Source organism: Cebidichthys violaceus, unplaced genomic scaffold, assembly GCF_023349555.1.
Source record: "Cebidichthys violaceus isolate CVI_PGR_0920_01 unplaced genomic scaffold, fCebVio1.0.p SCAF_74, whole genome shotgun sequence".
NCBI lineage: Eukaryota > Metazoa > Chordata > Actinopteri > Perciformes > Stichaeidae > Cebidichthys > Cebidichthys violaceus.
The window spans coordinates 773,819-912,142 of NW_027176958.1; the positions used below are offsets into that span (position 1 = coordinate 773,819).

The following is a 138,324-nucleotide window of genomic DNA, read 5'->3' on the forward strand; positions in this document are numbered from 1 at the left end:
TTTTGTACTCAAGAATAAACAGGAGTCTAAAAGAACCTCTGACCCAGAACGGTCTCACTAATGTTCATCCCATATCAGGACAGATCCCTTCATTCTGCAGAAGATAGAACCAGACGAACCCTTAGAACACATCCTCATTAGTGCTTCTACCCCACAGTGTGCACAGCTTTAAGACACAGCTTGTAAACAACGGGTTCAAATGAAGTGTCACGATGTCAAATACGCACATCTGATGTCTACAAAAGCTTGTAGATGACATAACTTCAAAATAACAACAACAAAAAAGTTGAACTAAACAATGAATTCCGGAACTAAATGAGACTATTTTGAGATAAATGTGTTTATTTTTCGAGTATAAAGAATCACACGGTGCACAGGGGGGGGGGCTACGGTGAGAATGCCTCTAAATGTTTTCTCCATGATTCGGATCACTGAGCAGCACATAAAGTGTTTAACCTCTCCTCGCGTTGTAAAGCTGAATTAATTTTTCGAGCAGTGTGCCTGAATTCAATTTGTGCTAAGTTGCAGGGAGAGATTTATGCATGAAATCCCTCTTAGAGCTTATTTCACTCTTTCTTCGCTCCGTAATCCCTCCGCCGCCGCCGCCGCCTTGTATGACTTAGTTATATCATTATTGATTTACAACAAGTGGACACTGTCCTGATTAGCGCCGTGCGATTTGCAAAGGATTTTGGGGGCTGCGGCAGCACGAGATAGAGCGGCACGTACAAACGATGTCAGACAGAATGGAATATGTAATACAGTTGTTCATTCAGACATGCATTTCTTGGTCCAAACACTATTTTCAATTTTGTTTTAATGGAGAAAAAAAAAATAAAGTGAGTTTTACTTTGCGGTCCCGCATGGATAGCAGGGATATGACATTAAATGAGAATATGATGAAGTTTCCATCAGTCTATCGCGCATTTTCCTCCACATTTCAACAATGTAAAAATAAAAAATAAGCTCCTCTATAACATCCTACTGGGTTTTTTTTTGGTGCACTCTGGTGCCTCTGGGTCCACAAGGAGAGATCCCTCTTTTTTTTGCTTTGTAATTCAATTTCTCTGCCTGTTGTTTATTTTCATAGCTCCCCTGTGAAGCATCAAAAGCGGATGTTCTGTCAGGCCCTAACTGTCGTATATGTATGTCATTCACAGCCCTTGTTATAGGAGGAGGGGCGGGAGAAAAAAAAAAAAAAAAAAGAAGGAGCTCGACTCTTTCCTCTCCCCCAGCTGAGAATTCCCAGAAGCAGAATTATTTTTATTTAGATGGAAACTTTTTGTTTTTTTTGTCACTTTCCTGTCTAAATTGGCATATCTGGCTCTCTCCTCTGAAACCAATAAAGTGTGAACCTGGATGCATCTGTCAATCAAGCTCAAATTGAATGCAGCATACCAGACGACAACAGCATCCTCTGGAATATGAATATATATGATTTACTATATGAATATAGGAGTGTTGAATCAGCACCTCTCACTGTCTCAGAGTGACTGAATTGAAGTGTGAGTATTACGTAAAAGACATTTTGATTGTTCTGCAATCAAGTTAATGCACAAGTGCTGAAATCTTGATTTACTGCACATTTGATACATGGAATACGGCGCTCTGCAGCTTTTGATTATGCTAACTTTCTGCTCCATATCGAACTGTGACATTAACGTTATTGCTCCTCATTGGATGAGCAGCAATTACCTAATGTCTGGACCTCATTCTGTAGATTGCTCATGGGGGGGGGGGGGGGTTGAATAATTATGAAAAAAAAAAAATTTACAAATGGAACTATTTCTGATGTTTATCATAAAAGAAAAACATGTCGGGAGCTCCACATGTGGTAGGATGTGTGTCGAATCACGATAAGGAACCCACTCCTCATTCAGGTCTAACAGTGAACCTCATCATGCATAACTTCAAACCACAGAGTCAGATCCAACTGTTGACCTTTTCGAGCCGCTCCGCACTAATACACGCTGACTGAACTCTCTTTCTCTCTCTCTCTCTCTCTCTCTCTCTCTCTCTCTTTCTCTCTCTCTCTCTCTCGATTTGTACAGTGGTTCTATGAATATGCCGCAGCAACCGAATTATAATTTGGTTACTGGTGTGTCAAATGTACAATAAATCCTCAGGATGTTACATTTGCAGTGACACAACCAAGACGAGGGGAGAGGGGGGGGGGGGGGCGGAAATACGAAAATGCAATTTCACGTCTTTATATCCGAGTGGCGGCGGTTTGGACGTTATGAAAAGAGGGAATGGATCGGCTGCTTTATGTGCTGTATCTAATTGGATATGGCAATATATAATACGATCTCCAGTATCCATCAATTCCTGCGTTAGACCTGTTTGTATGGCCGTGTCACTGGGGCAGCCTAGCTTGTTATGATGCCTGAGCAGCAATTATGAGTAATTTTTGACTCTTGCTGTGTGAGGCATCCAGAGGATACTTGAGGGGAGGTTCCTAATGAGTGAGCATTGATTGATTGGACCTAATAAGTGCGCCGCTTGACTGAAAGTGAGTGTGAGAAAAAGAGAGGGGTGAGGGGGGTGGGGGGGGCAGTGGGGTTTGGGTGACATGATATTCCAAATGAAGCAAATGACCGGCGATTAGATTTGTTAGCGTATAGGTGAGCGCAGCGCCTCTGCCAAAAAAAAAAAAAAAAAACAGAGCCATATAGCTGCCTTACTGGCTCATCCCGGCGCCAAAACCTCATTTACCCTTCACCAGTAAATAATTACCCTAATGGCTATTGTGTGATACATGATGCAATTAAATGCCTAATGCAATGCACCTCTCTTAGTGAACGTGTCAGGTCCCAAATAACAGGCGCCGGTGGTCCTGGGCTAAACGGGGCTTGCTACCTGACTGGCCAGTAATGAGGATATCCTCCAAAGCAGACAGAGGAGCTCCCTAATCAGCTGGATCTGTCAGCCGGGGCGTGTTTGTTTGCAACCGGGGGGAGCTGGGAAATATTCAGAGGGAAGTGAGGAGGGGAAAGCAGAATTTGATGCAGGCTATTCCTGTTAGCAGAAGAGGGAATAATAGAAGCGGGTAGAAGAGAGGGCAGCATCATCAACCCCCCCTCCTATAACCCCAGCTTCTCCTGCAGCTCCCCTCACCCCCCCCCCCCCATCACCACCACCACCACCACCACCACACTCCCAACACCCCAGTCACTGTCAGGCAAACACATGATGAATTGCCCTGTCAACAGAATTCATTCAGGGACCAATTAATTCAGCAGAAATGAACTAGAGCCATCAGTCGCTGAAAAACTCGGAGCAAAGAGAGCAAAGTAGCTCTCTTCGGAAGGAAAGAGAGACGGTGTGTGTGCGTGAGGGAGAGAGGGAGAGAGGGAGGGAGAAAGAGAGAGGGAGAATGAGAGAGAGAGGGTGCCAAGGGAGTGCAGTGGAAGTTAGCCTGACAGGAATTGGTCATTTAATGCTTTAGCGCACTGGAGACAGCCCCTGTCATAGAGGAAGCCATGACAGGACTCCCCTGGTACTTTATTTATTAATTATCCAGAGCAGCAAGGGGCATTTAACTGTCTCACTCCAGGCCTGTCAACTCGACTTCTTGTCATTTCCTCTCCATAAACAGGTCTTTTGGAAACAAAACCCAGAATCAAAAAAGCAAGGAGAAAAATGTAATTATTCGCAGAGAAAGACAAATATTTGTGTTGTGACGGCTTGTTGCATTTTGAAAAATAAATTAAAAAAAAAAATCAATTGTCAGGCTCAGGGTTGTTCAGAGGTGTGATCCCACTGTGAAAATTCAAACACTTGATTGGCGTCGAAGGAAACAATATCTGGCCTCGTGTTACGTCAGCTGATCTGCTGTCAGCAGTGAAAGGGGATTCAGGTAACTTCCACCATCTCCTGACGCAAAAACAACACAAACACAAACGCCCCACGCGTTCTCCTGTTTAGAAATAATACATCTAACAACAGTACTTTTTATTATATATATATATATATATATATATATATATATATATATATATATATATATATATATATATATATATTCTTGTGGATCTTGCATTAGTATAGCTTGTGAGCAGTTCAGTCAAAAGGGTGAGGCCTGGAGAGGGAAGTAGTGTAACAGTATTTCACAATATTAAAATAAAAAAAAGATTGGTTTTATGAAGCGGAATTTAGCTTCTGCCAGGGTGATCCTTCAGATTCATCTTGTGACCTCTCGTTAGGTTCTCGACCCATATGTTGGAAGTTACCAAACATTCACTACTGTGTGAGATTGTACATGTACTTTATAAAGCAGGGTTGGTAAGAGTACTGGAATATTATGCTTTTTTATGTATTTCAGAAGGAGGGAGTGTTAAGAAAACGATATGGTGATGATTTCACATGATAAACCTATTAAAGCAAAGAACCCATTAAGGCTACAACATACAGTGCATTGAGGTAGACACATCAGATCAAAAAAAGCCCAAATGTCCAAACAAACAATTCATTTATTGTCTATAGACGGTCCTTTGCAGCCTGTGCGTACCGCTGATTATCAATTAAAAGACGCGCGCCACGCGACGTTTCCGAGTAACGTTCCAAACGTCACAACGAGTGTGTCGTTGTAGTTCACTAACCTGTGTGAAGGGGGTTCGTGGGTCTTGGAGCACCGCGCAGTCCTCCACGGTCTGCACCAGGTCCAACGAGCATACCGGTCCACTCTGCGTCCCTGTCCCAGTGAAACCAGTCCACCGGGCCTCTGAGGCGCACTCTTCAAAGTGTTCAAACACGTTGAGTCGAATGAAGCTCTGCAGAGACACAGAAAGTCCTCCATTACGGTAAAAGTTCCAAAATCACCTGGATCGATCAACCATTAGCAAGTTAGCACGTGTGCTACACACCCAGCACGCAACGTAATGGGTGCGTTTGATTTAGGTCACCTAGCGTGCTAGCAGGGTGGTGCAGTAGACCGAGAAAACAAGGCCAATATGAAACTACTGATCTATTTGGACAAAATTTAAAAAAATGTTAAATAGTTAACTAATTATAGGCATTATGCATCTAGTATTTTATTTATTACAATATTCTGTATTTTCACCTCAACAAAGGGAGTCATTGAAATTAATGTTCAGCTTTACTTCTCTGATCTCCTTTCTATTTCACATTATCTGCTTCAGAGTCACAAACCATTGACTTCTTAAGCTACAAGCCGATTCTAATGATCTGCGAACTGTGGCTTATTCTTGCGTCAAATGTAAACTTTGTATGAAAGATAATCTGTGAAAAGGCCGACTGTTACAGGACAGAGTTTCCTTTCTGAATGTGGAGCCCGGGGTCAAGTCTGAAAGAAAGCTGCTTTAAAGGGATGATGTCAGATCAAGGTGCACACAGGCGCTCAAACGACAAAGCTACAGCGAGATCTTCCTATGTACAGAATTAAAAACACAATAAGGATTTCCACAGAAGGTAACAGTGTAGCTGTTGTCTTTCTCCAGCTGCTACGGCTCCGTCAGCTCTGCTGGAAACTTAATGAGTCCGTGGTTGACCTATTCAGTCAAAGGTTTGATCTTTCCCTATTGTGTCGCGTCGAACAGGTGGTGAATATTTGATGGAACCTTTTCTTTAGCGCATCATGCATCCCGGTGTAACAGGAGGAAGAAGGAGGCAGCTGGGAAGCTGCTTATGCTATCAGGTAAAAAAAAAAACACACAACAACCTACATCAGAACAACAGCTTCACCTGACCTAACACCGTCACCAAGACACACAGGAACTCAGGATGTGCAAAGGAACTTCCACTTAATGTTACATGATTTCTCATCCAGTCCCCCCCCCCCCCCCCCCCCTCCCCTCTTCATCGTGGGAGTCACAACACTTTTCAAAGTCGATCATCACAAAAGTAGTCACAACCCCAAACTGAGCAGCAGCACCCCCTCTGAGAGCTGATCTTCTCCGCGGGTTTGAAACAAAGGCGACGAAATCCAGAGGAAGCCAGAAAATAAGGAGAAGTGCTGCAGTATATAATTAATTAAATGAGACTAATTAGGAACATGAGAGCAGGTGCCAGGCTATGGGCTGACAGCACAGACAGCCAGACAACAGGAAGGGGAAAAAAAAAAAACCTACGGGTAAGGGGTGTAACGTGACAAGAGGAGGGACAAAGCAACTTTCTGTGTTTTGTCACATGAAACCTCTAAGGAATATATATGTGACAGAAACTGTAGACCCAGACGCCATGGGGGTCTTTCCCTTTGTTTAAGACAGATTTTCATTTCGCCAATTTGAGGTTGATGTAAGCAAGAGATTTTCCTCCTCATTATTTCCCCGCTCGCCGGAATGAAAAAAAAAACAACAAAAAAAATTGTACGACTGAGCGAGCGCTGTGTGTGAACACGTGCAGTGGCTCATCAGAGACGGTAAGAGATGTCGTGCATTTAGAAGTGCCATGCATGTGAATGGTGAGGCTTCTATCACACACTGCACAGCCTCTGTCATGTAAAGTATCCCAGCGTTGTGGATCCCGCAGAACTCAATGTTATGATACGGTGATACGAGTCATTTCAGCTCACCTAGTTCGTGTTCAAGAGGGATATCAAGCCCCCCCCCCCCCCCCCCTCCCGAACATCACATCTATTGATTGACATGAAGCGTTATGTAACTATTAACAGTGCACAAGATAGAAGAAAATGTCTGCCACAAAAAGCAACCTCTCGTCCTCTTTTTCCGCCACACCAATGTGTTTTTGTTTTTTTTTCCCCCCAACGTTATGGAAAGTCTAGCTTGTGCAGCCAGAGACGCTCAGAAGGGGCATCAGCCTATTTTATCACAATTTGCTCGCTAACCAGTTACAAATGTGGCATGTGATGACAATAATGAGGCTTGATGTCACTTAGCCTTTGGGCCGTGTGTGTGTGGAATAGCAAAGCAGGATGTCAGGGTGCTTGCAGGTCCTCCACTCTGGCACTGAGAGGCCTCCTGCATGCGAGGTGACAGACACCACGGTTAGAGAGAGAGAGAGAGAGAGAGAGAGAGAGAGAGAGAGAGAGAGAGAGAGAGAGAGAGAGCCGCCTCTCTAACAGCATTATAAATTACTGTAGATCCTATTTGTGTCAGTGGAGGCAAGTGAGGGGAAAATTCAACATCAGCCTATTTATTCATTTACTTATTCCCTGGCTCGGTCAGGCTCAGTGCTGCCGGAGAGGAGCTCTGCAGAGCCACTCTGCCTCAGAACAAATGCTGTGTATTTACTGGGACACATGGGCATTTTATTTTATAGGCGCTGCTGGTATCAGAGTCAATCAGGCCAGAAAAAGGGGGGAAAGTATTACAGTGCAGCGGATTTGTCTCCTCCCTATCTGGAATGGAGCCTGAATAATCGTAACAACCATGGAGTGTAAATAAACCTGCAAGTGTAGACAGCATGTCCACCATGGGCCAAATTAAAAAAAAAAAAAAAAAAAAAAAAAAGAAGTCCTTCTTGAGACAGAGATGTTGAGAACAAATGAAACAAAAATATGAGGCGGACCTTAAGAGCAGTCTGAAACCAACAGATAAGATCAATAACAACTAGCATATCAGTTGCTAATATTTCCTAAAAACACTGACGGCCAAAACTCGGTAAATGAAAGTCTTCGTAAGTGATGGATTTATTTTATTTTTTTTGGGGGGGGGGGGGGGCTGATGCTGCGTGCTCAATAAACAGACTCACCTGACTAAGTGTTCAAAACAAGAATGTTAACAGTTCTTACTTTGCGTGATCAATAACAAGTGACAGAGAATGGATTCACAAAAAGAAAAAAGTCATTTCCCAGCTAACAGTGCCACAAGTGATTTAAAGGGACAACGGGACCGCAGCTCGATATGTTTTTGCGTGCACCTGTTAATTCACCCCCCCCCCCACCCCCCCCAAAAAAAAGAAGCTAATACAGAAAAAGAGATTTTTTTTTTTTTAATTATCAAGGGATGGCTTGGACTGTGCATCATCATTAGTTTGACTAAATAGCGTCGGTCAGTGACTCAAGTAGTGGTAAATGGCACAATTAGCAGGCTGAGCAGGGAGAGGTATATTCAATTTGAAAACCTTCTTTCTTAATCCATCTCCTGTGATCATGAGAAATGCTGAGCTATGGGCTTTTGCGCTCAATGACATTAATCAGGCTAATTCCCAAGTAAAATGTCAACATTGTAATCAAGAACTAGCACACTCCATGCAAAAAAAAAACACGTTAAATGTCTATGGATGCCGATATGCAACGGCCTTTATCTCTCTCTCTCTCTCTCTCCCCCATCTCCATCTCAGTGTCTTTCTGCACAGATTCCTCCGTTAGCAAGCTGGCGCGTTCCCTCCTCAGCCGGGCATATTTGATTAACAGCTAAGACATAACGAAGCAGAGATTAGTTTGAAACCTACGTAGCAACCAAGGCAACAATGAATAGCTTAAGTACAGACGCCGGGGAGGTGTTGACATGCTTCCCTAACATGAATCTGTTGTTCCCTGTTCTATACTCCCAGTGCCCCAGCGCTTAATCCCTCAGTGCACTTGCTCTGTAACCCCAGCAGGTGCAGCGGGAATCTATAAACACAGCTGGTGCGTCTCAGCGTCGAAAACTCTCAGATCTACCCTCACCTCGCACCTCACCCCACCGAGAGAAAAAAAAAAAAAACCCACACAGTTTACCCTGAATACCGTGCATAACCCAGATTCATGATGCTGGCTGGTTCTTTGTATCAGGGCTGCAGGCAAGACAAGAGTTCATGTCAACTAATTACAAGTACTCAGTGTTTCAGTCAGGAGTTTTAGAAGTCTGTCAGGGTGGGAAAGCCACTCAAACAGCTTATAGACCATTATGGGACACTATAATTAGTGGAATTCCTCTCTGGTTTGCACCTTTTAAAGCAACGTGACGTACAGATGCATTGTGTGAGGGAACTGATGTGTTTAAGCAACAGATACATTTGCAAAAAAAATGTTATACCGCTATTAGTGTTTAGAGACAAACTGGTTTACACTGATATGGTTTAATGAAAGGGACATTTCATATTTAGTCATACCATGAAGGAACGTCGGTCTAAAGTCTACAAAAGGTCAAGTCCAAGACCACATCAGGTCGATTAAAACTGGAGCTCCGTGTGAAAGAGATGTAGAGAATTCATTGTGGATACAAAATAAATATGGATCTAGTTGCATGAGTTCTGCTCTAATCTTCAACAACCAAACAGGTCAGCTGGTCCTAACACCTAAATGTCCATATGAGAGTTAGAGAGTCTTCTGGATCCACCTGCAGAAGGTTGGTTAAGTTAAGGCAATTCAAGTTCTGATTTAGCAACACTTGTGGTTTCAGAATATCTTCATAATACAATGGATTTTGTTTGAAATTACACATTTCTTAAAAGGACCATGATGAGAAGTTGATGTTTTCTGTACTTTATTGCTTTTTTTAATATACTTTTTTACATGTTTCCTCTTTGAAATGTTCCGCTCTTTCGAATTAAAGGCATTTATGCAACAAACTATATATACCTATATATGCACATATGCACAAAATGCATGCGTTACATGCACGCTATACGGCAAAGTGTGTCCAGTTCATGCACGCATCATTTCCTGTGAATCCCTATAGTGCACGGGAATGGCAGACCCCGCCACTGAGAATAACTGGAGCGTGTGAATACAGCAGCATAGATAGCATCAAGAAATTGGGTTTGATGTGAGCCATTATAATAATTTGTATCATAACTTTAAACTTGTAAGATTAGGAAACTTTTTCTGTTAATTCCTCTTCCTCGGCCTTCTTCCTGAACTACTTTCTGCTCAAGAAAACCATCAAAAGAAAGTTCAATATATCGGAAAAGTCTGGAAAATAAAATGTGTACAATGTGTTCATGTATAATGTAACACTGTCCACTGCATCTGCTTTGTATTTATGTACAGACATGTCACCCACTGACTCTAGAAGCCTGATGACTCTGGGTATTGCTTGTCTCATTCGCTCTGATTTAATGTTCTACTTGGCTTTGCATTTTAACTCGTTAAAGTGTCGTAGTCCATACCTGCCCGGGAACGTTAGTCCTGATTGCTTAGGAAATTCACCGCTGCCCGGCTGTAATGAGAGCGGACAGAGGTTAGAACAGCTCAATAGAAGAGATAACTAGTCTTTGATCCAAACAGCCATGCAGAACATACAGGCAATAGCATCAGAAAATGTACTGTCAGGAATTTTGGATTTTAAATTACACCTGATTAACCTGAAGGGAAGTGGAGGAAGAGTTTGGTTGACTCGGACACGCTGTAAAGAAACATGAGGACACATCACCGGTCAATTTTTCCTCAGGACTAAAAGCGCTAAAGGTTTGCACAAATAAAGAATTCACGCTGAAACACACACACACACACACACACACACACACAGTTGCCACGTTTAAAAAATGAAATGCAAGCTCTCGGTGGGGGATTTCGTTTCATGCACCTGTCATTCACTTCCATCTCAAGCGCTGCAGAAGTGTGAGAACAGCCCTTGCTGATCAAGATCAGTGAACAGTCTCATGTCTGCAGATGTCTGCTGTGTTATAATCAGAAAGCCTCTACACGTCAGACTGCTGCCATGACACATGCATGCACAGAGGTTTGAAATGTACTCGCATTACTTTTACTTTTTTTACTGTTGGGGAATATAAGCTATAGCAACGCTGCCGCCGTTGTGCATGTTTCCTCACGGTCGACTGGGTGTGCCAGTGTTGGAAAGCAATTTTCAACCATCGCACATAACATTATCCATCAGCCAACAGTGATTTTTAGGACATCCCTTTAAAACGGTCAACATTTAGGAGGGACCCCATCATGTCGACAAGTATCCCACTCAGGAAGGGGAAGCTAGCACGCTAGGCTAACTAGTTCCAGTGTAAAAGTGGAAGCTATTTATGTTATTCCTACTGTAACAACGATTCCACTTCCCATTACTTGTTTTTGTTACTGTAGATTTGATTTATTGTTTGTATTTTTAACATGTTTTAACATTTGCTATTATATTTTAGCCAGCTGTAATTAGTGCATTAAAATACCTTTTTTGTTGTTGTAGTGAAACTGTATTTTCCAGAATTTTTAAATAATTTTGTCGAGCCGACCACACCATCAATATCACTACAACTTGATTGTAACGTTAGCTTTATATCCCAAGATGATGAACTTTGCCAAATAACAATATGTTGTAATTTTAAAGCCATTTTGTTTTGTTTACACGTAAAATGAATTATCTGTTCAAACTGTATCGTATCGTCGTGTATTTTCTGGAGCTTCTTATCACGATGTGCTACACTACTAGACATTACCTTTGTTCATATAAACTTCACTCATTTAGCAATAAACCTGTAAAAACTCTCAGTATAAACTGGGGTGATGAGGATAATTAAAAAGAGGAACGTGTTTTTTCTTCTCTTGAAAGATGAAATTGTATTTCCCAGTAGACTGGCGTGAAAAAACACAACTGTTGATGAGATACCTCCTTTAATTAATATTTTTTTCTTTAATCAGGATTATGTTTTGACAAATCCTTTTTTTTTTTTTTTTTTTAATAAAACTGTAAATGAATACTAAAAACATTGTCTCAAATCCCTCGGCTCTTGAATATTCAACAGGGTCAACTGAAAAGATTCGGATCACCCAGAGTTGCCGCTCGTAGCCGCGGTGTGACTACGCCATCCAAAAACACCTGAGGGGCGGGAAAAAAATGATTTCCTCATCGCCGGGCTAATGGTGTTCATTTCTGTTAATCTATGGTCCAGTGTTTTCCAATTTGGAGGGTGTACCCGCACTCGCCACTGTCTATTATGCTCCAGGGCCAGGGAGAGACCACTCTCTCCCCATCTTGGTGGCACTTGAATTAAATGGAAGCCACTTGATTGCTGGGAAGCACACGGCTAAGCGATGAAGCAATTAAGGCGGTTCAATTCTTAGCCAAAGGACGGGGGCAGCTACAGCTCAGGAAAAAGAATTCATTTGTGTATAATGATATCCTCTAGTCTTTTTATTCACATTTTTGTTTCGTGGCTCTTTTTTTTTTTGGTGCTCTTTTGTGTGGTGAAGCACACCCCTCTCTTGACTTGTCAGAGAGATGAAAACAAATGTGTGGTTAATAGGTTCGCCGAGGATAGAAGAGGTCTATTAGAGAGTTGTTTGGGGGAACGAACGGGAGGGCTGGCTGAAGAGACCAGGGGAAAGGATGTAGGCAGTGACACAAAGAGGGGGGAACACACTGCTGCTCCTCTGCAGGTTGATTCAGATGACATCATTAAAAGTGTGATATGAGAGTATTTTGAAGGAGATGTTTGAATGCCACAAATTGAAATCCCATTCATCTCCATCGTGTCGGGATGGAAGTAATCTAAGAGGTATACCTCAAAAACCACAGAAAATAAAACTTGATTTAACTTAATTCAGTTTGGTTGTAACCAATTATATACACACACACACACACACACACACACACACACACACACACACACACGAATGTAACTGTATTCCAGAAAAAGAAAGAGAAAAATAGGAGATCAAAGAGTGATAATAATGTTCTAATCAAGAGTGTGATGGCTTATAGACACTAAATGTTTGAAAGCAAACAATTTTCTCTCCAGCTGGCCTCTTTATAGATCATGAAAATATACTACTTAAATCAATGGGAGACATCCCACACACAATGGCAGCCCTGCTGTTCAATGATGGCTTTTGTATTGGGGATAATCTGCTCAGGTCATCAATCATGTCATGCATCCTCCAACACTGAGGAAAAAGAAGAGGAAGAAAACACACACACACACACACACACACACACACACACACACACACTGGCTGATGTAATGGATTGAAACATATATGTAAGAATCTACGTTCTTCTATTGTTCACAGAAAAAAAGAAGATGTGAAATATCTGTAAAGAATATATATGTTTAGCACCATACAAAGGGGGATACTTCACACTTAACACGAAGGGAGTCAATAAGGCAAATTGTTCCAAATTCACTGTCAGGCATGTGGCGAGACAGACATTTTCACAGTAAAAGACTCCCCGGTTGAGCTGCAAATGTACAATTGACCCTGTCTGCCTTTTTCAAAATGGTGCAACATTATAACCTGGGGGGAATGTGTTGTCATCCAAATGAGATAAGTTTATTCTCTGCGATGTACCATTTGTTCCATCAGGCAGGGAGGCTATAAAGCTAGAGGGATCAGCGGGGAGTCGAGCTCGGCACATGTGGTGCGAACGAGGAGCCCTGACGGAAAAAAAAAAGAAAAGAAAAAAGAAAAAAAAAAGGGGGCTTGGCCACCGCCCAAAATCTCTGCCTCTGCCGTCTGTGCGGGCCCAGCCTTTGGAAAGCAGGAGGCCACAATATTGTGGAACAAATTTCCTCTAATCTGAGCGTGCTGGTCCGGGGGCTCCGGTGGGAAGGCTGCTCTCTCGTGCCCCCCCACGCCTGTCCCACAGATCAGCCCAAAGTTTACCCTTCACAGTGCCAACACACCGCAAGACGGATGAGATGTCGGCGGGGGGGGGGGTTAGAGCTGTCGGGATCCCGGCCCTTCCGTGGACCGCTCATGTGTGCTCTCAGCAGGCCAGCGCTTTGCCCTGGAGAAAGGAGCTGAGTGGAGAAGAGCTGGCACGGGATCGGTCCGCTCCCACCTGCATCCTCACAGCCAGCACGACTTCAACTCCGAGGCACGTCATTATTAGTATGAGAAGTGATGTTTTTGTTTTCCTCCTCCCTGGATGCTCAAATTAAGCCGTTTTAACCAAGGTGACAGAAAAACAGATGGTGTAAAGTGTCAATTTTCATACTAAAAAACCACAAAGTAAGAACTCCCTGTGAAACGTTTCCAACTCAAAAGATGCCCACACAGCCAAGTGAGGATCCTCCCGTTGTCAAGGACCACATTTAGATTAAATGTGGGTCCATAAGCGCCGATGGAGACGGGTCACGTGTTCTGCTGGGGACTGTATCCATCAGCTTCCAGTCATTTTACAGCGAGCGTGCAAGGCTCCGCGAGGCTCAGGATTGATCGAGACAGGAAAGGAGTGGGAGTGATGAAATGTATAGCACATAATTATTTATGGCGGCGATGCTACGGAGCTCCTCCGGCACTTTTTTTTTTTTTTTTTTTCAGGCAGCTTCAAGGGGAATAAACAGTGTTTATACCACAAGTTTCTGAGTGTTAGAACTTTAAAATGGACCGCTTTCATATGAAAGACACTGTTTTGTATTTGTTCCCCTGTCATCCTGTTGATGCATTAACAAACATCCTCCTCCTCGTAAACTTATTATAACTGACTTTTTTATTAGACTTCATGCTATGTCTGAAGAACAAAGTTCCTGACACCATGCAGGTGGAAGATGTCATAATTCTATACATCCCTCCTGCAGCTGTACCAACGGGAGTCGCATGAAGATTTCTTTCCCCAGTCAGCAGTTCATATTTACAGAGCAGCAGACGTGGCGCGAAGGCAGCGACTGAGTACCAATAACCTCACGATAGTTCAAATAATACATCCAATGCTCTCGAGGTGACATCAGTGAGACTATGCACTGGCACGTGATTAAAGGACGTTTCGTCTTATAGCCCCATAGAGTGCAGCTCCCTTCAAAAACAAAAGGTAGTGACACTTGAGAAAATCAGATGTCAGCGTGGGGGCAATGCATTCCAGTTGGCAACCAGTTATGATCTATTTAGAGAAGATGGATACAGGTTTGTTTGGTTGGTTGCTATGATTGTGTATGTATGAATACACCATATATATATATCTGTGTGTGTGTGTGTGTGTGTGTGTGTGTGTGTGTGTGTGTGTGTGTGTGTGTGTGTGTGTGTGTGTGTGTGTGTGTGTGTTCTTTAAAATCAAATGTATGTCAGCTAGCTCGAGCTTTTGTCTTCTGCATCCTGTCTAAAATGTGGAAACGCTTCGTTACCTGCGATTCAGAAACAGAAACAATGCAACCTACCAGTAAGGCCACCATTATATTAACACACAGACACACTGAATGGCTATTGCTGAACATAAATAGCATTAAAAGAAAGTCATGAGGATTATTACTTTCGATATAACTACAACTATACGTCACGTTAATGATCTAGAATCCGTCTCACCAATAAACGGTGCTTGCGTTACATTCCTATCAGGGTTATTTATAATTGAGGAAGACTTGTTGTGAAGCGAGCAATTTCTCAGTCTCCATCTCTACTCAGCTAGCCGGAGCCCATTCTAGGAAATGTTCCAGCTGCAAAGCCGAGCTGAGCGCCGTTAAGCACCCGAGTGCACCCCGAGCCATTTTCCATTTGCAATAAACCCCGTTTGAAACGGGGCAGAACAACAGAAAAAAAAAGTTGACTTGTTAACACGGGGAGAAGGAGGAGGACTTGTATGGTCTCAAATGAGCAGTCTGGGGCATTTTCATGCACCCGTGGGGGTGGACAGGCAGGGGAGGAGGGGAGGAGGAGGAGGGGTTGGATTTCCATAGCAACAGTCAAGTCCCCAGCTGTCATGTTTGGGCTGAGATAGGTGCTGTGAGCATAGGGACCACTTAACCCCAGCCACACTTCAACTTAGGAAGTTAAGATGCTGCTCCGTGTCTGTGCTGTGCCTCACTTAAAATGCAAACTCTATACCCCTGGGAAGTCGAGGGAATGCTTCTGAATCAACCCGGGGATACAGGAGCTATGCAGAAAGCCTCCTCAGAAATAATTAACCATCAATGTTTTTTGGATTGTCATTGAATGAAGTGTAGAGGAAAAAAACAAAACAGACGTGTGAGAGCGTCGAGCCAAACACAATGAATCAGTTTATCGTCATTTGTCACTTGAAGCATATTCGCCTGTATGACAATTATAGCAGCTGTAGTAAAACCATGAGAGTATATATAGAGATTTTTATCTCCCAAAATCTATTATTTGTCAAAAAAATTCACTTTATATACACCTATGTCGTTCAAAATGCACCATTCTCTGTAAAAAAAATAAAAATACATATATAGATATATATATGCTCACCTTACTTCTTATTCTCTGCCCTGCCATTGTCCAGATCACAGAGTTCATCTCTCCAATTACAAGCGTCTGAGAACCCTTGATGTTCAAATGAGCAAAAATGAATTCATATTACGTGTGAAGCTCAGACAGAGAACATGGTATTAATACAGTGTGAAATACGCCGCTGCAGACCACTGTTTAGAGCACCGGCATGCAAAGCAGTGAAGAGGAGGGTGAAGTGTGGAGGAAGTGTGTGTGGAAATGAGTGAACTTCAACTGATGCTTTTTCGATAAGCAGCAGTTGCTGACGGGACATTTATTTTGACTATCTCAAACCAATACGTTAACTAATTTCAAATGTCTTGCATACACTAAATTATGAAATGGGCTTTAAGGTTGAATGCATTCGATCTGGCTGCTTTTCAGATATTAGGACTTATGGATTTCAAATAAATGTGGCGATTGTGTTCCTAAATAGTCCAAAAACAAATAATTTCTGCTGTAATTTAAAGCAAAACATCATTCAAAAGACCTTTTTTGGGAGATGGGAGGATTAGTTCAACATTTTGTGAAATATGCTTCATCACTTTCTTGTCTAGAGATGGATAATAAGAGTTACCGATGGCAGCTCTCCAGTCTTTTATGCTTAGCTAAGTTAGCCGCCTGCTATAGGTAGCTTCATACTTAAATTAGGATTATTGTTGCACTATAGAGAGTTAAGTGGATCCATTTTATAATCTGTACAACCAGTAAGCACTGTTTATTCCCGATATCCATCAGTATATAAATTGACATTATAACTAAACTTTCTTCCAAACCCACCGGGCTACATGGTCACATGATCACCCGGTCTCCACAGCGTAACAGATATTGCTCGAGACAGGCCAGACAAAATGTCGCTGTTGTTTTGCAAAGGGAAAACGTGGCATTGTCCCTCCGCCGCGGTCCCCTTCTGGGTGTGAATGGCCATCTAATCAAGCTCTCCCTTTCACTGCAGCTGGTTTACAGCGAGCAGCGGGGCTGACCTCTGAGGGGCCCGCCTCCCCCCCCTCCCCTCCCCGTCCTCTGGGACCCTTCAACAAGCTTTAGAGGCCAAATGAGGTGTAAGTCTATTAAAAGGGAGTTTGTGTGTAGATCACAGTCCCTCTGGGGGTGGGAGCCTTTGCCTTGTCATTCAGGTGCGGCTAATTTCCTTCTGCTCCACACGCAGACATGAGGCCTGCCCGTGGTCCTCGTCGCAACTCAGACGAGACCTGCTGCTAGAATTTCAAATGACAGCTTCTTGCAGAGGCAGCAGGTGATATATTATAACAGAACGGTGAAACAAAGAAAGGGACATCGCCTTCACGTCGTGGATTATATTCAGAATGAATACAGTGTGCACAAACCACCATCCGATTCATTTATGAGGTTTGTAGCTACGGCGCAAATACCCCTGAATACAAATTCTACGGGGGGAAAAAAAACACACGTTTTGCTTAAAAAAAAACAACTAATTTGTGTGGATTTGTGTGAGGATGTGGCAAATAATTGCTGCTTATTGAACTGACAGGGGGGAAAGAGAGAGAGACCGGAGAAGCCGACAAGGGAAAAGGAAACGGAGGAACAAGGACACAGTCACTGCTTGACTGAACGTGAGTCAGAATTTGTGGCATAAATTGATTGGAAGTGAGGGTTGTCAGAATAACACGATGTTCTACCAATCAGGGTCCTATCCTAGAGATCTGTGTATCACAGCAGCACCAAGCGAGGCACCTTAAAAAAACCTTCACCTCCCCCAAACACAGACACAATCACAGCAGAGCGTCAGAGTACCTGACAGGTACAGTGCGCTCTGGACAGGGATGTGGTTTTCCTTGTGTTGGCTCTGTACTCTGTACTGCAGCACGTTGGATTGAAGTGACGCAATGACTGCGAGGTTAAACTGCAGATATATAGCTTCAAACTGGGGCTGTTTACATCCAAATCAGGTGAAATGTGGATTATTCTCTGTGGCCTAAAAGTGGTGGACTACTGTATGTATAAAAAGGGGCTACACTTCCTACATGGTTCATCCGACGTGGATTAAAACACCCTTAAATTAAAACAAGATCTATATTATTCTATAGTGTCTATTTGATCACGTTGCACTCACCAACATGCACGCTGAGATCTAAGCTCAAATCACCGGACAGCTGAACAGTTCAGTAGTCAGATCATCTCTAGCTAATACAGTTGAAGGTAAAAACAACTAAATACCCGTTAGAGTCCACCTTTGTTTGCTTCACGCCCTAATCTGACTCCAAAAAATACGTTTGGTAGCAGTAATGAACTAAAGGGCTTTTAACTCATTTATTTATTCACGGTTGATACATCATTTAGTTACGCTTTATAGAACAGTTCAAGTCATTGATAACAACATTTTGCATTGCCAGGTTGTAAAAGAAATGTCTTTCGTTGAGCCAATTATAGAGTCATTGATAAAGGGTCCAGCTTTCCCACCTTCTAATTAGTCAGCAGCAAATGTGACAAAGCATCTATAAAGTTCTTAAAGTAATCCATAAAGTCTGATAAAAAAAAGGTCAGAGGTCAGATGGCCCATTGGAGGACTCATCATGAAAGTAAAGAGCTAAAAAATCAAGTGTCACGCTGGAGGAAACACCAGCCCCAACCTGGCAACCCAACAGTAGTTTTCCTAATAGCTTTAATCTGTTCTTTAAGTAAATGATTTGTTGACTTTTAATTAAGCTGTTTGTTGTGAAAGTGGTGCCTAAAAGCCACTGAACATTCGTCCAGATTTTTTTTTTTTTGGGGGGGGGGGGGCGGGGTTCTTATGAGAGCTTGATTAGTTTGCGTATTGTGTAGTTAATGTTAGCTCCATTAGACATTATCTGTCTGGATAGGAGGGTTTTTTTTGTTGTTGTGTGGAGCTCACATGGGCCTCAAAGACAAAAATGGAACATGGCAACGCGGATAATAATAAGCCAGCGGAACCGCTGGGCGTAGCTTCGAATCGGTGAGAAACGGCTTCACCTTCACCTTCTCTTGTGCAGAATTAAAGACTCTGTACCGTGAATTCAACTGGACTTGACAATTAGCTACGCTGGCATACAACTGGACTTTCCCTGAACACCCCTCTTCAAGCAACCTACAGAGTGGCTCGTCCTCACGTTTGGCTGAGGAAGAGCTTTTCCGAATCAAGCATTGACAGTGTTTGTCAGAGGGGACCGGGAGGGGGGGGGGGGGGGGTCAGCCGAGCCGCATTAACCTCTGGGAGACCATCTCTGTGCGGTGCATTAGTCACATGGAGGAGGAGGAGGGATGTCCTGTAATAGATTATTGACCAGCGGGGGCGGCGGCCTGCACCACACCATGTGGTCCTAGCCAGCTACTGACCTCTTCATCATAGATGGAGAAGCCCACCTGCAGTCCACACGGTCGACTTATTGTCCCACAGCAGCGTAACGCCGACGACTGACGAGAGACAGAACGAGTAATATTCTCCGTTTGGTTTGCGAGATGGTTAGCAGGACAAGGAACCTGAGGGGTTTGAAACCATATTCATTCACAGCTATAAAAACGGGAGTCCTTGGCTCATCAAATTGAAAGTGCTGGGGAAACAACAATTGCTTCCATGAACTTAGACTACCTAATTAAAGGCAGGCAATTTCTCTCCGAGAGTCACACTCAGGATCTTTAATTGAAATCAAAATGAATATTGCTGGAATGCCAGAGAGCAGCAGTGGGGGTGGGGATGGACACATCCTTTGCCGTTTCACCGGTCTCAGCACTGACGGCTCACGTGTGACTTCGTGTTTGATTTGTTTGATTGCCGGGAAATAGATTTGGAAATAAACCATTCGTTTTACTGCTGTTTGGGCCTTGAACAACTCGTGACACGCCGCATTACAGTTTGTGAAACGCATGAAAACAAGAGAATAAAAGAAATTAGAAGACAGACTGGCTTAACCCAGAAAAGACAAGAGCATTGCCAATATCGTCTGTGCTCTGTTTCCTTTTGGCTCAGCCACGCTTTTTTTTTTTTATTTATTTTTTTTATTTAATTGTTTGATAATTCATCTCCGAGCTCTAATTTACCCCCCGTCGTCAGCCCTGTATGTTCGACCGTTGTGTGAGACATTCAGCTGAATTTCAAATGAGCTTTGTAGCATATAAAGTCTTTCTTCCAGGGAGAGCACCTATTTATGGACATGTTTGTTTGTTTTTCATCAGCATTAACCCTTTGGGCGAGGAACGTCCGTATGCCGTCTTTTCAAGAACGGTCCCGGGAACGTCCTTGGGCAGGAAGTCACACTGTTTTAGTTAGTCTGGCGTCTCTGCGACTCCTGGGGTGAAAATACTAGATAATTAATTTCGTTTTTTCAGCATCAGAACATGCTACCTATTAGATCTTTAAGTAGTTATCTTACAGCTCCTTAAAACGTATCCCTAAAACCCATCATACATAGTTTTTCTTTTGGATAATATTCAAAAGACACAACCCTTATTTGGGAGCTTTGAAGGTGCTGGAAGGAGGGTTTTGCTACTGCTGGACAGAGGAAGGCTAGCTGTTTCCCACTGTCACCATTCATTGTGCTAAGCTAAGCTAACCTCCTGCAGGCTGTAGCCTTCTATTCCACAGACAAAGTAAGAGAGTGGTGTTGATCTTCTCGTCTAACTTGCGGCGACAAAGCGAGCAAACGTATTCAAACGAATGTCAAACTGCTCCTTTAAGGATTTTGCTATAATAATACAATTTGTTTAGGACATGGGAATTTAACAAAATCAATATGAAAAACCTAAAACACATCAAGCTTTACAAAAACATGTGTTCCTCAAAACACAAAGCTTTCGGTGTGCTGCACTTTGCTACAAACACCCACACACTCAAACAGGATTGAGAATATGAGGCTATCAGAGCCTTGCACATTACATTGACTGGTGGAGGTCTTCACTGTTTAAGTGGAGCTGCCTGCTGAGGTTTTCCTCCCCGGCAGCAGGCCTATAAGAGTGGTAAGTGGCGGTGATGAGACACTGTCCCCTGTGCCTCCTTCAGCTGCCATTCCCTTTAAATTGAAACAGAGTCCTGCAAATAAATGCCACATTCTGAACAGGGAGAACGCCTGAAAGTTGAATTTCTTATAAGCACCCGTTGGGGAATTGGCCCCCGGCACAGGCTGCTTTATTCGCTCTGCTTTTTGTTATTTATATGATGAAGGAACAGGGCTACGTCAGGGTCATTCAGTGTTCATTTATCTTTTTATGTTGCGTTCTGAGGCAAGCTACTATTGCCGGGCTGCCTTATAGCGACGGATTCTGCAACACATCTCCCCTCTGCCGTGCCTCTGAATATTACAGACAATCTCATTCTGATGCTTTCACCTCTTGGTATCAATATGCATTAGTTTTACCCCCCTGTTCATTAGCTTTAAATGGTATCTCTCTTTAAGATTAATTGAAGCTGAGATAAAAGAAGATGGCTCCCAAGAGTGGCCCACTGTTTGTTATTCATGTTGGACTGAAAACGGCAACAGTAAATCCTCTAAGTTGTTGTTAAGCTGGCTGTATTACCATATATGTGCCATTTCCAAGGAGTGACAGACCCCCCCTGGATCAAATGGGGACTATTGATCCTGCAGCACTCCATTTCAAGTTAATTGTGCTTGAAATGAGGTGCAAACACTCAAGCATACCTGCATTGGGAAGGCTTTATTTATTTATATTTGTCAGGGAACCCGTTGTCAGATAAACAGAAAATATTCAATTCACGTCTTATTCAATTTTGCTCAAAAAAAAAAAAGCCAGTTCTGCTGACGTATGCTTCTGGAAGTGGTTGAACCAGATTGAATCAGACTTTGATCCTCAGTAAGGCCGGCGCTACACGAGACTACAGGCTACAAGGGAACAACACTATGCAGGCTACTGAGTGCAATTATACTTGTGGAGCAATGATTTAACCTCATCAGTGGGGAAAAAAAAAAAAAAAAAAAAAACCTCATCAGATTGTGACAATATTCTCAGTAACCGCCGCCTGATTCTCCTCTACAGGGCTAGCCGGCTCCTTCCCCAGCTGGAGACGAAAGTAAACCCGGCTGTAATATTTCAGCGGGGGTCAGGTGAAATCTGGCCTCTCCCTGACCCCTATTCCCTCCGACACTAACAAAGCAGCCTCTAAGGTAACCAGGCATGAAGAGCCTGGCAGAAGCGAAGAGGCTGGAAGCGCCGGAGTTCCTCGGCAGACGTCCTGCTCAGCCTTCAGCGTGATCATGGGCCCAGATTATGACTCTCGAATATACTCTCCGCACACAAATCATTTATCTCCCCCCACCCTCCACCCCCCGCAGCACACGGTGGGGGGAATCTGGAGTGAAAAAGACATTTATTAATGTTTCAAATACAATCGGATCAAATCGCAACATATTCTCACGATGCGTTATTTAACCTCACTAAAGAAAGGGCTCCATTCCCTGCAATGTAAAACACAGAAAACGACAGCGTAAAGAACACGTTTGTAGGGGAAAAACTGTACGGTGAAATGAAATAAATTGAGTGACTGTCAGTGAATATCGCTCCACCTCCGCCGGGCCCCCGGGGGCCACAGGGAAACAAGCCAGCGCAGCACCATTCGTGGAAACAAAACCCCTCCCTCTGTTTGTTTATAAGCCTATTCTTTTATAATAGTATATATAAATAAGTGAAACTGTGTAATGGATCGCATTAAACGGGCAGGCATATTGAGGCAGGATTTAATTTGCATGCCAGATTAGCTCGCTATTGGCTGGGGCAGTGCCGTAGGGCAGCCTATTCATTAATAGGATCTAGTCTCTTCAAAATCCATTAAGTCAATTGAACCCATACATAATCTGATTTCAGAGGCACCATGTAAATGCACTGATACGCCTGCTCTGGGACAGGCCTTTGCACTCCCTTAAGTGCAAGTGGTGTGGTGGTATGTGTAGAAGTGAGGGAGCCCCTGTAAGCCAGTGAAGGAGGCTAAATTAAAGAAATAGTAACAGGATTGTATAGAGGAAGTGGGCGTAGTCACCGTGACGTCAACCATTGGTTAGTGGAAAGTCGTTTTCAAAGGGTGGAACTAAATACAACATTTTTTAGACAACCAAAATGGTAAAAAAATAAACATTTCAGACCTGAAAACACACTGTGAAAGGGTTAAAGTTACTGGACAACTTGATAAGACAGGAGAAATGTCGTGTTAGCGACCTGCCAGTCGTAAGGTAGCCCCGCCCTAAAGCATGCCCTGCTTTATGATCTATTTTATTCTAAATGGGATCATAATTTACTCAATGACCATCGCGCTGTACCGAAGAAGACGTGAAACTAACGATTGAGATATAAATGTTCACAAAGTTTACTGAGGTAATAAATCAAAGTGAGAAGTAGAGTCATTTTCTCATAGACTTCCATATTCTCTTGCATCCGGAGGTGGCGCCCCCTGATGGCCATTAGAGAGACTGCAAGGTTAAGACAGGTACTTTTCAGACCCGGTGGTTTCCCATCTGCATACAAACACCTGGCAAAGTACTCGAAACCCGCTTTTGTGGTAGCTCCATGGTGTCACACACACACACACACACACACAGACCCAGAAGGTGAAACAATACCATATCCATAACCCCTCATACGATTCCTATTCTTCAAACACAATACCGCGAGAAAAAAAAGCAGCTGAACTTGAGACACTTCATGAGCAAGCCTCTGCCAAGCGGCGCAGCGGTAATGAAAAGCAAGAACTTTTTTTGATTCTGTTACCTGTCACTGAGGACGGAGGACGGATTGTGTGACTGCACTGCTAACGGCACTACAGCTGGACCAGGAACAGCATATAAAACACGTTGCTTCCTTCTGTCCTCGTTCTTTGTGAAAGCTGGACTGACTTTGTTCATCGTGAGGACCAATAAGAAGTAATGTCAGCGGCTCGTTAAAGAGAACGATATGTCCAATCGTATCACAAACAAAAAAAAAGAGACATTCAATTGAAAAATCTGTTTGGTTTTCTCGATGCGATTGGTCGTGTGCGTGCGTCCGGTAGTGAGCGTGCACCTCTGTGTCCGTCCACGGCTGATCTCGCATTCTGCCCAAGCAAACTGGTTAATATTTCGGGTGGCCAGTTATCGGCGCGTGCTCAAGAACCCCTCATGAGCGCGGTGACCGACACTTTCTCAAAACACCTTTTATTACCTGTCGACTCCTGACTCGCTACTTTTAGCTTTTAGCTCCCGGCCCGGTAGGAGCTGCTAATGACAACAACAGCTGAGTGCATCGCCGACATCCAATCCGCCACAACGGGGAAAAAAGATTAGCGTTTCGGACATTTGCTGAGTATTTCGCCGCCACTCGGCCACTGTTACGAGGGGAGACAGTTTGTTGAGATTTGTTTTCTGCAAGATTATATAGAATATCTTCCATGACTTTGAGCTGATTGCCTGCATATATAACCGCTTGTATTTCTTTGTTTGAATGAAATGTGTTTTGCAACAACTTAGCCCACTGGAGTCTAGACGGGGAGTTAGATAATTGTGGGTTGTATTCATTTAATCACACAATAGTGGTCGTTTGTGACACACCTTGGGGAGATCTGCACTCTGAGTGCACCTTTCGTTTTTTTTTCTGGTGTAATTGGAGTATTTGCAGTGTGTAGATTTATTGATGTTTGTTGTTCTCTTTGCAAACAAATGTGGTTTATAGAGGAATAAGATGATCCCATGTTGGATCTGTGTCATTCTTGATATAACGAGCAAATATTGCATCAAATCAAAGTGTAGTCTAAAAAAACATTTTGATGCCGCTTTACCACATTTTTTTAATTTGGGGAGGGGGGAGGGTTACAAGAAAACCAAATTGCTGAATACGAATTCTTACTTACTCACATGATACTAACATGTGCAATCGGTATGTTTCCAGGCTGTGGTGTAGAAATAAAACTGGTAAATATCTTAAACTCCACATTCACAGATCATCAGTGACTCCCAGCCTTGGTTTATGCAGGGGGGGGGGTAAAGATGACCTAAATCCTTGTTTGTGAGGCTGGCTGGTCGGAGCTGAGGAGGGGAACACTGCTGGAGGCACTCAGAAGACAAGGCCCGACATAGTCCAGGTCATGCCTGAGCGACCCGACTAGCCCCAGATTTACACACTGTACACACCCCAGCATCTGGGCCAACTGGGAGCCACACATGCATGCATGCACACGCACACGCGCACACAACACAGCTCACAGACGCACACGCATGCACACACACTGTAGATGTGAAGAGAGGACAGGGACTCACCGTGGGGAAATCTATACAGTTTATAATTGGGGGAGGCTACAGAAGGAAGAAGAGAACCATAACAAATCTACACAAGGGTGCACGAGGCTAAATAGACCTGAATGTCTAAAAGGAGACTCGAAAAGTGGGACGATTTCAGGAAAAGAGGTGCGATAGACACATCTGAAGCTGTGTTATCCATGCAAACAGCCAAAGATCTAAACAACCAGCATATTGTATTTAAATACAATCATTTTCCAGTTTCTCCAGTAAGTTTTTATTTGTTTTTTTTGTATTAAATCTGGTCCATTTTGGGTTAAAATTGTAATAGCAGTATCTGCTTTAAAACCTCCACATTTATTGTATATTGGCATTCACTCTGGCAGCGTGTGTAATTGGCTGGTTGTAGGTAAATACTGCAAAATGTTAAATAAAGAACCACAGTAGGAGGCAGTTAACGACACCTCACCTGACGACTCAAAGGCTTCATTTACAGCCCGTAAAACTGCGCCGCGGTGATTTCAGTGTCAGAGGATTTGTCACCTCTGCTGTGAGGTCTTCCTGCATTTCAAAACACACAATGGGGGAAAAAATGAAATCCCTTGAGGAGGATTTAGACACTTATATAACTCCCCAATTATAAAGTTTTTTTTTTTTCCTTCAAGAAGCCTCAGTGCCCTCCCTTCTGTTTATATGACTCACAAATATCTAATACTGAACTGTGTATAATGCCAGTATGCCCACATGACTGCAGAAAAGGCTCTTTTGCTTTCTGCCCGACTGAGTCGGGCATAATGGGAGGCTTGAAAAGCTGCGAGCTTAAACCAGCGCGGTCTTGACAAAGCCTTGGTGGCTTGCTGGGAGACTGTGCATCCAAGGAAGTTGCCAAAAAACTAATTTTCAAGAGCACTCAGCATGGTCTTAAAGCTATCTAATGGAACCACACCCCAGACTGGACGTTAAATACCTCGCTCCTGCATGGGCAATTTGCTGACAGTGCTGGAAATGACTGCGTAGGCCACTAACATTTATGAAACAAATTCAACATTCAATACTTTATTATCATATTAACGTGTCATCTGCAATAATAATAAAAAAAAAAGGCACAAATCTAGCATGCACTAGCCGGCCAAAAGTATATGCCTCAACTTTACTTGTATGCTATTGTTTGGTTGAACATCTAATCCCCAAACTGCAGGCATTCCAATGTTTTACAACAGCCTCCGTTCTTCTGGGAACTGATGTTCCACAAGAGCATTATTGAGGAAACTGATGTTGGCGGTAAAGCGTGGCACGCAGTCGCATCCCAGTTCATCCCAGAGGTGCCGGGATGGAGTTGAGGTCAGGGGTCCGCAGAGGCCAGTCAGGGTCCTTTCGTAATCGATTTGTCTGCCGATCATTTCCTCAATCCGTCGATCAATTGTTTAGTCCGTGAAATGTTTGGTTTTTTTCAAAAAGTTGGGGGGAAAAAAACCGCCCATTACAGAAGTCATAAGAAGATTTATTAAATACATTTAAACATCCCAGAGATGTGAAACAGGTGCAAATAATCACGTAAATGCACGGACCTAATATACTTACACACATGCCATACATTTGTTCTTTACGCTCTAAGTTAAATGCATCTGATAGAGGTAAGAGTAGCGTGTAAAAAGAATGCCTGGTATTTTGCCTTTTTCACTCCGTCTTCTCTTACGAGACATATTTTCTGCTAAACCACGACGCCGAGTCACGGAGAGGTCCCAGTCCCCTCTGATCCCCCTACCTGCCAGCTTGCCCCTCTACTTGAATTTCAACCCACCTTGATGTACCTGTTTACTTGTCTGTGGGTGGTCCGGCTGGTACTAAAACAAATTCCCAACCCCCCCCCACCCCCCACACACACACCGGGCAGATCCAGGAATAGAGCATACCTGTTCATGCGATTTCAGGAAACGGCTAAAGCTGCCTGCTTGTTTACGGGTATGAAAGAGGTAGAAAGGGAATCGAGGGTGGGCATGCGGGAGGAGGGGCTCAGTCCCCTGGCCAGGCCTCGGGACCACCTAACCTGTGGCTTCTATTCCTGACCCCATAATGTGTGCGAGGGAGGGAGAGGGGGGGGGGATATTACCTTTTCTCCGACAGTGCTTCCCCCATATTCCCTGACCCCACAGAGACATTACAGTGGGCAAATATAAAGCAGGGCTTCATGAAGCCTGAGCTTATCTGGGCTCTGAAAGTATGTGAGACATGCCTGGGAACAAAAGGCCGTCTCTCAGCCTGGGAGCAGGCCAAGGGGATCTCTTTCAGCAGCCACAGATTGCCCTGTGTTTTCTTAATTGACAGACCCCGGCCACATTTGATAGAAATGACATGCAGCTGGCAGGGAGCCCCGGCCTTCCAGGTAGACCACCTTTCAGCAGGAAAATTGTCCTCAATTCTAGTTCATAAAGAAAGTTCGACGGAGGTCCCCCTCAGTCTGCGTCACCAGCACACTGCGCAGCGGTGGGTTCAGCTCAGTGTGGATTACACCTGTGTGGGAAAAAGTCGGTCATTTCAGAGTGTCGGGTCAGCTTTCCAAAAGCACCTCATCCACGCTGATGAGCCAATTATTTCACAAAAAAACCCTCAAAAGGCAACATCTGTTAGTCGGCAGAGCTCAATGTATGTGTCGCAAGTAAAACACTCACATTTAACAATAGGTGCTTATTTATTCTATATTCAACTGATTGTAACTCAACCTAACTCTGAACTCTGACCTTTTTCAGCAGTCACTGTTTGCTGTTTATAAGACAACCACCTAACTCTACTGTGGTTTTTATTGGTTTCTGTCCACACATATTATAGTGACATCACTGACACATCATCGCTGCTTTCAGTCAGACCGTACATTTGTTTATTTTGCAACGTCCCATCTCTGGTTAGCTGCTGAACTATATTTCATTGTACTGGTACTTGCGATGTGCAATGACAATAAAGTTATTGCTGGGTTACACAGCTTGTAGGTGAGGCTTCATGAAGCTATATGTTCCCTTTTCCCCAGTCTGAGGAAAGCATGTCCTCAGCTGGCCAGATTCAGTAGTGCAGCCTCTTCTTTTCTTTTAATAACCCTGTCAATCAAACCCTTTTATCTGCGTTTAGACATTTAATGTTAAATCACACCAACATGCAAAGCTTGCTGCTGCTGTTGTTTGACAAATATATTGTTTTTGATTATATTTGTATTTATTTCTATGAATTTATTCCTTTTAAGGTAAAAACTTTGATCTAATTCCATTTATTTAAGATTGTTTTGATCACATTTCTGTCTAACTCTGATTTGTGGAATATTTTTGTCTCATCTGTCTCATGTCGTTTTATCTGTACCTCACTTTTATTGATGCCTAACTCGGAAATCACACATGCATGTTCTTTAACAATCACAGCAGGACCGGATTCAGGTTCAAACTGTGGATTAGATCACTTTCAAACTACCTTCCTTCAGGAGAGTATTTTATGACTCTTGTCATTGTTTCAATCAATTGCTGGTTGTCTGACTTAATATTTGCTCAGCTGAGGTCATCATTCATTGCATCAGGTTGTGTGTTTGTATGTAAGGTCTAACTATAAATGTCTTTCTTTGTTCTTTAGATCAGTTAGAAGAATCACTGAAAACATACACTGATAATACTATTCCACTTTGATCTTAATAGGCCCGGTTGTTCTGCATCTGGGTCTACAAATACGGTCCCCTGGTGCTGAATAAAGAATCTTGAGATGTGCCAGTAACCACAAATAACAACATAAACTGCCAAAATGCCTTTTTGTCGAAGCACGTATTGTCACAGATCTCTTGTGTACGTTCAGAAAGCTGGGCATCCCGAAGGCACGAACTCCACAGAGAATAAGAAAGGGGCCATATGGCATCCATGTCTCAAGCCCCCTCTGATCCACCCAGGCTGATTTCCCATCCGGTGTAGGGAAAAAAAAGGGATTTCCAGGGTGCCAAGCGGTGTCGGTCCCCTGTGGATATTAGTGGGCCGTGGAAGATAAGAAACTAGCCATCCTAGACAGCCAGTTCCATCAGCAGATAAGAGCAGAAAAGGCCCCTCAGCTACACCTGAAACTCCACTGATCCACTTCAGGCCTGATGTGCTGCAGCTTTGCGGCATTCGTCCAATTCCAAACTTTTAGCTTTTTCATTTATTTGTGCTTCATACATATCAGTATTTTGGGCATACATTGTCTTGTAGGTTTCACACGGCGTTGCTAAGGACATTCTGAGCAATTTCATACATGCATGCTGTTTATACATTTACATATGCAACAAATAAGACTGAAAAATGTAAGAAATTATCAATTAATTATCAAATAAATCACTTACATACATACATATATCTTTCCATTGAGCCGCTGTTCAGACACATTTGGGACAAAAACACATGGAAAAGAGACTTTTGCTCACCTGAGCAGAATTAAACTCTCCTTGCTCCATATTGGGGTTTTTTTTTATGGTGGGGATTCACAACCAGATGAAACTCTTCTTGTGCACAATGCATGCCTGGTGGAGCGCCTATCCCTTTGTGCCATGCTGATCCCCCCCCCCCCCCCAGCTGCCCGTCTGTACGGGGGTCCTCTTTTTCTCAGAGGCCCCAGTGAAGGCAGAAGATGGGTCACAACTTCCCTCCCCTGCTCTACAGATGCCGGTCCGTTAATGAAGTAACAACAAATTGGGCCGCGGGCTAATTTGGAGTGGCGTTTTCCTGGCCCCTCTTGGCCCATAGAGATGTGTTTCATTTTCTCTTATCAGTGATTCAGTCATGTGGATTTACGCATGGACGCCTCTGTCTCCCCCGATCGCTGTGCTAATGGAAACTTCGTTAATGTCATTAATCTACGTGCCGAGACATGTACTAAACACATATTTTGCTATTTGTTCCCCATTTGTCAAATAATACTAAGAGTTTCTAGACAGTGAAGCAGCACAGAAGAAATGAGGCAGAGGACACAGCTATTGTCAAATACTTCAGAGGTTTGGACTTTTTTTTTTTTTTTTTTTGAATAGTTCAGCTGACAATAATCTAATTATGGCTTCAAACACGGAGACTATATCCCACCGCAAAATGATCATGTTCACTACATTCTATAGATATCCCCATCCACAGAGGTCGATCGCTCCGGTTTAAACTGCAGCACGATGCGAGCCTCTAGCCACTGAGCAGTGATTTAGAGTTGTCCTTCTTTCTCAGATCTTAGTCTCCATACAAAGTAAACGATGAGATGAGGCTCCAGCGTCTTTCAGCGTCCACCGCGCGTAACAAGATGTGATCTGTGATTACGGCAGAACGTTGAACTCTGATCTCCGCTGGCTGGAGGACACAAGTTCAACACAGTTACTTACAACGCAGCGGCCCAGATTAGTCGGAGGGCGAAACGCTCCTGCCAGGACGAATCCTCGTCACGCTTATTGTATGCATACTCTCCTTTTAGGTAAATTAGTCTGTTTATATCGCGGGCAAATTGAGCGTATAGCTACAGAAACGTGGCCTCTGGGTTCTCGGAATTGGTTCGGGACTCGAGTCTGGGTGGCAGGAAGGAAGGTCACCTCTTCCATAGCGGAGAACGCGGAGAACGTGGAGGAATGCTCTTCAAAAGAGCAACAGGAGAACCGTGACTCGACAATGAAGCGAGACGATGAAGTGAATCGTTAACTGATCAGCAGCTGCCTTGTGATTATTTACCGAATTTCACAAGAACCGTAACATTTCAAAATGGATTATCACTTCACAGGCTTTAACTGTGATATTTCACAGTGGAATACTGTACTTAAAATTTTATTGTAAAAATCAATGCAGGCGGTGACAATTACACAGTTCATTTGAGTTTAAACTTGATCGCAAAGCATTGGGGCATACAGTACTGTGATTCTACAGCAGCGTAATGCTGTAATAACCTGATAGGTGGTTTACTGTAAAACCACGATTCAACATTGAACTTCTACTCCGGCGACATTCTGCGACAGTAAAGGCGTCTTAACTCACGTTACAGCGACGCTACTTCAAGAGGACCATGGCAACATTATTGTAATTCATTCGTTATAATGTCGAACCGTGTATTTTACAGTTTGAACCGTCATTTTACAACAGCAAACCGCTAAAGAGAATCACTTTCACGCTCATGTTTGCACCACTATCAGGGCTTCAACTGATAGTGGTGCAATTGATTCATATGTTTAAAATGTCCCATCACAAGTTCCCAGTGCTCAAAGTGACATGTTTTTTTCAAATAGTTAGTTTTGTTCAATTAACAGTCCAACACCAAAAATATATTCAATTCAAAATGACTTGAAACAAAGAAAAGACGCGACTCCTCACATTTGAGAGGCTGGAATATTTTTTGCACGGCAAATTAATTGAACAATGATTGTATTATTTAATGTTCTGTTGACCAAATATCAATTGTTTCAGCTCTAGAGGAGATTGCCACCCAACAATACTGTTAGTGAGTACTGTCATACTAGTAAATTGTCTTTATCAAACTTACAAAATGACCCTTAAAAGTAAAACTATCCACCAAAACAAGAACTGGGCCAACGCATTCTTCACCCAAGCCATGAATAGTTGTGAGTCACATGATGCCAAGATGCTCTATTCATTCAGAAACTATGTGAGCAACTGGCTGACCGTGTGTTGTTCCTGTCCAGTCTGGGGTTAGGGAGCGCAGTAATTAAGACAATAATTAGACAAATCTGACAGTTATGAGTCCTAGGAAAGCTTCAAATGTCGCTTCAATTAGACGGCACCCCTGAAAACGTCTCGTGTGGCGTCGCCGTTCATTCCACTCAGAAGAAAGAACTGAATCTTTTTTTCTTTCTTTCATGTAAGCCTCACATCCATGACACACGTATGAACCCTGAAGATAGTTCGTTCATCAGTTCATCCACACCTAGAAACAATCCGCCCGTACTGAGACCCCAGGAGTTCAGCTCACCAGATTGTTAACACACATGTTTATTCATGCCGATGTTAAAATTCGACATTATTTCTTGCTCGGTTGATCAAAATGTTGATGGCCACGCTCACAAAAGCCACTTTAACGTTGTCATTAGTTATGCTTCTCTGGTGGCTAAAGGACGGATCCCTAAGTCGCGGGATCCAATAAGGTTGTCTGTGAATGGTTGGAGGAGATAAACTACGTCAAATAAACGAAAGAAAGACTCACTCACTGATGGAAGACGGGGAGGAAAAGTCTGTTAATTAAAAATATGAAAATGAACAGAAATCTGTGACACAGTTTTGGGCCCATCTGAACAGCTACAGCGATTCTCTCTCCACCTTCTATGAACATCATTTAATTAAAAGTGGACTAAACCAATTTCTGTTTGATCTGTATTTTACAAAAAAAAAAAGAATATTTTTTGCATTCATATGAATAACAAACAAAAAAAAGCAAGTTAATACACAGTTGGTTAATGTTACATGAACATTGCCCCCAGGTATATGTATTTCTGTTGGCTTCCATTAAATACGGTCTTATTTACAGGTTGCTGAAGTCACATTCAAGTCTCTTGTTTGACTGCGATGCTTTGTGACAGGAGACAAATGGCAGTCGACCTGTGGATGTAAGGTCAACCGCTGTTTTAAAGTGGAACCTAACGCTTTATGAACTAACTATTAATTAAAAAAAAAGATATATATTTGTCTCAAGTCCATCTGGCAGGCACAAAGCTGCTACTACATTGGCTGTGATAACCTTTAGCAGCTAGCATAATCAAAACAGGAAACGGCTGTCATTTACAGATTTGTTCGCCAAAACAAAGCGTAACAGGGTCCATATAAAACGTTAATAATGTTTTATGAAATAAAACATAAGCTCCAGCATCGTTTCCCCCCCACCTCAACAACTTCCAATCAGTGCCACTTGCATAGAACAGTTACTGTCATTAGTCCCACCTGTGTCCTTTTTTCTACTACGTCAAGTCAAAATGTCTGCCGTGAAGAAGACCACAACGCTCTTGTTCTGTGAACAACACACATGAATGAACCTCGCGAGCCCCTGAGCAGCATCACTACGTTACTCTGTCAGAGAGGACTTTAAAAAGCAGCCAGAGATTAAACTTAGATTTATTCCTACTTTTTAATAAGTACAGTATATTACACACACACACCCCCCCGCCTGGCTGCCGGGGGCTAAAAACTGCAAACTGAATGAAATGGACCTGCTTCATTGTTGTGCCGTGGTATAAAATGATCAGTTGCTATTGATCAATAGTTTAGACAAGTGCCAGATTATTGACAGGAAGACAAAATATGTTAGGCCGGTTATGTTTGAGAAATCCCCCCCCCCCCCCCCCCCCCCCCATGCACTCAATCACTGGAACAGAAATTGCTCCATGGTATATAATAACGCAGCTATGTTTCTTTCCCCCCCCCCCCCTCCACCCCCCACCCCCACCCTCTGCAGATCAATGCTAATTGAGGTCCTACATGATGAATGTAGTCTGAAACGTTTTTTAACCCGCTGACTGCTGAGCAGCAAGGAAGGGCCACCGTTGGCCCACTGACGACGTCATTTATACTATTACACAGATAAGAGAAGTTAGTTTTCTATTACACTACATTTTGATTCCCCCTCATGTTAACCAGCCTCTTCACTCTTGTCATTCTTGCTTAAAATGTGCTACATCTGTGTAACTATGGGTTGCTTGATTGCACGATGTGCAGCATTGAGTGGCTTTACAAATAGGAACGTTTCAAGATTTTTACCTTATAACTGATGAGACCACGGCGTCTCTCCTCGGAGGCCCGGCTAACAGAAGGATGCTGCTCGATCCCTGAAGCCCTCCGAACATTCAGCTCCGTGGACGGCACGCAGCAGATGGGGGGGTAAACCGTGCCATCAAGTGGAAAATAGACCTGTTGTGTTGTCACAGAGGCAATAGTCTGCCAATCGGACCACCGGAGGAAACCGTAAGAGGGGCTTTTTAAAACACGTGTATTTTCACAATCTGTCCGACGTTAGATTGAATCTTAGAGGAAAATATACGCCTGACACTGTGGTCTGACATGTTTCACATTGTAGACTATCTGTTCCTTGAATGGACTGTAGTGTGGACGTCACGCAGCCGAATTGCAACAGACGCATATATCCTGACTCACTGCTGCCACCTTGTGTCACTTTGAGTCACCGAACATCTGTGAAGGAGGTGAACGCGCGTCTTTTAACTTCACCGCTGTGACGCTCTGACAGGAGACTCTTTAGGGATGTTTAGGAATGAAATAAATCCTGTTATTCACGGCAGGTTACAGATACAAATTATTCTCATTTTCATTGATTTAAGAAGCTGAAATAAGAGTTGCTCGTCCTAATGTTACATCAGATTTATAACAATCATTTCTGATGCTATTTTGCAATTAAGATTTCTTATATACTGTATTACTGAGCAACAGCATTTCAGTAAAGGATTTTTTTTATTTTATTTTTTAAATCATGTCAAAGGTATGATTCAAACAAATACTACGCTACACAAGTATGCATTTATTAACAATATAAATTAAAAAAAAGGTAGCTTCACCAACTTCCCACTAATCTCTGGTGGCTTCCAGCCATGCAGACAGTTTCGACGTGAACGTTTTTCCTTTGAAAGCAGTTTAAAAACCGTGGACCACCAGGACTTTGTTTCTGGAAGACAAGCGGTCAGCGCCACATTCACCTCCACTGTAACGTTAGCGGCAGCAGAACATCAGAAGTGAAGTCAATGAAATCCTGGACACATAAAACCCGAAAAGTGAGAACATGTTTTTTTTTTTCCACGATTTGGGTAAATTTATCATTTAAACTGGGCACATACATGCAAAAATGAAATGTTTAATGAAACTCAAACATTATTTGTAATGTTTCTCAATGAAACATAAGACAGATGTTTCTTAAAATGTACACAAAGAAAAGTACTTTGTTTTAAAAAACAACAAAACAATACACTCTACTTTAGTTACAACTTCTTTTCTACGAAGCCACATTATTACAACACTGAATGATTAAAGTAATAGTGCAGTGACATCTTTTAGACACCAGGCAGACAGACATTCTTAAAAACTACATGGCTTTCTTCAGTCGTAAACGTTATTTTCATCTTTGATCACATTCCAGTGAGCTTTATTCTTAAACTCGAGTGTAAAACATCCAGGTCTTCTTGGATCCTCCGGTCGTTTCTTCGAGCCACTCACACACACACACACACACACACACACACACACACACACACACACACACACACACACACACGTGGAAGCCGCTGACAGCGACTGCTGTGATGATGACATCTGTAACAAAAGGAAAGGAAACGTTGATTACCACTTTTATATTGCTGCAAATAGATTTAATTCATTTGGGCTTTGGATATAAAACATGTCAGAAGCTCATACATATATACTGCTCTTGTTGCCTACCTGTGTGCACTTGACAGACAGATAGCCTTTTGGCTAGATCTGGAGATTGATAAAGGGAGCGAAACCCAGCACGTCCTGAAGAAGCACCAGAGCCCTCTGTAAAGGCGGCTCAACGTCTATCACTACGTTGCGCTTGCGTAGAGGATCCAGGCTGGACTCTGTCACATTGTGGCAGTGGTTCACCTTCAGGGACTGCAGCTTGGGGCAGTACTCTGCGAGAGTCCTGTGAGCACAGCATGCAGAGGATCTTATGGCACAAGTGAGACACGGTGCACGTGAAAGTGCGGACACAGGGATGGCACAAACTTAGCTGGATTACACTTGGAAAAAAATAAGATATGACCTACTTGATGGACTGGTTCCTGACCCGCAGGCAACCCGTCAGGTCCAGCTGCTCCAGGCCCCTGCAGTTCTTGGCCACCTCCTCCACCGACTCGTCGGTGACGTTGGCGTTGACTGCCAAAGACAGAGACCTCAACTTCAAACACTTCCTGGCCAGGTAGCAGATGGCGTCGTCCTTGAGCTGGCGGCAGGCGGTGAGGTCTATCGACTGCAGCCCCCCGCAGTGGTCCGCCAGGCTGCGCAGGGACAGGCTGTCCACCCACTCGCAGTGCGCCAGGCCGAGGCGCTGGAGGTGCATGCAGCTCAAGGACACCGCCACCAGGGAGTGGCGGGTGAGCCAAACGCAGCCGCTCATGTCCACTCTCTGCAGGTGCTGGTTCTGGCCGATAACCGGCAGCAGCTCCTTGTCCGTCACCCAGTCCGAACAGCTCTGAAGAGACAGGCTGTGGAGAACTTTGTTGTCCTTCAACATGGAGCAAAACGCTTCCTTGGAAATGGATGGTCCGATCTGCAAACATCACAACAGAGCAGATGGCAGACTTCCATCGCCAAACATCTCAACATTATACGCGCAGTGCTATTCAAAACTGTCACTTGTGAGGACTTACCGAGGACAGGTCAAAAGTCCTGCAGTTGGCAAGATACACCTGGATGAGGCTGTGGAACTGCTTGCTGACACTCTGCAGGCTGACAAGGTGTTGCAGTGGCAAATGGCATAAAATGTGTGGAACAAGGACATCCTCCCAGGGCAAGTCCAAAAGATGGCATCTGCTGAAGAAGCGCAACCTTGTGTTACTGCTGAACTTTGACACTGCATTCAAAAGCTCAAAACAACCAGAAACACTACAAGATACGTCTGCGGAAGCAAGTGTAAAGACAGTAACAGCCCTGTCACGGTGATGTATAATTCAAAGTTAGCGGCCATGAATGCATAGGTGTACCGACAACCAGCTACATCCCACAGTGACTTGGTTGTTGTTGCTACCGCTGTTAGCCGAGAAGCTAGCCCGCCGGGGGGCCACCAATCCAGCTGCTTTTAAAACACAAAACTGCCGTTTTCAAAGGCACTTACGTTCGCATCTTGGCCTCTTCGTCCATTCTGACTCAACTTTGTTATACGGGGTTTTTAAGGACGCGTCGCTCTTCACATAGGTGCCAAAATAACGTGTTTTCCTTTAGCATCTTGCAAGCGTTTAAGGTGTAACCCGAACCCAATGCTGCATTCAGGGACTATCGGAACTCGGAGTGGCACATTAACGTTAACTGTCGAAAAACGAAATAAATTCTGCCAAATTTGGCATTAAGAGAAGACAAAAGCCAAGAATTCATGGTGAAAGTGATGAAGCCACAAATACATACTCGTATTGCTACCTTGTATGCTAATATGCAAATTAAATATATTTGTAAACCATACAAATTACACTATGATGCCCCTTTGGAGTTTTTAACCATAAATCAACAGCTAACCTACCACCACCATTTTAGGTAGTACATTTGTTGTCATTTACGATCAAAACTATGCTTCTTTAATGTCAGAGAAGTGGTGTTTATATCTCATAGGATCATGGACACACGCGTTTACGAGTGATAGGAACGCAGCAGTTGTTTTTCCGGGTTTACGTCATGATCATGCTAAAGTAATTTACATATTTGCTTTGCGATTATAAAATAACTGGAATGTTGTGTCGATATCACATGGTTATTGTCATTTTGTTCTAGAAGTTTTGGGTGAGAAAACCTGTGTGCAGCGATCATGAAAAAAAAAAAAAAATGTCATGAGGTTCTGGTCTGAACCAGCTGACTGGCACCCCTTAGGCCAAGATGCTAGTATGATAAAACACTACTTATTGTCATTTTTCTTTGTCATTTCAGAGATTAATAAAACATGTTCAAAACCCCAAATAAAACAGGTTGTTTTTTTACATTCTTAAATACCGTAACCCTAATGCCGTGTTCACACCGAACGTGGTGCGAGTAAATTAAAATTAATAAAAAAAAAATCATGTGTGATGATAATTTGTGCTCCCAGTGGGATTAGAAGAAAGCTTCCGTGGTGAAGGCAACCAGAACCTTATTTATGGGTCAAATTGGAAAGGAGAAGATGGAGACTGAAAAGCTCCAGACTGCTCTGATGGCGACCCAGCAGGAGCTAAAGACTGAACGTCTCCAGTGAGAGCAGGACAAAGCCTCCCTGTTGAAGGAGAGCAGAGCCTCCTGTGCTGCTGAACTTGAACAGCAGAGGATGGAAAGTCAAAAGCCTAAAAAACAACTGAGCATTTATTTCAGCGACATTTTTGTGGGTTTAAAACACATCAGCAATATAAGGTTTTATGGCAAATAAAAGCTCTGACTATATAAAAAAACACAATTAAGAAAAAAAATATTATTTAAGATAAAAGAAAATAGCCAATATGATGACTTTGAGCCTTTGCGTCCGGCCACTGCAATGTGGTATATGCACTGAGGAGTCAAAATGGCGGAAGCTATCACATTAGCTGAGTCACTTCGTACAGTTACTCTGCTTTGTTGAAAGACATGAGTTGTCTGTTTAAACCGATTGCCTGCCTAGAGGCCAAGCTAGGTAGCTAGCTGATACTTAGCTAACTGTTAGCAACCCAACTAACTTTGTGAGCCATTTTGGCTTGCTAGCGCCAGATTGTTAGCGGCTAGCTAGATTATACTCAGTTAGCTAACCAGCCACCGTAGCCTACCAACTAGCTCCCGAAGAGTAAACTACGTCACCAAAGCCCGGTATCACTTTCTGGTGTCACCAGACATCAAAACTGTACCTCCACATTAGCAAACCAGGATTTGATGTTCATTACAATGCTTTTGATGGGTGAAAATGTTTGAAACACTGTAATATTACGATTTTTACTACAAGTGAAGATAAAAACTGGACTTGAATTTTACCACTCTAATCTGTACTTGAGCTTTAACTGGAGCCGAATGCTAACATGCTAACTCCATCATGTTAACAAGCATTTTACCAACTAATGGGTGTTGAGGCATGCTGGTATTTATTATGTAGTTTTTCGACATGTTGCATGCCTCCACTGTGTATGGTGACATAGTATTTTAGCAAGTTAAGAGTTCTTACGTTAGCATGCCATGCTAGCATTAATAATTAAGAGCGAGAGAGAGAGAGAGAGAGAGAGAGAGAGAGAGAGAGAGAGAGAGAGAGAGAGAGAGAGAGAGAGGGAGGGAGAGAAAGAGAGAGACAGAGAGGAGAGAGAGACTTTCTGATAACTAACATCTTTAAAAAACAAGATACATTTCTGTGAATGCATTAATAAATACTAAAACCAGCAGTGAATATATCCACTAATAAGTATTGTGTGAGATGTATTTTATCTAATCATGCAGTTGACAGCATTTGTTGGTTTCATGTTGATTTTTTAATAATTCCTTTATTTACAATACAAAAACAATTATTTAACTAGTTACAAAAATCTTATCTTATTGTTTTAAATATAAATTTGTACAAAATACTGTCTAAAGAGGAAAGGATGCAACCAAAATGAGCGTGACCTGTTTATTTATCTTTAATTTCCCAAAGCCAATTAGCTGTCACCACATTAGCAGCCCTATTTTCCTGGAACACGTGTGCTGAACAAATGACCATCCTGCCAGCTCACCTCTGCCCAGGAGAACAATGAAGTCAGTCATGCTGAACAACTGCTGACCCATGAGTTATATTTCAGTGAATGAGATGAGCCAACAGGATAGCCGAGTGAACACTCACTCTCGACTGACTACAATCCCATATACAAGCTAAAGTACAAGCATGGCGTATAAATCAATCTATGATTTCTCTGTCGAGACCCTGGATGGACAGACGGTTCCGCTCAGTAACTACAGGGGCAAAGTGCTTCTCATCATCAACGTTGCCACCTTCTGAGGGTCAACAATAGAGGAGGTAATATTCTACAAAGAGCACTGATTGATTGCAGCCAGATCACATTACCTCATAACACATCTCCCGTGCTGTCATTTTTTAAATTTTTTTATTAAAGCCATCTGATTTTGTGTCCTGTTCCCTCAGTACCACCGACTGAATGCACTGATGGAAATGTTTGGTGACCTCGATTTCACTGTCCTAGCGTTCCCCAGCAACCAATTCGGTCTACAGTCACCCGGTGGGTACACTGACGCTTTTGAAATGTGACAGAGATTACATATTATTTACCTACTGTGCCCTACATAAGTAACTGTGTGGATTTACTCAAGTACTGTACTTAAGAAGAATTTCGAGGTACGCGCACATTAAGGGATTTATAATTAATGCTATTTTTATACTTCTATTCTGCTTTACTTTAGAGAGAGAAATGCACGTTTTACTCCGCTGCATTTTATTGTCAGCTATGTTTTACTAGGTGGTAAATTAAATAACATATGACAATCTTATAAAATCCAATACATTGTTAAAGATGACGCCTAAGAACCACTGAGCTAAACTACCCAACTGTATATAAAGTCAAAACTAGCTCCAGCTAGACCAGCGAATGCTCCGTATAAAAATCAGTCACAGAGGAATGTGTGTATTTGCAGAATGAGTATTACTTTTGGTTGTTTGGGTACATTTTGCTGCTGATACTGAATGTTGGTCTTTTACTTGTAATGGAGGATTTTTACATGAATGTATCGGTAGTTTTTACTTGATTAAAGGATCTGAATACTTTTTCCACAACTGACCTCTAATACATAATTGGTTTGTCTGATCTACATGCTATGTGGTAAACACTTGTTATTTTGAAGTTATGAATACATACAGGTTTTCCTGAAGCACAAGTTGAAAACTCATTAGTAATGAAATATTGTACTTATATCTTTTTCAGAGGGGAATCATGAAACCCTCAACGTTCTTAAGTATGTGAGACCTGGTGGCGGGTTTGTGCCAGAGTTCCCTGTCTTTGGGAAGGTTGAGGTGAATGGATTGAATGAGGAGCCTCTTTTCACCTATCTAAAGGTAGTGTTGTTGTTTTTTTACACAGTATATGAATGTATAATATATACATTTTATATATGAGTTAATGATTCTTTTTAGTTATAGAGTATATTTGTACTGTCACAGGAATTGTTGCCATTTGTGAATCCTGTTATTGGAGATATGAAGAAATTCTACTGGTCTCCAATCACCGTCAATGACATTCGGTGGAATTTTGAGAAGTTCTTAATTACGGCAGATGGCACGCCCTTCAAAAGGTGAAGTTGTACATTATAGACCGCAAGTTAGAAACCACATCAGCCCGTCATTAGGTCATGCGTAATAGTGGCTCTAATGTTTTCCCTTTACTGCAGGTATGAACTTCATTGCCCCATTGAGAATGTGGAGAAGGACATAGCAGATCTTCTCTGACGGATTTTCTCCAATTTGTCACCGGTGGCCGAGTGACGATCCCCCAGTAAATGCACTCGTGCACCTGAGCTGGATCTGATGGGAAGAGGAACAGGCCTCGGGGCTTCAGTGCATTCACTCCGAGGACGAGTTCCCTTCAGCTACTGGAGGAGTTTGCGTGTCACTGTCACATTTTTCTCTAATATGATGGTGTCTCCTACTCAAACATGAACATAAATGAATAAAAACACTATAAAAGACATTTTCTAGTAGTTACTTTTGTTGTCACTCCCATTATTGCTTTTGTTAATAGTGTTAAATGGCTCGCGCAGCAGTTACAATTGTTAATTTATTATGTTTAGTATGAATTGGTCCTTACGGAGACCCTTACTTCCAATCTTGCGCATGCGTGTTTCCTAGTCTGTCGGACAGCAGCAGCCAGTAAACATGGCTGGAGTTGGATTCCGACGGTGGGCCCAGGCTCTCTCTAAAGGAAAAGGTCCTGGCATTTCGGCCCTTCTGTCGGGATGTAGAGCAGGTCAGTTCCGGTGTAGCTTTCGTTCTGATACATTCCTCTTTAGACACGTGTCAGCGTTTAAAGTGTAAAGCCTCGAATGAGCGTAACCTTGACATGCTAACGTTAGCTTGTGCTAGCCATCGCTACGGCTATTTTGAATGAGTGTGAAGCTATTTACACATCCACGGGGGAGATGGCGGAAAGAATTAACAATCGTGCAATCGTTTGTGTTTCAGCCTCCGGTGCGTCAAAGGGCGGTCTACCTGGTCCGTGCCCGACGTCCCCCGAGGAGAAAGCTGCTGCTGCAAAGAAGTACAACATGAGGGTTGAGGACTATGAGCCATATCCCGACAACGGCGAGGGGTGAGCTTTATTTTGAAAATGAAAAAGCCCGTCCTCTGGTCTCTCTGCTGTTATGCAAAGTAATGTTCAGCTCACGTTTAACTAACTGCCATCGTTGTTGTTTTTTTTAGCTTTGGTGATTATCCAAAGTTACCAGAAAGGTCTCAGCATGAGAGAGACCCCTGGTACCAGTGGGACCACCCCGACTTGAGGAGGAACTGGGGAGAGCCGGTAAGATAATAACGACTTCCTGTGATATCAGGTTCACGTGTGCAACCCATATATTGGCTAAAGATAAGAGTTTATCATCCATATATCAGCACTGGCATACATATCGGTCCACAAGTAAACAAGAAATTGCATTGCATGGGGCTGGTTCCGCCATATTTAAAACGTGATTTTCAACATGAAATCATGTTGTTGCTCATTCTGGTATGAAATGCCAAATATATGTTTGTTGTAATTTGGAAACAATGTCCCACTCTGTACATATCGTGGTACCAATTGTTTAAGAAAAGGGTGTTTAACGTTATGTGTGTTTATGTTGGTTGTATAGCGACATCACGCATACATAATATAATTCCTAGAATGTGCGGATACAACATCGTAGCTTAAGATTTTGACAGTTGTATAGATAACAACATAAAAAACGTATTTCTTAAGTGCACAGTACATCGTTGTTCTCTTTGTTTTTGGGATATTTAGACAGTATTCAGATCAGCTTGATTGTACAGACTCCACTCAGTGCCTCTGTACAATCATTTATATGACAACATAAATAGTTATTACAGTATGTACATTACAGTATAAGAATCTCCATTAATCAGCGATTGTTCTCCGTCTTTAGATGCAGTGGAATTTTGACATGTTCATCAGGAACCGTGTGGATACGTCTCCCAGTCCTGTGGATTGGTCCACGATGAGCAAACAACTGTTTGGTTTCATCGGGTTCATGCTGTTCATGTTCTACGTTGGGGAGAAATTACCATCTTATCAACCTGTTGTAAGTACAGACCAATGCTTGGCTTTATCTCACCCCTCTTGTGTAATGAATTATTTGTTTTTCACTTCATTATATTAACTAATCGCCCCCTATGTTGGATAACTCAACTTACTTTAAAATAAACATCTAGGACAACTTTAAGAAGACCGCAGAATAACAAGTTGTCCACATAAGTTACAAATCGCATACTTTTTCTTTCTACTTGTTCCTTACAAAGTATGAACTGTTGCATGTCTTATGCATTTAATTGGTCCATACTTGTTGTATGTACTTTGCACCTTTTGATCTTTGACGCTCTTGCTCATATATCCACTGCGCGGAGGATTGTAGGTCACAATAAACAGAAAAGCACGCTGGCTTGCATTCTGCAAAAAGTCACCGAGCGCAGTAGGACGTCCTGGTATTTTTGGCGTACTGCATTTGACATACTATGTATTTTTGGACATGTTGAATCTGTTTTTCTGGCATACTAAATAGTGTGGTAGTAAAGGTTTTACTCTCTCTCAGGTGCCACCTGTGGATGAGATGATTTTTGATTGTGTTTTCTATTTAATAACATTTTCAATAAAAGCATTTGTCCTTCTTCCAGGCGGAGAAACAGTATCCCTATAACAACCTGTACTTGGAGAAAGGAGGAGATCCAGAAAAACAACCAGAGGAAGTCAAAAATTATACAATCTAATGACTGCAGTCTGACTCTTACTTGTGTATATATATTTCTGTCAAGAATAAAGACTTGTATTAAGTTACATTCCTCAATGTGTTGCTGTTGTTTTGTGTTTAAAAAGACTGTCAACCTGTCAAATAGTTAACAACTTAACATGCTCACAACTCTTTGATCCTTCGTTATAATGCACGCGACATACAATTTTTACAAAACTCTTTTTTTTTTTTTTTTTGTTGGGTCATCGGTGTCTTCGGGGTTACCTTAGGCCACGACCGCCATATGAGAAATGTCCCCTGTTGGCTACCGTAGCTCAGTGACAACACGGCAAAGTACTTTGAGCGAAAATCCGCCAGCGGCTAAGCTGCTAGCTTTTACTGAGAAGTAGCTAGCTCTCCAGTTTGTAGTGGATGCGGACAGTCCGACTGTGATAACGACAGTTGATGTGAGTTACTATCAAAGCCTTGTGTATATATAATGTCTTTGCTGGGTTCAAACGTGTCTGATACACAGCGCTTCCGTTGAGATATTGAAGCAAGGGGTGGTGGCTGTAACATTGATTGCTAGCTAGAAGCAGCATCGGTTCCGGTTATGCACTGGAGCGGACGTTACCTGTTAGCTCCTATGACTTCCTATGTATTGGCATGCATAAGTAATTAACGGGTCCCTTTTTTAAACCGCTGGAGTGTTTGTTGGGTAGTGGCGGCCATCAGATAATCTGTGTTCAATGCTATAGTAAGTGTACGAGACGTTGTTAGGAGCCGCGACATGCTAACATTAGCTACCTAGCTGATACATATCAGGTTAGTTTCAGGGAATAGTCGGAGACAACCTGTCAGGGTGGCACCTTTTTGTTGGAGCTAAGTTAGAAGGTGGTATTTAAGGTATCTAACCGCGTGTTGTGAATCAAAAGACGTGTGTTATCTCTTGGCGTAGTGGAGTCCGTTCGTCTGTCCGGGACGTTGAAACTTGCTGACGAATATGAGGCTGAAGGAGATCCAGAGGACTGCCCACCAAGCGTGGAGTCCAGCCGAACACCATCCCATCCACCTGGCCTTAGGGACGTCAGCGCAGCAGCTCGATGCCTCTTTCAACACCACAGCTGCCCTGGAGATATTCGAGGTGGATTTCTCAGATCCGTCCCTGGACATGCAGCTGAAAGGGTCATTACCCACCTCAAACAGGTACATTATAGAGATGATGCAAGATGCTACCTGTGTCCATATCAGCCACTGTACAGAAGGGCTTCACTTCAAACCGTTTGGGGCCAGATTTGAAATATTTCATGGCTCATTCCATGTTATATTCTTTCCCTTTCTTTTAATACGTTATGGGCTATTTTTGGCTCTAAAGACGAACTGTTTGACAGTTAACAATTTACTTTTCCTATTCCAAAGGTTGCACAGCATCGTATGGGTGAATTTTGGAATGGGAGCGGACGGTACTGGAGGGAGACTGGTCGGCGGCAGTGAAAATGGCACGTTGACCGTTTACGACCCAGAGGTCATAATGAGCGGCGGTGCCGAGGCAGTGGTGGGGCAGTCTGACAAACACACAGGACCCGTCCGAGCACTCGATTTCAACCCCTTTCAGGTAAATGTCTTCAACCTTTTTGTGTCCTTTTTAGAGGCAGTTTACACGGAAGACTTCGCTTTCCCGGTGCTGCTGTACGCATTATTAATCGTTCTCAATTTTACTTTTCCCTCTCCCAGAGTAATCTCCTCGCTTCAGGAGCAAACGATTCAGAGATATATATCTGGGATCTGAACAACTTCAACAGTCCGATGACACCAGGAGCGAAGACGCAGGTGTGTGTGTGTGTGTGTGTGTGTGTGTGTGTGTGTGTGTGTGTGTGTGTGTGTGTGTGTGTGTGTGTGTGTGTGTGTGTGAGTGTGTGTGTGAGATTTGAGATATCATGAGTTTGTTGAAGTTCACACGCGTCTGTTGTGAGTCAATACCTGAAATGGAAAACCCCGCAACCGTCACATGTTCCCAGCAAGCCATTCATCAAATTTCATCAAAACAATATACTTTGCTAAATATCTTTTTGATCCCGCATCACTATCAGCAGGCATTGTCAGTGCGGTTTTGTTTTTTTGACAGTAACAGCCCGGGTGTCTTCTTTCAGCCTACTGAGGACATCAGCGTCGTGTCCTGGAACAGGCAGGTTCAGCACATCCTGGCCTCTGCCAACCCCAGTGGGAAAGCCGTCGTGTGGGACCTGAGAAAGAACGAGCCCATCATCAAGATCAGTGACCACAGCAACAGGGTTTGTGGCTTTAATGCAACCATCTGCCTACATTTGTAATGTCATCCTAAGTCATCCCAAACCTCATCTGTTGTGTGATTTCAGATGCACTGTTCAGGAATGCTCTGGCACCCTGATGTGGCCACTCAGTTGGTGTTGGCCTCCGAAGATGACCGAATGCCAGTCATCCAGATGTGGGACCTCCGTTTCGCCACTTCGCCCCTTAAAGTCTTTGAGAACCACACAAGGTGAGGCTTGAACGGTTTCTGTTCATTTCAGGGTTTTTTTTACAGAAGAATATACTGTGTTTTACTTTCTGTTGGTGTTTTCCCTCACAGGGGGATTCTGTCCATATCCTGGAGCCAGGCGGACTCTGAGCTCCTGCTGAGTAGCGCTAAAGACAACAGGATCCTCTGCTGGAATCCAAACACTGGAGAGGTACACAGCGCTAACCGCTGCTTCTCCGTCACGCCTGAATAACCATGCCTCGTTATTGTGACTTGGCGACGCCGATGTGGATTTCTCACGCGTCATCTCGTTCATTTCAGGTCATCTATGAGCTTCCGACAACAAACCAGTGGTGTTTCGATGTCCAGTGGTGCCCCAGGTATCCGGCTCTGCTTTCAGCCGCCTCCTTTGATGGCAGAATCACTGTCTACTCTGTCATGGGAGGAAGCTTGAGGACCGAGCAGCAAAGCACAGCCGATAAGGTAGTTGCTGTAATGTAGTAAATGTATTTAATCCCCGACAACTATGTGCTGTGCCGCCTTGTTTGTCCACAAGATGGCGCAGGTGTGAAGGGATTGACGTCGACTAATGAACACCAGTATAACTTGCCGATGAATTTTCTGTCGATCGACTTAATTGCTTCATCTGTACCCCAAAGAGTTGAGCTTGTTTTTTGTTTTGTTTTTTAACTTCAAACATTTTATTTAACAGATATCCTCTTCATTTGATTCAATGGACCCCTTTGGTACAGGACAGGCGCTCCCCCCCCTGCAAGTCCCTCAGCCTGCAGTGCAGGAAACCATAGTTTCCCCTCTGAAGAAGCCACCCAAGTGGGTGCGCAGGCCCGTGGGCGCTTCCTTTGCTGTGAGTGTGACATTAGAATGTGTTATAAGCATGTCGATGGAGAAGGTGTTCGTGACTGATCTGGTGGGTTTTCTCTCCCCCTCCCCCTTCTCCCCACAGTTCGGTGGAAAGCTGATAACCTTTGAGAATCCCAAGCCGCCTCCAGTGCAGAGCCCCCAGCCCGTCCCCAGACAAGTGTTCATGAGCCAGGTCACCACAGAGACGGAGTTCCTCCAGCGCTCCAGGGAGCTGCAGGCAGCGCTGCAGTCGGGCTCCTTCAACAACTACTGCCAAGCCAAGATCCAGAGCGCCAACTCAGACGCCGAGCAGGACATCTGGAAGTTCCTTCTGGTGGGCCCCAGCACGCCCTCTTGACATTGGGACGGTCGGTGTCATTTCATTTTGTGTTAATTCACTTCCTCTGTTTACAGGTGAACTTTGAGGACGAAGCCCGCGTGAAGTTCCTCCGACTTTTGGGTTTTAGCAAAGACGACCTGGAGAAGAAGGTATTCTGCCATCTGATGTTATAAATGTAGCCGTTAGCTGACGTCTGTCACGGTACTGTCGCTCATATCCTGAGTGTGTTGTGTTTATTCAGATTTCGAAATGCCTGGGGAAGAGTTTTCAGCACAATGGACACGGAGTGGATGCCAAAGATCTGGCAGAAAAGATGCAGCGGCTCTCCACCGAGGTCCGGCAAGTCTGCACACAAAATGTTTATATTCAAAACATTTTGTTGTTGTTTTTTTTTGCATGCAATGTTTGCAGCGCTTGTTTACTGTAAAATGTCCTTTTTGTTGTATTTCCAGAGGTCTGATGTGGCTACTGCTGGAGGTGATGCCAGAACTTCTGGTTCTGTGTCACCGGCAGACTTCTTTAGTCAGACACCAAAGGAAAACTCCAATTTCCAGATCCCTGTATCATGCGGTAAATCCCTCATCTGCACACTAAATGAATGATATCTCAATTTAACATATTCAGTCATTTGGTTTTCACGATTGGAAATGTAACGCGTGCATTCGGTGTCGATGGTTCTTTTGAAGACACCGACGGTTTGATAAGCCAGGCGCTGCTGGTCGGTAACTTTGAGGGAGCGGTGGATTTGTGTCTCAACGACGGCCGCTACGCTGAAGCCATCCTCTTGTCCATCAGCGGAGGAGAGGAGCTGCTCAAGAAAACCCAGCAAAAGTACCTGAGCAATCAAAAGAACAGCATTTCAATGGTAAGCGTCTCATCCCATTCAAACTCCGTTTTCGCTTTGCGCAATCGCGGGAAGTAGCGTTTTTAGTTCGATGCGTCTTGTCTCAAAACTGCAGCTCATATCGTCAGTGGTGACCCAGAACTGGAGAGACATAGTGCAAAGCTGCGAGTTAGACAACTGGAAGGAGGCTCTCGCCGCTCTGCTGACTTACGCTCACCCTGAAGACTTCGCCCGTCTGTGCGGTAAGTCGCTCGTGAAGCGTGGTATTCGGCGAGTATTCACAGTTTGCCTGGAAGCCAGGCAAGCCGCGGCATGACCGACGCGGCATAAAGTCTCCCTTTGTACTCGAACCTCCCTGCTCTAATGTCAGCCTCCCCTCCGTCTCTAAATAATATCGTTTCAAATCTGCAATTCTTCTTCGGTAGACACCCTGGGAGGTCGGTTGGAGCACGAGAGGACGGAGAAGCGCTGCCTGCAGGCCTGTCTGTGTTACATCTGCTCTGGGAACATTGAGAAGCTGGTGGAGTGCTGGGCCTTGCACAGAGACTGCTCCTCCCCTCTCGGTCTAGAGGTGCACTCTTCTTGTCTCTGCTTTTGCAGCAACAAAAAAAAATACTGTTTTAACTACACCGTTGCACTGAAACCCGCGCAGGCTGCAGCAGTGACACGTGACCTTCTTTGTGTTCTCTCGTGTATTTTTCAGGATCTCGTAGAAAAGGTAATGATGCTGCGTAAGTCAATCGAACGCCTCCGCAACAGCGAGGTTGACGTCCAGAGCCCCATCCTGGCCGAGAAGCTCACCTGCTACGCCGGCATACTGGCTGCCGAGGGCAGCCTGGCCATCGCCATGACCTACCTGCCCGAGAACTCGGACCAAGTAAGAGCCGTGGCAGCAAGCGCTATTTCTCTTCTTCCCCAAAAAAACGGGTGAATACCGTCGCGGTTTTTCACACAATTCTGTCTTCCTATAGGCTGGGATCACAATGCTGAAAGACAGGCTGTTCCACGCTCAGGAAGAGGCTGCCGTCGGACAGCAGAGGCCGAACTCCCTGAACAGAGCCGATGTGTCCGCAGCCAAGCCCGCTCCTGCTGCTCGCACTCCTATACCAAAAGCACAACATCTGGTATACGCTCATGAGCAATCGAAAGCATTCAAATCATATATTTTGCGAGTTTGAACTTTTCTTTAAATCATAGTGTTATTTCCCCCCCCCTTTACTTTAGAGTCACTACCAGCCCTCTGCTCCTTCCCAGGCTGCCCAACAGCAGCCTCCCATGCCGTCGTTTTTCACCCCGCAAGCTCCAACCAACACCGGGCCTGGTCTGCCGCCTTATTCTCACGCGCTGCCGCCCAGCGCGACCCGCCCTGCCTTGAGGCCTCCCTACCCTCAGCATTCTGCTCCGGCTCCAGGTTTGACGTTGTGTTCTACTTTCAGGTATTTCAGGCAGATTGTAAACCCTGCGTGCGGTGGATCGGACGAGCGGTTCTGGAGATATGTGAAGGACAGACTTGCTTCCTTGCTTTATAGTTAGACTTAACGGCGCTTGTCCTTCCCCCAGGATTCCTTCCTCACCAGCCATTCCAGCCTCAGCCTATGGCCGTCGGGGGACCCTCAGGCTTCGCTCCTCCAGGTCCTTCCATGCCGGCCGCTAACTTATCGGGACCCCGACTCCCTCCTCCGTCATCGACCCCCGGAGGCCTGTTCACCACGCCCAGCCCCGGGGTGCCGCCGACGAGCTTCATGCCGTCTACCTCTTCGCCCACGGGCCCCATGCCACCCGGCTCCCAACCCGGAGCCCCAGTTCCCATGTACCCGGGGGCCGCCCACAACCAGGGGCCCGCGCCCCTCATGGCGTCCGGTCCCTATGCCCCTCTCGGATCGGGGTACCCACAGGGAGGCCCCGGGGCTCCCGCCGTGAAGCCCTTCTCGGCCCCAGCTGTGGCTCCGCCCCCTACAGGTAGATCTCGTGTTGCTAGACTTGTTCCAGATGTTAGCAGGCACTCTGTCGCTGATGGTTATTGAATCATGTTCAGCTGTCCACCTCATTTGACTTGCAGGATTCTTTCCCTGGCTGAATTCCCAGTGTGACCATGAAGGTGACAATGTTAGGGTTGGATATGGAATAAGAGTGCATCCGAATATACACTTGAGTGACCAGAGGAAAAACCTGTACAACACAAAAACACACCTTTGTATTAGATTACACAGCATTATACAGGGTTGGGTTTTTTTCTGGCCACTCAGCGTATTTTGTGTTTGCTTTTGCGGCTGTATGCTTTACACAGTAAACAAAACCCACATCTTCCAGTCTCAAATCAAGACCCTGTAGGTCTTATTCTTCCAGGTTATGAGAAGCAGGTTAACATAGTACACTAATGCATATATGGAAAACCTGAGTACATCTGTTCAAGTACTGTGATCATAACCTGATCATCAGTATTCAGGATGTCTATAAAAGAATGCGTCTGATCTTGTGAGGATGTGCGACGATTCTTTGGGCGGTTCTGAATTCTAAAGAGCAAAATAGATTTTAGTGATTTTAGTGCGGACTGTCTGATCTCACGGGAGTTTTCCAGCTTTCTATTCATTTTTCGTAAAAATGTTTGTTTTGATTTGAAGAATAATTGTTCCGTTTGTCATATTTCAGTTTTTTTTGCAAAGCTCAGGTGTCGAGCAGTTAGCATATGAACGGTCTAGAGGAGACGATTTTCAGTTGACGCATGCATGTTTGAGCTCAACAGGATATTCATGAGCCGCTGTTTGTTCTTCAGCGTTGGGCTGTTGTTACTGTCGAGCGATCATTAGGACGCTGCCTGAACATTTGCCCTTTTTTTTTTTTCTTTTTTTTTTTTGCTGTTTTGTTTTCCGCATAAGCTGCCAGAGTCTTTGGCTTAGTGACACGTAGACTAACCTTAGCTCAAAGAAGTTGTCTTGTGAAAAAAAAAATCCTAATTCTCACTGGTCTTCTGATTTAGGACCCCAGGAGGGCTGGAACGACCCACCAGCAGTACGAGGTGGACCCAGAAAGAAGAAGGTACTTGTGTATGACTCAACTCAACAACAGCTCACTTCAGTCATGTAACGTTCATTCGTTAAGCTGCGCTGATGAATATTTGATTAATAGCGATGAATTTAATGACTGGATGTAATTTGAAAGGGGTCGTGAGCAGTGACAGACACTCAGAGAAATGGGGTTGTGCTCTCATTAACCTAGTTTAACAGCAGCAGAGGCAAACAGGCTCTGATGAACCTGCTGCCTGTTCAGAAACCAGACGGACAAAGAGTCCGATGAACTAAAGCTGAAGTTTAGTCGGCTTGTTGTGGAGTTCCTCCATAAAGCAGCCAAAGAGAAAAACAATGAATAAATAGATTTCTTCAGTGTTTCTTGTATCTTTCAGCTCCCTGAGAACTACACTCCTCCAGCCCCCATCACTGCCCCGGTGATGGGATTCCCCATGGAGGCTCCTCAGCCCCACGACCGTGCCCAAGTCCCCCCCGGAGCCCCCCAGGAGCCCAGCGTTCAGGTTGGTGTGTGTGTGTGTGTGTGTGTGTGTGTGTGTGTGTGTGTGTTTGAGACACGGGGCTGTTATCTGATCTCTCTCTCTCTCTCTCTCTTTCTTTCTCTCTCTCTCTCTCTCTCTCTCTCTCTCTCTCTCTCTCTCTCTCTCTCTCTCTCTCTCTTTCTGCAAAAACACGCTGTCAACACCTCCTTTTTATTTATGTCCTTTGCGTTTCCCTAATCAGCTTCTCCAGCAGCTGCCGGCAGAGAGGGTGGAGCAGAAGGAAATCCCCGCTGAGCACGCGGTCCTCAAATCCACCTTCGACAGCCTGGTGCAGCGCTGTCAGCTCGCAGCGGGAGACCCAGTGAGTCTCACTGTTGAGCGTGTGCGGCTGCATTGAAAATCTAATTCTAGGAGGAGGTTTGGGTTTTGTTGGATATAAAAATGACTTTGAATATTTCCCCTTTTTCAGCAAACGAAAAGGAAACTTGATGATGCCGCCAAACGTTTGGGATACCTGTATGACAAGCTGAGAGAGCAGTCGGTAAGAGATGATCACATGTACACGAGGTTGCTATCAAGGAAAAGGATTTAGCCATAAGTTAAAAGTTAAGTGACTACCCAGACCAATGTACTCGCTATGCCCCGCCCCCTGAGCTACCATGGAGCCCACACTGTCACTAACTGCCCTCCCTGAACAAATGTTAACCAATTTCAGAGAGAAGCAGACAAAAAAAGGTCTACTAAATGCATTCAGCAGCAAAGAAAAGATAAAGTTAGAAGCTAAAGATTAGAGTGTAAAAGTGAACAACCAAGACGATAGAATTAAGGAACAACGTAGTTCCTGTAAAGCCGATTAGGTCTTTATGTACAGCTTCAATCATTACAATTAACAAACATTCAACATGCCTTCAGTAGCTAGCGTAGCATAGAAGTGCTAACACAAAAACAGTTTTGATAATCAGTCATTTATCCAGCAAAAATGCAAAGAAGACACACTTAGGTTTTGGACCGTTGGTCAGACGAAACAAGCAATTTGAAGTGTGTCTTTCATGGGCGCTGTGGGTTTTCTATCGGCTTCACGTCATAGTAACATGCGACAATGTTTCCCCTGCCGATGCCTCAGCTCTCTCACAACATTCTGAACGGGCTCCACGAGATCAGCCGCTGCGTGGCGAGCCAGAACTACCAGCGGGGCCTGGAGGTCCACACCCAGGTGGTCAGCAGCAGCAACTTCAGCGAGATCTCCGCCTTCATGCCCATCCTCAAAGTGGTCATGACCATCGCCAACAAGCTGGGTGTCTAACCCCTGGAGAGGAATGGGGGGGTGGGGCATCACCAACCAGACTTCAGTGTTATCATATTGTTATATATGTATTTATTTCTCTTTTTTTTTTTTGACCTGATGACGTGCTTTGATAATGAGAATAATTACTGACGATATTGCAGATTGTGGTCTTCATCGCTCTGTATTCCTTCCCGGTGGCTGATTTTGGGCAGTGAGGTGGGATATTTATTTTATTTTTTTTTGTCGATGTTGCTGTGGTGAATTTTACGATAAAAATGAATGTATTCTGAAAGTTGTGATTCTGTAAATTCAACGGTTTTGGTGTAACATACGAAGTTTGAATCAAAGGCGGTGTGTTTGTAGTTGCGTTACACTGGTGCGTATTTTTCCTTGATTTTTTTTTTTTTTTTAAGTTTTTTGACTGAATACATGCGGCGCTCTACAACAGAACATCATCCGGGGGGGGGGGTAGCAGCTCCTATACGTCCACAGAAGGGGTGAAGATGGGTGCAAAATTAAAATTGGGTTGATCTTACTATCGATCCTGTCGGTGTAGTTTCTGTAAGGGAGAAAACACACCGATACTGTGTATCGATCACAACGAGCATGACTACCGACTGTTCTCCTCGCCTGCTGTAACGGATTGTGTCCGCTTGTTTTTTTTTTTGCCATACGCTGAATGTCAAGTTGCTGTTTTTTTTTTTTTTTGGAGTTTTTCATTTCCTAGCACTGCTTTTTTCTCCCGATACGTTGTGTGAACGACTGACTCTTTTTACCGTCGGACGTTCTTCAGTGTGCATGTTTTCACATGGCGGCTCATAAGCTAAATAAAAAATCACATTAATTTATGTTGAACTACGAACTAATCGACATCTAATTACTCATCCTTCCACCTACGTCTTATCATTTTTTTTTTTTTTTGTAACTGAAGTATTCGTTTTAGATTAGCTCATACGACGATGTAACATAAATGAACTGACGAACGAGAACACGTGATCTTCTGAGGTTCGCAGCTGGACGTGAAGAAGCTCGGTGCTTCGGTGTATCGCGGGCGACAGAAGGCAGTAAAGTGCCTCCGTGTGCCTATTTTGGTTGCACGGATATTTATACAATCCGCATTCGCTTACTTCACTCATGTCGGTATCTTTTTCAAATAAAACTTCAATTCAAAGGTTTTGAGGCTCGAGCAATTTCTTCAAACATTGACACGTGTACCTTTTTATAATAAGGCGCTATTCAGAAAGGTTATTAGTCATTAATAAGAACAACTTTTACAAAGTGTTGCTTTTATTAGAAAGTGAGCAACCTGTTAATATTTAATGTAAAATAGGTGAAGTAGAAAGTGAGAACTTAATCCTCAGACTGACTGGTTCATTACTCTATAATGCATTCATTTTAATATGTACTACATGATGAAATGACTTCTATAGGTGCTTCCTGGTTGTGTATATGTTTCTATATTCTATACGTTTCGCCTCTTTTCTGTTTTTGCTCATTTGCATTGCCTCACACTACTCCATTCAGTGCTTAAAAAGGGGCGGCGACTTCTTCAGGAGGTGGAGCTTCTCACCACCAGGGTGCGCACAGGTGTGTTGCATTCAATGACTGACAGACTTTTTACCTGCCTGCACAGCAGTGTAACGAATGCCCCGATGATGGGTCCGTTTAGACCGTGTCCCCAGATGTCACAGGTCCCCAGATGTCACATTCGGACATTAGTCCACTTTCACTGCACTTCGCATGTTCTCGTCGCGTATTTGTTCACGCGACCTTCCTCCATTGGCGCAGGAGGATCACGAGTCAGGACCTCGCTGTTGATTGGCCGGTTTGGAGTCACACGCTGTGAGCTGAGTAAGGTTTTTTTTTTTTGGGGGGGGGGGGGGGGGGGGTTTAAACTGCAGTAACCTCCCGTGATCGCCTTCTGGGGTGACGCTCGCGCAATGTTACCTCACCACACATCACACCACAGCAGAGTCATGAGTCATGGTGTTACTCCGCCTCTGTGGGACACCGTAGCCTCAGGAGTTTCATGATCCTGCGATGTGTTGAGTGCAACTTTGACAACTAATATAAAACTTCATAATGCTGCCAAAGTACAGTGAAGTACTTCCATTTCATGCTACTTTATACTACCTCTGCATGCTAAGTTGAAAATGTATCTTGGCAACTTTAGCTGCTTTGCAAATTTACAATACAAAATATAACCAACAAGTACAAGTTGAGGTATTATAGATTAAATAGTAGTTAGCTCCACCTTTACCAATATTAAAGTGAGGCTTACACAGTTGCATCAATAAGTATAACCCAATCATTTTATTAAAGTATAAAGTGTATTTTCAAATGCTACTTTTACTTAAGTAAAACAAGTTTGAGTATTTCCTTTCACGTAACTTTTACTAATGGAAAGGATCGGAGTGTTCCTTCCACTGAGGTCTGCAACTATTATCATCCATGTTAAAATGAATGGATAATCTGTTTAGTCTATAAAACAAGTGAAACATTCCCAGACTCTTAACACTGCAAAACAAGATATTCAAGTTATAATCACAGGAAGAGGAAGTCCTCACTTTTGAGATGGTATCAGGCCTTTTCTTTGTTTTCTTTATAAATGGCTAAAACGACCGACTACTTGGATGAATCGACGGTCAACGTGTACGACGTGACATCCACAAACCATAAACTCCTTGACCTGGTAAGAAAAAAAAGGATGATGTAATGCGCTGTATCTTGGCAGCACACTGGTCCTACATTCCTCTCTGCTTTGTGTAAACCACTGAACATTTCATCGGTCTGCAGTCAAGAGCCAAGAATTGCAGCATTAAATAGTGGTGGGGGGGGGGGGGTATTTTTGACTTATGCACACTTATAAGTCAGCAGCTATCCGGGGAACAGAAGATCCTCCGACAAGCTCCAGTTGGTTTGTTACCAGGAAACTGTAAAATACTACAGTTACCCCCAGCTTTGATGCATCAGTAATAATAACCCTTTAGTATATAGATATATGACATTAACAGCAGCCGTCCTGCTCCACATAACAAGTACTTTCCTATATATAGGAGTACTTCCACAACTGAAGAGCTTCCTCCTCGACACTGTGTAACGACGACGCCTGGATCCAGCCCCGTCAGCATTTTTCTTCTTCACAGCATCAGGATTAAACGCTTCCTGCGGGTGGCTTCCTGTTGTTTAGACCAAACCGGGCCTGCGGCAGGAGCAGCTGTGTCATCCGTGTCACTTCTGACGGAGCCAGAGCTGAGCACTATACGGTCCACGAGTCAGAAATATATTCATATCTGTACCGGGAAATCTGAATTTTTAAAAAAACAACACACATTTAAGAGGAGCTTTACAGGAATAATCTGTGTGTTTAAACCAAGGAAACCAAAAAAAGTAACATTTATATCAGAGAGACACAGAAAAAAAAGAAGAGCAACAACTGTTAATTGTGTGTATTGAAAATATTGTGAATTTTTATTTCAGAATAGAGTACAGTTGAGATTTGACATTATCGTTCAGACTGACAGCCTTCTGGTCCCGTCATTAGGACCATGATGCTTGTGGGCAGCGGGAGTCGTGAAGTGCTCTGATGACGCTCTACCGTCCTGCTGGGTGGGAACCAGTCGGCACATCAGGGCCCGTTATTTTTTTTACAGGTTAAATCTGTTGATTGAACATTTTGCAGCAGGCGTTTTTTTTTTCCATTTGTATTCTCGGAATATAAACTTCTAATCCTCTATTTTAATTTAAAGCACTTTTCTTTTTGTCGATTGTTGTCAATTGGCCTAAATTAAATGTGGGTTTTTCAGAATATAAAAACAATGTTCCATCCGGCGCTTCAGCCTGTAAACATGGACCGTGGTCAGATTTTGGCGCGAAGAAGATCAGGAATGGATGCAAGTCATAAGGCATTAGGTTGTATCCTGACTCTTATATAATAAACAGGAGCTCAAATTTTCATTTATTTTACTGCCAAATGTCAGAGTGCAGAAAGCTGATTAGAGCAATCTTTCTTTTAAGTCAATAAGGGGGGGAGGGGGGGGAACGAAATAAATACATAAATAAGATAATAAAAGCATTCCGCACACCAGAATTGAAGATGAGCGTTAACATCGATGCGCCCGCAATTTAGCAATGACAATCAGCTTTTGTAGGACATCAAAAGGGAAACCCGACCCGTCTCAGAAATCACCACGGCAACAGTTCTGACGATGCAAAAAAGCGACGCGGCTCCACAGTACGTTACAAAAATAGACACGGCTCTGCCATTAAGAGTCACCCGATTAAAAACACCTCACCACGAACACCTACTACAGTATATCACCATGCATGGGTGGCATGTTTGTTTTGTAACACCAGAACTCTGTCACATGACCGGCTGCCACATCGACCAATGAGATCTCTGCTGCAGATGTTTCTGGACAAAAGAGACGGGGGGGGGGGGGGGGGGGACGTGTCGGATGAAAAGAGGAAGCAAAGCCGCTGATGCCCGGCTGAAGAAGCGACATCGACTTAAGTGTGCTCTCGTGGACCATTAGGATGCTTGCGAATATGTCGACAATTGGCACGCTCTTGGCACTGTGATATATTCATTAAAAACACACCAACAAAAAAGAAAAAAAAAAAAAAGAAAAAAGTTGATTAAACATGGCACGGTTCTAAATGTCTACACGTATCTTACTTTTGAAATTGTTTCGGCAGTTTGTATTTCATGATAAATGCCTCGCCTATGTCTGTCTGGGGAATACTCGATCCATTCACGACGCTAAATACAGTATGCGTTTGGTTTTATTTTTTACTACATATTTGGGTACATACTGCGACGCGCTGCACGATTCTCAGGTTCTAAGAAGACGCTCCGGGTTCTCCTCACTCTTCCATCACGTGCCGTGTTTCATTAAAGCCAAACAACTTTGAGCAAAAACATCGTTCAAACTCTCCCGAGATCTTGAACGAGAAATGGTAACAAAACTGTAAACGAGCAACGGCGACCGTCTCCTATAAGTAGCACATCTTATCAGATGAAACATTGTTACTTAGTTATTATTTCCAGAGCTCCACTCCGTATCTATTTTTGATTAATAATTAAGTAATACTTACATAAAATGATCGGCTACATGACTGACCTCCCCCCGCGACGGAGGGATGCGCGCCAAAGTGGCGAAAAAAACGGCAAAATGACGTTTAAAATGTTTCTACTTTCCGATTTAAAGCGTCTTTGCAAGACAATGGTCTGTCTGAACGGAAACCGAGGCTTCACAGAATGTGTGCGTTTTGTTTTGTTTTTTTTATCCATCTTGAACAAATGATTTTAGTTACAGCTACAAAATGTTGTCAAGGCCCTCATGAAGATGACTTTTTTTTTTTTTTTTTATCCTCAGCGGATGAGAAATGTATAGCTGTCAAAGGACTGTGAAGCTTCTTCTTGTCGATAAGTTTTTCCCTCGAAGCCGACATCCCACCAAAAAAAAAAATTTAAAAATGTTGTCGACCTTAGCCACTCCGGTGGCTTCCGTCTCCGGTGCGCTGTAACCGGGCCATGACCAGCTCGTGGGACACTCTCTTGGGGTCCGTGGCCAGGCCCAAGAAGCACATGGCGTCGATGAAACAGGTGGTGAGGTTCAACTTGCAGCCGAACTCGCTCGTCGCATAGTCGAAGGGGAACGTGTGGTGGTAGTTGTGAAATCCCTCACCTGTAGGTTACAAGGGGGGGGGTGGGGAAGAAACCCAGCGGTGAGCAAATCATGGAAACATTTCGACATTACAGGATCACGTGTGACGCTGGTCCAAACTAGCTGGATCAACAAACTGGGTCAATTTGGGAAAAATTAAAAGTCTTCAACGTTCATATTTTCACGGCAGTAAGGAGTCAGCCGGCTTAGCCTAAAACCACTGAAGCATACAATTCTTGTTTTGTTTGTTTTTTCAATTATATTTTCGCCGAACAACTTTCATGAACCGGGTGCCATCTTAGAACATCCAGTTCCATATTCAGGTCTTTCATAACACCCACTGTTGCCGCACCAGTGACTCCTATTGGTCGATCAAGGCGCTAGCATTGTTGTGGGTGGAGGTGGATCGAGTGGGGGGGGGGGGAATAACGCACTAAAAAAATGTTTAAATCAGTCTGCCGTTTGTTTTGAGGTATTACTGTAATTGACTGGTCTAGGCGTAGCTCTTTAACATGCGTCAGACTAACTTTGTGCAGCCAAATGTAGGCAACAGGTGCGATGCATAACTCCTAAGTTTCCAGTCTAACAATTCCTGCTTCAATGGTTTCTTTCATCTTTTTCTGCGTTGTTTCAAACCAGTGCGTTTCATACCTATAGCGCTGAATGTGACGAACTTGTTCTCCCTGGGGTTGATGCCCTTGTCGTAGGGCCTGTTCCCCCACATGTGAGCGGCGCTGTTCACCAGCCAGGTGGCGTTCAGCACCATGGTGTACCTCAACAGAGCCGGGACGAAGTACGCCACCCACAGGGACTCCCCCCAGAAGTACCAAGGCACGGACATGGGGACGAAGAAGCACATGAGCAGCACGGACGGCTTGTAGTACCTGTCGGGGGAAACGGAGTGGGTGGAGAGCAAGGCAGAGAATAGAAATGTTTACTCAGCATAAAACACACACACGTCAAGACGCTGGGGTTTTTTGTTTCCGCGCGATCTCTTTCCTCAACGTGACAGTTTTCATTAAAGTCGACCCCGTGAACCGATCTCAGCACGCACCACAGACGTGCCGGTAATTGTCACCTTGTTAAACCAGAATGACTGCAGACATAACTGCAGCAGCGGGTGGGTTAACAAGTCAAATCGGTCTTTACTCCGCATTTGTATTTGACACACCAGAGACTAAAATAACGAAAAAGATTGTTCACCGTCCACGTCCGACCTTTTAACGTTTCAGTCAAAAGCCACTTACTTCCTTTGAAACATCACAACTTTGTCGGACTTCAGGTCGGTGAGTTCCAGCTTTTTCCCCTTCTCGATGACGTCGGGGTGTTTGCGCAGCATCAGCCAGCCAATGTGAGCGAAGAAGAAGCCGCGGACGGCGTTGTGCGGGTCGGCGTCCGTCTCCGAATACTTGTGGTGAACCCTGTGGTCTCGGGCCCACTCGAAGATATCGTTCTGCGGGGTTTCGGGTGAAGACAAGAGGTTACGTTACGCCTGGCAGACGCGACGTGGTCGTTACGCGGCGATGAAAGCGGCTGTTGTTATTACAGTGTGTGTGTGTGTGTGTGTGTGTGTGTGTGTGTGTGTACCTGAAATGACATGGAGTTGGCTAAACCCAGAAAGATCTTCAGAGGTAATGTGGCCTTGTAGGATCTGTGGCTCCACAGGCGATGAGCTCCTGCAGTAACTCCTAAAGCACTTATGAAAAAACAAAGTAAGGCTGTGGAGAGAAACACAGAAGCTAATTATTTGTGACTCATCCATGTTACATTGTTACAGATGTGTAACTCATTTTAGCTTACAAGGCATTTCCTTTTTTCTTTTTTTTTATATCAAAGGCAACACATTTTGGGGAATTTGCTCCAAGACGACCCCCCCCCCCCCAATGCAATCAGACGATTCACAATAGCATTCCTGCACGTGCCATGTAAAGCTGAAGATCCATCGACATGTAGCCTCTGACTGAACTGGTTCGTACTATAGCCTACTTATCTCACGAGAGAGAGAGAGAGAGAGTTTAAATAAACACGGCAAGTTACGTGAAACTGTGACGGTCACTCGGTAATGTCATTACGTCACATCGGCTGCTGACTGAATGGATACGACCGTTTAGATTTGCTCGCGTGACTGCGAGATCTGTTCATAAGCGCAGCCTCTGTGCTTTTTAACATTCATAGAAAAAATACGCATTCCAATGATCTTTTTTTTATTTTTTAGAAGCGATAAAGCAGAATGCAGCTTGTGTAACCACTCTTTTGTCCTATGATTCTCTTACTTAATAAAGTAACACGCATTGATATAAGAAGTACACGTTCGTGTCATTCCACTGTGTACTTCGCAGCTTTTAAAAAATACTTGCTGTGACATGAAATCTCGGATGATATATATAAATATATATATATATATATATATATATATATATATATATAAATATATATATATATATATATATATATATATATATATATATATATATATATATATGCGCTGATCTATAATCCCACTACATGCACAATACTGGGAGGAGCATGCACAACATCCGTGCACAGCCACCCCTCGACTTGTAACAGCGGTGACATAACAGCTGTAATTTCGTTATAAAATACTGTAATTCCGGCCCCAAATAACCCCCCCCCCCCCCCCCCCCCACCTTTTTTTTTTTTTGTTGTTGCAAAATGACTGTAACAGGTTATGATTTTTACTTACACCAAAGCAAGGTCAGAGGAGATGCTGAAGGGACGAGGGACACGCCGTACGCGGCACCTATATGCAACAGAGTCATCAGAACGACGTTTCTCCACACGATGCTGGAGGGAGGCTTGGGCCCGTCCTTCTCTTTGTATGAGTGATCGAACACGTCTTCTCTGGTGGCTTCTGCGAGGACATTTCCGTTGCTCGACTTGTGCTGCTGCTGCTGCTTCACCGACGCCTCCGTGTCCGTCATCGTGGCTGCGGGTTTTTTTTTTTTTTTGGGGGGGGGGGTGGTTGGTTGGTTTGATGCTATGGGCGGGTAAATAAAAAATGAATAAAAATAAGAACAACAACATAAATCGGTGATATCCGTGCGTCGGTGCGGACTAAAAGCCCGCTGCGCTGCGGAGGAAGAGGATGTAATTGTATCGATGATGCTGACTTCTAGCTGACACAATGTTACCGAAAACGGCTACATTTTTTTTTTTTTTTTTTTTTGCTGCGTTGCGTAACGCTCACGTTGCACCTGTAGAGTAACTTAACGGAAGGTCAATCACTCACCGGAGAGAAGCAGAAGATGTGGGGAAAGAGATCCCGGCGGTGAAACGGAGAGGAATAGGCGTGAAAAGTACTGTAACCGGTGAAAGAGAGAGAGAGTGCTCGTCGGCTCCGCAGCAAACGCAGTTAAAGCAGTGCGAGTTGCGCTCGACCAATCAGCGCTCGGATGCCGCCTCGAACTCGGGCTCTGATTGGCTGCCTGGTTATCTGCTGTTCACCTTTTATTCATTCTTCTGCCAGATGTACGTTTACCTTCTCTGGTGAGCCGCCGCGGCTGTCTAGACATATAGAGCGAGACTGATCTCTGAATGGTCACAAATGTGCATTACATGATATACATCGTGTAACGCTATTATGATTTTATTTGATTTATTTGATCAGAATCAGCTTCATTGGCCATGTATGCGTGCGCATACAAGGAATTTGACTCACTTTGCTCTCAACGTACATACACAAGTTTACAAATAAACAGGAAAAATATTTAAAAAAAATAAAACAAGGACAACAAAAAAAGTAGAACAGATGTATGTATAAACATTTAACGAGTGTGTACAATATACATATAAATATATATCCAAAAGTATATATATATTTATATGAACATAAACCTATTTATTCCCTGTTTACTGCAAATACTGTTACGTTACTTTTCATGCACCTCATCAATATCATACTAATACCAGCAATCAGAATAAGAGGCATATGATAAAGTGAGAAATTATGGTAAAAAAAATAAAGATTAGTAAAAGTGATGAAATGATGGTGATGATACAGTAATTATACAATAACACAAATCATGATTTAATAGCATAATTGTTAATCAATGGTTTCACATATTGTTACACTGAAAACACTGTTTATTGCAACCGGTTTAGATTGTATCCCTCAAAACTATGACCTCATCAGACACAGTTTATGCCCTGTTGCCCTTAGTGGTTCACTGAACATACGACGTTTACTGATAACATGTACTTTTGTAGGTTTTTTATTACTTAACAATCAATATCGGAGGTTACGTGTATGTACAGTTCAACCTACGTGTCTCTCACGTATGACAAGCACCGACAGGGTTTGTATTACTTTAGAAAAACCTCATCCTCACTTTGAAATTACTCAGGATTTCACAAATCGCCTGGATGGCCAAGTTCCACTAGCACCTAAACGCAGCATGCATCTGTGGACATGTGTGGAGCTGCAGACCGTGAACATAGTCTCCCCCGCATGACTCTGGTCTCCACGCCTGAATGTAACCTGATCCTGTACAACTGATCCGTGCGTATCAGGCGATCCATGCGCACACATTTAATAATCTGTAAATAAATACAAAAGAATACGACAATCATGTGCAGACATGTGTAGACACAGGAAGCTCTTCGAATGCGAATATTATCACACTTGAGTAAAAGTGTATATTCATTGAGGTTGTGATGTGTGCACTTACATGTTTTGCATGTGTTTAAATCATGGCTCGGCTTGGTATTTGTTGGAACTTGCGCATTTGGTTATACGCATAAATCATATTTGTCATTTGTAGATCACGTAGTGCCCATTTGTGACTATTTTGAGATCAATTTCACTCCATAACAACTTAGGATCCTGTAAAATATATATATATATATATTTATTTTTTTTTACAGGATCCTAATTAAAAAAGAGGGTTGACACACATACATAAGTTGTCACAGTTAAAGACAGACGTTATGTCTCCATCTAGTGGGATAAAGAGCCAGGGACTCGCCTCTTTCATATCATGCAAACCTCTCTTCATACATCCTTTATTATTACATCCGTATTGGTACGTAAGGTTTCAGCAAAAAAAAAAAAAAAAAAAAAAAAAAGACAAATAAAAACTGACGGGCGTTCTATTTGCAGCATCCGCGTGACGTCATCAGCAGGCGCCCGTATTTACTTCTGTTTCCAGTTCTGCTCAGCCCCCCCGCTGCAATGGAGGTAAACAGGGACGAAGCGGAGCGCTGCATCGACATCGCAACCGCGGCGTTGACCGACGACCGGCCGGAGAAGGCGCAGCGGTTCCTGGAGAAGGCGCAGAGGCTCTTCCCGACAGAGAAAGCGAAGGGTGAGCGTTATAAGATGGCCGAGCGTGTTAGGGAAGAAAAAAAAAAAAGGGGGGCGCTTCAGCAACGGGGGGGGAGGTCTGCAAGCAGCAGCATCATCACCTGCAGCATCACCTGCATCCCGGATGAGCTCTGCGGCGCGCGTGTAGCCGGGGCCTTTTTTTTTTTTTTGCGAGCTAGCTAGCTGTCAAAACTCCTGCTGTAGCTATTGTGCATGCTTTATTCTGTGCACCTGCTCCACGTGAAACAGATGTTCTATGGGTGACACGCTGTCCACGATCAGTATGTCAATCAATATGTGTTATTTTGAATTTACAATAATAATATAATACACATATACAATACATAGCAAAATAAAAATACATTTTATTTATTTATCCAGGATGATCCCATTTGAGATTTTGAATCTCTTTTACAATGCATGTCTGAATATCTTTTTTTTAAATTTTGTATTATGTTCACAATGCTGTTACTGTGTCCCTCCTAGCACTACTGGAGCTCATAGCAAAGAATGGATTTACACCGAGACAAGGCGGCCCCTCGGACTTCAGCGGGGCCTCGGGGCCTCGACGGCGGCAGAGCAACGGCGAGGACGCCAGGCCTGAAGACAAGTCTTCCGACGCCTCGAAATCCTACACGGCAGAGCAGCTAGACGCCGTGAGGAGGTAAGGCCGGTCATGTCAAGACTCTGGTACTGGTTGACATATTTATTTTTAGCCTCAGCTGACACTGAGAACCCCCCCCCCCTCTACTACACAGGATAAAACAATGTAAAGACTTCTACGAAATCCTCGGGGTCCAGGCCGACGCCTCTGAGGATGAACTCAAAAGATCATATAGAAAACTTGCTTTGAAGTTCCATCCAGACAAGAATCACGCTCCCGGTGCTACAGAGGCGTTTAAAGGTGACCAGCATTACATTACAGTACATTACAGTCATTTAGCAGACGCTTACAATTCAGTTCGACACCGTAGACGCAGCTACGGGAGCAATTTTGGGGTTAAGTGTCTTGCTCAAGGACACATTTGACATGAGACTAGCAGAGCAGGAGTCTGGGAATCGGACCACCAACCCTCTGATTGAAAGGCAGCCCTGCTCTCCACTTAGCCCTCAGCATGAACCCAGCATGAACTTTCATTCGTCACTGACGTTGGTGCAAAAAAAGCCTAAAATAGAGGCCGTAATTATGACTACAGAAGGTGTGTTTCAGCCCTTATTAATGACGATTTAAAAAAAACATAATTTTAATTGATTCATCTGAATGTTTTCAACAGCGATTGGGAATGCGTATTCTCTTCTGAGCAATGCCAGCAAAAGACAACAGTACGACCAATACGGCGAGGAGAGGAGGCATCCTTCGAGACACGGCCCAGACGACGGAACCTTTGAGCCAGACATTTCACCCGAAGACCTCTTCAACATGTTCTTCGGCGGCGGTTACCCATCGAGTGAGTGTGTTTCCTGTTTTTCATGCCAAGCTTTTGTGAGACACCAGGGTTTTCATTGTCGTGCTCGCTGTGATCTGTCTATTAAGTGCTACATGTGCTGCGTTGATCTAGGTAATGCTAACGTGTACACTAATGGGCGGATGCGTTACCAAAGGCGAGAGAGAAGAGAGCGACAGCGGGATGTGAGTTTGATGTTGTTATTAGAGCTCCTGCAAAAAAAAACCAAAAAAACTGTGCAAATAATGTAAAGTTGTTCTTAAACAGCAGGGGGCGACGTTGAGTTATTTGTCATCTTACCTTTTGGGGTGAAAGTCAGTAATATTCAAGTGTCTTTTTTTTTTTAACACAAAGTGATTGATTCAGCGGTGGGGTTTTGACACCGATCCGTTTTCTTTGCAGGGAGGCCTCGCTCTCTTCGTCCAGGTCATGCCCATCATCATCCTCGTTATTGTGTCGGCCCTCAGTCAGATCATGGTCAACAGCCCCCCGTACAGCCTCAGCTACAGGCCGTGAGTGATGAATAACTGTTGCTCTGCACAATTCCAATCGAATTGGACCAAAGATTATCTTCACAATGTCAACCCAAGTGTATTTCTATATATATATATATATATATATATATATATATATATAACCTAATGGTTCTATTTTTGTGCAAGCCAGAATGGTGGCCATATTTGAAATGCCACTGATTTATAGATTAACCCAATCCAAATGTAGATTTAATTTCATAGTGCCTTGACTTACGTTGCTTCCTAAGACAGATCCATTGTAATTGACGTTCTTGTTTGATTTAGAAGAAGAACATCTTGATGCCGCTTCAATTAATTCCAAAAATAAATCACAGAGCTCTTCTGTGTTTGCAAGGATCGCCGGGCTCCGTCCTCCATTTCGCTCGTTTCAGACACGCTTCTGTGAGTCGCGTCAGCGGAGACAGACGGTACCAACAGCCCCCCCGTACACAATGGGTGTGTGGGTGACCGTGGCTAAGTGGAGAGCAGGGCCGCCTTTCAGTCAGAGGGTCAGCGGTTCGGTCCCCGGCTCCTGCTCCGCTAGTCTCATGTCAATGTGTCCTTGAGCAAAGACACTTAACTCCAAAATGGCTCCTGTAGCTGCGCCTACAGTAGATAGATACTGAATTGTAAGTCGCTTTGGATAAAAGCGTCTGCTAAAATGACCGTAATGTAATGTACCAGATCCGTCATCCGTCGTTGGATCTCTGTCTCCCACACTTTTGTCCTGTCGTCACGCAGGTCGGCAGGCTACACACAGAAGAGGCTGACTGAGAACCTGAAGGTGCCGTACTACGTCGGGGAGCAGTTCTCCAGAGAGTTCACCGGACTGAATCTGAGGAACCTGGAGCGGACGGTGGAGGACGATTATGTTTCCAACCTTCGCAACAACTGCTGGAAGGAGAAGCAACAGAGTATGTTTGCCGAGAACACAAAATGTGCTTTTTTTTATTTATTTATCCAACCATGAATATGAATTGTTGTTTCTGCCAGTTCTGGGGGAAAATAATGAAAGACATATAGCGCTCATTAATGGCTTCTGTTCCCCCGCAGAGGAGGGCATGCTTTACAGAGCTCGCTATTTTGGAGACAACGATCTGTACCAAAGGGCACAGAGGGCTCGCACGCCGAGCTGCGCCAAGCTGTCCGAGATCACGGCGTCGTTACACGGTTGATGCTGCTTTCATGAGCAAAGGCGAGTTCTCTGCGCTTCAACCTCCTTACCCTCCATTGCTGCCCCCCCCCCCCTCTGGAACTCTCTCCCCCAACACCTCAGACATCCTCCCTCACTCGCCACTTTCAAAGCTGCACTTAAAACTCACCTGTTCAAATCTGCTTTCAACCTGTGAAGTCAGTTATGTATGTTTTCTTTCTTTCTTTTTGTGTTGTTCCTTATTGTTATGATTTTGTTCTTATTATAAATGCTTTTACTGTTGTTGTTTTTTACCATGTAAAGTGTCTTTGAGTGCCTTTTTAAAGCGCTATATAAATAAAATGTATTGTTATTCTTCTTCTTATTATTATTACATGTTTCTCATTTCTGAACATAGTTTATTATAATTAGCTGCATGTTTTTGAAAATGTTTTCATGATTTTCTATTTATTTATTTTTTTTCCTTCCTTTCTCCAGGTGTCCAGAGTCAACACCAAAAAATATATAAAATATTAGCTGTAAAAGATGATTGGCTGTAAAAGATGATTGGCTGTAAATAGATGCTTTAACAATCCGGAGACTGAAGATGAACTCAACAAAGCAACACAAACTAAAACCAGCACCCGAATGCATCAGATTGACCACGCAAACTGGTTTGAAGCCATTTTTCTGTGGAATTCTAGTACATGAAATTAAAATATAGTGTTATCATAATGTTTTGGACACTTAAAATAGCTCGTCCTCCTGACAAGATAGGGGGGTTTTGGGGAAAATCTCCAAAGCCCCCCCCCCCAGTGGTCACTTTATGGTTTTGCGAGAATGCAGTTTGGAACAGGAACGTAGTGAGGTTAGATATAGTCGTACAGTTATTTATGTAGCAGTTTATAAGATGCCACACTGAGCGCTTCCTCTTTCCTTTTTACACAGTCGGAGTCGGAGGAAGGTTTTTTTTTTTTTGCTGATTTGACTTCAAATGCACATTCTGAAACTATGCAGGAATAATGTGAAACCTCTGATGAACTCATGTCGAGGGTTTGTCAGACATTAAACACTTGAGATGTTGTCGTCTTCTTCTATATATGTGTGTGTGTGTGTGTGTGTGTGTGTGTGTGTGTGTGTGTGTGTGTGTGTGAAAATGTCCCTTTACACTTTACCTCTTTTTAAATTGTGTTCAGGATAGAATAATACGCGGTGACCTGACGGCACGGCACAACAAAAGCCAAGAGGACGAGAGACGTGCCTACCCACAAAGTGGGACTTTAGCAGGTTCTAGTTTTGTCTCTGATGAACATCACCTGTTGTCACACCTATGGTTATAGTATGCTATTTATGTTTCGTAGTATTTATTTAGAAAATGATTATCAAAGCAGTTCTCGCTCACCCTTTTTCCACCATGTTTTTACTCCCAGATGAAAATAAATATGGATGCTTAAAAACGTGTTTGGACGTGACTTCATTGCTCAGAGCAGAACGTGGAAGACAGAAGCTCAGTCGGCACATCCCGCACGTAACTGTCTGCCGGTCGGCTGTGCTGAGGCTGGGAACAGGAAAACGTGGCTTTGTGCACGTTCACATTTTTTTTTATTTTTTTTTTGGGAGACGTGCAGCAGCACGCGCCCCGGCAAGAACTACAGCGTCACTGTTCTCTCAAATGTACTCAGCTGTTTTTGGGCGGAAGTTGCACCTCCGCTTTCTAATTTTAACTTGCGCAGTACTTTAACTTTCTTCAGTTTTGCAACTCTGTGGTTGTTGTGCATAATGTGAATATGCCTGGCTCATATGTCAGCTGATCCATCTGTAGGTGTATTAGTATTCTGGTACGCATACAGCTTTATATATATATATATATATATATATATATATATATATATATATATATATATATATATATATATATATATATATATATATATATATATATATAGACGAGTAAAAAACTAATAATGTTAAAATTAAATAAATATTAATATTTCTCGACTGATCTGTGCTATAAATGTAATTTCTGTATGATTCCAATCATTCCAAGCATTTTTATAATCAAAATTGTTGAATGATCTCATGTCCTGTTCAAACAGAGGAGACAGTGAGGTGAGGGAGTGACGAGCTGTTCCTCACCTCAGACTGTGAATCCCTCACTAACTGGGTTGAGCGTGTGCCTTTTGCTGTCTCATTGTTTGTCACCACTGTAATATATGTAGACACTTTTATTATATGTCCTTTCTTTACATAGAATAATGTATTTCACGTCTGTGTAGAACATATTTAGTGTTGCTGATCTGACAGAAACCGCAGTGAAAAAGCACAGAGGGGCAAACAGTACCTCTGCCTCACTGAAGGGGGCGTGCGAGAGCCCACGGGTCGGGTTTATGCTTGTTCTGTCGTTGCTCTTCTTCTACACTTTTCTTCTTCTTATATTTTGCTTTGACCACAAAAATGTAAGCTTCTATATCCAAGCTTAAAAATGTCTAAAAAAACCAACTAAATATGAAATCGACAGCAATTCAACGTCGGACAGGTAAAGTAACCTTTTATGTGTTCGTTGTGCTCTTTATACATCCGGGGTTGTTACGCACATTATCGCTGAATGTCACGATTTTCGCGGGTGTCGCTCGCGAGCGCTCCGCTTCTGAAACGCTCGCGGTGGAATCAAATATGTACCTTACCTACGTGTGTGTAAAGAATGCTGATATGAAATATGAAAAACAACCAGTAGTCAATGTGCAAGCTGCCAATTGAACGGTGATTTAAGCGTCTCTATTGGGTTCATATATTTGTAAATCTGACGTATGTAGAGTCAGCGCCTCACCAGTCACGAGCCTCACCGCACGTCATGTTTTTTTCCTCATACAGAATCTGGATTATAAAACAAACGGATGATCTTAATCCGCCACGGTTCAAGAAGTAAGACGACAGATGAGAGAGCGTTGTTAAAAAATAATAATTTATTTGCAGTCATGGAGGTACAAAAACAGTGCAATGTTATGAGCATTTGAATGTCAAATAAATAAAGTTTAAAGCAGGAAAGGTCTACACAGATACAAGATCAACTTACATTAAGGGAGGAATCTCAGCCGTAGCTTTTGCACATAAACTGCATAATGTAAGCACTGGTAAGCCTTTTTGCGCTTTAATCCAAGCGGCCACTAGGGGGACCCCTAACGACTTGCCTGGTGTACAATTCATCACTTGGTGTACATTACAATTAATTGGCATGTATATAAAAAAGGAAAATAAACAGAAACACAATGGTCTTCAGTGACTATAATCATATAGCTTAGCTGCCGTTGTGCGTTTCAATAGAAACTGAGGTACGCGCTTTGATACTTGCAAAAATGCCTGTTTACCACTTACACCGTGATGGTTTACGCATTGTGATTTGAAACGTGACACCTGCTCCAGGTACCGTAAACTCCCTTTAAAGAGTGGGAACAAAAGGCTACACAATGACAAAAGTCCCTCCTTTACACGTCAGAAGGCATCATAACGCATGGAGTTATTAGTAATAAGGCCCTTTCTGTGACGCAGACAGTAACATGTCCACAGTCCCATACGCCTCTCAACATTCCTCGATGAGCAGTTCCTCGGAACAATACAGTTTCTTCTTAATCACCCGGAAACCGGTGCTGAGCTTAATCGCCTCTCTCACTACTGGAGCGGAAGGAGACTTCGCGCTAAAGAGTCCTTGGATCTTGGGCCAAAGCCCGCCGGACTCGAGCCGCAACACCAGAGTCAGCTGAAAGGTGGGGACGAGGTAGGGGTCCGCGGACAGCTGCGCCATGCTCTCGCAGACGGCCCCTTGCTCCACGCACAGGTCGACGAGGGCCCCCCGTAAGCCGCAGGGCTCGCTGGCTGCCAGGTGAAGGAGCTCCTGTCCGATGTGCTCCAGGAGTTTGTCGGGGATGAGCAGCTTGGTGCACCGCAAGGAGTCTTTGGCGTCTCTCAGGCTCCCTGCGATGAGGTCCACTACTTCTTTCAGGACGGTCTCCTCCATCGGGTCATTGAACAGGTCTTCGTTGCAGTGAGACAGGTCACTGGAGACATCTGACCCTGTTGTCGAGACACAATAGGGTTAGGATCGGAGCCATGGAGGGGACAAAAAAGAAAAAGAAAGAGGAAAATGCAAATTCACTCAGAATGAAGTTGGACACATTCGGTCTTTACCTGAGTCAGAGAGGTCACTCCTGCTGCCGTTGTTGGACCCGGACTCAATGCTGCTGCTGCTGCTGCTGCTGTTGGCAGATGTGCTGAAATCAGCCATCCTTTGGACCAGTTTACCCCAGGACAGCCTCCTGAGACCGCTGTCCACTGGAGAAGAGGGCGAGCTGCTGATGTCGGTGGGTGCAGAGAGAGCGGGCATGGTTGTCTTCTTTTGCAGTATTAAGAAACACAGTTATCAGCTGATCCTGTGGGTTAACTGTTTGTGAGGAGACAAAAAAAACAAAAAACACAAAAAGATAAGCACTCAAAACTCGAGATAAACAGCAGTAGATACAAGTTAAAACATAATTTAGCAATACTTAAACACAAGTAAGATGCTTTGTTACGGAATATATGAACAGTACAAGTTTACAGGATCAACATCTTTTGTTTGACGGCAGCTAACAGCTGTGCAAAAACTGCAAAATAACTGCAAAATAAGCAATTTGTGACACAGTACTTACAGTGTGTATGACAACGGTGCTGATCACGTCCGCTGTCGATGTAGAATAAAGTAATTTTGAAGGTTTATTGTCTGCAAAAACAACCATCCGGTAACCTCTTTCTCCACAGTTCCCTCATCTACGCAGCAGCTGCCAAAACTCTGCGGTTCGCTCCTGCAACAATGTTTTTATAGGGGCAGTTAGGCCACGCCCACCCGCAACCCGGCCAGCCAATCGTAAAGAGAGGCACGGCATCGAGCGCTGTATCTTGCCTGGTAACATGCCAGCAGAGAAGACAAACAGGAGGAGGAGGAGAGGAGGAGGAGGAGGAGGAGAAGGAGGGGGGGGGGCTGGGGTGATGAATAGCAGACCCCGGTGTTGTTGAAATATACAAAGACTTGCCTGGGCTTCCTATAGAATGTCTTTGTTTGACATCTTTCATAAGCATAAATAAATGGCTTTCGCTGTATGCGCATCCGCTGTATTAAAAAAAAAGCATTGAATAGAGTCCGTTGCAGGAAAAAAAAAAAAAAAGCTCAGCAGGTTGAGTGTTGCAGTGGTAACATTACGTCACCTGTTTTTGCTCAAGCATTACATCATGATTTTTTTTTTTTCTTCATCTGCCACACAAGAGGTGAAAACAACACACAAATGCAACACGGGGGAACACGATAATATGCTGATGATTGTTTTTCTATTCGAAGATGTGCATCTTCATATATTTTGCACTCAAAATAGAAAACAGGCCAAACAATAGAAATGCACCAGGGTAGCTTAGCTTACACAGTGTAGCATTACTGTCACAAAGTATGCTCTGGTTGCCACAGACGTGCTTTAAGGCATAAAAAGCACTGCATGGGGGAAAATGACGAGTTCATTTGTTGGTGCGAAAAAGCTGCAGAAAGCTGCTGCTTTGTGTCATGCACAGTGCAAAGGGGCCGTGACTGTACGTGACACACTCAAGTGTTTGCATGAAGAAGAAGAAAAATTGGAAAGCTGCCAGATGAACGCTGCGTTAGCGCACGTGAGTGGGACGGACTGTTCTTTCAAGTCATGGAGGAACTGAAAGACATAAGCACGTGTTAGGTACAATATGTTCCGAGGGAGATGCAGTGAATTAGGAGTCATCATCATCAGGGCTTTTTTTTTTTGGGGGGGGGGGGGGGGTTCCTTTTATATATAACAAATGTGGACTAAAGTTAAAGGCTTCAGCAGTTCATGCAAAGCCAGACAACTTTTAACAACTATGAGCAAACAAAAAGAGGAACTTCTGAACAGTTAAAAAGAGAGGAAATCTAATCTGCGGCTGCTGGAGGCGTGTCTTGTTATGTCCAGGACCGTTGTTAGACGCTCACACACACACCCCAGAACAGTACATTCTGTACGTTCCCACCCCCTCGGTTTGTTTGAAAACATCCATTCACCGAGCAAAACACCCGAGGACGCCGCCTTCCCCTCGACCGTCAACACGGCAGAGGGGCGACAAGACTTTAGCTCACTTGTACAGAAAGAGAGTTCATTTTGAACGCTAAACAAACACAACAGGTTGGAAACTAACTCGGGGGAAGTGGGTTAGCAACACACTGTAAAACACAGAACAAACAAACAGCAGGGGGAAATGTCCCGAGTATGACTTTATTTACAAGCTCTCTCTTTTGTTTTGCTGCTGGAGCAGCGATGAGGAGGCCGGGCAGGGTTTCACCATCTACGGTGCAGCCATGTGAAAACAAAATGCCTCACTTCAAAAAGGCACGCCACTAAAGATATTACGTCTCTAATCTCTGAGGCTAGGAGCAGACTGGACTGGCAGTACACCTCCACTAGTACGCCTCAACCAGTCGATCTATTAGATGATGAATAATTTAGTCAGTAGCACATACTTTTGTTGACAGTGGTTTTATTATAGTACGCAAAGTAACATAGTTCATAAAAAGAAAAGAAAACGACTCCGTCAAAGTGATTAAATAATACAGCTCACATTCAGTGTCTCCAGATATATTTTACACTCATGATATATAATGAAACCATAAAAAAAAAAAGGAATATCATTTATGAACTGAAGTAAACCGTCTCCTTTAATTTGGCTGATTTCTTCACCGAAAGGCATCTGGGTCTGTCTATTTACGACGGCGTGAATCCCAGCAGCTGTTCGATGGGTTTGTACCGCCACTCATCCGCTTCCAGCTCCTCCACCAAGCTCGCCAGTTTCTCCATCCGGGACACTTGTTGATCTGGAAGAACAGGCGACACCTCCTTTATTAGGGGGAACCGGGTTGTTTTGCGCGGATCGACCGAAAAACAAATATTGCATGTTTAAGTTAGTGACTTACCATGTTTGACCTGTTTAAGCGTGGAGGCAACTTGGTAGCTGAATACGGACTCGCATAAAAATCTGTCGGAGCCATCTGAAAAGAGACAGACACACAAGTTAGATGCCGGTGAAGACATGATTATAAACGAAAAGGAGGAGCTTAAGACCGTCGGCATTACTGCGGTCCTATTTGTCACTGCGTCACACCTCTTACACGAGCGAACATCATGTTATTACCGTGTGTTTCCCCAATATAGATGTCCCAACCTTCTCCTGTGCATCAGCGAACAGGTTGAGCAAAAGGAGCGCTCTCTCTGGCTCCACGTTAGCGACGTTTCACGCACCTGCAATCTGCGTTTAATGGTCAAAATTGACACCCGACGGGTAATCAACATCACTCTTACTTCCAGCCTATATAATTGTAAGCCTATATTGCACACAGTGCAAATTATACAAATGATCTGAATCACAAAATTGAAAACCAAATACCTACGCAAACAAATCCGAATATTCGGGTCCAGCCCTAAGAATTTGGAGGTCAAATGTCAACGGTTTAGGGTCACTGGGACCTCAAAAAACACGTTTCTGGCCATAACTCAAGAATTCATATGCTAATCATGACACTGCAACTTCACTGGCTGGCGAAGGCAAACAACTGTGAGGCAGTAATTCTAGTTCGTCCTGCATACTCTGTGCTTTTAAACAAACGCAACGCTAACCACATTCATTTGTGTATTTTGAGCTATAGCTACATAGCCTTTTACTCCAATACACACATTTCTATGTGGCTCTCTGGTAAAGCAGAAATATGCATGATACCAGAGATTAGCCACAGCTTAATTCAGTCACATGTTGACAACGGGTGTTTTTCGGAGTTCCATCTTGGAATTCAGTGAAGAGAAAGTAGACGTTAGAGCTTTGCGATGCGACTTTATTGTAGACTCTGGTTGGTGTCACTCAAATGTACGCAAAACAGCAGCAACGCAGTTGTGGTCTGTATGTTTCATTCAGACAACAGATGCTCAGCTCTGAGACCTAAATGTAAATTTCGATGCACAAGACTCAAATGTGATGAAGTGCAGTGATTGCACGTGCTTCCTCAATGTAAATGACCTGTAACGAAATGAACCCACAGTGTGTGTGTGTGTGTGTTGTCTCGTGATAGGATTCCCACAGCATCTTCCCTTGTTGGGGAGGAGAGAGACAGCCGAAACACAGACGCCTTTGGCTCCTGCTTAATCTCACCTTCCATCATTTCACCTGCTCCTTTAGGATACGTGTACAGGACTTTTCTTGGAGGGATGAGCTCTGAAGCGCTGAACCCAGAGCCAGTCACCGAGCTGCCACTCACACCTCCCGCAGAGGAGGACGAAGACGAAGCTGCCATTGAACTTTAAAAACACACACACACACACACACACACACACACACACACACACACACAAAAGAAAACATGTTGTACTGGTATTACCACCGCTATAACCTGTCAAACATAAGTACGGCAGGCTAGCGTTTTCATTTCCACTGTCTATTTTCTCACCGTAGCCACACCAAGACTACAACTAAAGTTAGAACGTTTGCTTTCCGTGCTTTTATTGTACCGTTACAATCCGATATCAAGTTATTAACTGCGACAACAATGCTAAGTGGCTAGCAAGAAAGCTAACTACCCTGCTAGCGCCGACGTAAGCAACGGCCAGTCACCATTAATGTTGCTCGACTAAATATGGCAATAACTTACCTTTTTTTAAAAACAATATATGTATATATATTAAGTTCCCGTCGATGTTGAAATAAATCTATAACGACTTTAAGTCCGTGCAGTTGGCTATGTTGTTTATTTGGTCTCGCCACTAGTTTACGACAAAAGACAGCGTTTTACGTTCGAAGTGACGGCGACATTAAACCAGGCCCCTGGCTGTCGTAAAGCAGGGGAACCGAAACGTCAACGTCAACTTATCGAGCAACTTGCTGACACGTTAAGTGTTTTAAACACTACATATTTAAAATAATACTTTTCGTGTAATAGTTAGCTTGTTTGCTAACGAGCAATTCAGAGTTGTTGGGTTAGCGTAGCTGACGTTAGCTAGTTGACATTATGGACGTTTTACGTCCAGCTCTTATCAATATAAATGGGAGAATGTACCGAAGGAATATCATTAAGGAAGAACACTATGAGGAGGAAGAAGAAGAAGACTTCTCTTACACGGGACCACCAGGTAACTCGAGTCCTGTTCAGTGTGTTTGTATAAAGTCGTGCTGCCAGACAGACTTTCTTTAAATATACCAGTATTACATCTGTATATGTGTGGTTTTATCCTGTTTAGAGAGCGAAGACCTTGCAGAAGATGAGACCTGTGATACCATCTCCATTGAGCAGACTGATAAAGGATACCGCTGTGCTATCGATGTCCCAAGTGTTCTTTACAAGTGAGTTAACTATCTACTAAATGTACACGTTTTTGATTTGTTTCTGCATCGTCCCCATCTTGCAAAGCACAAGATGTTTTGTTTGTGAGCGGCGTGCTTTATTTGTTCTACAGATACATCATTGGGAAAAAAGGAGAGACACGCAGACGTCTGGAGTCTGAAACAAAGACGTCCATCAACATCCCCAAACCAGGAGTGGAAGGACAGATTGGTGAGGCTTGAGAGCGTCATTAAACACAGTTCCTGAAACAGAAGATGTCCGTCTCAACCTTCTTCCTTTGCCCGACAGTTGTCACAGGTTCCCACAAAGCTGCGGTCTCGTCTGCGGTCACACGAGTTGAGGTCCTCGTCGAGAGTTTCCGGAAGAAGCAGCCTTTCACGCATTTCCTGTCGTTTCCTCTGAACGATCCCAAAATTCAAGAAGGATTCCTGAGCTTTAAAGACGAGGTGTTGCAGCAGTGCTCGCAGGTACTGTAGAAGGAACATGGACGGTGTTCGAGGAGGTTTAAGATCGGCACATTATATAAACTCAATGTTCACTAATTGTCGTTGCCTCACGTGTAGGATAATGGAGTCGAGGGAAGCATCTTTCAGAACCCGGCAAAGCTTCACCTGACCATCGGCACGCTGGCTCTATTGAATGAAACGGAAGTGAGAAAAGCGTGCGAACACCTCCAAGAGTGTCAAAACTTCATCAGGTATTTGCCACAAAAAAAAGTAACTATATAGCTTTGTATTTTATTTTGTGATTTATTATTTATTTATTTTATTTCAGATGAAAACAACACAAAATACTGCTTTTAAAGCATAAATCTGGTGGTATTTTATGTATTTGTTGCCGATGAAAGAGGCCATCAATGACTTAATTGTGTGTGTGTGTGTGTGTGTGTGTGTGTGTGTGTGTGTGTTTTGTAGACACAATTTAAGAAATAGTGTGAAAATGAGTCTTTAATTCTTTGGGGGTGATTTCACAAAGGATGAAATCAGAATATCACGCCTCACTAGCGACGTGAGCAATTGCTAAACGTGAGAAGTTCATCAACAGACGCTGTCAGTGAACCATCAGTGCGTAGGACACCAAATGGGCCTCCTATGTACGCAGGCATGACGGCTGAGAGTGGGTCAACAACGCACTTCCAAAATAGAGAGAGAGAGAGAGAGAGAGAGAGAGAGAGAGAGAGAGAGAGAGAGAGAGACACACACACAAGTCCAGAACACGTGTGCTGAACTCAGCTGGTCCTAGGTGACATTTATCACAAGTTGGATCAGTGCCAGGAGAGCTGCGAGCTTGTTTGCTTTTAGACCCGTGGACTCCGTGTCCTACTTTGCATTGTTGGACAGTGTGGACACAAATATTTGACATGTGGACACGATTCAAAGCTGACTGCCAAACCTCACTCTCTATCTCTGTGTTGAGATCTGTGGTAGTTCTCACTGCCGCGGAATCCATGCCAGAAAGTAGTCCCCCTCCTGCTTGAGTCACGTTTTCTAAAACTACTTTTAAGACACGATGTAGCCTTTTTCTTTTTAAAGAAAGTCTGTTTGTTATTACTGAAAGTATTGAGACACAGACTTACTTAACAACACCTGCCCTATTGTTTAATATCTAATCAGATTATGTAATTATATCCTTTTAAATTAGATTAGATTGAATCGGATTAGATTAAATTCTTGTTATTGGATCAGATAAGTTTATAAGTGCAGTCGGTTTCACTTGCACAAGAAAGAATACTTGGAGTGCAACACAGAGGAACCATTATTATTGCTCGAGATTCAGTGTCTGAAGACCATTTACTGCAATCCGCTTGTCGCTGTCTGCCGCCAGAGACATCACGGAGGGAACCCCTCTGCCGCTGGAGGTGACGGGTATCGAGTACATGAACGACGACCCAGCCGCGGTGGACGTCTTGTACGCCAAAGTCAACGCGAAAGACGGATCCGACAAGTAAGTGGATCGGTAACAACAATCGTGTGGGAGGGGGAAAAAAATGGCATAAATTTAGAAAGTTGACACCTTCTTCTTCTTATTGCTGCTCTTAAGGTTGCAGGTGATTGCCGACCGGCTGGTGGAGCACTTTGTCTCAGCCGGGCTGATGCTCAGGGAGTTTGACAGAGTGAAGCTGCACGCCACCGTGATGAACACTCTGTTCAGAAAGGACTCCACGGGTAAAGAAAGAAACATGCACGCAGCGCCAGAAGTTAGGTTTAAAAAAAAAAAAAAAAAAAAAGGTTATTTGCCACTTATTTGCCAATGTCCCCGTTCATTATCTCTCAGCTTGGACCCGAGCTGCACCGAGGACAAAGCTGCAGCTTTTAATTACAATAACAAGTTCCTGAAGATGGGCATCAGGCGGCCAGTTCTCCGCTCGGCCGCCGCGGCTCTGTTTACGCGCACCGAGCGTCATGTTTTCCGAGTACTCTCGACAATAGCTTCATTCAGTTTGTCCGTGGATAAAGTCCAGCTCCAGTTCTCAAATTTGCACTGAGCTGACCGACCAGCGCTCCACACAAGGGAGGGGCCGTGTCACCGCTGACCGGAATGTAAAAGATTTCAAACCCAGAGTGTTCATTCTCCTGTTTCACAACTGAACGGCCTCGATTAGCACCTCGCCGTTTCCCTCTGTAGCAGCAAGTAAACATGTTTGTTGAGGAGAGACGCTCTTCTTCCATTGTTCAGCTTGTCTTTTGCATTCTGGTGTTTTTTTCTTTTTCTTCTTCCAGGTGAAGACACGGCCGCCCCCAAAAGACAAACCACGAGTGAACGAGAAGCTTTCGATGCCAGAAACATATTAAAGGTTAGAGGAACTAGTGGCTCCCGCCTGCAAACATTCAGACTTTTGGTTCAATTTGATTTGAAATGTAAAATATATAAGGAAATTAAAAACTAAAAATAGAGAGATTTAGGTCTTTGGTAGGATCTCTCTGGTTCTACTCTAGCATGCAAACAAAACAGGTTCATTTTGGGGCTGACTCACTGCTACCAGTCATAAGGGCTTCATGATTTCAGGCTGGTATTAAAGGATTACGTTCCAAGACCATCTGCGAGATGTAATTAGACGTTAACCCACCTGGTCTATTGGTCGCCCAAATTCCATATCACAATGTTTAGTCTGTGTGTGTGTGTGTGTGTGTGTGTGTGTGTGTGTGTGTGTGTGTGTGTGTGTGTGTGTGTGTGTGTGTGTGTGTGTGTGTGTGGGGTTCTTTTTTTAGCTGAAGCATCTACACTCTCTGGTGCAGAGAATAACAAAATCCTTCATTTTCTTTGCTCTGAAACTGACGCAAGGTGCTTAGCAAGTGCTCAGCTGCCTGGGAAATATTGTTACATCTTCAAATAAGGTATGATGATGATGATGATGATGATGTTGTTGTGTATTATTGGTGTTTTCATTACAGAAGTTTGGTGCTCGTCGTTTTGGAGGGTTCGAGCTGAATTCCGTCCTGCTGTCTCAGCGATATTCAGCAGATTGTTCGGGCTACTACACGTCTGCAGGGAGCGCCGACTTCTCGTGAGCTCCGACCGGAACCCGAGCGTATTCTGAGGTGGGGAGTTAAGAGTGCAGAAGGTTTTCAGCAGAGCATTGAAGTGGTCTTTTACGGTGTTGTCCAGTAGGTGGCAGCATAGGGTTGTTGATGATTTCGACCTGTATCTGAACTAAATTCTTTTGCTTTCTAAAACCCCTTAATGCAGAGAAATCTAATGATCAGAGTGCAAAAATGATTGAACATTCTGACTGGATCTCGCTCAAAATGATGATGCGTGAATGCAAAATCACTCTGAAGTGCAAAAGTTAGTCAGATTTCTGTTTTTGTACTTAAGTGTCCACACAATCGCTTCTCTTCGGGGAGTCTGAGTCAAAATAAATGACAAGAAATACATTTTTAATGAAACAGGCAAGCGAAAAGGAAACATGAAAAATGTGAGAATTTACATCGAAAATGGCCCCGTTTATTTATTCCATTTACTAAATACTGTACTTCATTTTAATTTCGATGTCCCCCCCACTGGTTGAACATTTACTTTTTGTCACCTGGTAGTTAATTAAAATACAGTGTGACCTTACCAGCTGTCAAAATGGCCCCGACCCGTCCGTCCATGCGAGGCTGTTGTCCGGCACGTCTCCTATACGTTCAGTCCGGTCGTACAGGGAGTCGGTGGTAATGGTACTGCACTGTCTCACCTGTCAGCGACCTCACTCGACGTTCTCCAACCGATATTTTAACGAAATCCAGCTTTTTGCTAGCGGATAGTGAGAATTAAACATTTCGAAAATATGAAGTTTACAAGGAAATGATCCGAACGTTCGTATCTGTTGAAAGATTCTGGTTTCCGCACCGATCATAATCAAGAGTTACCCGTTTCCTTTTCCTCTCACGGCCTCATGAATGTGTTATTAATGCGTCGCTGACGTGGTTTATTACACCAGTCTTGGGTTGTTGTTGTTTTTTTTTTCTTTTTCTTTCTCCGCCTCTTTCATCAGCGCATGAAGCCACAACCCTGTTCTCCCACTCCCGTCTGTCGAGCGTGTGTCAGCGAATACAGACATCGGACACGGAGCCAGGTCTCTGTCTCTGTCTCTCTATCTCTATCTGTCTCTCTATTTCTCTCTCTGTTTCTGTCTCTCTGTCTCTGTCCCTATCTCTGTCTCTCTGTCTCTGTCTCTATCTCTCTCTCTCTCTCTGTCTCTATCTCTGTCCCTATTTCTGTCCCTATTTCTGTCTCTATCTCTGTCTCTATCTCTCTCTCTGTCTCTATCTATTTCTCTCTGTCTCTCTCGCTCTGTCTCTGTCTCTTGCTCTGTCTCCGTCTCTCTCTCTGTCTCTCTCTCTCTCTCTCTCTCTCTCTCTCCCCCCCTCTCTCTCTCTCTCCCTCAGCCGGCGATGTGCTCTGCTTGGCATGCAGGAGGGCGATCGCAGAGCGGCCAAAAGTCACACTGATGGAAACTGAGGGCGCTTTTTGTTTGTCAGCTCAGCCGCCCCGCGCTGTCCACCCTCCCGTTTCAGCAGTGGCGTGACTCCTCCCCCCCTCCTCCCGTTGTCCTAGAGCTATGTCAACAGACGCCATTACACAGGGACATGCAAATTTCACTATCAGGAAACAGCCGGTCCATGCATTGACATTGAAAATGTATTTTATCAGACCCACGAAAAGGCGCCTAATTATCCACTCCCCCCGTCTCCTGAGTGCAGGCTTGTTTGTGGACCAGGAGTCCACCATCCTGCATAATGCAACTCTCAGGTAACAGATACAGAGAGGATTCTGGGTCTCACTCATGAGCACACACACACACACAGAGAGAGAGAGAGAGAGAGAGAGAGAGAGAGAGAGAGAGAGAGAGAGAGAGAGAGAGAGAGAGAGAGAGAGAGATGGTGATTCGCAAGCTAATGAAATTCATTGAGAACGTGCGTCGTCGCTTCTTTTGGCAGGGACGTGATTAAGGATGCGCCGGACAGATGTCTTCGCTAACGATCGTACTGAAACACACACGAGGGAACATAAGTCACCCGCAGACAGACTCAGACGCTGAGGACGTTTCATTTGTCTGATTTTGAAGATGTTTTAGCTTAACGGCCATATGTTTCGTTGCATCGATCGGGAACGTATTGAAACGCTTAATGAATGGTTTATAACACACCATAATGTCGTTGTAAACAGACATGAGGACGTTTATTAACGTACCTCATTTAATAACTTCTTCTATGACAACGTATTTTACATTATTACAGGTTTATTTTCACTGTATTGTCATTCGTCATATTATTACTAACACTTATAACCGTAAGTGTGTTATAAACCATTCGTAGAACGTTTAAAATGATGCTTTAAAAACTCAACGCGAGAGTCTTTAAATCACTTGTTTTGACCAACTAGTGTGTCAAAATTCAAAATGTTTGGTATTTTTGGTTGATAAATTCAGTGAAATGATGATTTTAATAATGTACTTTAGTCACATTTAAGTCAATATGGTGTGAGGAATGATCCTCACTATCCTGTTGCTTTGTGGTCTGTGTGGGTGAGTCTGCTTACGCACTTCCCGACATACATGCAGACTTTTTTTTTCTGTCCCTGCCACATCTCTCACCCTAATTAGTCAGCTCTGTGCTTCCTGCTGGGGACACTTCCAGCCTGAGACGTTCCTCTCGACGAGAACCCTCGGGGTGTCTGTCCGCGGTACCGCCGACCCGTTCCCTCCGTGGATCCGCATCCTTATCTCTGAAGACCTCTGGAGCCGGAGCGCTTTAGTCGTCTAAGCCAAGAAATCCCTTAAATGAGCCCCATAAAACTTACATTGAACCTTTTCGTTAATGGCAATTCATTCATGTTTGTAGCTGAAGTCTGGCGTTATCTCAAAGTATTGTTTAGGCCTCGATCCAATTTGCTTATTTAATTTCATGCCACGTTTTCAAAGCAGCCTTTTTTTTCTGTTTTTGAAATACGTCTTACTTGATCAATTGTCAAACTTTTTTTAGCACATTTTTCGGTTTTCATATTCATAACCGCTCTCTACAATTTGTCACAGTGCGATCTAGAAATGAAGCTCTCGTTCAAAGGAGCTGTGCGTTAATAACGTCTTGCTGGCGGAGTGAACGATGATGTCGGACAGACGTGACCTTTTTTTTTTTTTTGACGTGACCTTTTTTTTTTTTTTTAATCCGCTAGATATGTTTGATTTGTACATCGGGAGCACCAACACACACACGAAATCCATTTAAGTGCCTAATTACTTCTTAAGGTCACGGTGAGTTTTACCAATTTTTTTTTTTTTTTTTTTTTTGATCAGCGTCATAGAAGATTCTGATCCGAATCCAATTAACTGAAAGGGTGAACTTGAACGGCGAAGGAAGCGCTAAGGTGACATTTCGGTAGGTATAGCCTCGCGCTGCGTCACGTTTTTAAACAAGCTTGAATCCCAACATCGTTTCAAGAGGGGGTCGATCAAAAAAAGGAAAGATCCCGCTAGACAAAAGCCGAGGAATCTCTCAAATTGGATATTGTTAGCGGTGAAATATGACGACGCGCCCTTCCCTTCGCTTGTTCTCTCGCGTTTAGGAATTTCGACTCCTCTCCAGCTGAGCGGCGAATGTCGCACCGTTAACCCTCTCGTCGCTAATGGGCGCCGACGGCCTCTTGACGGACGGCCGAGGCGAGAGCATTTGAAAATGTCTAATCTGTGTCTCCGGCGAGGAGGCAAGGTGATCGCCGCGGCGGCTCTTTTATCATTCAGAGTGCCGAGTCTGAAGGCCGCCTGCAGCTGTACCACGTCTGTGTGCTGCAGGAGAGAGAGAGAGAGAGAGAGAGAGAGAGAGAGAGAGAGAGTTTGAACAGCAGGTAGTCATTCGGAGCCTCTGTTTACTTTATGTGCACGTTGCACTGGGAGCGTTTTTTAAAGATAGAGCTGCTGCTATTCATTTTATTATTCTAGATTTGTCTCCATTACTTCTGTAGATGATTGTGAAACGTCAGAAAATACTGGAAAATTGCTCTCGACAAATCGCTTGTTTTGTTAGACCAACAGTCCAAAAAAAAATCGAAGGACGTTCAATGTCCAATGATGGGGGGAAAATAGACGAGCAAGGAATCCTCACATTTGAGTCGCTGGTACTAGCGAATGTTTGGCATATTTTTTTTATCTATAATTTGCTTGAATGATTAGCCATGAAAATCAGTTTTGTATATATCAGCGTGCAGACCGTAGAGGCGGGTCGGCAGCCTTCATTTAAAATTCAGATTAATTTAGTCGGCCCAGACATTAAAGCAGCGCGGGTTGATTCCTCTGTCTGCTGTAAACCCAAACACTGACATATTGTCACCTTACAACGTTGTTGTGTTGGCAAACAGTTACCGTTGTTTCCAGACGCAGCATCGGCCTTCGTTAGGAGTCGTGTTTCCGTCCACCTGACGACCGCCAGGCCAATAGTTCTCCTTGTTTTTGATCTGTAATATCTGTCTCTTTAGCAGCCCAATGCTCCGTTACGTTCACCAGACAGTCGCCCACCTGCCGCGATGTCCTCGGGCTGAATGTGCAGAAGTCGGGGGCTTTACTGCTGTAAACTCTCTCTCTCTCTCTCTGTATCGGAAGCTATAAACCCTTAAAACCAACCTCTTGAATCCCCTCGCTGAGCACTTAAACGCCGTTTCTTATTGGAAGGATTCGTCATGTATAGTAGTTGGTATATGCAGACTGTAAATAAATCATCTACTGAGACTGAGCATGTCAAGAGTTCAGAATATTAGCCGAGCTTCTGTGCCTTTAATTGAACAGGGCGCTGCACTCTGTTTAACCCCTTGCTGCTGCTGCTGCTGCAAAGTGCAAAAACCAGCAGCTTCACTTTCCTGCCTTCAGACTGCTCTCAACTGACTTTGCACTTTTAATAGCTGTGTGACCCAGTTTGAGTCCAATTGAATTAGATCTATACGCATTTAGAGCAGCTCCACTTACGGCTGTAAGTCACTCGAGATTACTTATAAAACGCCTCCCGACGTGGTTTATCCTCTCCGATCCAGGAACAGCCTCCTGTCGCGGGAGGCCAGCGGTGGCTGCTGTAGTAGAAGAAGAAGAAGAAGAAGAAGAAGAAGAAGAAGAAGAAGAAGTGCAGAAGCAGAACTTGTTTTGGTTTTATTGGGTCATCAATATTTAACGGCTTAATGTGAACGGGGCTGAAAAATAACAACAGACGGGTGGAGCAAATATATTTTACGAAACAGAACACAAAAGATGTGATTCAGTGCAGCACTAAAGCCACCGACCATTAATAAATAGGGTTTTAATGAGTCCGTTGATTATATTAGTGTTTGTCTTTGCCTTCATATCCTGACTGCATCAATGTAAACTCATTAGTATTCGATTAGTTGATCGACAGAAATTGACTCCATCGATTGTTTTAGACGTTTATCAAACTGATTCCAGCTTCTCAAATGTGAGGATTTTCTGCTTTAGTCGGTTTTAAGACGCACATCATTTTCTTTATGGTCCGTTTATTGTCGAGCAAAACAAACATTTTTCACTATTCTCTCACATTTTCGTTGACTAAATAATTGATCGCAGATGAGAATAATCAACTATTTGCAGCCCCAGGGTGCTTTTTTTTAATAAAGTACAACTATTGATCGCCGACTATGTGTTGCAGGTCACGGGTGAACATGGCGGCGGGACGAGGAGTGTTGGGCACCGGCCCGGCTGACGAAGAAACTCTCAGTGGGCGTGACGAACGTGAACGTGGGGACTCTCAACGGCTAAATAAACTAAATAAATACACGTGTAAAAGCCTATCCTTAGCCTGAGCCTGTTGCAATCAGCTGCTGTGTACCAGGATTTCCTGGATCCTCGAGGAGCCGTTGCAGCGTGAGAATACTCGCGGCGCCGATAAGCAGCGGAGAGCTCGCGTTGAGCCTCGCGAGCTTATTTGTGAGACGGCGAAAGGGACGTGTTCACAGCAAATATTTACAGATAAGCAACCCTTCAAACCCCTGCTGCTCGCTGTCTCGTCTGATCAAATCAAGCGTTTTCCTCCGCTCGACTCTTTTTGTGTAAAGCGATCACGCTCGAACCGGCACGGCGAACCGATGGCATCAGTTAATCCCCCCTTTTTCTTTTTTTTTTTACAATTAAAGGCACTCTTCCGCGCCGTGACTGATGTGTAAAAGAAGACGTTATGTGGAGGCGCTTCCACTTCAATCTTAGATTAAAGGGGGTCGTTATAATCGCGTGACGACGTATGCACGCACTCGTTTTCAGTGATTTGTAAGATAGCCGGTGCGCCGTGATCCCGGCCTCCGCGGATCAAGTTCTGCTCTCCGGTGTGGAGCGGCCGACGTTACATTGTATGTGGTAAACGGTAACTGCCCCCCTTTTTTGAGCGTCTCCTCATCTAAAACAAACAAACACCGTTTTACCATTCAACAGCATCATCGCATGCCTCTCAGCCACAGAAGAGCTGTCAAAGAGCTCCCGGCATCTGAGGGTTATTTCTGCAGGGCACGAATCGCGTCTGCACGCCGTTGGGCTCCGAATGAATAGTTGATACCGTTGAAGAATATCTCACAGATTTGAACGTTGCCTTGAAAAGAGAAACGCAGCCAAACGGCGTGCAGTGAAGTCATTTTTTTTTTTTTCCGTCTCTTTGCATCTTTGCCTGGATGTGTGCGCACATGGTTCCCTCATCTGAGGGTTTTTTCACCACAACATTTGAGAGTCACAAACGGTCACTTGTGAAATAAACCGGTGTGATATTTAAATTGGGCTTTTAGGCTGATCTGAGGTCGGCACTGCTGCATTTAAAGTGACGCAGGGGCCTGAATCACAGCTGGACTTGTTAATCTGGCGGAGACATTGATCTGACTGAGAATTCAATGTGATCAGCGAAGCAGGAACATGCTAGAAAATCCTTTTTTTCCCTGTACCTAATGTACTGTAAGCATGAAAACGGCTCTCTTGTGTGATCACTGGTCCCTTCGGAGCTTCCTGGTCACTGCGCTGCTGCTTCAGATATTGATGAAGCGGAAGAGCCCAGCTCATAAAAGCTGTCAGCAGTTAAAAAGAAAAAGGAGATCCTTTGAGTCTTGTCATCACTAACCATTACCGTCTTTAGAGATGAACCGCTCGACGCTTTCATCAACATGTTTTCCATTTGCCGTTCTGGCACACGTGGGACTTTTCCTCAGGAGACCAGGAATAACATCCCGGCCCTCAAACGATCTTTAAAAGCTAATGGTGCAATGCAGAACGCGGCCTTTTAAACCTCAGCTCAGCTGCGCCGCCGTTTTTATTCTGCAGCACATTCATCCCGAGCGTGACGTGACTGACCACGACCCTCTTGACGTCCAGCGCCTCGCGCACAAGCTGGCCGACGCCGCGGGACGATTCCTCCCGCTGCCCGCGCTTTTCCCGATCCCGTAGCTCGACCTGTTTTTGATGCCGGCGTCGGGAGTCGGCCTCGCAGGAACGCCACCCCGCCCCCGGCTGTACTCCGGGCCTCGAGCCGATATCGGTAACTTTAAACCTTAATGAATCTGAGCGGCGGGATGCCGGATTACGTTTATCTTCACTGGGATGAAATGGAGAAGGGAGCGAGGGCGCGGAGAGTTTAGGGAGCAGCAGGAATAACGTGGGTGGACTAAAAAAAACAAAATGATGTGCAGGTGCTTTAGGAGCTTTAATGGGCCTTATCAGACATCCAACGCCTGCACACATCCATCCTTATTTTAGAGTGTTGTGTAAACGATCATTGTTCAATTTACATTGAGACATTTACAGCAAAATGTATCAGCAGCCAACGGAGACAATACAAAACAATACCCTCACCCTGAGTCGATCGTGTGACCGAGGTTGGTAACTACCAACTGGGAAAAGGAGGCGACTGACTGCCCCCCCCCCCCCTCTCTTTCTGCGCCGCTAATGAAGGAATGAAGAGCAAGATCACGTTAATGTTACGCTAATGTTATGCTAATTTTAACCTCATTTGCCTTGAGGCCACTTGGGAGTCCTTCAGTGACCCTCAGCAACCCACAGAGCCCAGTTTGGGCACCAAACCGTCTCATGGTGTGAGCTCATCTGCAGCTGTTTCCACACATGTCTTTCATATTGTTTAATTGAGTCACTCACTCAGTGAGCCTTATTGGCTCACAAACTGGCCTTTTTCCAAAAAAAACGTTTTAATACAATAAATAAAAGTCTGATTGAAAAAAAAACAACAACCTAGTATGATTCATTTGCTGTGTGTGTGTGTGTGTGTGTGTGTGTGTGTGTGTGTGTGTGTGTGTGTGTGTGTGTGTGTGTGTGTGTGTGTGTGTGTGTGTGTGTGTGTGTGTGTGTGTGTTGCTTACAAACAGAAATAAAGCAACAACAAAAAAAAGTCAGTGAAGTAATGAAACCAAATAAGCAGAAATAAATGATTAGTGCAGGATCTAATCGTTCCTCTAACTATTTCTCCTCTTCTCTCTCCTCTCCTCCCTATTCTCTCTCTCCTCTCCTCTCTCTCCTCTCCCCTCTCCTCCCTCTTTCTCTCCTCTCCCCTCTCCTCTCTCTCCCTTTTATCTCTCTCTCCTCTCCTCTCTCCATTTCATCTCTCTCCTCTCTCTCCCTTTCATCTCTCTCCTCTCGCTCCCCCTCTTTCGCTTTCTCATTTCTATTCAGTCTGTGGAAGCAGCAGCAGCAGTCGTGTATGAGGATCCTTGGCGAGAGGACAGCAGCAGCAGCAGCAGCAGCAGCAGCAGTATAGGAGATACAGCCCAGACCCCAAACAGCCTGAGCAACATGGTCGTTTTAAGAATCGTCGCGTGCCTGTGCCTGCTGGCGGGCTTCTCGCTCCAGGTGGACGTGAAAAGTGGGAAAGAGGCAGGAAAAGCCGGGAATTTCATGGAAGATGAGCAATGGCTGTCAACCATCTCCCAGTACGGGCGTAAGATGAAGCACTGGAACCGCTTCAGAGACGTGAGTTGTGTATTTAGTGTAATTACGCAAGCGTTTTGTTTTTGTCGTGTTGTCGTCTCGTGCGGCTCGAGACGCTGCCCGTGGAGGTAACAACGCGCGGGTTGTCCGCTCAGGTGATTTTTTTTTTTTTTTTTTTTTGCGCACAGCTGACTGGCCAGCTCTCCGAAGTGCACACGCGCGCGCGATATTAGCATAGTTTTGTGGTGCAGAAATACTTCAAAAGGTGGAGATGTCGCACAGGATAGCAACGCTCCAATTTTGTGGGAGAGAATTAAGCGCGTGCTCTATGGAATGATTGATAGATTCATCTTTCTCATTTTCTCTCATGATACTTTATCAATTGGCTGCCACGCCAAGCAGGCTATGTTTCATAATGTATTTATTATGGTAGAATTGAGACTTTTATCTATGGACCTTCTTATGTGAGAGTGAATCCAATGCAGCTCAGAGGAGATCTATCATATTGGCCCAAGTGGTATTCAGATCAGTGTCTGTATTCACTGATCGGTACCCATTGATCAGCAGTATTGCACACACAATGTAAGACATCGGGTGTTTAATTCCTTCAGTCACAAATATCAAGAATAAAGGAGCAAACATTGTGTTCTCAAGTGAATATGTTTGTCGTCCAGACTTCATTCTGGGCTGTTAACCCACTGACAGACATTTACCCAAAACACAAACAAAAAAGATGAATCTATTAATCAAGATTATAACCAAATGAAACCGTGTGTGTGTGTGTGTGTGTGTGTGTGTGTGTGTGTGTGTGTGTGTGTGTGTGTGTGTGTGTGTGTGTGTGTCAACATGGCAGAGACCCATGAGGTGGTTTCGAGTACTTTGCCAGGTGTTTACATGTCGATGGAAATATTTTTTTCATGTTCAAGATGCAATCACGAAAACTTGACAGGTGCGTGGTGGAGATCAAAATGGAGGTTCTAAAAGTTTGAAGATGGGTTCAATTCAAGCAAGGACACCATGAAGTAGGGCTCCCCCCCCCTACACACACACACACACACACACACACACACACACACACACACACACTTTACACCCCTGGCTTGGCGTCATGCCTGCTGGGATCCCGTGGCAAGATGGTCTCCAGTTAAGTAATTCAATTGTTTGAGAGAAACAACAAACGATGACATTTTATGAAAGTGTAACCAACCAGTTAAAGCTCATTTTGATCGCAATATTGTGACAGTAAATTATATAAAATAAATGCAATTGAGACGCCATCAGTAGATCAAATAACCAGATGGCAGTGTTTGTTTTTTGGTTAGGGATGAATTTGCACCATGACCCACAATGATCTTTATTAATATACTAAAAAAGCAGGAGGATATGCGTGAGATGGGGGAGACTCAGTGAAGGGGGGGGGGGGTAGTTCGTGAGGTTATTTCGGGTGTGTGCGACGCCTCCCTGGTACCAAAAGAACAGAACACTTGACGGGAGTGAGGATGTGAAGGATGTCGAGAGGGGAGGAGTTGGTTTCGCAAACCCCCGTCCTCAGATCCAAAGGCTCCACCGTGACAAACCAGACGGACCGTTTGATCTCGCTGCTGAGGAGAAACATCACCTCGGACAGAGAGTCTTATCAAAGTCGGCCAGGCGGCAGCTGCATTACCTTTTGACCGAGCTCTGCAGCGTGCAGGGATCTGCCCCCCCCCCCCCCCCCCCCCCTCCCGAGAGCACAGAGAGCTTGTGGGTGAATTTCTTATTGAATTGCATATTCTTTTGTTGTTGTTGTGATGAACGTACTATCTTGGCCATAGGGTTCGGAGTCTTAACTGAATTGGTGCGTCAGGGTGAAGAACTGGGGGGGGGGGGGGCATTACATTTGGGGCATTACACCAAACACTGTCCTGAGAGGACTTGATTGAAATGTCTAGAGGTTGGATTGCCTTGAATTTAGTTGCAGGTGGATTCTGAAATATCTTCATATTATTCACAATCCCCTCAAAAAGGTATTGAATGGTGCCGCTTGGTGACACAAGTGCTGCTAATGATGGGGGGGGGGGGTAAACTTGGCTCACAAAATACATGGCAGGATTATAATTGCTACTCTGCAAGGATACCGTTCTGTCAGGACTTTAACGAATTGATTATTATGTTTATGAAATGTCAGATAATAGTTGGAAGGCTGATTGATTTTTTTTTTTTTTCCAGGAGTCCAAAATCAAAAGATATCACATTTACGAGGATAAAGAGAAAACGCATCCTCTCATTTTAGAAGCAAGAACCAGCAAACGTTTGATTTGTTGCTTGATCATTGACAATGAATCCATTTTCAATGGCGTCTCCTTCATCTGCAGATTGGATCAAACCTTATTTGTACGTTGCTTTGGACAAAAGAAGTTTCTTGAATGCTTGACCATCAAACTGAATAACGAATTGACTAATCAAAGAACCAACGTGTAATTTCACCACTGGTGTCTATAGAAAGGTATTCAGCCCTCTGACTCTGAATCCCAGAGGGTTAATTAGTCATTTTTGCTCGTGATCATTAGAGGAAAGTCTCTTAAATGTCAAAGTAGAAAAAAAACAAATCTGTTCATCAGTTTAATTTAAGTTTAATTAATGTGCAGCGATGTAAACTTGTGATACAATTAAAGAGGAAAAAGTCACAGTGGGGGTGGGGGGGGTACTTTCTTTAATCTAGTGTGTGTGTGTGTGTGTGTGTGTGTGTGTGTGCTCTCAGTTCTCAACCAGTGGGCGTCAGAGCGCCATCTAGTGGGCTACGGAGGTGCTGGTTGGATTAAATAAATACATTTTTATTTACTTTTTCGTAATTTACGAATGCCTTTGATGCAGTGTAACAAAAATAGATCGTCTTTTTACATGAAAAAAGCGTATGTTTGAGACGAACCCCCACACAATTAAAAGCTCTAAAGTGTGTGTTGAGGAAATATGCCTACCCTGAATAAATACAATTTGGATTTGGATTAATTCATACGTTTCCTGTTTATTTCTACGTTAAAGAATTAGTTCAGCATTTTGGAAAAATTTGCTTTCTTGCTGTAGTGCTAACGTTAGCTACATAACGGTTATTTTGCACGAGGGTGGCGTCGGTTTTGTCATCCAACTCTGGATATGAGAGCGAGAAATCAAGTTATTTTCAAACTGTTGAGCTGAAGTGTGATGTTACGTGTGCTCGTCTCGTTTTTTTTTGAGCCATTCCTGCTTTGGTTCGCTCACCGTTAGCGGTTAGCGGTTGGTGTAAAACATTGGGAAACACGTGTGGCCCCGTGCTCATTCCCGCCTCTCCGGGTGAATCTCACCCGCAAAAACGTTGAACCTGAGATGAGATGCTTTTGTGTTTCACGCTCAGGTGTGCATATATTCTGTGCTGCGCCAGATCCACCATCTGAAATGCAAAAGGGCTTTTATTTGTTTACTCGCCGTCTTGGCAAACAGGTGGTGTGAAAACAAAAAGCATATTGAAAGGGCATCTAAAAAAAAATTTAAAAAAAGAAGAAATCACCATGTGGGCATTATATAAGCAGTGGTGGCAGTTGGATTGAGCTGACTGGTGTTTTAATTGGACCGGTGTACATGTGTGATTATCTAGGGGAGGCATAATGAGGAAGGAAAATAAAACAAACAGCTGCAGAGGCAGGAGGTGTCGGCGTGATCCGCAGCAGGTTACAGGCTGTTATACACGCTCCATTATGACAGGCGTCAATGTTGAAGCTGTAATCATGGCTCACTGCAAATGTCAACGCATCAGATTTCCCGGTGTAGCCCCCCCCCCCCCCTCCACCTTCTCAAAAGCAGGCCAACAAGTTACAAATGTCCACAAATTAAGCTCGGCTGTAATTAGCTGATTGCGTCGTCTTATCAGTTAAAAAAAAAAAAAACGCTTCTTTGACTGCTTGATGTGTTTTTTTTATTTTATTTTTTTTTGTCTCAACACGAGTTCCACTTTGCATTCCGGTGCGTTCGGGTGCATCTGCACAGCGGGGGGGGGGGGGGGGGGGGGGGACTCGTGTGAACAATACTGTGCTGTTCATTCACGGCCAACTTCACCCATCTCTCTCCGTGCGACGCAAAGAGGAAACTCATTAAGGAGCCGTGCAGACTTTAAAAAAGCCGTCCGCAGAGGACCGGTTAAGGTTTGCACCTGCTCTACTGCCCGCTTCAGTTTTAATGAAGGGGGGGGGGGGGATTTGCTACTTCTTTCTCAGGTATACGGCTCCTTCGGCTCCTCTGGTTGTTAAGATCAGCACGGAGAGCATCGTCATTGGCCTTATTGCTGCTACTCGCCATTTAATTTGAGAAATGCAATTAGATTACAGCGAGTGGTTCCCTTAAATTCTTACCGTAAGCCGCTGCGTGTTCGTACAGTCTGCATCATCAATATGCATGAAGGAACACACGAATAAAGGGAAAGCATTTGATTCACTGTGCATGTGTAATAAGCACGTGGGCTGCAACAGATGACTGTTTTCAACAGCGATAAATCATTTGATTATTATAAAATGTAAAAAAAAAAAAAAAAAAAAAAAAGTCGACAGCCATGCTAGCATGCTAACGTCAGAATGCTCACGAGGACAATGCCGATGTTGAGCAAAATTATGATTTTTAAACCATGTTCTCCATCTTAGTTTAGCGTCTTAGCATGCTAACGTTCACTATAACCGAGTACAGCCGAGGCTGATGGGTATTCAGTTAATTTTTTTTTTTTTCAACTGATGATGGCGCTAGAAGAAGTTATTACAATTCTTGCGGGACACAAAATGTCTTTACCTTTAAGTGTCACGGCAATGCATCGAATAGTTTGGCAAAATATCTGCGAGCGCGTTAGCGTGCTGACGTTAGCATGCTGACGTTAGCAATAATAGTGATCGAAAGTTTCTTAAAAAATGAAGACGATGCCTTAAGGTTGCAAGTTACAAATTTACAGTGATGTAACTATTGGAATTCTTAACTCTATTCTCCGTTTATTGAGTAATCACTTCAGCACACCTGAGTCACGGTGGCCTACAACACGAGCACTTTATCTATACGGCAACACATAAAGGACAGCAAGCAGGTTAAAAAGAGCAAATTGAGCTCTGATATGTAACCCGATGCTTCATCCGAGCTGTGGAGCGGAGTCATTACTTATCCCTGCTGTGGCGGAGATGATGGCGGAGGCCCCGGTCACAGGTCCTACATCGACACAGCTCCTCTGTGAGAGCTCTTAGAAAACGTGAAAGAGCAGGGTTCACTCCGTTGTTCTGTCGTATCCTCGGTGACGCTGAGCTCCTCTCCTCGCGCTCAAAGACGCGCTACCGGCTGTGTGGGTTGGGTTTTGGTTTTTTTTGCGCTCCTGTCATCAACCTCAGCCATTTATTAGCCTCCCACCGGATTTATTGCTTCAGCACGAACAGCCAGCGTAATTAAGCATATTAAAAATGAGGGGAAAAAAAAAATAGAGCAAGAAGACGGTATGTAATTGTAAAAAATATCATAATGAGGCCTCTTTCCAATTAAAATTGAATGGCATTGTGTGGGTTGAAAATGAAGAAACCATCAACAGTTGAAATGAGCTAATAGTGATCTGTATTTCCTCTGAAGATCACCCTATCGAGTCAACTATCTGTGGAGATCTGCTCGTTGCACACTAATGAGATCAAAATGGCAGAAGTGGCGGAGAGAGACGATTTCCTGTCCCCTCGTCGTTACCGCGCCGTGGGAAACGGAGAAGAAGAAAGGATAGATCCTGCGTGGCTTCCTGGTTGAGTGGAGAAGGCTGTTTTGTGCGTTGTTGTTGTTGTTGTTGTTCCTGTGGGAAAAGCTCGACTAAAGAAACACTGAGAGAAGCTCAGCACGAAGCGCGTTTTCGTAAGCATGTTCCACAGCTTGTCCAGGTACAACGAAATCCCTTTTTAGTTTGTTCTGTGGCCGAGCACGATGAGTCAACTTGTCGTGATGGCACAGTTGCATGTAGATGAATGCGTTTTAATAGGGGCGCCCGGCTGCACCTAAGCACTCCAGCAGCAACGGCGGCCCGATTTCCCATCATATTTAGCCGTTTACTTCTCTGCGAGTTGCTGAAATGTCGGGCTGAATAATTAGCTGTTCGAAGGTTCCTCTTCTGGCTCTATTGTTCATGCATTATTTATGGCGGCATCTGCCTTGAGAGTCGTGTCTGCGCTGGTGAAGCTCCTCTATTGCCTCGCTGCAAGGCAAGAGCGATAATAAACGCCGCCGCTCTGCTGCCGCGTCTTGTCTTCATTCACGGCCGTAATGACGGCACGTCCAATAATCAATCAACGATCCGGCTTTTTAGCGAAGCAAACAGAAGTTATATCATCGCTTACGATGAGTCGATAATGGAAACTGATAAGAGCGTCAGGTTTTTATTGTTTACTGCGTCGCCTTGTGCTTCCGTCAGTGTGGTTCTAGGCTTCCTGGGGTCCATCGATGCACAAATGTCACACAAGAAGTAAAAAAATCTAGACAATAACACAGTTAAAAGTGCATAAAAGTGAAAGAAGTACAAAACGAGACCAAGAGACTACAGCCATGCTTGCTCTATAGGGTACATAAACGGCGCTTTAAGCTAAATGCTAAAAGCGTGCTAACATGCTTACAATGACAATGTTAGCGTGCCGATGGTTAGCATGTTTACCATATTCACCATCTTAGTTTTAGCATGTTAGCACTAAACACAAAGTGCAGCTTAGGGATGACCAACATTATTACAATTTAAGGAGGACATGAATGTGAAACGCGTGACACAAAAATAAAGATTTCAACCTCATAGTGGCGCGAAAAGAAAAGTCAAGGTTTGCAGGATTGCAAACGGTACCAAATTGGATGTCAATCCATCAAAAAGTTTGGATATTTCAGTGAGGACCGACATTTCCATCCCTGGATTCAACGCTGAAAATAGAGTGAAATAAATTGTGGAAAAGGACGAAAGGGAAAATCAGAATCAAATAAAACGTCTGGCCCAAAAAGACGATTGCAAAATTGAATGTTCATATTAATAAAACACATTATTTTCTACATTTGTAAGATGCTGTAGACTTAAAATACAGGTTTTCTGAATAAAACATCTCACATTGTAACAGACTTAAGGATCTTGATAGATTGACGACTGATTGATCGTGATAAAGAAACCCACCTGTATTTTACCGTCACCTGGAAATTCACCAGCACCGTTGACAGTGACGCCCCTATCTGTTCACCAGCAGTGACCTTTCATTGTTATCGCTCACCGGCACAAGGCCGACGCCTCAGTTCGCCCTTCTCTGAGTAAACAGGCTTCACCAGCTCACATCACCATCTTATTTCAGTGCAAATGATTAAACCTGAAGAATAAAAAAAAAAAGCCCTGCAAACATAGCTGTGCACTTACTAACCAGGTGGAAATATTAGACTGCGGATAAGTGCCCTCTTCAATATAAATTCAGATCTGCCTCGGTGTTTTTATGTTTTTGATAGATGTGTGTTTTTTGGGGGGGGGGGCACCATTACGGCAGCCGAGCCGCACTAAAGACACACGGCCTGAGCAAACGCCCGGCGTAACAATAGGTGTAATAAAACGAGGTGCTCGGGTTCAACCTGGCATTGATAGATTCTTTGCTGTAGGCCACGAATCGCTCACTGTTAAAAGAGCAGCGCAAGGACTGTACAAATTAGGCCAGGCGGCGACTGAAAACTTCGAGGACACGCTCTTGCCTGGGGGAGAATCTCGGCCCCTTCTACCGTCTTCCGTTACGCTCGACGTCGACGTCTGGACGAGACGTACGCTCGACTGTCCCAGAGCTGCGTGTGGAAGGAGCAGGGAGAGCTGAGCGTCCTCGCGTCGCTAACCGACAGACCGAGAGGGAGGTGTCAAGGACATGCTTGGAAGACACTGCGATCCTGTCTGCGTTCAAGCCGCATTTAGTATGTGTGGCATGCGTTGGGGATACATTTTGTTGTGTGTGTGTGTGTGTGTGAGAGAGAGAGAGACGCAGACTGTTAATTTGTCGAGTTGGCAGAGTAACGGATACGCACTACAAAGTCATATTGAAATGACCTTAATCAAGCTAATCGTATATACTGGGATAGGGCGCAGAGCTAAAGCGCTATTATCTCTTTTCTTTTCTTTTTTTCTCTCTCTCTCTCTCTCTCAGTTGAAAGAACCCGACAGAATCTCATTTACGTGTGATGTAGTCCTTCCTAAAGCAATAACGTGCCATCTCAATGTGGCTCCCCGTTTGACTGTAATATCCCGCTGCCACAGCGAGAGATTAGTATTATCAGCAGCCACAACAACCCAATTTGTTCTCATTGCCGTGGCAGACGGGGGGAATTAAATGTAATCAGCCAGCTAGCATATATTTAACTTAGCTACCCCCTGTGAGCTGTCTCATGCGGATCCCTGCGGTATTTTAACTGGGACGGTTATCATCATTATCTTTTCTTAACCGTGCTGCTGGTCTCTAAACTCGCATGTCTGACAGTTGGTAAAAAAAAAAAAAAAGCGTGAATGGACTTCTTATTGGAGTCTAATTCATTTAAACAGCAGGCGTGGCTGTAGGAAACTTTGGAAACAGCAAATACAGTAATGATTGCAGGCGCAGATAGATGATATTGTAATCATCATTTTTGGAGATTTGCCGAACACGCGTGCTGACGGTGCACTACGGCACGCTTGCATGATTACGCAGCTGCTCGGTACAAAAAGAGATCTTTACACAGGCTTTTTGGCTGTTAAAGTTCAGTTGGAAAAGACAGGTGTGATTGTGTATTTTTTCCTCCATGTCAACAAAAACCAAAAGAAAAGACCAAAACCAGCGACGCGTTAGTTTGCTTTTAATATTTACAGACTCATTTACTTTCTGCGCCACCAAACTCCAAATGATAGAGAGCAGCTACAAGGTCTACCTATTTGAATAATAATCTTGGTTTCATTATGAAGGCAACACTTATTTACTGATTTCTGCAGAGGCGTATGCATCAGCATATATATTTTTTTTTTTTTTTTATTTATTTATTTATTTATGTTGCTGGATCGGAGTAAATGAAGATGGAACACAGCATAAAAGATAAAAAAAATTTTTCACACTTTTTAGAGTGAATATCTCTTCAGAATGATGCACCTATTGCAAACCATATCGCAACATCTGAACGTTACCTGTGCAAAGACCGACGCTAATGAAAAATGAAGCACAGGTGAGGTTTTTAGAGACGGGTAGGTAGGAATCTTCAAATTTTGCCATTTGGGTACAATTTGTGCCATTTGGGCAAAAGTTTGTTGAAGATACAAAATTTAGATTAAAAAAAAAAAAAATGTCTTACTATAGCCATAACATAACATACATAAAACAAGCATATACAATGACTGTAAAACTAGTAAAACAAAGTGTGAAATCACTGTAATTTTAGATGGGGTTTTTTTGTTGGTTTTTTTACAGTTTACCGCAGATTAAATTAAGATTCATAAAAAAGATTTTGACTTGACTCTGCTCTCAAAATGTCTGTTTAATACACCTGACGTATTCCAAATCAAATACAACTCCTGTAATAACCAGTCCATGAAGCTAGCTTGTGTTTTAAGTAGTAAAACCTGCACGGCTTGTTTTTCTCTCCAGGGAAACAAAGTCAGTTTGTTAAGAGTCTATTGCTGTGGAATTTACTTTTCTTAGCCTCCACTACATTCAATATTGATTTAGGTCATTCATTTATTTATGTATGCTGATAACTTTTTTTTTTTTGTGTTTGCAGATCAATACTGATGAGTCTAGCTACTACAAAGTGGAAAAAAAAAAAAAACCCACACTGGAATTAAGTGTTTTTGTTTTCCACATGCTTCAATTTGTCTTATTATGGCTTTTTTTTTTCCTGCTAATATTGTATGCAGAAACAGCATGGCTCAGCACAGTGAGCTAGAGAGCTCCCGGGGGGGGGGCATCTCTGTGGAGCTGAACCTGAAGGCTTGCCTCCTCTCTTTCTGCTTCTTTGTTTTTGCAAATGGTAGGGGGTGGGGGGTGGGGGGGATAAGATGCTGCAGAGACTCAGCCGTTCCAGGGTTCTGCTTGGCTCAGCAGTGGGGTTCAACAGAATCCATTTTTTTTTCTCTTCTTCTTCTTTTTTTTTCTGCATCCGCGCCGTCCTCCTCCTCTCCAATTACTTGCATCTCTCGGAGCATGCGGTGCCTCCATTCAACTACGGAGGCCGAGCCCCGGCCGCTGTTTTGATGTGTCACTTTATCAGCGGTTTTTGGAAACGGGCTCCCGGAGAATTGGAAAAAAAAAAAAAAGGGTTCATTTCTGTGATGCAACTTCCTGAAATGTGGTCTTATTTAGCCGAAGGCGGCGAGCTCGGGAAGAAAAAAAAAAGCCTTCTTTTATGTTTTCAGACTCTTGTCTTCATGTTTTGCGAAGAGACTCTTATGTTATGTCATTGCCAGTTATTTAGATCATCTGCGTTCTTAGGGCGAGAGCCAAACTCCCCCAGTCAGCCTGATTTATTTCCGCGTTTCCAGCGCAGTGCAAATGTTTCAGATGGATGCACGCTTGACAGTTTGGCTACTTCGTGGCTCGGGGGGGGGGGGGCGGCAGAGAGAGAGCGACGTGCCCTTCAGTGTGCGGAGGAGACGGCTGCAGAGTGTGCTCCTTCCGTATACTGTACTGCATTGCAGGCGTCTTTACCTTGTGAAACAACATGTGTCCTTTTGCCTGCAAGGCCCCCAGAGCACTCCCCGCTCAGATGATCAATTTTGATCCAGCTCTTGTGTTGCTGGGCTGCGACTTAATCCCATAATGCTCCAGTGTTTTGTTGCAATCAAGACACCCCCCCTTCCCTCCCTTTCCCCCCACTTTTCTCTGTGGGTTTCTTATTTTGGTGTTTCGGTAAAAGCGCGTGGGTTTCTTATTTTGTCACATACGCAGCATGTAATCACCTTGAACGGTCCGTAATACGATCATTTGATCATGTCGGTGTCTGTCAGAGTCAACCTGTCACGGTTCAATGAGAGTAAACCGAGGAGCTGCAGATGTAGGAAGCTCGAGTCGGTTTGTGGAATCAAAGGGAGATGCGGAAAATATGTTCCACCAGCTGTTTTTTTGGCCTCACGCTCAAGTGAAACTGTTTTGCCACTCCGGAGCCAGTGAGGTTCAGCCCGTAAAGACGCAGCATCGTTTTGGAAAACACTCTAATGCATTTCTAAGTGGTTCAATCTGCGGTGGGTCCTGCGCCATTAGTGTCTCTCCCATTTTCTCCGCCGTTTTAAAAAGACGACGGGGTACAAACAGAGCGAGACATTACCTCCACCGCGTCTCAATGCCCCGGCAAGCTGAATCGGGGGGGGGGGGGGGGGGGGGGGCACTCCTGCTGCTCCCCGGTAACTACAGAGACACACAGAGGGCGGAATGTGGATTTCACGACAAGCCTCCGCCTGTGTGCCCTTTAGCGGCGATTTATGGTAGGCAGGGAGACGTAGCTAATTCGGCTACATCAATCAGGCAAAGCACATCACTGGGCAAATGGCTGAGACAGGGGGACGGGGGACGGGGGGGACGATGGGCTGACAATGTCCTGCCACTCAGAGAGGCAGACACCCCTCAGTGATGTGATAGGATGACACGGGCCCCGGGACCAGAGCGGAGCAATCAGCCGAGCCTCTCGTCGCAGGTTCTCCCCCGTTCATTACTGACACGACCCGGATCACCAGTCCATCCATCAGGCCCCCCCCCCCCCCCCCATTTCATCCAGCCGCTGCCGGAGGCAAATGACTCCACGAAAGCCAGATAAATGACAACTGGTGGAACACAGCTAAATGTCCAGATCATCATTTAATCTCTAACTCATATCCTGCTGCTTAAAGTGATGTCTTCACTGCAAATATTGTCCTTAGAATATCAATATGGGGTATTGTGAAGGATGAAGCGTGCGGTTATTGCCCTGAGGGAGAAGGGGGGGGGGGCTTCATCTGTTAAGCAGAGCTGCTGAACTAAAAGCATTCTGGGGTTTTAAAGAGGCGACACTCTGTTTGCTGTCGTGAGTTTTAGATCACTTGAAGTTGGTATGTCATGTAAACGTGTTTGTATCGGTTCAATATAGTTTATTTCAAATAGGACAAAAAGTATGGAAGCCGATATTTTTGGAAATTGCTTGTTATGTTTGTTTTAAACTAACTAAACTAAGTATAAAACCGTTGCTTTTTGAATAGAGCCAGGCTAGCTATCTCCCCCCGATTCCTGTTTTTGTGCTAAGCTAAGCTAAGCTAACCTGGGCTTCATATGTATTGTGCAGACCTGAAAGTGGTATTGATCTTCTCGTCTAACCCAGAAATCCTATAAGGCAGGACAACCTATTTTTAATTTTTTTGGAAGAGGCTGTTTGGATAACAGAGTCATAGATAAGAATCAATACACAATATATAATCACTCGACATTAGAAGAGGAAAATATGATCTGCTCTGTGATCAGAGAAGAGCTTATCGTCACGTCGGCTGTAGAGGAGATTACTCTGATCGTTATCTGACATATAATATACGCGTGTGTGTGTGTGTGTGTGTGTGTGTGTGTGTGTGTGTGTGTGTGTGTGTGTGTGTGTGTGTGTGTGTGTGTGTGTGTGTGTGTGTGTGGAGTATGAAATATCCTGTCGTTTCAAGAGTTCTTTGACGTCCACCTTGGTTTTGATATTTCAAATGTTTCCTCCATTTTCCAGCCCTTTCTCTGAAGCAGCAAGAGGCGTGCGAGGTTAGAATGAGGTTCGCGTTGCGCCGGCGCCTGGCTCCAGAAACCCGGAGCGAACGGATCCCTGTCTCACTGCAGGGACGGATGAGCTGCAGTGACGGAGCGAGCGGTGTGTGCATGCATGTGATGGATCGTTGCAGCAGGGGGGGGCGAGGAGATGCAGATTCTCACCGTGACGTTTCCGTCCCTCGGTGAGGGAAGTGAGGTCTCTCAGCTCCAACACTCGGAGCCCACCAAGCGTCTCTTTTTTCGACTTTTATGCTTGTTTTTTTTGCGTCGTGTCTTTTTTTAAATGACTACTTATTTTGTAGTCCACGTTTAAGACATGTCAAGCATGCAGGGCGTCGTCTGTGATATTTATCAGCCTTGAAATCACATTGACTTTGCTTACATGAAGGAACATCACACATCTCGCAAGCTGCGTGGGCAAAAACTAAATTTAACGAATTTCAAAACCATTTTGGGCTAGAAGTGGGACACACACACACACACACACACACACACACACACAGGCGGAGTACATCGGGGCTCTATCTTCTCACCGATCGTCTCGTTGACTTATGTGGGTCATATGAGGCGTCAAGTACCAACCTGAGACTATTTCAAAACCAGTTAAACACTTCCCTACAGTAACTCCAACATGTTTTCATTTGTCTGCCCTGTTAAACTAGACGTCAGAGAGGTGTGTGTGTGTGTGTGTGTGTGTGTGTATGTGATGAACCCGTGAAAACAAAAGGCTATCGAGCAAAAAAAAACGTTTCAGTGTAACGCTCCGACCAGTTAATGGTGAATTATCTTGGCGTTGAAAGACTTGGATTTCTAACGGCTCTGTTCAAAATGCAGAGAATTGATTGGTCATCCATAAACATATTTGCTTTGGGAGTTTCTCACACACCGCGGCACCTTTCAACAATCTCTGTCCCGGCAAAACTTGCTTGGAACAATTGGAATTGTGTGTGTGTTACGTGATTCCAAACTTTTCAGACGGTGACGTGGCGGAAGTCGGAGCGGCGGATGAACGTTGTAACACGACTGACGTTCGTGCCGGAAACCAGAGACCAAAGAACCGCAGACCTTGTATTTGTATTAACCCTCATCAACAATATTTCTCTAACCTTAACCAAGTGGTTTAGTTAATCCTGACCATACCGTAACCACGGTTGTGCCATAACCACAATCTATCCCGAACCGTAGCCAGATAGTGTAGAAAGGTCCAATTTGTTTCCAATTTTTTTTTTGGTGTCTTTGAGTGTAATCCAGGATTTCGCAGAATTGTCTTCTGGACTTTCTCACCTTGGCATCCATAACGTTTTATTTATATGCTTTTTTTTTTTTTGTATCCGGTCCAGTGTTTCTGCTGTTTTCAGACCAATACTGAGTATAGAATTGGAACATCACTCCAAAAGTTCACACACTCTCAACAGCGGAGCGATTTCCTTGCACAACACGACACAGACATGCAGTCATGCAGAGCTGCGATGTGTGTGTGTGTGTGTGTGTGTGAGTGTGTGTGAGAGAACGTCGGTGCTCGGGACGGGCGGGTATTTTGCAGGTGGGTGACGTTGGGGTTGGCTGGTTCAGGGTCACCCGTGGTATTTATGTCACCAAGCAAACCGAGGGGGGGACGGGGCGGGGGGGACGGGGCTCGGTGCTCGGTCGAGGCGAGATAGATGTTAACTCGGGAGGAGCGCGGTCAGGCTTGCAGCCAAAGCGCTGTCAGCCTAATACCGGCGCGCCGTCCGGGAGGAGCAGTCGCAGCATCTGGATAGTCAAGCTCCATTAGCCTCTCGGTTCTGTTTTACACCGGGCTGCGACGCAGCCTGGTTGACAAATGGCAGAAGAGGTGGCGTGTGTGATATGATTCACATAACTCAGGGGACCTCTACCATGAATATCATACCCCCCCCCCCCCCCCCCCCTTTACTCCCTGATCCTTCCCTCCCTCCCTCCCCTCTTGTCTGGGCTTGCGGTGAACTTCAGCAGCCTGGCTGGGATTCAGTGGGACAGCATTAGCTCTCAACCTTGGTGAAGGACTAAATGCAGCCTCAGCCACGGTGTCCTTGCCGTCACACTGCTGCTGCTGCTGCTGCTGGGAGAAGATAAGCACTCAAGCCTTTAGGACGCGCTGTAGGACTCCCGCCGGCCCCTGTGAGCACCATGAGCTGGGTAATTGCAGAGGCAGTGCGAATAATTAATCAAGCAATCGTTACATCCGACGCACGGCATGCTACAGTCGTATCTTTGACGATGAGGGCGGTCGTTTTGTGGGATTCTATACTCTACATTCCCCCCCCTCCCCCAGTATTTGCAGAAGTCGATTCTGTGGCTGATTTTAAGGACTTAGCAATTATATTGTCTCTCTTTTGTTTTTGCACAAAGCTGCACAGCTATTTCAATTTAATTCAGATACATTGTGAACATTTGTTTCCAGGGTTTTTGAAATACTTGCTTTACTTTTAATTAAATGTTCTCTTATATTCTTTGTTGTGCACAAATACACACAAAAGCAAAACTTGGCAATGAACCTGATTCTGATTCTCTATGTTGCTTTGTTCCCCTGAAAGTTCAGCGTTCAGTGAAATCCAGCAGCGTTTCAAGATGAAACAGTGACGCCGCCTCTCGTTTTTGTTGCGCCTGGACCTTTTCGCCGCAACGGAGAAAAAATACTTACCTCCAAGAAACTGTCTCTGAGGTGAAATCTAGAGTCCTGCTGCAGCTCGGTGATGAATTCCTACTTTAGCCTTTTAAAGCCTTCCGCTGGCTTTTTGGCTCGTCCTTGTGCCGCCTGTAAATTCTTCATAGTGATATATTAAGTAGACAGGTATGGCTGTGTGTGTGTGTGTGTGTGTGTGTGTGTGTGTGTGTGTGTGTGTGTGTGTGTGTGTGTGTGGAAGAATTCGGTTTATTTACTGTGTTGAGTTGCTGAAATAAACCATGCAGTGCTATATTTCTCTCAAAACACACCGGAGCATTGAATGATGAAACACACAGGCTGAGGCTGCGGTGGGTATTGATGTGTAATGCCCTTGGACCGAAGCCAAGACGGCGAAATGGAATGAAAGGAAAGCAGTCAGTCCCCCGTTAACTCAAGGTTATACTTTACAGGAGCTATATCTGTCCGCGTTGTCGACGGTACGCTTAGTAAATGCGCTTTATGTGTCTGCTGCGGCCGTAAAAAAGAAAAACGTCTAAATCACATCTTCCTGTTTACTTTTGAAGATTCCCAACAATTAGCCTGTTTTCGGCGGGGGGGGGGGTTTTTTCCGGCAGCGGCTCGTCAACAACGGGCCGCAGAACGAGCGCTTCCAGCGACCGGGAGGGACCCCTGCCAGCTTCACAGAAGTGGCAGTCGGATCATCCTCGCTTAATAGTCCCTCGTAATCCTCTGTGAATGTCTTATGTTGTCCCCCCGAGACGGAGCGAGACTAAGGCATGTATTTGCAATCGGCGTGCATTAAGGGCTGACAGTTTGAACTGCTGCCATAGCTGTAATAAACCAACCCCACTGTTTGCATGCTGAATGGAAGCAAAATGAGAACTTTTTAAGTGTGTTTTTCTTTCCGCTAACAATGGCTCTGTCTTTCTTTCTCCCCCGCTGCTGCTTGTCATTGCCACAGGAAGTCGAGGTTAGTGTCTCTTTTGTTCATTTGTACAGTGACATTGTCTGTTTTGACGACTCTCTTTTTGGCTGTACGTGTCACCTGCCTTTTAATAAAAGAGCTCAATTCACTTCAGTTAAAACACACAACTATCCCTTTAACTACTCACCCTGTGCACAGTGTTTAAAATGCCGTCGGCTATACTTGTTCAGCATGACTTGAGAGTTCGGTCTCTGTGTCCCCTGAGCAGAATAAGACTGAGCTAAACTGAACAGACCCGATCCTCAGAGTCCTCTCTGGGCCTCGTGTAGTAACCGCTTTACAGTTGATCCTCTCTGTCCTGACACGCAGAGCAAAATGGGCGGCGGGGGGGGACACTGAATTTTGATCATCGTTCCAGCGCAACCTCGCCAGGGACGCAATCTAAAAACCAGAGTTAGTTTTCAAATATTCCCTCTGCAACAGTGCAGGAGCTAAGATATTCCAGGTCTTTTCATAAGATGCTTTTTGCAGTTTACTTAATGTTAGAGATTTACAACAACAACAACCGCAATAACTCTAATACAACACTTGAAGAAACCGCCTGCCATTTTGGGAAATATGCGTACTCGTTTTCTTGCTGAGGATTAGACGAGAAGATCAATACCACTCATGCTTCTATGCTAACTAGGAAGCCTCTTAGCTTAACTTAGCTTAGCATAACAACTGGAAACAGCTAGCCTGGCTCTGTACAAACATAACAAAATCCATATCTGCACATCTAAATTGGTTCCATAACCAAAGTGTAAAAAGGATGTTTGGACGGAGCCAGGCTAGCTGTTTCCACCTGTTTCCAGTCTTTGTGCTAAGCTAAGCTAATCGCCCACTGGTTCCAGCTACACATTTAGCATACAGACATGAGAGTGGTATCAATGTTCTCATCTAACTCTCGACAAGATAGTGACTAAGCAAAATTTTCCAAAAGATCAAACTATTACCTTCTTGAGTTTATGTAAAACATTTCACGGTGACAGTATATGACTGTAAAACAGCAGAAAAACCAGAGCAGATAAAAGACAGAAAGGACACGGCAGCGTTAAAGGAAATGGTAGAACTTCGACATAAATCAAAAAAACAGATAGAAATAACTAAAAGTATGTAGTTATGTATGCTATTATTTCTGGCAAACTTGTATCCATTCACCATTTAAAGTAATTTAATATATGTTGGAAAGAAGAGTTGAATGTCATCAGCAAAAGTGCAAAACCTTGACAGCGATGGCGATGAATAACATGCCGTTAGAGGGAAATTTAATCTCTTATTGACATTGAGTCGTTATTTCTTGGGGTTGTAAGCCCTGGGTTACACTTCTGTTACTTTAACTCAAAGATGGAAATACAGATAACAGAATATGTGGTGACTAAAAATGTTCACAGAAATTACTTTAATTTAACCTTGGATTGAAAAATAACTCCTTGAGGTTTTTGTGTGTTATGAAAAAAGCAAAGTTTCTCTCTTCATTATTTAAGTTTTCTGAATTCTCATTATGAATGAGTGCGAAAGCATATTTCCTCCAGTGTGTTTCACTAAAATCAAATATTAAATCCATTAATGCAAATACATTTTCTTTCCAGGATGACTACATCAAAAACATGGAGGAGAACACGGGCTCCGACGAAAGTAAGTCTGATGTTCTCTGATTAGAGACGATTTCTGAGGACGGCTGTGCGGTTTAATGGCTTTTCTTCTGAGAGCCTGAGTGTATGCTGGACTACATGCAGAGACGGATTGCAAAGACTTTTAATATTTAAAAGGCTTCACTTAAACGGCCAGTTCTACCGCAAAGAAAAAAAACCCCCCTGCTGTATTTCAGATTCTACCAGCGTACTGTAATCAACGCTAAGTGCTCGTCTACCTTTGCGCATTTGCTATAGACAATGAAATAGTGCAGTGCACAACACAGAAGTGATGGCATTTCTTAATTGCAGCGGTTGTGTGAGGTCGACCGGCGCGTGGGGAGCGCTGGTCAAGAGTGTCGGAGCTCGTGGACGATGAGAACGCAGTTGTGATTCAGGAAAGGAGAGTCTGAGCCTTCAGTCGGATCCATTAGTTTGAAAAGCCTGCTGTAATTGCCTTTGTTGCTGAGGGCTCAACTCCAAACTCCCACCAGGTTCCATTTACCTCCATGGGGTAGTCAGGGAAAAAAAAAAAAAAGAGTCTAACTGTGGAGGAGGAAGGAGACTTTATGTGAAAATGGTGATTTCTGTGAAATGCCTATTTTCTGTATTCAACTAAAATGAAAGAGACTGCAAATCTTCCAAATTTGGGGAAAATAAATCCTAGTATTGAGCTTACCGTTTGAAACATTCTGCAGTGTGTCTTTCAAGAAGACAGCTGGTTGTATACAAAAAAAGTGTATAATTCCCCCGAAAAACCGCTGACAGTGTGAAACTCGATTTGACGAAAGCCCAGCTGTGGTTTAAACAGTCGCTGTAGAAAACTCGTCGAGATCATCTAGCTTCCACTAGAGGACATTGTAAATAAGGTGGTTTAGCTGAGGTCTCGAGAAGATCAATAGTTTTACATTAACATTATCATAATATATAAAAACAAATACGTTTTGGACTGAACCTGAGCTTCAGAACATGCAGCTGTGCAACTTAACGGCGGCTTAAGCTCGTCGAACGCTAGCTCTTCTTGCGGTGGAGGTAATGTAGCGTGAATCATTGCACAGCTCAGATTATAACGATGCCGTCCGTACGTGTTTCAGCCAATCGAGGCGGCCCTTTGGGGTTAGCTGGCAGTGCGTTCCTTCACCGCTGAGGTGAGAGGAGTGCGGGCGGTCGGCCGTAGCGCCACACCCACGCCGCCTCGCTTAATAAAAGACGTGGAATGGTCTTGAAGATTTCACCTCAAAGGGTGAAAGATGTGAGAAGCGGCAGCTCCAGACGTTATCCCAGCATCTGTTCTTACAACAGGGAGAATAGCTAATGTAGCCTCAAGAAAACGCCTCGCTCGCTGCGGCGTGGGAGGCGTTCATTTGAATACCATTGATTTCATCCTCGTCCCAACTCCCACTGGAGCTCATTCTGCACAGTTAATTGATCAGGGTCCTCTTTATTGCTAATTTAAAAGGACGGCAGAAAAGGTGTACCTGCTGGAACAAAAAGACCTAAATGGGAGACTTCAGACTCTTCTGGTTCTTTTTGTAATGCGAGCCGATTGAGACGTCAGCAATAAGGAACCTACTATTTGACCGTGACGTTGTTTATTTTAGCCGATAAATCAAACTTCTCTAATGCCAGAGACGGAAAGAAAAAAATGACTCTGATTATGCTTCCATTTGTACAAACTTTGTGAAATTATTCAGACATAATGTGTAATTAAGAGGTGTTGCATCCTTTTTTTTTTAATTACGAGTAAATCATTTCGTAGCTCCGTTGGAGTTGAATAAAAGCTGCAGGTTGTTTTAACGCGGCGACCACCAATTAAACCGAAGGGTTAAAAAAAAAAAAAAAAAGCGTCTTCTGCGATGACAGTAATTGCAAAATCCAGTCGAAACTAATTTTCTTAAAGCCCCGTCTTCTCGTGCTTTTAATATTCATCAGCACTTAATCTTTTCGGTTTCAGACGGCCGCTACTATTTTCTTGGCAGGTCTTTTGCGGATCTTCTTGTTCTTTTAAAGTACTTTATTAAACGCACGCGCTGACAATGTGAACGTAAAACTAAAATTGATGAAGGCCGTTGATGGAGGATCCTGTCCAACTGCGACCGTTCAGCAGAGAACTCGCACAGACAAAAGGGGGAGGAAGCTGATCACGGACGAGAAAGCCATCGTGTTATATTATGTTTTTTTGATGGCGGCGTAATAACAATAATAATCTCCGAGAGATTGGAAACGGGCTGGTGGCGGGTTTCATCTCTTTTGTTGACATGATTACAGGCGGATTCAAAACCCCTAATGGCCCTTACGCGTCCCTGCACTGAATTGTCAATGCGGCGCGATGTAAACAACCAGCAGAGTGGGCGAGGCGCAAAAAAAACACTTGAGCTTTAATGCAAATCTGATCTCGTGCTTGGATTTCATCTTCAGCGTGTAGGAGTTGTATATGAACGTGAGGGACGTGTTTAGGTCTTAAGCTGTTGCTTGGAGGCAGACTTGACGTCTTGAAATACTGAAGATTGGGATCCATCTGAAACTATACTGAAAACGCCAAGCTGCGTTTCCATGGGAACATATAGTAAAGTCATTATAAGGTTTATATTAAAGTCAATATTTGGGCTGGAGATTCACGTCCACCAAAGCCCCTAACACATGGCTGTTTATGAAGTTCTCAGTATTTCAAAAACTCCTGAGTTGTGACGGGCAGAAGCACATTTATTTATTCCTGGATTATTAAAGCTTGTTTACTTTAAAGTAGCTGTAATCAGCATATTTGTTTTTGTCTCACATTACTGTCTATGTAATGTGAAAAGGGGGGACTTGTAGTGGGGGAAAAAAAGCCCCACAGCTCTACAGAGCGTTTCAGCTTTAACTTTACCGTTTTAATTCACTCTCACTACTCTAATCGGTTGTTGTTTTTTCGGCCGCGACAGGCAGCTGTTTTCAGTGAAAATGCCCTAAACACCCCCCCCCTCTGTAAACTCACCGTGACTCCAGTGAAGGACTTGCTGGTGAACATCGTGGTAACACAGCTAGAGAGCCAGATGTTTCCCTCAGGAGTTGGTGGAGACCAAAAACAGATAACAGGAGAACGTGTCTCGTATTCACCAGGTGCTAGATAATGCTAACGTAACGCTAACGTAATGCTAACGTTGGTCTGTGTTGATCTCTTGGACCTGTGAATGACTATTGTTTGCCACCGTATCAACTTAAAAGCTGATAACAGCTAATTTCAGTCATTGTATGTTTTCCACAAAAGCATTTTCCTCCACGCCTTCTATACATTTCATCCACTCTTCGCTAAATATAGTCCTTGTTTATACTGCGCTCTGCGGCTCACTTTTATTGTTTTGGACAGGTGTGTTTCGCTAACAGTTGAAAACCAAATGTAGATGATTTTATTTTACAGGTTCAATGTACAGCTGCAGCTATAAAACAGCTATAAAATCATCCGAAGTGATATTGTTCTCAGAGGATATATTCTCCAAAATCTATGTTCATACTCATGCCAAGCCATGGTATTTCTGGACACATATATATATAATATGCATAATGTTTTGTCTCGCTGAATGAGCGTATTGTATCCAGATTCAGATTTCTATTCTCAAACTAACCCATAAAGAGGAATGTAGAGACTTTGTACCGGCGTGCCCCCCCCCCCCCCCCCCCTTGAGTGCTTTTCTACTATTTTATTTTATTCGTCCTCATATATTCAGACGGCTCACTGGTCTCTCTGTGGTGTCTGTGCTAGCGGTCGGCAGGTACAGTCACTGTAAAATGGCACAGAATAAAGTGGTTAAAGTTGGGTATATTACACCTCTAAAAAAAAAAAATACCACTCGGTTTGGTTCCCCGCCCCCCCCCCCCCCCATAAAAACTTTATGGTCCCTGACTGAATCCGTTATTAACAAAATGGAATGTTAAACCTTGTACTCTGATAGAAGCCGCCAACAAAAATCCACTGTGACAGTCTGTGTGAGACGAGCCAGAAGAAAGCTCGAGGAAACCCTGAGTGATGTGAGAATATGAAATGTCTTTGCTCTCTTTGGTTTTAAAGGAATAGATAAAACGAGATGTATGGTGACAGTCCGGGTTGATTCTTGGGAGGTTTTTATGACAGAAAAAATATTTTATGTGGAGCGACTCTTCGCTTTCATTCTGTCTTTGAGCTTCTCTGAAGCTTCTCTTCGTCTTTTGTACTCGGGAAGTTCTTCCCTTCTGAGAAGTGGAATTTATACAAACAGATTTGCAATTCAATTCGACAGGCTGCAAAAAACATAACCAGTGTTATCTCACCGACGCTAAACTCTCATCTATTTGACTATTTAGTAGTTGTTGCTTTTGATATGGTTCAAGATAGATAAGCATGTGATGGATATGCTAATTTTCTTATTTGCTTATTAATTTAAGCGCAGAACGTTAACAGAAAATTGGGGAAATATTAAAACATCTTGCAATGTTTAAGAATAACTGCACCGAGTCTAATGATCAGCACTTTATGGTTATCATTTTGTAGCTGTCGTCTGCTGGTTTGTGTCTTCACATGTATCTTCTCGATCTCACAGATATGTTTGCAATATTTTCACAGACCACTATAGTTGCCTTGCTCTGCCCTTCTACGTCTACGCAGACAGCATCCGTCTGTTGAAATGTTAAGGAGTTTCTGAGCTCAGATTATTTTTTTTATTTTTTTTGTGTAGGTCTTGGAAAAATTAAATCATTTGATGTTTCCTGCCAATGTTTGCGTTGAGGCCTGAAGTCACAAATGAGGACTAGGTAACTTAGAATCCTGCTATCCTAAAAAAACAAAACAATGGGAACCAACACCTCCATAATAAAAAATGCATTGTGGAACAAAGGCTCAGTGGATCACAAAAGCTCGGAAGCTCGGAAGCTCGGAAGCGGTGCTGCTCTTTATGAACTCCAGTCACCAAGCTCGCTGTCATACCTGGTCTTATAGAACAGAAACACCACAGGCACACAGCTCCCTACCAGTATTTTTGGATCCCCCTCAGATTCGACGTGTCACCCGCTGTTCCCCTGTACCTCCCTGCTGCAGCATCAAAGTACCACCTAGTCTTAGGATTTTGCAGGAATCTGGCTGGCAGCCACCTTGTCTGTTGACCGTGTTGACTGCAAAGCAGCTGCTCAAAGCTGACTCAGGATTTCGCGGCTTAAATGCCTCTCACCGACCGCCTCTCGCTGCTCACTTGCCGAGGCCTCACCCTGCAAGGCAGAAAATGGCCCGTGATGGCGTGACGTATATACGGTTTGGGACGGCATTGACCAGAGGCTGAGGGAGGTGGAGGGGCGCGGTGCTATTTCCGTCTCAGGCGATCGGTGAAGGAGAGAGGTTGGCATTGGATAGTTCAACTCTCCACAGATAGACAGAGAGAGAGAGAGAGAAGAGCTGGGGAGAGGATGGAAAGAAAGGGAACGTTGGAGACAAAGATGGAGTGTTTGTGTGTGTGAGAGAGAGAGAGAGAGAGAAGAGAGAGGCAAGATGCGGAGAGACAGTGATAAGTTGACATGGGGGAAGTGAGATGTGACAAGTCGAGAGAAAGAGATGCTCAATCAGTGCTGTCAGGCTTTCTGGCAATCAGACGGAGTCGTTGGAGACTGCAGGCAGCGCTGCTGATGACAGGCTGCCCTGCTAATGACAGCTAGGCGTCCATGTTTTTTCAGCGGTGCTGACTATAAAATCAATGGACTCATTTGTGCACACCGCTAGAATATTTTTCACATTTTTGTGATTTTTTTTTTTTTTTTTACTGCATACGCCCGTGTTGAAAAGAGAGGATGGAAGATCACGTTAAAAGGTGTAAATATATAACGATTTTGAATACGCAGCACTTAAAATGGCTGTTTTCGTCTGTCTTTCCAATCTGTTGAACACATGCTTCTTGTCAAGACGAATGAAACAACACCCGGAAGCTCTGTATTTTCTTTTTCTCCAGGAGGTGACAAAAATAGAGGATTAAAGCAAAAACACCCCAGCTGTGATTGACACCTCTGGTGATTTGCAGTGTTGTTTGTTTTTTGCGCTCGCAGCCGTGGACACCACCAAGGACCCGTGCCAGAATGTGAAGTGCAGCCGCCATAAGGTGTGCGTCGCTCAGGGCTACCAGAGGGCCATGTGTGTCAATCGCAAGAAAATGGAGCAAAGGTAGGTTGAGTCCTAACGTCAGAGGGAGGGATATCGCATAGATTCAAAATCATATATTGCTGTGCTATACGTTCAGTGGTGTTTTATGTCATAATTTATTTTTCAGCGGGGATTAAACTTTAGTTGCTTATAAGATTCAAATCTTTATGGCCATTATTTATCCTCATACATGACTACACACTTGAAATCATAAGTCGTGCTGCGACGCAGGAAAGAGATGCTAGCTTAATGGGTAACACCTAATGTCAAGGGTACATACTTTATGAATGATTAATGCTTAGTCCATGACTCGTCATGATCTAATCTAATGCATGATGTATAATGAACTCCCATGGCTCAGTTTTAATTAATATCAAGCCACTATTACTTAGTGTAATTACTTAAAGCTACACGGATCATCAGTTTGTGAATTCATACGTTTATTTAAGACTAAAATGAACAGGTCATCAAATCGGATGAAGGTGGACAAAGTCTCCTCAGCTCCATGGATGTGATAATCCTCAACACCAGATTCTCATGTTTGTGCACCACATGCAGCATGGAACTGGCTGATCGGCTACAGCATATTGTGTTTTTTTCTTTGTGCCAAATGTATCTCAGCATTGGGTCTCGCTTCATGCATTCATAATTTATTTTGTTGTCAAGTCTATCATAGCGTGACCAATGACGTGCAAAGAACACACACAAGAAAACTAAAGGTATTCGGTAACGTCAGTCTTATTGTCTGTCACTAAGCAACAGTGTTCTTACCTCTCAAACCACTTAAGCATGGAGTACACAGTGTGCCCGACTCCCAGAAATAATACTTTACTGAACTTCCCATGTTGATAAGAGGGGAGCTTTAGAGGAGGTGGGTTGGGTTGAAACCATGACAGCTAAATTCACTAACAAGGACCAGGCCATACAACAAAAATAGGTTTTGAGAGGTTTATTGTGAGAGGGTTTGAAGGGGTCGAGGTAGAGGGATGAAGGGATGTGGGGTAGGGGTAGAGGGATGAAGGGATGTGAGGTAGGGGTCGAGGTAGAGGGATGAAAGGGTCGAGGTAGAGGGATGAAGGGGTGTGGGGTAAGGGTTGAGGTAGAAGGATGAAGGGATGTGGGGTAGGGGTCGAGGCAGAGGGATGAAAGGGTCGAGGTAGAGAGGATGAAGGGATGTGGGGTAGGGGTCGAGGTAGAGGGATGAAGGGGTCGAGGTAGAGAGGATGAAGGGATGTGGGGTAGGGGTTGAGGTAGAGGGATGAAGGGGGTCGAGGTAGAGGGATGAAGGGATGTGGGGTTGGAGTCGAGGTAGAGGGATGTGGGGTAGGGGTCAAGGTAGAGGGATGAAGGGGTCAAGGTAGAGGGATGTGGGGTAGGGGTCAAGGTAGAGGGATGAAGGGGTCGAGGTAGAGGGATCAAGGGATGTGGGGTAGGGGTCGAGGGATGAAAAGGATGTAGGGTAGGGGATGTAGGGATGAAAGGGTGTAATGAAGAAGAAGGGAGGAGGGTAGAGAGGGTCGTAGAAAGAAGGTTGGGGGAAGCTATAGTGGACCGTTGGTGTCCGATGCCTGGCGGGAACAGAGGGATGGAGACTGTAGAGTGGGGGCTGATGTGAAAACTGAGTCAAAGAGGAAGTGAACAGGTTCGTTGTGCTTAAGTACTTGTGCCGGGGAAATGGGCTGTATCCGGGGCGTGGTCCCCGTTCCTGAAACAAAATGTAAATACAAAATACTTGCCACTGTGGTCATTTAATGCAATGTAATGCTCCTCCCTTCACAATGATCCTTTAGTTTTTCTGTGTAAAGCTCACTAAAAATCACTTATCTAGTCCTTCATCCATTTATTCCACTTTGACTGGAAAACAAATGAGCAGAGTTGCAGTCTGAAAAGAATTAATGAAGTGAATTATTACCACCTTGAAAGTCTATCTGCTGCAACAGGCGTTTATCTTTTTCAATAAAGTGCTTCACTTACAGAGTCACTCCAGAGATGAGAGCGACTGTGTCGAATAATGGGTAATAAGCACGAGCGCAACCGCGCCAAAACCGTCCCGGCATCATTAAGTAGCAGAAGCCGCACCGCAAAGCGCTGTGCTCACTGAACATGAAGTCAATCAGACGAGAAGATGCGAAGTGGGATTTTTTTTTTTTTTACAAAACAGCGCTTTCAAATATTAACAAGCAAATGCAGACAATTCTGTTTTTATTTACCCGAGATCAAAAATATCGGTCTCTAGGGTTTCTGTTGCCGTCCCACCGCAGTGAAAGTGAACGGAACATTTACTTAATCAACAGCGACATGTCTTCCCCAAACAGTGTCCCGTTAAATTTATATTGCTGATTATTTTCGTCAAGTGTAATCGAATTTGAGCAAGATGTCGTCGGAAAATTGCATCCCTCTCAAACAAACAACTAGAAGTATCTTCAGTGCTACAGTGTTGAGACGTAAGTGTTAGCTAGGCGGTGACTCAGCTGTCTTAGAGTCTTGTCTGTATTTCATTTGAAACCCTGTGGAAGACAGACGTTATCTGATGCCCTGGAAAATCCGCAGACCTCTCTGTCAACTGTTCTCTCTGAAAATACTCTCTACTAAAGAAACAGGCACAATGAAAACTGTTGACGGTGTGCAGCAGGATCAATATTTCTGGAAGGAGATACTTTTGAGCTTTTTAGCCACATTGATGTAGGAGAGGCGATGTCGTCGACGTTGACTTTTAGTATCTCGACAACCATTGGATTGATTACCATGACATCTATGGTCCCCAGAGGATGAATCCTATTCACTTTCACGATCCCCGTACTTTTTTCTCTAGCAACAGTTCATCCACGTCTCCTTCACAATTGATTGTAATCATTTAGCTGATCCCTAGCTTTTCCTTTTGCCATCATCAGGTTCAACTTTTACTTAATGATTGATAAACAAATATACCCGCACACCCATCAGCCTGAGCTTTACTTTGTGTTACTAATTAGAAAATGTTGGCATCCTGACACGCTAAATTAAGATGGTTTAAAATCATGGAAAACCTGATAACCTGCTGATTTTTAGCAGGTGTTAGCATTGCCAGTTCGAGCATGTTAGCATGCGGACTTAGCATTTAGCAACACTGTGTGGAGCTCCTAGCATGTCTGTAGACTGTTCTTGTTAAATGTACTGCTTCAGTGCTGTGTGGGGAACATAAAACAACATCCCATTCACCTCTGTTGTATAGGGATGGCATCTCGCTAACGGATATCCTGAAAACCCTGGAAGTAAGAAGAATGTTTCCTCTGTAATTCGGTCTGACGTTTGATCCTTTTCCCCTTTTTCCTGTAACGATCAGAGTCAAACAGTCGGGGCAGCTGGAGGCTCAGGAAAACAGCTGCAAGCCTTGTCCCGTTGCTGCCTCCTCACCTGTGTGTGGCTCTGATGGACACAACTACGCCTCTGAGGTAAAAGATTTCATTCTGCAGCAGCATCATCTCGCTCTAAAAGCACTCTACCTCTTACTTTGGACTTTTTTTTATATATATTTTTTTTTGCTTTATTACTGGATTCTTCTAACCATAAAAGCCCTGAAAAGGCGCCCGTGTCATCATTTTAAATAAGGAGAGGAGTCCAGTCAGGAGCCGTTTCCTGCTGCGCTGACATATACGTGGACGCAGCAGGGCGGCACAGTTCATCACCGCTCGCGGGAGGACAAGTGCGACCGGCTCAACGTGGCCGTATGATTAATGACTGCCGGCGTTGTTGTTTTTCTTCTTTTTTTTTTAGCGGCATCACTTGTGCACCCGGCCGCTGCCAGGACTCCTTATTGATTCGTGTAGAGTTTTTAATTTTGACCTTGTCATGAGAAGGCTGGGTTTCGGAAAATGACAGCTCATTCTTGCTGCCTTTTTTTTTTTTTTTTTTTTTTTTTCCCCCCAAAGTGCAGCGTCTCATCTGAATGAGCAATCGCTCTTTCCTGCGGTCACCTCCATAAATATTTTAACTGTCTCCTTCTCCTCACAGTGTAAGATGGAGCAGCAGGCCTGCCTCACCGGCAAAGAGCTGAACGTCATGTGCGCTGGCTTCTGCCCCTGCGCCACAGCCTCCGCTACCCTCTCAAATACTGAGGCAAAACGTGGCAAGTGGCCTTTTTCTCTTCCTTCTTCTTATCCGTCTTAATTTCGGGATTCACGCTTCCCCTTTTCTGCACGGCTGTCGTCCCTTTACACAGCATGCTGTCAGTGGGAGAGGACTAATCAACCCAGTGTTCCACATTTAGGATCAATACTCACCAATTTCAGAGATTACTGTTAGCCAAATATCCCCCCATGTGGTTAAAGTGCTCTTTCAGCCCTGTCGTGATTAATTATTTAGAGTGTACACTATCTATCATTGCGAGCCAAACGGCATCGATTGTCCAAGCTTGTGAAAATGCCAATTGATCAAAAGGATGAATTGTGACTTCTGCTTTTCATCTAGTGCTTAGCCTGAGAGTGAAAGTGGATTCCTATTGGATAATAGCAATTTCAGGCCTTAGAGTTAATTGATTAATTGAGTGGCGGCTCGTCTACTTGTGAATGACGGCTTTGCACGCGAGTGAAACCTTTTGATTCTGTTCACTGTGTACATGAGCAGAAGCAATAGGAGGCCCTGTCTTTTGGGAAGGTGAGTCAGATTGCTGTTAACTGTCTGCCAAGGTTTTTGAATGCTGGGATTCCCTTTTATTTTTTTTGTTGTTGTTGCTCCCTCAGAGAGCTGCACTGGCCAGGACCTGGCAGACTTGGGAGACCGCCTGAGAGACTGGTTCCAACTCCTTCATGGAAACGCGAAGCAGAATAACTCTGGCAAGCTCAGAGCTGGCACCGCTTCAGGTCAGAAACTCACAAAAGCGCTTTTATTCTCAAACTCACAACTCAATTGTCTGCGCAGAAAAGACGTGTAGTCTAAACAGAAAAGAAACTAAAGTGCAAAGCAAATTGTTTTTGTTGTTGCTTGACAGTGCTGGACAAGAGCCTCGTTGCCAGCTGCAAGGACTCCATCGGCTGGATGTTCTCGAGGCTGGACACCAACAGTGACCTGTATCTGGACCAGGCGGAGCTGGCTGCTATTAACCTGGACAAGTACGAGGTCTGCATCCGGCCCTTCTTCAACTCCTGCGACAGCTACAAGGACGGGAAGGTCTCCACAGCGGAGTGGTGCCTCTGCTTCTGGAGAGAAAGTGAGTGAAGGGGATCTCGACCAGAGAGCGGCGTCTCCGAGTGTTAAAACAACCCTGCTATGGAGGGACAAAATGTCAAACTAAGGAATCGTTTGACATTTTGAGAATGAGAGTTGGATCAGAAGATCAATACCTCTCCCATATCTATGTGTTAAGTATCTAGCTAGAACCAGCATGCTATTAGCTTAGCTTAACGACTTTAAGAAGGGGGGAACAGCTAGCTTGGCTCTGTCCAAATTTCAGGGAACAAAAACAATAGTTTCGGCACTTAACTGCTATTAAAAACACACATTTTTACATGTCTAATGGTGTGCGGCCTAAACGAGTAGAAGCATCTTGTTCATTTGTGACTTTTAGAGGTGCTGGTATATTTTGGAGGAGAGAGCTTTTTTTTTTTAATCTAAGCTAATCGCCTGCTGGCTCAAACTCCCCGCAAGAAAGCAAATAAGCGTATTTCCAAAAAACAAATGACAATTTTTGACCGAGTCTGAAAGCCTACAGGCTTTAATTTCAGGATTGCAGGATTTTATTTTTTTTTTCAGCCGAAAATCAACATCTTCAAAAGCACATTCTGGTTTTGTCTTGTTTCTTCTCTTTAACCTTCGTCTGTCTGTACAAACCTACGCTTGAATTCTCCACCCTCCATCCAGGTCTGACAATATTCCAAGACATGATAAGCAGTCCTCTCATTCTCCTGCTGAGAACAATCTGGACCTTGTTTTTATCTGAGTCATCTGACGGTTTGCCAGAATAACTTTCTGGCAAATAGAAAGTCCTTCAGACGAACTTTACCTGATTCAGGGTTCCCTTGAGCTAAAAAAAAAAGACTCCTCCGTCGGCTTGACTGCTTCCTCCTCCGCTTCTTTTTCACTAGTGGTTTCCTTTCGTTGCACCGACGACTTCCTGGTCACAACTCGGCTCTCGTTCCGACACAAATGGTCATGGACCCGTCGTTGATCTTTTGGCCTCAGCTGTTCCGCTACATTTACGAACCGCTTCTGGAACACGCTGTTCCCCGATGGGAGTTGATGATTATCCCAGAAGTCCGACGAACAAAGCATCGTTATGTTCACATCAGGCAGACTTCAATCAAACCCCCTCCTGGCTTCTGTGGCGGTGATCATGTGGGTGTTATGAACACGCAGTCGCATAGTTACAACTACAGAGCATTCATAGACCTCCACCTTTTGTCATGTTCACAGCCTTGAAAACAGGATTTTAGAAATATCTGAAATATGACATCTTGGAGATGTTTCGACGGCTGGATCGGAGACCACCTGCAATCAAAGGCACACACACACACACACACACACACCTGTCTGTATGAGGTCTTACAACGGAGCTGACAATGCATATCAGAAACAAAAGCAGTCTGAATACTTCCTGAATCTATTTGTGCAGCGTCAGCTTTTTACCAATTTACCATTTTCTTAACATATGAATTTACAACTGCTCATGGTATATGGTGATACCAGGTGCAATAGCCTCTATGCTAGTACGTAGTGAGCTTTTACGAGGTCACACAATATCCCCACTCATCTCATGTTTCAAATGAATATTGAAGAATTATTATTCTAAAGAACTTAGAACTTACAAAGAACTTAAATTCTCTTTTTACGAGGAATAAAACAGCCGAAAGCGGATCAACGGAGAAACGTCAGTCAAAATCCTAACATTAATCTAAAAACCACTGGTGTGCTTGAATACTCATTTAGTAATGAAAGTAATAACGTTATGTTTAGTTCAGGTGTCTCCATGGACGTTACCTTCGCTCTCGCTGCTATTTCAGCTTTGCAACATTTGACCTTTACTAAACAAACGCAGGATGTTTCCGGCGCTAACGTCGTTTGCGTGTCGATTGCTCCATTGATCAGGCATTTAACCTGCATGCCACAGATTACACCGACTCCCTAATCAATTTGTGATTACAAGCCGGTGGTATTTATAAACCATTTAGCTCATAATGGTTGTATGATAATGATTTGGAACAGGACGTCAGACTTCATATCGAGAAATGATTACAAACTGTTGTTTTAACAATTATCGATTATGCTTTGTGAATGCATCTTGCAATGCTGTGAAAATCTACAAAATACTGGAGAAAGTTTATTACCTTTTGAGGGTCAATACAGAGTTTCTATTTCTATCCATTGTAGAGCTTCAGCTCGTTTCCTTGTCACTCTCATCCATATGTTCTCTCACCTGAGCTCTCCACGATCAATCGGGCTCAAAGGGAATGAAATACAAGACTTCTTGGACAAATCAATACGGGCAAAGAAAATGATGCAATTACGAGGAGCGTTGATTGAGATCAAAGTTTCGGGGGATAGCGGTTTTAGGCGTCTCGCCCGTCGTCACTTTTCTTGTTTGATTTCTCACAGAGCCGCCGTGCCTCGCTGAGCTGGAGAGGATCCAAGTGCAGGAGGCGACCAAGAAGAAGCCCGGTAAGTTTGTCGTAACAGTGCTGCGAAATTCAAGATATATTTGATCGGCAACTCACTTTTGAGGAACGTCTTTTGGACAGGAAATGACCGCTGACGCAGTATCCTTTCAAAGTCACACATATGTAGTGTAGCCACTTAGTGTATTAAGGCCTGGAGGAGGCTCATTTAGGGATCAGGTGCTGCGTTAGACTCGGGGCGGGGGATTGGAGGGCAGCGATGGCTTCAGGAAAGAGCCAGGCTGACCCCCCCCCCCCTCCTGGCTCGGCTCCCTGAGAACGCTACAGTCTCTGCTTTTCACTCTTCAGTTTCCAAACCCAGAGAGAAGTTGAGTGTGAGTCCCTCTTGTCTTGTGGTGTCGTCGCTTTGTGTTTGGGGGTTTCGTTGCTTAGTTAGGGAACTTCTCTTTGGGATTGACGAGATTCTCCTGAGGGAGGCTGAAACAGTCGTGGAGCTCTGTCACCGAGGCTGTCGCTACATTTTTACTCTCTTTTAAAAACACTACGCCGAGTATCAAAATCGCCAGCATATGGCACGCTCGTGTAAAACAAACAGGGAGGCTTTCGCTGTCCAAAAATCTGCCTCTCCATTCTGACTGACGGTCTTGCTGGCATTCTCGATTACGCTGCGCTCATCTCAGGCATCAGCATGAGGCAGCTATTTGTGCTAAGGGTATGAATATTTAACAGCGAGGCGTGTGTGTGTGTGTGTGTGTGTGTGTGTGTGTGTGTGTGTGTGTGTGTGTGTGTGTGCGTGTGCGTGTGCGTGTGCTCTTCATTGCAGGGGTTTACATTCCCAGCTGCGATGAGGACGGCTACTACAGGAAAGTTCAGTGCGACCAGAGCCGAGGGGAGTGCTGGTGCGTCGACCAGCATGGAGGAGAGATGATGGGCACCAGAATCCACGGCAACCCTGACTGTGGTAAGGGGGGGGTCATCACACTATACTACTTTAGGAGCTGCAGAAGTCAGGCGGCGGCTGGCGGTACCACGGTTTTTGCACCGTTATCGCTCACGTTATCGCAGTTTCACAAGCGTGTCGGAGAACTACGGTGGCCTTCAGTGGAGCCAGTGTTTGGTTTGTCCACTCTGGGCTACTGTAGAAAAACGTGGCGGACTCCGCGAAGACGACCTGCTGCCTGTGTAGTCACGTACGGCTCATTCTCAGCTAACGAAAAAAAAAAATCTTAGCTTCACGTGATTACACGCCAGTGATTTATGACTATTATATCCCATTTATGATAATAGATCAAACAAAAAATTAAACTCCACGTGTTGATCCTTTTCCAGATGAAGTAGCGGGATATTCTGGAGATTTTGGGAGTGGAGTGGGATGGGAGGACGAAGAGGAGAAGGAGGCGGAGGACACCGGCGAGGAGGCGGAAGAGGAGGAGGAGGAGGAGGGCGAGGCAGACGACGGAGGATACATCTGGTAGAATCGTCTGACCCCGCGCGGAGAGCCGTGTCACAGCCTACTGTCCTGAAAAAATCTACAGGGATGGCTCTCTCTTCAAAGCAAAAGATTTTGGGATGGGACCTGGGAGGCATGGGAGTTGTGTGTCATCCTGGTGGGATATGTGGTGCTGGTCAGGTCCAGGGATGAGGCAGATGACCAGTTTTTGTCTTAGATATGTGTAATTGCTTCATTCTCTCGTCTCCGTTTTTTTTTTTTGAGCGACAGAGCTTTTTTTTGTTTTGTTTTTGCCGTCCTGAAAAGCGGGACCCGCCGACTCCTGTAGGTAGCTAAAGCCCATCAGAAGTCCTATCTTGTCCAACCGCCATCTATGCATATAGAGATTACCAGTAATTTTGTATCGTGTTGAACAATTGCTTGAGTATTAGAGTCGCCGTCCCACCGGAACGACTAGAGATCAGAATTGGGATAGTTTAGACATTTTGTGGAACGTGCTTGTTTTGCTCTCTCGTAAAGTTTTATGAGGAAACTCGATGCCGCTCTTGTGTTGAATACGAAGCTAGAGCTAGGAGACGGGTTAGCTGAGCTTAGCGTGAAGATTGGAAACAGGGGAGCAGTTGTCTCTGAACAGAAGGTTAAAAAAAGAACCTACCAAATCACACCAGATAACATCTTATATCTCGTTTCTTCAATCCGTACAAAAACTCACAGAACGACAACGACGTGTTGCGTTATTATGAAGACTATTCAGGAAGTCTAGTTTATAAATTAAGATTAAGCAAACGAAGCCGCTTCCCGCTGGTTCCAGTCTGTCGTGAATGATGTGTCACCGCTTACGTTCGCGGCTCGTTTCCTAAGCTAAGCTAAGCTAAGCTAACCTCTCGGTCGCATAGCTTCACATTCACCGTGCAGACAAGAGACTTCTCGTCTACCTCGAAGTAGAGGGCAAATAAGCTCATTCCCCCCAAAATATCAAACTATTCCATTTTAAGCAGTTCAGTGTATTGTGGTTATGTATTGTTTTCAGATCGCCACGGTTTTATTAAGCCACTTTTCTGATAATGGCTGCGCCACGCCTCATTAGCAGTTTTTAATTAAACCTTACTTACGAATCGCGTGGATGCGCACGACTATAAAGGACCTACGTTTCCAGTTGGATGACTTTTATTTTAAAAACAACAACAACCTGTAGAATGTACTATAAACGGCCCCAAACCACGGTAGAAACCACCAGTCGCTGTTTTCTGCTAACGCTGAAATCGTGTCGAAGAATGTGCCACAACTATGTTTTATTCTGAGTTTTGCAGCTGGAAAAAACTGTATTTTGTGTTTATAAAAAAAAACAAAAAAAAAACATGTGTGCATTACTTGAAGTTCTGTGTGTATACTTGAAGTCACATTATTAATTTTTTTCTATGATAATATTGTTGCCATGTCCATTCATTCGTGCTATCGGTAGGCCAGACGTGTGGTTGTTTTTAGTATTGCATGTTAGTGAATAAGAATGTACTTCTAGGCTGAGCACTTTACTAATAAAGGCACTGGAGCCAAACTGCGCGTGGACTTCAATCTGTTCCAGCTATTACCGGAGAGAAATGAGGTTGACTCTGTGCCTACTGTGCCGCCAAGTCGCTCATGGTCTTCCTTTTGTATTTAAGGATGAGTCATTTTTTTTTTTCTTTTTTTTTTTACAATGAACCTGCGAGATCATTAAAGAAGGGAGCACTGAGCCGAGGCGCCTGTGGGGAAATTAAATGACTTTCTTAAGCTAAAGGCAGCTTGATTGTCCTTTGCTGCAGGAAGGGCGCACAGGAGAGAGCATCGCCGACTTACCTCGGCAGATCAATATTTTCAAATTCAAAATTCAGCGACTCTATTTTCGGTATCACTCCAGCCGACCTTGCGTGGAGTGTTTTGCTTATCAAAACCTCAAGCTGGGTGTGTAAAGAGGAATCTTTTGGAGACGCTTAATGACATTCCTCCTGCCCTTTCGGATCCTCCACCTGGTGCGTAAAGCACCCCAATTACTGAAGCTCATTACAGATAAGGCCAGTTACAGCCCGCAATTACATGCGATTATGTTTTAAACACAGCATTAAATAAAGACAATTTCATCATCTGCGATCGTGTGGCCTGCAGTGGAATTAAAAAAAAAGAAGCAAGAAGTGGGAAGCATACAGTCTGTAGTCGTAAACTGCAAAGTCACATAAGCACATGGGGATATTTGCTTGAAATATTCTGGGGCTCATCTGCCACCTCATGCTCGAAGACCAAATTACAGCGGAGCGGTTGCCACAACGTCAACACTGCGCAGAATGGAGCTGTGTCAGTTTTTGCTGTTAATTGCATTTCGAACTCCTACAGTCACCGGTTGAAGTCCGTGATTAGAATTCTTAAATCAAAAAGAATATTTCCAGCAGTTAAATCTTTAAAAAAAAAAAATCATCTCAAACGCTGACAGGCAGCCGGTGAAGGGGCAGCGGGGGATGGGGGGGGGGGGGGGGGGGGGGGGGTAATGAGTCACTTCTCACGCGGGGCTTTAAAAGCCTGAAAAGCAGCACTTCTGCAATAGCTGCGATCACAACAATTGAGCCTGGAGATTAAAAGCATTAAACGAATTTCACCACGTCTGAGAATGAAAGGAAAATGTGTCGAAACATTTTGCTCAATAATGACCCGAAAATGATTAAGTGTGTCTGCAGCTATACAAGGTATGTGTACAAAGGTAACGCTTGTGAGATTTCTGCAGAGATGTAAGCGTCATCAAGTCCATCAATCAGACCTCTATTCATGTTCCCATTCAAAGAAAACCATACCATTGGTATGTTTGACCGTCTCATTGACGCTCGGTGCCTTAGTAATGAGTGCAGTATCGCGATTAGCCCACTAGATGGAGGCATATAACGGGTTTTCACGCGGAAGGCTGCTAATGTTAATGCCATGCTATAGTGTACGGACAGCTGGAATCAATCAGTGTTAATATGCACATGGACACAACGTTTGTTCCCAAACCAGCGACGGTAAGACATAATTATGGTTATACGGCTTCATTAAGTGATTTTGTTTCTCTTCCTCGGCTGCCGATTCAGTGACTTATAGAGTCTCGGAATCTGTGGAGGTTCATGTCATGCCGTTTGTGTTTGTAGCATGAAGTAGCATGATTTGCTAGCACCTTCAATGCGCACAAAGCTCGATTTTGCTGTGTGCACTTTTCGTTTTTTGGAATTGTAAAAAAAAAAAACGGTTATCATGAGCTTTTAGAGGACTTTCTTCCCGTTGTGTGGGTATGAAGGATGAATATGTTGCTACATTGTTTATTAGCGTGTCTTGATCTGGTGGTTGATGTGAGCAATGACCCCATCGGTACCGGGCCTGTTCTGCCAGGCTTAAAGCCTGTTGCAGATGCTGCTGTGCGGATGATCTAAAGTGGCAAGATTAGAAATCATTCAAACCCCTTAGGAGACAAAACGCCTCCCGAAAATATACACAAATTAGCTTAACAAGGAATACAAGTGACAAAAAGAACACATGGCCAGTTGAATCCAAAAAAAACCAAGTTGGTTTTATTACATCATCACATAGATCAAACCATAAGTCAGCATGTTGTCTTTCAAGTTGAAACTATTTGCACAGACAATCTCCGCAAATATTTAAAGTTAATCAGCTATAAATAACTGCTTTAGTGCTTTATTAGCGTCGGCTTATAGGCAGCAGCTGTACACACATTCACATCTGTACTGTACATCATTGACAGGAGTTGGGCGACTGCTAAAGATCACTGTTCAAAGGGAAAGCGGTTTGTTTACACGTGTTCTGTATCTCAGTAAACACGCCACATCCCCTGCATAAAATCTGTTTCATGTGTATGTTCTCTTTTATCTCAAGTCGCGAACATCCCTGCATATGCAAATGAGCAGAATATTTAAAATGTTACTCTGTAAACATGGGACACAGTACAACGCTGAGTACAATGATCAAACGTTCCTGTTCACTGTGATCTACTTCCAGCTTCTCGTAGTGAGGGTGTGCGCGTGTTTTAACAGAACCGTCGTGTAAATGTATGCGTGTTTACATGTGCGGACTCAAACATCCAGTAATACGATTTGAATATTAATTTACAGGTCAGCGTGTTCGCAGCAAAGTGCACCTTCATATCTTTTCAAATAGTCAAAAGGTGCATTTAGCTGCAGCACTTCAACCCTGTCGCACAGCCTGCTTACATGCACATCGATTGTTGCTCAGGCTATAGATTATATTAGAATAAATAACCTAAAAATACATTTGTTTGAGTTGGATCAACTCAGAACTACATGTGTTCCGTCTTACTCTCAGATACAGGAGGAGTAAGATTGTCTCTGCTACAGTACAGTTGGTCATTCTAGTTTATTGCTTCCCGACATTTTAAGGGCAATTATTTATTACAGATATCGTCGACGCGATAAAGCGAGGGCGGCCATTGAACGTCGCGAAACGTTGCGGCGTGAACGTCTTCTCCTCGAGTTCTGTAACTGAACACCCCGAAGTCAAAAGATAATGCAGACTTATTTCAGTCCGAACGCTCTTCAAATTAGCTGCCTTCAACGCAACCGTAGCGTCACTTCGGGTCAACGGATATAGAGGGAATCCCATCGAGACACTGAAGTCCAACCTCTCTCCCTGCTAATCCCAAAGTGATTAGCATACATCTTTGGCTATATGCTTTGAAGGCAGTGGCTGCGTATCATTAGATTAAACTCACAATAATATTCTGTATTTAGTTCTATATATATATATATCTTAAAATCTAAAGTTAATACGACATCAGACGTGCATTAAACTACCGATCACCGCCGAGTTCTTCATTTTTCCGTCCCTTGCTTCCTAAAGAATGTTAACTACAACAGTTGGTCTATTCCGTATTAAATAATGCAACGCTGACGTATACGCATCTACGGTCTTGCATAATGCATGTCTGCCTGTGAATTATAATTAGGCGTGATGTAACCCTAATTAACATGCCGTGGAGTTAAGACGACTCGGTTCATTCTCGCATTGGACAGCGCAGGTAAGGACAGCTCACTTTTAGAAGTTTTGCATAGAAACCTTCAAGTCCTGAATAAAGTGTTGAAAAGAAGTTTGAAGTGTGGGCCGCCTGACACCGGCAAAGAGGCGAAAAGAGTCTTTGTCGTGCTCTCGTGAGAATGTGTCGAGAAAATCCCTTCTTGCGGGCGTCAGTCAGTCGATGTACTGCGACAGCCACCGGAAGCCTTCCCCGTAGCCTTGCTTTTTCAACACGCTGCACATGAAAATCTCCAGCGGCCGGGCGTTCAGCTCCTTCAAAGAGACATTCCCCTGATGAGACAGAAGAGATAAATGAGGACGACGCTCGTTACGTGTTCGCAGACAGAGATACGCTACGACAGGCCTACCTTTCCGGTGACTTGACCGTCGAGAGCAAAAGCTCCCCTCAGCCCTCCTTCGCTGATGGCCTCCGGCCGGTCGATTTTATTGCCCAACACCAGCACCGGTACGTTGACGATGGTCTCGTCTCCTAGGAGAGCCTGGGGAATACAACGGCGGCACAATCGTCATCGTCAATCTGCAGCTAACGCCGTCTAGCGCCGCTCGGTGGACACGGCTGGTTACTGCGATGTTTGACCTTACATCCAGCTCAGTCTTGGATTCGGAGAGTCTGAAGTGATCCGCACAGTCCACGAGAAAGACGACGCCGTTCACCGCCGGCAGGTAGTTCTTCCACACTCTTCGCGCTGTCATCAGAGAGAAAACGGTTTGTCGATCAGAGTGGGTAGTACATTTCTTTCAGTATTTTTTAGTTTCCATTCAAATGTGATCAATGTTTGGAGGCTCAGTGGTTCCATCTGAGCTGATTTGAAATCAGGGGAAACAGAGACACCATGTGGCAGCCCTGAGAACTGCGATTGGTCAACTTACTTCCATTTTCTCCATGTTTCTGATGTCAGTAAAGAGTACTGATGGTGACTGTAATACTATTTCCATTGTCAACCCTCTCCTCCCTGCAACTTTTGTTCTTTCATCACAAAATCCATGAAAGAATTTAAACTGCTTCTTCTGTGGGTGAACAAGTCGGCCTGACGATGAAGGACACATCCATGTAGTTTTGAGGTGGCACTATGTCGATCTACAGGTGTCTACAGACAACTACTTCTATGTAGTCATTATTCTCAAACCTGGAGAAAGACCTCACCTTGTACATGTCCCCCCAGATCAAACGTAGTGAATGTCATCCCACCGATTGAGAGCTCTTCAGAAGCTTTGAGAAGAAAAAGAAAATTAATGTGTTATTACTAGTGAGTTTGACGGCGAGGACAACAACGCTGGAAATCGTAGTAAAACTCGTGTGAACTCGGCACACTGCACCGCCGTCTCAGTCTCTCCTTACTTGGATGCAGCGTTGGCACATGTTGGCCGAGTCGGTCGTCCTTCAACATGTGCAGGAGCGTTGTTTTACCGGCGTTGTCCAGGCCCAGGAAAACCAGCTTCCCAGACTTTTTGTACAGACCTGGAAGATATATATATATATATTTCACATGTGTATCAGAAATGACCAAACACATCCCACGGGTGAAATTCAGGTCTTATAAAGTCCTCGTGAAACTGCACACGGCACTTACCTAAGAACTGCAACACACTACTGAACCCCCTGTAGATCCAGTCGAACAAAAAGGACATCTTGACGTTCTTTGACTGAAACGACGAAAAAGGTCAGATTACGATCACATCATGCCAGAAAAATAAAAACGCTTGTCTTGACATTGCATATATATATATATTCCTGCTGCTTATACTGTATGTAAATAAGGTGGACACAATATTAGAAACGCCTATTCAACTTGCAAAATGTGCCATAGAATTAGGTACAAGAGCTGGTCGTGTTTACACGAGGTACTGTTCATTTGCACAACAATAACACTTTTTTGCACAGCAGACATGTTGGCAGGAAACTCACAGGTGTAGTGATAGCATTAAAAGTACCTGAGCCATTGTTAGCTTCTCTAGTTCAACCTGTTCTTTACCAGCTTTGACGAGTCAACATGTCTGCCGTGATAAAGGTCTGTCATTGCTTCATTACATCACACTGGTGTTGATAATATCCTGGTCCATATATATATATATATATATATATATATATATATATATATATATATATATATATATATATATATATATATATATGCGAAATGTCACCGCACAGCTGCACGCCTATGCGTAGCAGCAGGTGGCTAGCTAACCTTTAGGTATGACGTCACTTTAAACCTTGCCGTTAATGTTCACAAAAAAAAAAAGTCACGGATCATTTAGGGATCAAACTTAGCTCGTGGACCCTGTCCTAGCTAGTTAGCGTTAGCATGTTAGCTTAGCGTTAAACCTCTGGTACTTTCTAGAGTCTGATGTCACGTTTCGCGTCAAGGCAACGTTTACCGATTGTGCGCAAAAAAAAAAAATCCCGCTATGAACCGTTATGTCAACAGCGCTATACGTCTTCATTGTATTTACGTCAACCGTTTAGCGTACTTACCCCCCTCAGCCCTCACCAGCAAGTAGTATTGGTGGTCTCCTTGGAAACAGTCAATCGGAGTTCCGCTTCTTCTTCTTCTTCGTGTGTTTAGAATTCTACGTTTGGTACGCAGTGTGGTGCATTAGCGCCCCCATCGGGCTTTGTGGTGAACAGGGGGTCTATTGTACGTTATGTAAGGTAAAAACAGGAGGGACAAACAAGACGAATACATAAACAGGCTTCATGGTAAATTGCTAAAGTATTGCTGTTACTACAGTACTACAGATGAGTAGCATTGGGTAATCAAATGAGCAGGATTTACTAAAAATGAAGAACATCTCTGAGAGGATGACTTCCGACGAAGTAGCCTAACATCAGTCGTCTAGCGCAGCAACTGGTTGACTATGTCACTGTGAAGTCCACCATATCGTCCTACCAGTGATGAGGGAATTGTATTCAGATCCTGTACTTATGTGAAAGCACTAATGCCCCGCTGTTAAAGTCCAGTAAGTCCTGCATTTAAGTTACTTATTTAAAAGTATATAAGTATAATGAGAAAAAGTTAAAGCACTCAATGCCTAAAAAATGGCCCCTAAGACTGTTGTACATACATCACTAGATTAGTATGCATTAATGTAAAAGCTGGATATTAATTTAGTAAAGTGAGATGGAGCAAATGTTTTACTATTTTGTATCGGACTGCAACTTATTTTCATTAGATTCATATGATTATTATTTTCTTGATTAATTATGCTCATTAGATGAAAAAAAACAAAACTCATTTAGAACAAATAGATAAAAACAGGTCGTCATGAAAAATCACAGCAGGTTGCTGTAATGTTTAATTGCAGCTTCCAGAAGCGTCCCACTTACAGCCAAATCCTCAATAACCATTCGTTTGTACTGTTCAGTATATTATAGTGTTTATTGGAATTGCCCATATAGGACACCATTATCCACTTTAGATCCATATTCTGGAGGTAAACTCAAGTTTATGCGATAATGACAATATGTAGAAGTGGCAATAAAATCGACACAATAGATAGATCAACACAACACAAACAATAGTTTATTGTAATGTTTTGTCAAGCCTGAGATCATAGGTGACTATCTGATATCTTAAATAGGTTTAGACAGCATCCGACATCCCAAGTGTGAACAAAGTATAAGCGAGTAAATGTGACATGAAATATGAATCCAATCCCTCCACTTCATGCACTGCTCTGATGTGTTGAAGTCAGATGAAGGGATGAAGGAAGTGTTCAGCCCAGGATTCATCCTCTTACTTCTCATAGTAGAACCACGTGTCGACTGAGAAACACAATCGAGCATTATTTAATGTATTTGCTTGATGAAGAGTAGCTGCAATAAAACGAATAAATGAACAAACACCCACCTGAACGAGGAACTGGATCTTCGGCTCCAAAAGCGCTTGCCTGTAAGAGTTATCGGTGTTATATTTTTTGCTCAGCTGGTGCACCGTGGAGGTCGTGAGGAACACACGATAGCTTAGATATTTTGGACTACTGTTACCAGGTTAGACATCACGCTTTCATGGTCATCGTCTCTAGTCTCGTTCAGGAAGGGATCAAGCTGGTTACGTGAATTAAAAAAAAAAAAAAAAATGGAAGACAGACTTACAGACTTAACCACAGCTTCTGCGTCCGCAGCAGAGCAGCAGAACGGACTGTCTGAGACACTGGTGTTCATGCTGATTCAAGACAGAGATTATTTCAGAAAGGCATGTATACAGTGTCACTATTCCATCTGCAAGAAGGTACGAAACAGTCCAATAACAGAATTCTAATTTAGTTGATTCCTCTGGGTTCTTAAACGCAGCGCTTGATAATTATCTCACGGATGTCACGGCAGGAAATATCAATAATAAGACAAAACAAACGGAGTGAGTCCTCACCAGTTCAACTCGCCAGCATCGGTCCTCTTAGAAATCAGTGCCTTCCAAAACTCGTTGGTGCTCTTCACTGTTTTAATGGCAAAGTCCTGGAAAAACACAATTCATAAATGTGTTATTACTTTAATATAAATTGTCTTCGTTTCTTAGCTGTTTATTAATTTAAAACACTGTTGAATCTATAGAGTGTAATAGAACTACAGCACTAATGATGTGGAGTTTAAAGTGTGTACCCTGTCCTTGAACTCTTCGTTGAAAGCAAACTGGTTTTCAGGTTTCCCATCTGGGACTTTGTATCTTTTGAACCAATCGACAGTTGCCTCCAGGTATCCCGGCTTAAGCCGCCTCACGTCATCAATATCTGCGACAAATCAGGAAGAGGATTAGAACTACGAAATTGAGAATAGCGCGCGGAACTGATGGCAGGGTTTCTTCTTCTTCGCCTGTTGTTGTCGCAGGCTGTTCATACCGTTGAAGTCGGCGGCTTCGGGGTCCTCAGTATTGATCACGATGACCTTCCAGTCGGTCTCGCCCTCGTCGATCAAAGCCAGAGTTCCCAACACCTTCACTTTGATTACTTCCCCACGAGAGCACACCTGAGAATCAAAGGCATTTAAAAAAAAGAAGCTGCAAACAGCTGAACTTCAATCTGTCTCTTCCAAGCCCCCAGTCGGAGTAGTACCTTGTTCCCTATGTCACATATATCGATGGGATCGTTGTCTCCACAGCAGCCCGTGTCGCTGTCCTTGTGGTTGGGGTCTTCCCATGTCTGCAAAAGGAGAAACGCCGGTTGTTTGATGGCGCAGAGACACAGTCGGAGACACAGTCGGAGACACAGTCTGCTCTCCTGTTGTTCGAGTGTCGTTTACAACGGGACTCACCTGTGGAATAGCTCCGTAGTTCCAGATGTAGCCTTTGTGAGGAAACACATTCGCGACGTAACGGAGATTCCCCTTCTTTAAGTCTTGTTTCAGTGGATTGAGAGGATCTTTGGTGGCAATCTGATAACGGCCAAAACACAGTTACATCAACTTATAGAAGGAAGCGCTGTGACTGTACTATTATAAATGATCATTTCCAAACTTTTGCATACATGCATATTATAGATTTACCTCCATCTTTGCATTTGTCCATCTTGGAACCTCCACAACGGCGTGAAAAATGTTCTGCAAGACCAACGGAAACACCTCAGATTAATGATCTTTTCCTGTTTTCAGATCCATTTCTATGAAACTGATTCCACTAAAACCTGCGTGACAGTGATTACAGAAAGAAAGACAGCTGGAGCTTTGCACAAATCCCAAACTTGAACGGACGCTGAAAGGAACGTCTGATGTGCTTGAAAACACTTATGTAAATAATCGCCGATGTAACCCTTGAATGGAGGGACAAAAACTATTTACAGGAACACCATCTTTTCCCCATGCAGGCCTAATAGAGGGATTTTAACGTTAGCTCCATCTGATTGGTCCGTCTGCCCTCTCCTAAAGCCCAAAAAAACAAGTAACAAAAGCTGGGTTCATTTTGGTCACCTGGAGCACACATAATATCATGCTTTCAAAACTACAAATACTGTGTTTTTATGAACACGGTTACAGCACAGCCCCAGCGACACGCTTTCCAATCTCCCAAAAGGTAAAACAAATACAGCTCTACTTTTTAATTAAAAACACCTACAGCAATAAGTGACACGTGACGCTCACCTCTGCTTCATTTGCGTAGATGGGTATGTCATGGAACGGAGAGATGTATTTGCCCTCAGAGTTTTCTATTAAAAAGGAGTAAACGCAGCGTTAACTCATAAAGCTCTACGACTGCTTGTCAATGCAGCTGTTACTGAAGTTATAGCTGCAAGTTAACAAGCAACTGTTACGGTAGAATTCTCCGTACTTACTGAAAAACACCCTGTACTCGGCGGTGTTCGGCCTGCCCCTCTCCTCCACGGTGACGCTCATGTCTGGCGTTTGGCTCTCAGGCTCTCCCGCTGCGGTCTAATACAGGCGCACTAAGACGCTCCTGACTGACGGGCGTCGAGGGCCGAGGCAGCGGGCATGCGCAGCGCTTTAAGCCAAGAGACCTGACGACTGCATCGCATGCGACAACAGGAAGCGCAAACGGAGCTGCACGTTCCCGTAGGGTCACTGCATTCTAAGCGCGAACAACCATCTGAGAGAGTTGCTCAGAGTAGTACTCGACAGCTAATCCCTTCCTTATTCCCCACTTGTCCGTGGCTGCCGCCTGCCTCGTTTCTTCACGTTCTTTCCGCGCGGAAGAAGCGGTGCCTCTCGAGGGCTCTATTCAGACACAGACAGATGGAGCTGACTGGCGTTAGCTGTAAACCAATTAACGGACGCAGGATTAGATAGAAGGTTTTCCAGGCGTGACACAGGAACAGTAAATATACACATCAACACAAGATATATATAGAGAATACACAATATAAATAAGATATTACAATACACTATAAATAACTACAGCTAGAATATACAATACAAACAATGGATAACATACAATATGCATTATACAAGTGTGCGAATGTGTTGCAGTGTAAAAAAAGAAGATTAAAACTTAATTAAATGTAGCGGTTCTTGTCACTAAAATGATATTGTGTATTGAAGACTTCGTCAGTTAAATAAATATCTAAAATACAACATGTGCAATTAAGTTTGATTATGTTAAATAGAAGTACTGTACATTATGTCATATTTGTTTACACAACCACTGCAATGAAAACAGTCTGCAAATGAAGTGTTTATTACATGAAATGATTAACAAGGAGCTGCTGATTAATTGGATACATTGTACCGTGTTTAAATTAAAACACACGCACACTCTTATTTTGAAAAACACAAGAGAGTCAAGAGAGCACAACACAAGGTCACAGTCTGGGCAGCGGAGCAGTCACGTGACGCTGTAAGCCCAAATATTTCTCTTGACCACAAGACAAATCACCACTCCGGCATCCTGCCCTCGTATGAAATAGTCACACTTTAAAGTATTTACACACATAACAGTGGTCATCAGTGAATCCCTCACGCATCGTAACGCTACCTTCTCTCTCCTCGCACCTTCTGGGGTTGATTTGCCGGGAAAGGCTCGACACAGTGAACCCAAACATCAGCTTATAGGTGACCCAGACTCTGCCGTGTTGCTATTTAAAGAATCCCTGAAAAGCCTGAGCGACTCGTTTAATACTGTGGATCGGTCTCTGTCACCTGCAGATGGAGGCTTTAAGAGCTTGATCAGTTTATCCGTGCTTCCTCCGTAACCCAACTGAATCAAGTCTCCGTGGTGCTGAAACTAGAGGTCAGATAGTTTCAGAGTGCTTCGCTTGTCTCAACAATCAAGTCTGTTGTCTACTACAGGAGAGCACTTTCCTCGTATTTTAATAGTCTGTTATTGTATGTCTACTTATGTGATAAAGTAAAGACGTTTCTCATCCTACGCATTGACCATTGTTGGCCTGACTAGGATCCTCATCATCATCAGTCCTAAATAAACAGTATAGCTGAACTTTACGTCAAGACACACTTCTGTAAACGTGAAAATGATGATGCAAGACTGCAGTTTCCAGTGCATACTTTTTAATTGAAAAAAACACTCTTTTTTTTTAACACTATCAAAAGGAATAAATAAGTCATTATTCATCTATAAATGCATTGATTTCATCTCTTTGCAGGGTCATGAAAAGAGGATGAAGTAGAGGCCGCAGGGTGAAGTCATCAGCAGGACTGAAAACCTTAATCGAGGAGGAACGCCGTCTTTAATAAAACACCTCCGCTTTCTTCGCTTCTCGTGAACCATCTCGACATCGTCAGCTCGACATCTTCAGGCGCGTTCCCTCGTCTCTCAGGCACACGGAAAGCATCCGACCGGAGCGGCTGAAAAGGCGGGTCGATATGAATATAAATATGTGACATATTTTAGCACTCCGTTTCAAAATTGCGGGGAGATTGCAGAGCGGCCTGAGTGTTTGAGTCCAAAGGGTTCGACTTCACGTTCAGCCACTTCAGCGCCGGCATGCCGCTCAACTTCTCCACCGGTACTTCTGTGGGACAAAGAGGAAACTGGAGCTCAAGGCGCATAACACAATACAACCCCTTGTATATTATTATTATTATTATTATTATTATTACCTGTGATGCCGTTTCCCTCCAGGTCAATCCTCTCCAGCGTGGCTATTTGGGTCAGCTTATCGGGGAAGACGGAGAAGCTGTTATTAGCCAGATTGATGCAGGTTAAATGCTCCATTTCTCCCACGATGTCCGGCAGTTTGGTGAGAACGTTTCCGTGCACGTCCAGTTCTGCAAAAAATATTTAAAGACGGGGGGGGGGGGGGGGGGGGGGGGCAGTTTAGACATCGAGGGGTCACCCGTGAACAACATACAACAACGCAATCTTTCCTCTGCAGACTGCATCGTCTACCTACCTCTCAGCTGAGTGAAGGTCGAAAAGAGCTTGCTGGACACAGACTTCATCTCGTTGTCAGCCAGCGTGATGACCCGGATGTTGTCGGAGACACTCTTGAGGATCTTGAACACGCCGTCTGGGAAGGAGATGAGCTTGCAGTTCGACAGGTCTGCGGAGAAGAAAAGGGAGACGATGAAGCTTTGACACACGCTTCTTATAATTAACAAACGCTTCAAAGATTTTAAGTTATTCGAAAAAGACAAAACGTTAGCCTCTGGCACCACCTGCTGGTGAACATCTGAAATATCGAATCAGGGCTCTGCATTCAGAGGAAAGAGTGAGAGAAAGAGAGCAAGAATGGAGAGAGTAACTTTACCCAGTGTGTCCTTCCCCTCCTCTACGGTGGCGTTAACCCTCCGGGCCACATTAGCGACTGCCTCAGCCATTGTTTTCTGCTGGAAGCGTTCCTGAAGACAACATCACACGACACATTCCACTTACTTCTTTACATCTTTGTGACCGTTCGTCACTGGAGTAATGTTAAGTGACTTGTTTCCTTTTTGTTGTAATTGTATTATCATGTGCATATTGTCTGTACATTGACATTAATATTGCCTGAGAGAGGTGCTGATATAATTCACGTGCAAGTAAGTAAAAGACTGGAGACGACACAATTATGAAAATCCACCAAATTGGAGAAATTACAAAAATAATGTATTGTTGACGGATCGCATAGAAGTACTATGTACTACAAGCAGAGGTAGGAGAAGTATTCAAATATTTTACTCAAGTAAGAGTACAAATGTATGCGCCTCGGAATATGAATAAATAAATATTATATAAATATACAGTAAAAGTACTGATTATGCAGAATGACCCATTACAGATGATGTATATGATATTATTGGATTATATATAGAAGGTGGTAGAAAATGTAATGACTTTATATGCTGCTGGGAAGCTTATAACGTATAATAAATATGTAATACATTATTCGTGAGTCATATGTTTTATTCATAATATAGATCTGCAAAGTAACAAAGCAGCGGTCGTACAAAACAAATGTAATGAAGATAGAAAGTCGACCAAGAAACTTAAGTGACGTAAAAACCAGTAAAGAAATCACGTTAGTTAACGTTACTTCTGGTTAACTTTACTTAACGTTAAAACCAACGTGGCGCTGGGTAATGCCCCTAGAATTTGCACTGAACCGAGAGGAACACATTTCCTTCTTTGAAGAGAGTAACAAGAAGTACAAATCAATATAAAATAAGTTATAGTAACTAATACATAACCAGCCTGTTGAACTACACTTAGTAATGATTTCAATAGATCACTGTTTCATTTAAACCACGTCCAGGAAGACACTTACCTAAACTAGAAGCTACTGTAACAGAGCAGGGGGGGGGGGGGCAGCTGTTAGCTTAACGTTAGCTACAGCAGCTCAACCCGCAGTCTAATTTGGCGAGTGTGTATTTTTAGCCCCGCGGAGGACAATTCACCCTGAACGTCTCTCTATTCATTAGAAACAAGTACGATTAGCAACACCTCACATAGCAACGACGTACACTCTGTAAACGTCGCTGGTTGCTTATTAAAGCGACAGTTAGTGACGCTAAGTAAAGGAGTATGCTAGGCTACTAGCTAACGTGTTGCTGGGAAATGCTTCAATTCACGAGCGTCAGTGCTGCGCTGTCAAGTCGCAGACGATGCAACGTTGGCCTAATTTAAGAAACAAAAATAACAGTAACAATGCAGCAGTTTCACTTATTAAGTAGCAATGCTTATAATTAAGAAATATTACTTTTTTTTTAGTCTGTCAATGTCAGCATATTCAAAAGTTTTATATCTGAGTGTTACTGCTTTTTAAAATCTGAATCCCTTTAAAACACATTTTTCTGGCTGTTTCTCTACTTTGAATAACACCATTTTGAATTTAGACTTTTCCCCCCCACACATATTTGCATTAGGAAGATAAGTGTTGTTCTTACCCCTGACTGCTGGTCAACTATTCCCAGTTTGAGCACTGGTCGTGACTCTGGCAAATTCCTGGTTAGTCCGTGTATTTTCAAAGGATTTGAATAGTGAGCTCTCTCTCTCTCTCTCTCTCTCTCTCTCTCTCTCTCTCTGTCTGGCTTCAGGTGAATAGTTCGCCATTGTTACGGCTACAACTGCCACTTTACAGTATTTGCTGGACATTCCTGTTCTATACAATGCTGTATTTTGATGTGGCACTGTTGACGACTGAAACGCTCTAAAACTAGAAAAGTCCACCTCTTTTGGTGTGTTGGTTCTTTTGTATCACAGAGTTAAAGGTATGTGTGTG

The 138,324-nt window shown here is 43.9% G+C and overlaps 13 protein-coding genes and 1 long non-coding RNA gene across 16 annotated transcripts; 6 read left to right on the forward strand and 8 right to left on the reverse strand.

Moving 5' to 3' along the window:
* Window positions 1-34,677: 34,677 nt before the first annotated feature.
* Window positions 34,678-37,181, reverse strand: fbxl15 (F-box and leucine-rich repeat protein 15). Of its 2 annotated transcripts, none has more exons than XM_068736912.1 (5): window positions 37,039-37,181; window positions 36,575-36,734; window positions 35,972-36,474; window positions 35,625-35,847; window positions 34,678-35,498 (listed from the first exon to the last, which is right to left on the reverse strand). In XM_068736912.1, exons 1-4 carry the CDS (start codon window positions 37,062-37,064, stop codon window positions 35,658-35,660), a joined length of 879 nt encoding a protein of 292 aa, XP_068593013.1. In that variant the 5' UTR covers window positions 37,065-37,181; the 3' UTR covers window positions 34,678-35,498; window positions 35,625-35,657. The 2 variants fall into 2 exon arrangements, with proteins under 2 accessions (XP_068593013.1, XP_068593012.1); XM_068736911.1 differs by having other exon boundaries at window positions 36,575-36,737.
* Window positions 37,182-39,720: 2,539 nt separating this feature from the next.
* Window positions 39,721-41,392, forward strand: gpx9 (glutathione peroxidase 9). Its single transcript, XM_068736938.1, has 5 exons — window positions 39,721-39,885; window positions 40,012-40,105; window positions 40,805-40,935; window positions 41,041-41,171; window positions 41,268-41,392. The coding sequence occupies exons 1-5, from the start codon at window positions 39,754-39,756 to the stop codon at window positions 41,323-41,325; spliced, it is 546 nt and encodes a 181-aa protein (XP_068593039.1). The 5' UTR covers window positions 39,721-39,753; the 3' UTR covers window positions 41,326-41,392.
* A 329-nt stretch (window positions 41,393-41,721) lies between these two features.
* Window positions 41,722-43,920, forward strand: ndufb8 (NADH:ubiquinone oxidoreductase subunit B8). Its single transcript, XM_068736933.1, has 5 exons — window positions 41,722-41,842; window positions 42,058-42,184; window positions 42,295-42,394; window positions 43,011-43,166; window positions 43,756-43,920. The coding sequence occupies exons 1-5, from the start codon at window positions 41,752-41,754 to the stop codon at window positions 43,846-43,848; spliced, it is 567 nt and encodes a 188-aa protein (XP_068593034.1). The 5' UTR covers window positions 41,722-41,751; the 3' UTR covers window positions 43,849-43,920.
* A 125-nt stretch (window positions 43,921-44,045) lies between these two features.
* sec31b (SEC31 homolog B, COPII coat complex component) lies at window positions 44,046-54,315 on the forward strand. Its single transcript, XM_068736910.1, has 25 exons — window positions 44,046-44,275; window positions 44,767-45,014; window positions 45,228-45,423; window positions 45,543-45,638; window positions 45,959-46,099; window positions 46,184-46,326; window positions 46,417-46,516; window positions 46,627-46,788; window positions 47,018-47,170; window positions 47,270-47,500; window positions 47,581-47,655; window positions 47,748-47,840; window positions 47,959-48,076; window positions 48,193-48,371; window positions 48,466-48,592; window positions 48,776-48,921; window positions 49,054-49,227; window positions 49,322-49,474; window positions 49,575-49,761; window positions 49,911-50,309; window positions 51,328-51,386; window positions 51,751-51,876; window positions 52,097-52,216; window positions 52,325-52,396; window positions 52,979-54,315. The coding sequence occupies exons 2-25, from the start codon at window positions 44,812-44,814 to the stop codon at window positions 53,156-53,158; spliced, it is 3,633 nt and encodes a 1,210-aa protein (XP_068593011.1). The 5' UTR covers window positions 44,046-44,275; window positions 44,767-44,811; the 3' UTR covers window positions 53,159-54,315.
* Window positions 54,316-56,583: 2,268 nt separating this feature from the next.
* Window positions 56,584-62,184, reverse strand: scd (stearoyl-CoA desaturase (delta-9-desaturase)). Its single transcript, XM_068736958.1, has 6 exons — window positions 62,060-62,184; window positions 61,514-61,807; window positions 60,397-60,527; window positions 60,057-60,262; window positions 59,461-59,693; window positions 56,584-58,830 (listed from the first exon to the last, which is right to left on the reverse strand). The coding sequence occupies exons 2-6, from the start codon at window positions 61,749-61,751 to the stop codon at window positions 58,631-58,633; spliced, it is 1,008 nt and encodes a 335-aa protein (XP_068593059.1). The 5' UTR covers window positions 61,752-61,807; window positions 62,060-62,184; the 3' UTR covers window positions 56,584-58,630.
* Window positions 62,185-63,919: 1,735 nt separating this feature from the next.
* Window positions 63,920-68,877, forward strand: dnajb12b (DnaJ heat shock protein family (Hsp40) member B12b). Its single transcript, XM_068736971.1, has 9 exons — window positions 63,920-64,133; window positions 64,619-64,796; window positions 64,891-65,036; window positions 65,407-65,580; window positions 65,692-65,762; window positions 65,980-66,089; window positions 66,834-67,006; window positions 67,146-67,287; window positions 67,723-68,877. Exons 1-8 carry the CDS (start codon window positions 64,001-64,003, stop codon window positions 67,265-67,267), a joined length of 1,107 nt encoding a protein of 368 aa, XP_068593072.1. The 5' UTR covers window positions 63,920-64,000; the 3' UTR covers window positions 67,268-67,287; window positions 67,723-68,877.
* Window positions 68,878-70,169: 1,292 nt separating this feature from the next.
* ddit4 (DNA-damage-inducible transcript 4) lies at window positions 70,170-72,057 on the reverse strand. The gene is made up of 3 exons (XM_068736959.1): window positions 71,907-72,057; window positions 71,407-71,659; window positions 70,170-71,292 (listed from the first exon to the last, which is right to left on the reverse strand). The coding sequence occupies exons 2-3, from the start codon at window positions 71,600-71,602 to the stop codon at window positions 70,802-70,804; spliced, it is 687 nt and encodes a 228-aa protein (XP_068593060.1). The 5' UTR covers window positions 71,603-71,659; window positions 71,907-72,057; the 3' UTR covers window positions 70,170-70,801.
* A 1,708-nt stretch (window positions 72,058-73,765) lies between these two features.
* Window positions 73,766-76,052, reverse strand: anapc16 (anaphase promoting complex subunit 16). The gene is made up of 4 exons (XM_068736908.1): window positions 75,938-76,052; window positions 75,442-75,587; window positions 74,216-74,290; window positions 73,766-74,116 (listed from the first exon to the last, which is right to left on the reverse strand). The coding sequence occupies exons 2-4, from the start codon at window positions 75,581-75,583 to the stop codon at window positions 74,007-74,009; spliced, it is 327 nt and encodes a 108-aa protein (XP_068593009.1). The 5' UTR covers window positions 75,584-75,587; window positions 75,938-76,052; the 3' UTR covers window positions 73,766-74,006.
* A 74-nt stretch (window positions 76,053-76,126) lies between these two features.
* ascc1 (activating signal cointegrator 1 complex subunit 1) lies at window positions 76,127-85,892 on the forward strand. 2 transcript variants are annotated; one of them, XM_068736906.1, is made up of 10 exons: window positions 76,132-76,415; window positions 76,524-76,626; window positions 76,740-76,837; window positions 76,916-77,094; window positions 77,191-77,324; window positions 78,452-78,571; window positions 78,668-78,792; window positions 79,348-79,421; window positions 80,020-80,166; window positions 85,753-85,892. In XM_068736906.1, exons 1-9 carry the CDS (start codon window positions 76,295-76,297, stop codon window positions 80,134-80,136), a joined length of 1,071 nt encoding a protein of 356 aa, XP_068593007.1. In that variant the 5' UTR covers window positions 76,132-76,294; the 3' UTR covers window positions 80,137-80,166; window positions 85,753-85,892. The 2 variants fall into 2 exon arrangements, 1 of the variants encoding a protein (XP_068593007.1); XR_011105392.1 differs by lacking the exon at window positions 85,753-85,892 and having other exon boundaries at window positions 76,127-76,415; window positions 78,668-79,421; window positions 80,020-80,044.
* LOC137892021 (uncharacterized) lies at window positions 79,735-81,942 on the reverse strand. The gene is made up of 2 exons (XR_011105393.1): window positions 80,980-81,942; window positions 79,735-80,863 (listed from the first exon to the last, which is right to left on the reverse strand). It is a non-coding gene; the product is annotated as an uncharacterized lncRNA (long non-coding RNA).
* A 21,051-nt stretch (window positions 85,893-106,943) lies between the features above and the next one.
* LOC137892020 (testican-2-like) lies at window positions 106,944-123,737 on the forward strand. Its single transcript, XM_068736909.1, has 9 exons — window positions 106,944-106,992; window positions 113,028-113,142; window positions 116,444-116,552; window positions 117,112-117,223; window positions 117,840-117,959; window positions 118,088-118,306; window positions 120,688-120,750; window positions 121,531-121,668; window positions 122,037-123,737. The coding sequence occupies exons 1-9, from the start codon at window positions 106,965-106,967 to the stop codon at window positions 122,180-122,182; spliced, it is 1,050 nt and encodes a 349-aa protein (XP_068593010.1). The 5' UTR covers window positions 106,944-106,964; the 3' UTR covers window positions 122,183-123,737.
* A 1,964-nt stretch (window positions 123,738-125,701) lies between these two features.
* Window positions 125,702-129,747, reverse strand: sar1aa (secretion associated, Ras related GTPase 1Aa). Its single transcript, XM_068736970.1, has 7 exons — window positions 129,698-129,747; window positions 128,793-128,865; window positions 128,561-128,680; window positions 128,366-128,431; window positions 127,804-127,907; window positions 127,569-127,700; window positions 125,702-127,491 (listed from the first exon to the last, which is right to left on the reverse strand). The coding sequence occupies exons 2-7, from the start codon at window positions 128,848-128,850 to the stop codon at window positions 127,375-127,377; spliced, it is 597 nt and encodes a 198-aa protein (XP_068593071.1). The 5' UTR covers window positions 128,851-128,865; window positions 129,698-129,747; the 3' UTR covers window positions 125,702-127,374.
* Window positions 129,748-130,719: 972 nt separating this feature from the next.
* Window positions 130,720-133,858, reverse strand: ppa1a (inorganic pyrophosphatase 1a). The gene is made up of 11 exons (XM_068736932.1): window positions 133,483-133,858; window positions 133,292-133,356; window positions 132,701-132,754; window positions 132,470-132,589; window positions 132,271-132,357; window positions 132,058-132,184; window positions 131,822-131,949; window positions 131,592-131,677; window positions 131,318-131,387; window positions 131,073-131,112; window positions 130,720-130,987 (listed from the first exon to the last, which is right to left on the reverse strand). The coding sequence occupies exons 1-11, from the start codon at window positions 133,541-133,543 to the stop codon at window positions 130,959-130,961; spliced, it is 867 nt and encodes a 288-aa protein (XP_068593033.1). The 5' UTR covers window positions 133,544-133,858; the 3' UTR covers window positions 130,720-130,958.
* Window positions 133,859-135,155: 1,297 nt separating this feature from the next.
* lrrc20 (leucine rich repeat containing 20) lies at window positions 135,156-137,649 on the reverse strand. Its single transcript, XM_068736940.1, has 5 exons — window positions 137,371-137,649; window positions 136,375-136,465; window positions 136,018-136,167; window positions 135,725-135,892; window positions 135,156-135,636 (listed from the first exon to the last, which is right to left on the reverse strand). The coding sequence occupies exons 2-5, from the start codon at window positions 136,442-136,444 to the stop codon at window positions 135,512-135,514; spliced, it is 513 nt and encodes a 170-aa protein (XP_068593041.1). The 5' UTR covers window positions 136,445-136,465; window positions 137,371-137,649; the 3' UTR covers window positions 135,156-135,511.
* Between the last annotated feature and the right edge of the window lie 675 nt (window positions 137,650-138,324).

Bases quoted from the DNA above. Each gene is read 5' to 3' on its own strand.
- ascc1 (XM_068736906.1), top strand. From the start codon at position 76,295: ATGGACGTTTTACGTCCAGCTCTTATCAATATAAATGGGAGAATGTAC. The intron at 78,572-78,667 runs GTAAGTGGATCG...GCTGCTCTTAAG, and splicing joins GCGAAAGACGGATCCGACAA to GTTGCAGGTGATTGCCGACC. The intron at 79,422-80,019 runs GTTAGAGGAACT...TTTTCATTACAG, and splicing joins ATGCCAGAAACATATTAAAG to AAGTTTGGTGCTCGTCGTTT.
- dnajb12b (XM_068736971.1), top strand. From the start codon at position 64,001: ATGGAGGTAAACAGGGACGAAGCGGAGCGCTGCATCGACATCGCAACC. The intron at 64,134-64,618 runs GTGAGCGTTATA...TGTCCCTCCTAG, and splicing joins CCCGACAGAGAAAGCGAAGG to CACTACTGGAGCTCATAGCA. The intron at 65,581-65,691 runs GTGAGTGTGTTT...GCGTTGATCTAG, and splicing joins CGGCGGCGGTTACCCATCGA to GTAATGCTAACGTGTACACT.
- LOC137892020 (XM_068736909.1), top strand. From the start codon at position 106,965: ATGGAGGAGAACACGGGCTCCGACGAAA. The intron at 113,143-116,443 runs GTAGGTTGAGTC...TGTAACGATCAG, and splicing joins CGCAAGAAAATGGAGCAAAG to AGTCAAACAGTCGGGGCAGC. The intron at 121,669-122,036 runs GTAAGGGGGGGG...ATCCTTTTCCAG, and splicing joins CCACGGCAACCCTGACTGTG to ATGAAGTAGCGGGATATTCT.
- sar1aa (XM_068736970.1), bottom strand. From the start codon at position 128,850: ATGTCCTTTTTGTTCGACTGGATCTACAGGGGGTTCAGTAGTGTGTTG. The intron at 128,432-128,560 runs GTAAGGAGAGAC...TTCTTCTCAAAG, and splicing joins TGTGCCAACGCTGCATCCAA to CTTCTGAAGAGCTCTCAATC. The intron at 127,908-128,365 runs GTGAGGTCTTTC...CTCTGATGACAG, and splicing joins TCTGGGGGGACATGTACAAG to CGCGAAGAGTGTGGAAGAAC.
- fbxl15 (XM_068736911.1), bottom strand. From the start codon at position 37,064: ATGGACGAAGAGGCCAAGATGCGAAC. The intron at 36,738-37,038 runs GTAAGTGCCTTT...GCGCTTCTTCAG, and splicing joins GAAGAGGCCAAGATGCGAAC to CAGATGCCATCTTTTGGACT. The intron at 36,475-36,574 runs GTAAGTCCTCAC...TGATGTTTGCAG, and splicing joins GGACTTTTGACCTGTCCTCG to ATCGGACCATCCATTTCCAA.
- ndufb8 (XM_068736933.1), top strand. From the start codon at position 41,752: ATGGCTGGAGTTGGATTCCGACGGTGGGCCCAGGCTCTCTCTAAAGGA. The intron at 42,395-43,010 runs GTAAGATAATAA...CTCCGTCTTTAG, and splicing joins GGAGGAACTGGGGAGAGCCG to ATGCAGTGGAATTTTGACAT. The intron at 43,167-43,755 runs GTAAGTACAGAC...TCCTTCTTCCAG, and splicing joins TACCATCTTATCAACCTGTT to GCGGAGAAACAGTATCCCTA.
- anapc16 (XM_068736908.1), bottom strand. From the start codon at position 75,583: ATGGCAGCTTCGTCTTCGTCCTCCTCTGCGGGAGGTGTGAGTGGCAGC. The intron at 74,291-75,441 runs GTGAGATTAAGC...GTCTCTTTTCAG, and splicing joins AGCAGGTGAAATGATGGAAG to ATGGCTCCGACAGATTTTTA. The intron at 74,117-74,215 runs GTAAGTCACTAA...CTGTTCTTCCAG, and splicing joins GCTTAAACAGGTCAAACATG to ATCAACAAGTGTCCCGGATG.
- ddit4 (XM_068736959.1), bottom strand. From the start codon at position 71,602: ATGCCCGCTCTCTCTGCACCCACCGACATCAGCAGCTCGCCCTCTTCT. The intron at 71,293-71,406 runs GTAAAGACCGAA...TCTCGACAACAG, and splicing joins GAGTGACCTCTCTGACTCAG to GGTCAGATGTCTCCAGTGAC.
- scd (XM_068736958.1), bottom strand. From the start codon at position 61,751: ATGACGGACACGGAGGCGTCGGTGAAGCAGCAGCAGCAGCACAAGTCG. The intron at 60,528-61,513 runs GTAAGTAAAAAT...TTCTCTCCACAG, and splicing joins TCCTCTGACCTTGCTTTGGT to CCTTACTTTGTTTTTTCATA. The intron at 59,694-60,056 runs GTAAGTGGCTTT...TTCCCCCGACAG, and splicing joins GTTGTGATGTTTCAAAGGAA to GTACTACAAGCCGTCCGTGC.
- sec31b (XM_068736910.1), top strand. From the start codon at position 44,812: ATGAGGCTGAAGGAGATCCAGAGGACTGCCCACCAAGCGTGGAGTCCA. The intron at 47,656-47,747 runs GTATTCTGCCAT...GTGTTTATTCAG, and splicing joins AAGACGACCTGGAGAAGAAG to ATTTCGAAATGCCTGGGGAA. The intron at 51,877-52,096 runs GTTGGTGTGTGT...TTCCCTAATCAG, and splicing joins CCCAGGAGCCCAGCGTTCAG to CTTCTCCAGCAGCTGCCGGC.
- ppa1a (XM_068736932.1), bottom strand. From the start codon at position 133,543: ATGAGCGTCACCGTGGAGGAGAGGGGCAGGCCGAACACCGCCGAGTAC. The intron at 132,358-132,469 runs GTGAGTCCCGTT...CTCCTTTTGCAG, and splicing joins ACTACGGAGCTATTCCACAG to ACATGGGAAGACCCCAACCA. The intron at 131,950-132,057 runs GTATGAACAGCC...GATTTGTCGCAG, and splicing joins CGAAGCCGCCGACTTCAACG to ATATTGATGACGTGAGGCGG.
- lrrc20 (XM_068736940.1), bottom strand. From the start codon at position 136,444: ATGGCTGAGGCAGTCGCTAATGTGGCCCGGAGGGTTAACGCCACCGTA. The intron at 136,168-136,374 runs GTAAAGTTACTC...TCTTCTCCGCAG, and splicing joins GGAGGGGAAGGACACACTGG to ACCTGTCGAACTGCAAGCTC. The intron at 135,893-136,017 runs GTAGGTAGACGA...TATTTTTTGCAG, and splicing joins GACCTTCACTCAGCTGAGAG to AACTGGACGTGCACGGAAAC.